Source organism: Microtus oregoni, unplaced genomic scaffold (genome assembly GCF_018167655.1).
Source record: "Microtus oregoni isolate MIOR12 unplaced genomic scaffold, Mior012 000005F_ref0000423, whole genome shotgun sequence".
In the NCBI taxonomy this organism is placed as follows: domain Eukaryota; kingdom Metazoa; phylum Chordata; class Mammalia; order Rodentia; family Cricetidae; genus Microtus; species Microtus oregoni.
The window spans coordinates 41687602-41830651 of NW_024543064.1; the positions used below are offsets into that span (position 1 = coordinate 41687602).

Genomic DNA, 143050 nt, shown 5'->3' on the forward strand with positions numbered 1-143050 from the left:
CCCTTCAGTCTGGCTAGGTCCTGGGACTTAGTCACACCTTCCCTGCATACTCTCCCTCTTCTATACCCCCACACTGTTTACTGCTTACACTGCTCTCTCAGCTTTTACAACAATCACTTAATAATTTAGAAACTTAGTGCACAGAGAGCTAAGAAACTCTATAGTAGATGCTATAGAGGCACAATGAATTATAAATTTAATGAAGCATTCTGAAGTCAAAATTTCTTCATTGCCGCCAACAGTGCTGATTCATGTAACCAGAATTTGCCAAAAATACTGAAGAAAATATGAATAAACATGGAAACAGAGTGATACAAATCTCTTTAATAGCAAACATATCAAAGATAACTTTGTGTTTCTATAAATATATCTTTAGAGTAGTTCAGAGAATTTTGTTGTAATTACTAAGAAATGTTTGAGACTGCTAGTCCCTCTGCAGAAATGCTATGAACAGATGCAAAATGGTCGAAGGCTGAAACAATAATGAATCTCAAGAAAGTGGCATAGCCATCTCGTGCCTGTAAGGGGGAAAAAAAATCAATATGGATGTTTCTAGCAATGCTAGCAATCTGTTAACAGGCAGCTGGCAGAAGAAAGGCTTTGATGAAGAGAGCTTTCTAACATGTAACAAAATGTAAGACAGCGTTCAAAGATAAGTCAGCTCCATCCAGCAATTGTCTGGGAGTGAGTCAGCATCGTATCTATCACTCCTGGTTTTATGATACACAGTGGGAGGACTGGACTATACATTACAAAAATGTACACTGCTGACCAATTGTTTACAAGTGTCTCTCTCTTTTTTTTTTGAAAAATGATTCTGGATTCTTTTTTTAAAAATATTTATTTATCTATTATGTATACAATATTCTGTCCATGTGTATGTCTGCAGGCCAGAAGAGGGCACCAGACCTCATTACAGATGGTTGTGAGCCACCATGTGGTTGCTGGGAATTGAACTCAGGACCTTTGGAAGAGCAGGCAGTGCTCTTAACCACTGAGCCATCTCTCCAGCCTCTACAAGTGTCTTTCTAAAGTACTGTTCATGCTAAGCGGTTTTTGCCGGTTAGCGATGACTTGGAATATACTATACTGAAGCATGACTACATTCTCACATTTATATAATTTCCCTGGAAACCAATTTGGATATATATATATCTTGTGACCAGCAATTTCATTCCATAAAATTTAATCCTAGAAAATTAAAAATAAAAAAGGTGAAGGTCATAATGTTCAGAGCATGTACTAATGTTCCCTAGGAATTACTTGTAATGACAGAGAAAAAATAAACTATCTTAAATATATGTAAATATGTAAATACTACCTTAAAAGCATAATTATAAAGCTTGGGATATAATCTTAAGTTTTAAAAGATGATATAAAGTTTTCTACACGTTTTTGCTGTACCATCTGGGGTCTATGGTCAGCAGCTAGAACACCGAATAGAGCTGATCTGCTGGCAATAATAAAGTGCCCACTCCACCTCACCACTTTCCAAACGTTCCATAACCCTCCCCAGTGAGTCCTCAACAAATACAAAAGAATGCAGAGGCTTCCTAACCTGAGCCATAAAATTCAGCAAAATTAATCTTTTTTTTTTTTTTTTTTTTTTTTTTGAAGTGGGGAATCCCACTGTCCTCTCCAGATACTGGATGAACTTAGGTGGGAGAAAAGTGAACTGTGGGATTCAAACACTGCCATGGAGTTTCTGTGTGTGCATGTATGTCAGTGAGCCACAAAGATCCCTCTGTCCCTGTCTCACCAGCACTGGGTTTACATGTGGGTGCCACCTTATTCCACATCTCTGTGGGTGCTGGAGAGCAAGCTCAAGTCTTAACACTTGTATTGCAAGAGGACTGAGCTCTCCCTACCCTCTGAGGAGTCTTTGAAATGCTGATTTCACAGCTGCTCTGGGCAGGATGAAAAGCTACAATCCTGCAGGTAGATGTTCTGGAAGAAAGCAGCTGAACACCAGCACTGGCACCTAAACACACTTGGAGTGGTTTACTAGTTCCTGTGTGTTTAAAACTAGGGCATGACAAACTAGCAGAGACAAAAGACTCCTGACGTCAGTGGGCATTCATTCCACTTGACAGGAGAGTCCAACGGAATGCTGTCGGAAAACATTGGTTCATTTCCACTTCAGCTGTCTCTGGCTTATTTGCTGCTGATCCTATGCTCCAGTTCCCTTATCTAAACCTCTCTTGTCCTTTCATGCGTAACTAACACCCAACTTTGACATCTCAACATGTTTAGTATCCTATTCTAAATGGCCCCCAGAACCATATGAAAGAAAGTAAAGAAATACTTTAAAAATAAATTACTGAGCAAAATAAAACAAATAAATGAATTCAATTCTGTTTTATCCATACAGACACTTTCTCCAAGATTGGTTTTTAAAAAGAGCCTAATTAATAATACATTTAGCTAATAATATTATTGAGAATAATCTCTAATGGTTAAGAAGGCAAAAGGCTGCTAATACCATGAGGATATTCATCATGAATAATTCATACTAGGAAAGTTTAAAATCTAAATTGGGCTCACTAAAGATAATCTTATCTCTAAAAAGTATGTACACTTACCATAATTTCTTCGTTTTGAAGCTGCCCCTCCGTGTGTACCAAATCTAAAACACAAATTTAATAAAAATAGATTAAGGTTCAAAGATATGAGGATAGCTATGGAAATTTGTGAGCAGCAAAATTATTTGGCAAACTATAAGTTAAAGTCAGATTGAAAGAAATTATCATTACTTAGGGGTTGATTTGATATAGACATTTGACTTTAAAACAACTAATGAGCTATAAAATACTCTAGTCAGTATAAACAAAAGACAATTCAAATGTAAATATAAAGAAAGAAATTGATAAAATGTAGAGGTTCTCCCCCTGCTTTTATTGATCAAGCTCCTAACAGTAATTTCAGACTTTTATGGAAGAAACCATCTTTCCCACAGGAAAACTTCACTGTGAGGCAGAATGGCTGTAACATGATCTCTCCTGGCACTTAAGTTTAATAATATACAACTGGAATAATTTACTTAGCCATGAGTTAATTATTTTGAGTATTCAGAAGTGTGAACTATTTAATTAATATAATAATACCTTTTGACATTAATGTGTTCCAAATAATGTACAGAATTTCAAAAGCTACCCAGGACCAAAGGGGAAGACTTTGGGAAGTAAGATCCCAGAGACCTTTTCTCTCCATCCTAATGCTTTTCTTAGACAATGAAAAACTATTATCCCTTGTCTTCCTCTGTGCCTTCTCCTCTAGTTATGCTGCCAATCAGTAAATGTTTTCCACTTTCTAGCTTGGTATCGGGTACATACCTGGAATCCCAGCACTCAGGAGCCTTAGGCAGAAGGATTGATAATAGTAAGTTCTAAACCAGCCTAGGCTACATACAGAATAAAAACATGTATAAAAAGCGGGGTGGGAGGTGGCGGGGAGGGGGGGGATGAAGGTGGGGGCTGAAGAGATGGCTCAGTGGTTAAGAGCACTAAATATTCCTCTACAGGACTGGGGTTCAGACCCCAGAACCCACATAGCAGTTCACAACTGTCTATTAACTGCAGTCTCAGAGGCTCTGACGCCTACCTTCTAGCCTCTGTGGGTACCAGATGTGGATGTGGTGCATAGATATCCAAGCAGACAAAATATCCATACACATTAAATAAATAATTCTTTTTTAAAAAATTTAGGTTGTTTTTTTCTGGAATTTTATGTTTATACTCTTTTTCCTATTTATCTGTAAGTTGAGTTTATATTGTAGTAAGGATAAATCTAGGTTTCTTTAACCAATACCCATGCCCTGGTCTAACTACATGAATAGCAAGCAGACTGCTAAAGTAAGAAACCAGTTATGAACTAGGCTCATTCATACTTTCCACATCACCCACTACTCTCAAACTCTAGGCCTTCCTGGAGATCCATATAATAAATTAGCTTACTTCTTGATATTTTCCTCAGAAGGAACTATGTTACAACCTAATCTGCTGTGTTCTAGTAGTTATTGCTGTCCCTCTGGCAATAACATCTATTGATCTACATTTGCCTGGTTTACTAGGTTTATGTTTTCTTTTCTCGCTATAGTTTTATATGTTTTTATTCTACTGTTTTCACGATATTTTCTAAGAGAAGGAGATAAACACATGAAGTTATTCTGTATGTTTGTGCTTAAATGGATAGCAATTTAGTTGGTTATGTTTATCGAAAAGAATTTTTTTTTTTAAATTGGGACTCAATATGTCATGCTGGGTAGCCTAGAAAGATCTATGTAGATAAAGCTGGCCTCAAACTCAGAGATCTCCCTGCCTCTGCTTTCTGAATCTTGGGACTGAGGACATGTGCCACCATGCCCGGCTTAGCTGATAATTAAACAGTACCATTAATCAGGAAAAAAAGGTACAAAACCAACATATGTTTGTCATACATAAGCCATTAGCTCACAAAAGTCTTAAATGTGTCATCTCTGTATCTCTATTTTTTTTTTTAAGTTTTTAGTTTTTCAAGACAGGGGTTCTCTTTGTAGCTCTGGCTATCCTGGAGCTCGCTTTGTAGACCAGGCTGGCCTTGAACTCACAGAGAGCCTCCTGAGTGCTGGGATTAAAGGTGTGCACCACCACTGCCCAGTTTCATCCCTATTTTTGAAAATGTTAATTGTTATATAAACAGCACATGAAGAAGACTACAAAATATGTGGTTTTTTTGCTTTATCTGTGTTAAAGAATCATTAAATCACATTTATTTACCAAAATGCAGTTGAACTGATAGCATAGAGTCAGAGGCCAGGCATCTACTCACTCATACTCAGAACAGTACTGGCAACATACACACCTTTTTCAACCCACAGCTCAAAATCGAATGGCTCTTTAGATGTGGTCTTTTCAATCCTCAAGGTTCGCACTGGCATTATAAACAGAATAGAGATGTTAATTAGCTATTTAATTCTATTTTTTTTTGTCTCCATTCTTCTTTTCCCTGCTGCTTGACTGCCATAAATTGATGGGTATTAATTACACAAAGTGCTAGGACCAGGAATAACATATTCTGGATGCTATGACTGTTTTTCCTTAAGTCCCTATGGCAAAATATAACACTGTATAATGATGGCAATCTTGCCAGTGTTTATCACTACAGAGCACAAATCTAATAGAGCTTTTCTGAATCTGGCTATGATACTTCTGGTAGCCATGGTCATAAGCCTTTATGGAGAACAGGCTTTGAGTCAGGCATGTTTGTTCATTCTCTCTTGGCTGAAGTCTTTATGAGAAAGGTATTACTAACCACCTTCCTGATGAGGACACAGGCTTACAGTGCCAGGCAAGGTGTCCAATGGACTAAAGCTAGCAAATGCAGACAAGAGTCCACACATGAGGCCTGCCTGGCTGTAGAGTCTCCACATTCATATCAGAAGCATACCAAGCACCAATTAACTTCCTTCTGCACAGGCTTTCCTCCATTGTCCCCACATGACCCCCAGAACCATCCTTCCCCTTCTCTGTCCTATTCTGGAGGGGCTGACTTCTATAGATTATATCTCCTGGACTAACTTACCAACTAGCTTCTCTGTGGAGTTGGCTAGAGGCATGCACCAAAAGATTGGAGGGCAGAATATTTTATCTACACTCTGTCCTGATTCACGTCATGTCTTTGATAGTGGTCCCGTCCCTTCAAGACTAAAACAGCTCCTCCTAGCCAGACCCACTGCTAGTACAATCCCCAAATCTCCCTGGGCTTTAGTAACACTTTCCTTTCCTTGTCCCAGGACAGCAGTGGCTCCTGCTGTAGCTAGTTTCTGAGGGCCATTATCCCTTATTCATTCCTGCAGCCCAGGCCAGGATTTCATAAGTAGATCTATTAATAAAGTCTCTTCATTGGAAACATCTGGGATCTATTCTGTTTCCTGCCATGATTTTGTCTGATACACTGTATTACAGATAGGACTTGATGTTCCAAGGGGAGATTCTACTCTTACTCCTCAGAAAATATCATCAGCAATAGACGAATCAAAACTATCCAATGGGTATAATTGGGGTTATCAGATTTACAGAAAGAATCTGAGAACTACAGGCTAAATGAACCTAGGATGAAGATGTTATAGAACCTAGTATCTTGGCAAGCCAACTTCTAGCATTCCTAACAGAATCTTCTGCCAAAGACTTTCACGTAGTAAACTGCATGGCGATTATGATGTGCTTCGGAAGGGTCTCAAATGAACAGGGTAAGAGTGGCTAATTGTGCTGAAGGTAGCAAACCCACCCATACTTCCCACCTCCCGTTTCAGCAATGAAACTCGGTCCCATGCTGTAAAGAAAGACTAGTCTTTTGCCAAAAGTTGACATCTGTCCTCTGCCTATAGAAAAATTAAAAGAATAATAAAAAATTAAGTGTGATTTGCTTACCTAAGTAACTTTGGATCACGAGTTTTTCAATCTTTACGTGTTTGTGAAAACAAATAATGAACTCCTGGGGAAACATACCCGTGGTGGTCCAAAAGGTTTCTGGATTCCTAATGGTAATTTTAAAGGAATAAAAGGAATAAACAGATATAAAAATGTAATCATAATGTTCTAATGAATAAATATTAAAAAGTTACTGTCTTATTTTAGAATCCTTTTCTAACTTAGTTCTGCCTATAATCTCCCCAACTTTAGTACTTTAATTGACAGATATTCTCTTCTTATGCTGAAACTGAACTGATGTCACTCTCATCTAAAAGGCTCCAGCGTTTCCCTACTGACTATAAAGCCAGCCTCTTCAGTTCCATCGTTAAAGTATATTGCCTCCCATCATTATGCCACCCCATCACTGCTGCCACAGCCAGCTGCTTACCACTCTCCAACACATCATGCAGACACATGCTTCTATACCGAACCTAATGAGTTCTCTTGACCCCAAAGTCCTTCTTCCTCTTGCAAAAGTTTATGGTCCCTTCTCCAACGCCAGCTGATGAGAATCATGTCCTCTGTGCTTTTCACTTGTCTCACAGCATCTGTTCCCACCCTAGACACGTATCTCTTGTGCTTTTATGACTCCTGTGGACCTAGGCACTTGCCTTTCGGTATTTTTAACAGGCTCTTATTTTTTAAAGATTTACTTATTTATTAAGTATACAGTGTTATGTCGGCATGTATGCCTGCCCACCAAAAGAGGGCACCAGATCTCATTACAGATGGTTGTGAGCCACCACGTGGTTGCTGGGAATTGAACTCAGGACCTCTAGAAGAACAACCAGTGCTCTTAACCTCTAAGGCATCTCTCCAGACCCAACCTTTCTTTATTTTTATGTTCTTAATAACTACTACAGTAGGGGACCCATAGTATATTAACTATGTTTGCTGGGAAAAAAAAACATGAAGTTCAATTCAGGTCTCATATACACACACTTTTTATATATATATATATATATATATATATATATATATATATATGTTAAAGACATTTGTATAGTCAATATGATATGTGAAATAGTCTATTGCAGGTGTTGGTGTAGAATGTCTGTCTTTGTGTTGCTTTCATTGGTTAATAAAAAAAAACTGCCTTGGGCCCTTCATAGGGCAGAATTTAGGTAGTTGAGAAAAATTAAACGGAATGCTGGGAGGAAGAAGGCAGAGTCGGAGAGACACCATGAAGCTGTCAGAGTCAGACATGCTGAATTTTACCTGGTAAGCCACTGCCATGTGGCAATAAACAGATTAATGGAAATGGGTTAAATTAAGATGTAAGAATTAGCTAATAAGAAACTAGAACTAATGGGCCAAGCAGTGATTTAATTAATACAGTTTCTGTGTGGTTATTTTGGGGCTAAGCTAGCCAGGCGGCCAGGAAGAACAAGTGGGCCCTACTCCTACAAGGTATGACATTGGCTAAAGGAATAATCATTTCTATTTTAACAATTTAAGCCTTTTCTTTCTTTTTTTGGGAGTAAAAGTTAAATACAATAAAATTTAAGTGTAATGAGTTTTGATAAATGTATATTCTCATGTAACTAATTCACTAAGGTAACCAATACCCCCTGTGAGGATAGAGAACATTCCCATGACTTCAGAAATTCCTTCTTTCTTCCAGACAATTTCTACACTCCCTTAGTCAACAACTGCTTTGATTTCTATCATAGATCACGCAATGGTTTACGCAATGAACATTACTTTACTCATTCCTTTGCAGTTTCTTTTTCAGTGCTGGGGCGTGAACCGGAGACCTTGCATGTGCTAGGCAAGGGCTGTACTGCTGAGCTATATCCTTAGCTTGTTCTGTCCCTGCCTCCCCCCAACTCCCCAGCCCAAGATGGAGTTGCTCTGTGTAGCCCTAGCTGCCTTGGAACTCGCTCTGTAGACCAGGCTGGCCTTGAACTCACAGGTATCTGTCCGCCTCTGCTCCTGAGTGCTGGGATAAAGGTGTGCGCCACCACTGCCAGGCGTCTGTACAGTTTTTTTGAAGCAAAGCTTCCCTAGGTTGCTCAGGATGGCCTGAAACTTGCTACACATCTGAGGATGACCTTGAACTGTTCATCCTCCGGCTTCACGTCTCTCCACTTCCCAAGTGCTGGGCTTATGCGTGTGCACCACCACACTTAGTTTTATACCATTCGGGAACTAAACCCATGCTTCATGCATGCAGGCAAGCACTCTACCAACTAAGCCACATCTCCAACTGCTAAGTGAAATTCACAAATCGTTACTTCCAATTAATATACAGCAATACAATTTTTTTTTTTGGTTTTTCGAGACAGGGTTTCTCTGTGGTTTTGGAGCCTGTCCTGGAACTCGCTCTTGTAGACCAGGCTGGTCTCGAACTCACAGAGATCCTCCTGCCTCTGCCTCCCGAGTGCTGGGATTAAAGGCGTGCGCCACCACCGCCCGGCTTCAGCAATACAATTTATTTTAATAACCCCTTGATTTTTTTGCACCAAGTTTACTTACTAGTTCTACTAATCTCTCCCCCTCCCTTTTATCTTTCGAGTCAGGAGGTTGAGACAGGGTTTAACTATGAAGCCCAGCTTGGTCTTATCTTCCTATCCCAGCTTCTCAAGTGCTTGGATGTAGGCTTTTGCCATCATGGCAGTTTTTTGTTTTGTTTTGTTTTGTAAATTTTATGAAGACAGCCACATAATGTGAGAACAGACAACTTTGCTGTGTTTCTCATCTCTCTCCCTTTTATGTCTGTTCCCATCTTACTGTACTCACTAAGATCTCCAGAAGACAGAACCAGCAAGAACTTTTTTCAATCTTAGGGGGAAAGTATTTTCAGCTTTACCACTGAGCTAAAAAAGGTCTTATATATCTTTATTAGACTGAGAGATCCTCTTCTCTTAGGGTTGAGAGCAGATACCAAGATGAACAATGGAGTTTGTCAAATGCTTTCTTAATATAAGATTTTTTTTCTTTCTTTTTTAAAAATTCTATATACAGTGCTCTGTCTGCATATATGCCTGCAGGCCAGAAAAGGCACCAGATCTTACTACAGATGGTTGTGAGTCACCATGTGGTTGTTGGGAATTGAAATCAGGACCTTTGGAAGAACAGGTAGTGTTCTTAACCACAGAGCTGTCTCTCCAACCCCAGCTCTTTTAAATCTTGAGGCAGGGATCATACATATAGCCCAGGCTACCCCCAAACTCATTATGCAACCAAGATGAGCCTTGAACTTCTGATCTTGCCTTTACCTCCCCAATGCTGGGGTTATAGACATGTGCTCGTTCTACTAATATGTTCTAAATTTCACCTTGTATTCATGTGATATTATGAATGGATCAGTCTTGTTTTCTCAGGGTAAACTATACTTTTTGAATTCAGTTTTTTGGGTTTTCATCATTTTTTGTTTGTTTGTTTTTGTTTGGTTGAGACAGGGTCTTACTACAAAGATCAGGCTGGCCTCAGCCTGGAACTCATGATGATCCTGCCTCAGCCTCTCCAGTGTGGGGATTACAAGAATGTGCTACTATGTCCAATTCAATTTAAAATATTTTATTAAAAATTTTCAATTTATTTTCAGAAAGAACAATGGTCTTCAATATTCTTTCTTGCGATGCTCTTCCTGGTTTTAATAACAGAAAAAATGCTAGCATAATACTTGATGGAAAATCTCCCCTTCCCATGTGTTGAGGGTTGATTTCAGGCAGCCTAAAACATGGTAGGCTATCACTGAGCTATTCTCCAGCTTTATTATTATAAGGGTTTGTAAAACATTGGTATTTCTTATTTGAGTGTTTGATAGTTTCTGTAATGGGTAGGAGTTTGTTCTAGTTTTCTACTTCACCTTGTATTATTTAATTTTTAAGTTTTATTTTATTGTATGGGTGTTTTCCTGTCTGTATATCTGTGTACCATGTATCGTGTGAGGTCAGAAGAGGACACTGGGTTGCCTGGAATGGAGTTACAAACTCCTGTGAGTTGTCACATGGGTGCTGGCAACTGAACCAGGATCCTCTGCAAGAACAACCAGTGCTCTTAACTGCTGAGCCATCTCTCCAGCCCAACCCCGTGTCATTTTTACAGTTTAATTTATTAGCTTGATTTTGTTATTTATAATGTAATGGCTATTTTTTTCAGGCTTTGTATGAATATGGTTTCTTTCTTTTTAGTACCGAACATTTATGCTTTCTATATTTGTTTGCTTGTTGAAACAGTCTCTTTATGTAGCTTTGCTGGCCCTAAATTTAGGAGTCTCCTGCCTCACCTCCTGAGCACTAGAATTACAGATTAGAGCTGGAGATCATGCTCACGGGCTTCACGCATGAGCAGGTAAGCAATCTACTAACTGAGAGACATCCACAGCCATGTTATATTTACTTCCATTTTCTTTGGGTCTAATTTGTTTCTTTTTCTAGATTCCCAAGTTGAAATTTTATATTGGTTTTATTTTTTTCACTTTTTCAGACAGGGCCTCCCTGTGTAGCCCGGAAGTCTTCTGGGTACTAAGACTGCAGGGGTGAGCTAGCACTCCCAGCTGAGAGCATTCTCTTCATGACTTCAGTCTTCTGAGATCCACAAGACTTATTTTTAGTACACTAAAGGGAAATTCAATGTGCGCTTGTTTCATATCCCAGCGATGACAGTATTTCAAGTCAATTAATCAAGGTAACTGAGAGCATTGTTGAGATCATCTGAATCTTTATTGACTCATGTTGTTCTAGCTTTATTGAGAGACAAATGTTAAACTATCCAACTGCAGAGTTCATTCATCTTCCATACATATATTAGACACATGTAGAATTGTAACTTCCTAAGTAATTGATCCTCTTACAGTATAAAATACCCCTTTATTCCTAGAAATCTTGTCTTGTTTTCTACTTTATTATGAATGTAGCTAATCCTTTTTCAAATATATAGTTTGCAGGGAAGATAATTTTTTTATTTACTCACTTTCAACCTATTCACATGTTAAATTTTTGATTATAGTTTCGTGTGTGTGTGTGTGTGTGTGTGTGTATGTACACACACACACTTTCTGAAGCCAGTTTTCCTTCACCGTCTGGGTCTCAAGGACTGAACTCAAGTTACTATGCCTGGTGGCAAATGCCTTTATCTGATGAGCCATCTCACTGATCTCTATGCAGGGGTTTCTGTTTTAAAGAATGTTAGCATTTAATTAATCTCCTTATGTGGCTTCAAGCCATCAGGACACAGAAACTCCCAAAACCCTTAATCTCCTCAGCTCTTCTTCTCAAGCATTTGGCTTTCATGATGACAGGTTGCTAAGGGAACGTTATCTTCCACAAAACAATGTGGTATCAGGATCATACTACATCAGTGATTGGGGTAGCTCTGGTCTTGTTTTTGGCAGCAGACTGCTCACTGATCAATATCCACAGTTTATCCAGGTTGACAGAGCAGAAGCTCTGGTCCTTTTTTTTTTGGTTTTTCGAGACAGGGTTTCTCTGTAGCTTTGGAGCCTGTCCTGGAACTAGCTCTTGTAGACCAGGTTGGCCTCGAACTCACAGAGATGCACCTGCCTCTGCCTCCCAAGTGCTGGGATCAAAGGCGTGTACCACCGCTCGGCTTAGAATGTTTTTTTAATCACTAAGTGATTATCTAGCTCTCAAAAATACTCAGAAAAATATAGTTATCCAAATATTTTTTTATTTCTAGTACATTTCATATAGTTTTTTTTTTCTGGTATTATACCTCTTCAAAATTCCTTTAATACTTTCTGTCACGCAGGTTTACCTGTAACGAATAAATTATCTTTGGAAGTATGTTTAGCAAGAGAAAGAATTCTGGGTTGACAGCTTTTTATGTCTGTTTCCATCTCTTTTTCAGCATCTGTCAGACCCTACACTGCTGATGCGCTCTTTCTGGTAAACAAGCTTGTCATCAGGCTTGAGCAGCAAGTGTCTTTACCTACAGAGTCCTCTCACTACTCCTAAGCTGTGCACCAAGTGTCTTTACCTACAGAGTCCTCTCACTACCCCTAAGCTGTGCAGCAAGTGTCTTTACATACAGAGTCCTCTCACTACCCCTAAGCTGTGCAGCAAGTGTCTTTACATACAGAGTCCTCTCACTAGCCCTAAGCTGGTGTTTTTATGTAAAATTAGAAAAGCAGAAATAGTGTCCATCTACTTTAAAATGCATAAATACTATGTCCTCTATCGACATAATTGAATATTGTTTGACAGTAAAAGTTAAATAGTAGTGTGTATTACCAGATAGAGGAACCTTAAAATCATGTAAGTGAGAGAAGCGGCCCAACAGTCCCTATGCTAAACAAAGTGCTAATATAAGAGTACTGGCTGTTCCTGCAAAGGACCTGAATTTGATTTCCAGTACTTACATGGTCGCTCACAACTATCTGTAACTCTAGTGCTAGGGGATCTGACACGCTCTTCTGGCTTCTGTGGGCACCAGGTACACAGAGTGTACAGGCAAAACACCCATACCCATAAATTAAAAAAACAAACAAGTCACAAAACCCAAAACAAATCAACAACAGATCTCATGTGAGACAGGCATAGTGATGCACATGTGTAACTCTTAGCATCTGGAAAGCTAAAGCAGGAAGATTGCTATGGGTTTGAGGCCAGCCTGGAATACACAATAAATTGTTTCAGCTAGGAACATCCTACTTAAAAAAAAAAAAAAAACTCCAACCACAATATGTATGAATCCATTAATATGATTCAACTATAATATTCAACTGTACTATGCAAAAAGGACCATCTCTTTCTCAGCGTGTGGGGGTGGATGGATATATATTGGGAACTGAACACAGATTACATGTGTCCAGTGATCTACCATTATAGTCCTAGCTTTTCTTTTTAATTTGAGACAGTATCTTGCTAAATTGCCCACGCTGGCCTCCAACTTCATTGAAGCACCCCTGTCTCAGTCCTCCAAAGGCTGAGACATCTTACATCCAGCTTTGTTGTTTTTCTGTGAAGTTTCTTTTCTCCTTTTTTCACTAATATATTAAGAAAAGAGGGCAAAGGCAGGATCAAGAAGAAATAAGCACATTCGTTTTAACCCTTCTTTCTAGTCAAGTGTAATCCCAGGATTGGGGGAGTAGAAGCAGAAAGATCAGGAACTCAGGGTTATCTTTAGCTACACAGTGCGTTCTAATGCCAGTCTAATTACAAGAGACTCTATCTCAAAAAAAAAAAAAACCAACAACAACAACAAAAAAAAACAGGACATACAAACAAACAATAACAAAAAACAGTACAGCTAGCTTTTAAGGAAAGTTAAAGTATTCACCCGGGGCATAAGATAATCCTCACTGAGCCGGGTGGTGGTGGTGCGCGCCTTTAATCCCAGCACTTGGGAGGCAGAGACAGGCGGATCTCTGTGAGTTCGAGACCAGCCTGGTCTACAAGAGCTAGTTCCAGGACAGGCTCTAAAACCACAGAGAAACCCTGTCTCGAAAAACCAAATAAATAAATAGATAAATAAATAAATAAAAATTAAAGATAATCCTCACTGTAGGGATACATTTACAGCATCACTTTCTCCAAGTAACTGTAGTTATTTCCATTTAGATAAAACAATCTGAGCAGAAAATCATTTTTAGTATCTACTACATAAAGCATGTTTGTGCTTTCTAGAACTACATAAGATTAAAAATCTCTGGGGCTGGGGAAATGGCTGATTCCTTAGAGAACTAGGTTCAATTCCTGGCACTCGCACAGCAGCTCATGACTGCCCTATAACTCAAATTTCAGGGGAACTGATGCCCTCTTCTAGCCTCCATGGCACTAGACATGCACATGATACACATGCATACATGCAGGCAAACATACACATATTTTTTAAAGACTTTAAAGGACGGGGGAATAAATGGCTGATAAACTGATCTTGTCTTAGAAAAATTATCTATCTCTAATTAGGTGAGGGGTGTTTCTGGAAAGAGCTCTATTCATACACTGTAAAGATTTGTCACTCATATTGGTTTAATAAAACACTGACTGGCCAGTAGCCAGGCAGGAAGTATAGGTGGGACGACCAGACTAAGAGAATTTTGGGAAGAAAGAGGAAAGGCAGAGAGACAGAGTCACCAGCCAGATGTACAGAAAGCAAGATGAGAATGTCTCACGGACAAAAGGTATCAAGCCACGTTGCTAAACATAGACAAAATTTATGGGTTAATTTAAGTTGTAAGAGCTAGTTAATAATAAATCTGAGCTAATAGGCCGAACAGTTTATAATTAATATAAAGCCTCTGTGTGTTTCTTTGGAACTGAACAGCTGCAGGACCAGGCAGGACAGAAACTTCCATGTATACCTCTATTCTGAATGAACAACTTAAGACAAATTTCTGCAGTTCTGTGTATACATGTACACTAATTTTTCTATACCACATCAGATTCATCCAAATCACTATTATTTGGCTTTCACAGGAAATAAAAAACAAAGGAAAACTATGAGAAAAAGGCAAAGGCAGACATTAAGTTTTTGATTCAAGCTTTAGGTTTGAGTTATCATATAGAACCTTTAGTTGGGAGTTAGAAGACAAGTGTGTTAGTTGATTCTGTCATTCGTTTATCTGTCTGTGTGTGTGTGTTGTGTGTTTTACCAAACTGTTTTACCTTTGGTAATCCTTTTGCTTATCTTTAAAATGAGGATGAAAATACTTCTTTTAAAAAAAAAGGTTTATTTACTTTATGTGTATATGTGTGTGACAGGAGGTTGTGATCCATCTGCCCTGTACGCTAAGAACAAAACTCTAGTCCTCTTCAAGAGCAGCAAGCACTCTTAACCTCTGAGACATTTCTTCAGCTCTTTTTTTAAGACAGGGTCTCACTATATGGTCCAGGCTAGCCTTGAATTCCAGACAGTTCTCCAGCCTCAGTCTCCCAGTATTATAAGATTATAGGTATACAATGCCCAGTTGAAAATGGTTTTTATAAGTTTAGCACTTCTCAAATTGTAAAACCCTATACAAATTTGCAGTCACATATGTGTATGTGTGTACACATTTATATATGTGAGTAGACAGAAGTTTGTGTCCCACCTGGTTCTGTAGTAATTCAGTCCCAAAGAAACACACAGAGGCTTATATTAATTATAAACTGTTTGTTCTATTGGCTCAGGCTTATTAGTAACTAGCTCTTACAACTTAAATTAACCCATAATTCTTATCTATGTTTAGCCACGTGGCTTGGTACCATACTCAGTGAGGCATTAATAGTATAGGAGGTTCTTCTGTTTATGTGTTGCTTTCATTGGTTAATGAATAAAGAAACTGCTTTGTACCTGATAGGGCAGAACTTAGGTAGGTGGAGAAGACAGAAGTAAATGCTGGGAAGAAGGGCAGAGTGAGAGATATCATGTATCTTCTGCCTGAGACAGACACTGGTTAGAATCTTGTGGGTAAGCCACAGATTAATAGAAATGGGTTAAATTAAGATGTAAGAATTAACCAATGGGAAACTAGAGCTAATGGGCCAAGCAGTGTTTTAATTAATACAGTTTCTGAGTGGTTATTTCAGGTGTAAGCTAGCTGTGTGGCCAGGACAAACAAGGGCCCCTCTCCTTGTAACAATTGGCACCCAATCCTTGTAACACATTCTCATCTTGTGTCCTTTGTGTCTGGCTGGTGACTGACTCTTCTGCTTTCCTCTGGTTGCTGCCTATACTTCCTGCCTGGCTACTGGCCAATCCGTGTTTTATTAAACCAATATGAGTGACAATTCTTTTTTTTTTTTTTTTTTTTTTTTTGGTTTTTCGAAACAGGGTTTCTCTGTAGCTTTGGTGCCCGTCCCGGAACTAGCACTTGTAGACCAGGCTGGCCTCGAACTCCCAGAGATCCGCCTGCCTCTGCCTCCCGAGTGCTGGGATTAAAGGCATGCGCCACCACTGCCCGGCTGAGTGACAATTCTTTACAATGTACAAAAGCATTATCCCACAGCATATGTGTGCATGTATATAAACTACATTCTCAAGCTTTCTAACATTAGTCAACCTTAACAAATATTTGTTGTTCTAAATCAACAAACTAGTCAACATGCAATTCAAGACTCAGTAGCATCAAAGATAAGCTGAATACAGGTTAATTTCCAAGAATTCACTGCTGAGAGAGGACACTAACATTACAGATAAACAATCACCAAAAAAAAATCAAATCACATAATTCCATAATAGGGACTTAAACCAAATGCTACTGGAGCCTAGCAAAGACATGAAGTAACCTCACCTGAGGGAAAAGGTGCTAGAAAGGAGCAGCAACTGACCTTGGAGAAAGATCTTGTCTTGTCCAAGCACAATATATTATGGAGACTTATAAAAGTTCCATCTTACAACTGGATCTGCTTCAATAATTAAAACCAGTGTTTAATGTGTATACCTGTCTTACTATAAGTCTAAAATAAAAATAATCTAAAAGATCCTTTCAGCTCTAAAATAATATAATTTCACCAGTCAAATTGTGGTTAAGTATACACACTGAGAGGATTTAGGAGAGTAATAAGCCAGAACTATTTAAAAGAGATGTTCTCAGACTAGTGAGATGGCTCAACAATTAAGAGTACTGGCTATTATCCCAGAAGACCCAGCAGTACCCACAAAGTAGCTCACAGTGATCTGTGAGTCTAGTCAAGGGGATCTGACATGCTCTTCTGGCCTCTCCGGGCACATTGCACACATCCAATCCACAGACATACGTGCAGGCAAAGCACCCACATATAAAGTAAAATTTTAAAATAAGTAAATAAAAGGGGTGTGTTTTCTATTAGTCATTTTTTCTTGGTGTTAAAGTTATGAGGATACCACTTATCTCTGCCAGAATAAGCTTCAGTCCTAGCCAAAAGGAATCTGGAATGAAGCACACAATGCAGGATGCTTCAGAATACTTGTATACACTGTAAAGATGTGTCTCTGCCTAAGGCGGCTTCTGATTGGTTTAATAAAGAGCTAAACAGTCAATAGTTAGGCAGGAGAGAATAGGTGAGACTTCTGAGCACACAGAGAGAAACTGGAAGGAAAAACCAAGGCAGAGGCTTGCAGATTCACCAGAGAGACACAGAGAGGAAACAGGAGAATGCAGAAAGGTATGCACATGGCAGAAAGTAGATTAATATAAACATTAATTTAAGTTTTAAGAGCTAGTTGGGGAAAAGCCTAAGCTAAGGCCAGGCTTTCATAATTAATATTAAGTCTCTAAGTTGTTATTTGTGGCTGGAGGGCCAAGAAAGTCTGACTACAGCAGGAAAGGCAAGAAGTGAGGCATTTAGCTCAGCAAAGATGCTGTTTAGACTAGTAAGCAAACAGACTGTATATAGGGAGTAACAATGTTTATATAGTTCTATTTCCAAGTAAATTTGGAATTAAACCAAAGCCAGATATTAAAATTTATTCTTCCATAGAATGAAGTTGCTGTCTTGGTAAACCACTCTTAATATTTATTTATGGACTAAGAAATAGCTCAGTAGTTAAGAGCACTGACTGCTCTTGCTGAGGATCTGGGTTTAGTTGCTGGCACCAACATAGCAGCTCACACTAACTTACATCTGTAACTCCAGTTCCGGGGATCCGACACCCTCTTCTGTCACTAAGCATTGCACACACGTTGTACATAGGCATACATATAAGCAAAACATCAGTATGCCTCAAATAAAAATGAATAAAATTTAAAGCACACATACACACCTATTTGCAAACTACGAATGTAGAACAACTCTAATCCTGGACTTTGGGGTTAAGACAGGAGGATTTTGAGTTTGGGACAAATCTAGGTTATACAGTAAGACCCTGTCTTAGAAAACCCAAAGCACAAATAAATAGAAAAAAAGCTGAGGGAAGAGCATGATGGTAGAATACTTGTCTACTCTGGGATGTTGGTAGAGTACTTGTCTACTCTGGGAGGGATGGTAGAGTACCTGTCTACTCTGGGAGGGATGATGGTAGAGTACCTGTCTACTCTGGGAGGGATGATGGTAGAGTACCTGTCTACTCTGGGAGGGATGGTAGAGTACCTGTCTACTTTGGGAGGGATGATGGTAGAGTACCTGTCTACTCTGGGAGGGATGATGGTAGAGTACCTGTCTACTCTAGGAGGGATGATGGTAGAGTACCTGTCTACTCTGGGAGGGATGGTAGAGTACCTGTCTACTCTGGGAGGGATGGTGGTAGAGTACCTGTCTACTCTGGGAGGGATGGTAGAGTACCTGTCTACTCTGGGAGGGATGATGGTAGAATACCTGTCTACTCTGAGAGGGATGGTAGAGTACCTGTCTACTCTGGGAGGGATGATGGTAGAGTACCTGTCTACTCTGGGAGGGATGATGGTAGAGTACCTGTCTACTCTGGGAGGGGTGGTAGAGTACCTGTCTATTCTAGGAGGGGTGGTAGAGTACCTGTCTACTCTGGGAGGGATGGTGGTAGAGTACCTGTCTACTCTGGGAGGGGTGGTAGAGTACCTGTCTACTCTGGGAGGGATGGTAGAGTACTTGTCTACTCTGGGAGGGCCTGGGTCTAATTTCCAGAATTGAAAGAGAAAAAACTGAAAAATTAATTGAACCTGTCTGCCCAAAGAGGTCAGTCTAAGAATTATTGAGGTTAAAAACCTTAAATACTCACCATTGAATTAGTTCAAAGAATGACTCCACAGACACTATGAAGTCATCTAGCTCACTAAATGATTATTAAACTTCTTAACAGTGCCAGTTGTTATAAAATAGGCCCAGTACTCGAGGGGCTCCCTGATCTAACCACAGCCTGGAAGCAGGACAGAAGGAAGAGCCCCTCTTACCCATCAATGATATTCTCAGGTGGGTGCTTCTCATCACTTGAGGTAGCCAGAATCACTTCAGTCCCTTCAGTGCTCGAACAGAGATCAACCTTCCTCATCTCAAAGTGTTTAACCTGAAAATTTGATAAAAATACAGTAATAAAAAAGCAAACTCTTGACTCTCAACACAAGAGAAAGCAAGGCTGTAGCCTGGCACACAGTTTAACAACCAAGCTATTGGAAATGTGGGAGGAACTGCACGTGTTTGCGCTGCAAACTCTTGCCTTCTCCCGGGATGACCTATAGAACATGATCCCCACTTTTATACTCCACAAAATGTCTTTGACTGCTTTTAACTGACATCATTATTCTGCTTCTAAAATTAAAACCCTCAGTTATTATATAGAGATAGTTAACAACCTATGGTGACATAAATAATGGGTGATTTTTTTACTGTAGTTATCTAGCTGTATTTATGAAATTTTAAAATTTAGAGGATAAATACAGGTATTTTGTGAGTATTTGTACCCTTACCAATCCAAGTATCAAACAATATTTACTTTGGGGTTTTTGTTTTTGAAACTGGGTCACTCTGTAGTCCAGGCTGGCCTAGAACTTACAGTAATCTTCCCGCCTCAGCCTCCCAAGTGCTAGGATTATAGATGTGCTTCACCATGATTGGTTTATGGCTTGGGTTTTGTTTTTGATACAAGAGTTGCCTACCCAACTGTAACATGCACAAAAAAGGGACCGAATCATAAGGATATATTCAACAAAGCTTTGCAAAGCAAACACATCAGGGTAAGGAAGTATTAGAGCTTGTGAGAAGTCTTCCTCACCCCTTCCTGATTCTACCTCTCCCTCCTCCCTACAAAGAATAATGGTGCTGTTTCTAACACGGTGAATTAATTCTGTTTAAATTTCATGTAAGTGGAATCTTAGTCCAGGCTTGTCGGTGCCTGGCTTCTTTCCCTCGTTATGTTTATGAAGTTTATCAATGTCACATGTGGCACTGTTGAGTACAGTTAGGTACAGCTGCAGCACAGCCCCGGTGCAGGTCACCTGAGATGAAATCAAAGAAACAAGCCCTTGTGAAGTTTCACCGGAAACTGGTACTAGCTGAAAAGCAAAGGAAGGTTTCTTTGGTTTGGGGTACAGGAGAGACAAACCCAATGAAGGAGAAGTTACACTTACTACTTAGTTATTTGAAACCAGAAGTAAACTGAACATTTAAAATTGCCACGTGGTCTAACCCAGCAGAATTTATTTGTCTCTTCCCCAGCTCCCAAAGGAAAAGTGTGAAAGATGTCAACTCTCCCAGGGGAGACTACCTATTTACTCCACCTTCTGCTGAGATACTGCATCAAGTAAGATTAGAAGCAGCTCAATAGATGAATGTAGCACAAAATTCTAATTGTCCTTAATAATAAAAACTCAGAGTCAGATACAAGAGGGTGAAAGTTAAGGGCTCAGAGAAGCAAAGCAGCCAGCCACTAGAAAGTTCTTACTTCTACCAATGCTCAGAATAAAAGGGCGAGATCCCGTCTCCATGAATCTTCAGACTGAATGCTATCTCTATGAAACCTCAGACTGCATCTTTGAGCTCCCGTCTCCTTCCGCCTTATATTCCTTTCTCCACCCAGCCATATCACTCCTGTCTCCACCTCCCTAGTGCTAGGATTAAAGGCACAGTGATCCAAAGTTCTGGAATCACCTTTGTGTGAGCTCTGTTTCTCTTTGAGACTGGATCAATCTAGTGTAGCCTAGGGTGACCTTGAAACTCAGAGACCAGTCTACCTCTGCCTCCTGAGTGCTAGGATTAAAGGTGTGTGCCACCACTGCCTGGCCTCTATGGCTAACTAGTGGTTTAGCTCTGCACTCTGATGATCTTCAGGCCAGCTTTACTTGTTAGATTACAAACAAAATATCATTACAATGACTCAAGTGCTGGAGTTACCCATGTGCTGATTTATATTAGAATATACAAAAATAACTATATATAAATCTGTTAATTTAGAAAAAACACGGACAAAATGGATGAACAGAAAGTGAGTTTTGTTTTTTGTTTTTGTTTTTTTTTTGTTTTTGTTTTTCGAGACAGGGTTTCTCTGTGGTTTTGGAGCCTGTCCTGGCACTAGCTCTTGTAGACCAGGCTGGTCTCGAACTCACAGAGATCCGCCTGCCTCTGCCTCCCGAGTGCTGGGATTAAAGGCGTGCGCCACCACCGCCCGGCCAGAAAGTGAGTTTTACAAGACAAATGAAAACTCAAAAGAAACAACACAGAAATTCAGGAATTGAAAAATACAGTTATCTAAAGCTTTAAAAAAATTTTAAAAAATGCTAGCTAGGCTTAACATCAGATAGAATTTAGCATTAAGCAAAGATCAGTGAGACTGGCAAATGGCTCAGTCAGTAAAGGCGCTTCCAGCCACACTGATGTAGCTTTAATCCCAGAACACACAGTGGAAGGAGGAATCAGCTCTGCAAGTTGTCCTGACTTCCACGTGTGAATCATGGCATACACACGCACACCAATACACAATAAATAAATAGAAAAAAATAAAGATCAGTGAACATAAATATGGCTGAAGGTGCAATGTAATGGCAAAGTACTTGCCTAACAAAAAAGAGAGATACTTAGCAGTTAAAGCACTTGGTGCTTTTCCAGAGGATCCAAGTTTAGTTTCCAGCACCCACATGGCTTAGAGCTATCTCTACCTCCATCTCAGGGGATCTGACACTCTTTTCTGGTCTCCACAAGCACTCACACACATACGGCATACACACAGAAACACAGACATAAATAAAAATAAATCTTTAAAAAAACACACAAGTGAAGGGAGCTGGAGAGATGGATCAGTGGTTACCAGCACTTGTTGCTCTTGTAAAGGATTCAGGTTCAGTTCCCAGCCTAACTACCATTTGAACTTGGGTTCCAAACGGTCTGATGCCTTCTTCTGGCCTCTGAGGGCACTAAATGTATGTGGTGTACAGACATATATGCAAGCAAAACACCCATTCGCATAAAATAAAAATAAAATAACTTAAAAAAAACAAGTGAACAGAGCATCAGAATTATAAAATAAAATCAAACTAGTCTGAAATATGCACAATTGGAATTGGTATCTTAGAAGAATAAAGAATAATATAAGAAAAAATTATGAAGAAAATATGGCTAAAATTTTCATCAAATCTAAAATATAAACTCACAACTCTGAAATTCTGAACTTTAAGTTGAACAAACACATAGAAGATTCTACTTAGTCACATTAGTCAATAGCTGAAAAAACAAAAACAGTCAGAGCAAAAACCACAACACCACACCTCAGGAAACACCGACACCTCCAGAGGTGGGCTCTACAAATGGAGGCATTGTTAGACCAATCAAGACCAAACGGTAAATGGTTCTAGGCTATCTACATCTGTGAAAAAGAATAAAACACATGAGAGATGATAAATACACTGTTAACAGAATAGTTTAAAAACTTCTCAAAATGACTACTGACCTGGGCTGCAAGTGTGACTTAGTAATAGAGTACCTGCCTTATATACAAAAGGCCCGGGCCGATATCCCAGCATCAAAACAAGAACAATAGAAAAAACCCAAGTCTACTGAATGACCTAAAGGTAATAGCAACTGAAAGTAGGGATGATGCAGAAGCAGCTAATACAAGCCTGGTGGTGGCATACGCATATAATTCAAATACTCAGGAGGTGGAGGTAGGAAGGTCAGAAGCTCAAGTTTATCCTCAAGCTGAACACCAAGCTGGGCTATACAAGACATTTCCCAAAAATAAAAAAATAAAACAAAGCAAGAAGAAGGTAACGAAATTGTACTTACAGATCATGTTAGTAAATTTCTTAACACTGAACATGAGTAATACAATATTAATTCAAAATAGACTAGGGGGCTAAGGATGCAGCTCAGTGGTGGAGTACTGGCCTCACATGCACAAAGTCTTGGGTTAGATCTCAGCACTGAAAAACCAGAGACAGACAGACACACTAGGATGTTAAGGATGCATGTCATAATCCTAGGATTGTATAGTAATTAATAATGATAAAACCAACAAATAAATAAAGAAGGCTTCTCTGGTTTAGATGCTGGAAGTTTGGTCTCTAGTCTCTACTATAAATATATTGTATGGCGGTGGGACCTTTAAGAGATGAAATCTACTGGGAGGTGAACAGGTCACAATAGGTCTCCTGGAGGGATTATTAATGCTAGCCTCAGAGAGTAGGTTGGGTTTTATAGAAGTGGATTTATTTCTGTGAACAGGCCTGATCCCTCCCTGCTCTCCTCTTCCTCCTCACCTCTTGCCATGTGATCTCTCTCCCCCACCCTGCATGCTATGAGGTCATCACCCAAGCCAAACAGATGTTAGCAAGTTCTCTGCCCTCCAGAATGATGTGTTAAATAAACTTATTTTCTTTACAAATTACCCAGCTTCAAGTAATTTATTATAGAAATACAAAACAGGCTAAAAAAAAAAAGCCAACAGAGAAGATAAAAATAAAAATGCAATACCAGAAAAATACTTGACTATACTGAAAGAGGGCCAGAACACAGAGTTAAACAAAACACATTATTTCCCCACTTACCATTAGTATATTAAACATTAGATTAGGCTGAATTTAAAAATCAATCAAATAATACTTTCAAAAGACATCTCTAATTTAATAAAGGCACAGACTGAAAGCAAATGATAGAATATGGTATGCTTTGTTTTTATTCTTTCTTTCTTCTTAGACAGAGTCTTTTTAAGCAGTCTGAGCTGGCTTTAAACTTGCTATGTAGTACACACTGACCTTGCATGTTTGATCTTCTTGATTTATATGACAGGTATGCATTTTAATATTTAGCAAGGTTAAGTCTATTTAATATTTAAAATTTGTTTGGTACTATACTTTGAACCTTAATAGAAACAATTCCATTAAATGTATAGATTAAATTGGAGAGAATTAGCATGGTTCTATGAATATGTGTCACGGAGCTAGGATATATATGCATTTACTTAGGACTTTTTAAGTCATTAAAAAATTACAGTTTTATTAACATCTCTCTACCTCATCTTAGATTTTTTTAACTGTTGGTCACTATAGTTTCTACTGCTACTGTAAATGGGATCTTTATAAAAACAACACTAGACAGGTGGTGGTATCGCACGCCTTTAATCCCAGCACTTGGGAGACAGAGGCAGGTGGATCTCTGTGAATTTGAGGTCAGCCTGGTCTATAGAGAGAGTTTCAGGACAGCCAGGACTATTACACAGAGAAACTCTGTCTCATAAATACTCAAAATTTCTTATTCTTAGCCAAACAATGGGTATTTACCACATTTTAGCACTAAATGCCACATTCACTGATGTTTTATTAGATTGTTGTAAGAATTTTTTACTAGTTTGTTAAGCTTTTCTTTTAAATATGAATAAGCATTGCACTCTGTCAAATACATATTATTAAAATGGTGTTTTAAAAATGGTTTTTTTAAAAACCTATTTATGCATTTTTTTAGGTATGTACTCTGTTTGCATGTATGCCTGCATGTCAAAAGAGAACATCAGATCCCATTACAGATAGTTGTGAGCCACAATGGGGTTGCTGGGAACTGAACTGAACTCAGGACTTCTGGAAGAACAGCCAGACCTCCGTATGGCTTTTCTTTTCTTTATCTCTTTTATTTAGTGGGGGATGTTTCAAGACAGGGTTTCTCTGTATATCTCTGGTTGTCCTGGAACTCACTCTGTAGACCAGGCTGGCCTCGAACTCACAGAGATCCGCTTGACTCTGCCTCCCAAGTGCTGGGATTAAAGGCGTGCGGTACCACCGCCTGGCCCATATGGCTTTTCTTAAGGGATTAATGTGATAAATTAAGTAAAATGTTTCTAATGCTAAGTATTCTCAGGTCCCGTTCCCTGACCCAAAGTCTACACGTCCAAATTTATGTTTATCCAAAGATTTGCTACTTTCATATTTTAAACTTTTTTCCATTTAATCAGTTTTATAGCCCTAGAATTAAGGTGATATTTCGAAGGAAATAAGGAGCTGAAAGGTCTTTCTCTAGCTATTGGAACAATTTTATACAAAGTAGGGATTATTAGAGGATGGAGAAGCAGTTTAGTGGGAAAATACTTGCCTAACATATTGTCTAGGTTTGGTAACACACATACATACACACACACAAACAGGGGAGGGCAGTATTTGATCCATACCTGGGTAAGTGTTTGTAGAGCCTGTTTTTGTTGTTGCCATTTGTTTGATAGAGACAAGTTCTCACTATGCTTGCAATGCTGGCATCAAATCTGTGATTCTCTGGCTGCAGCCTGCCTGCTGCTAGAATCACAGGTGTGTGCCTGTGTGACATCCAGAGCAGCTCTAGAGCAGTCTTTGCACTATTATCACAGGTGTGTGCCTGTGTGACATCCAGAGTAGCTCTAGAGCAGTCTTTCCACTATTATCACAGGTGTGTGCCTGTGTGACATCCAGAGCAGATCTAGAGCAGTCTTTGCACTATTATCACAGGTGTGTGCCTGTGTGACATCCAGAGCAGCTCTAGAGCAGTCTTTGCACTATTATCACAGGTGTGTGCCTGTGTGACATCCAGAGTAGCTCTAGAGCAGTCTTTCCACTATTATCACAGGTGTGTGCCTGTGTGACATCCAGAGCAGATCTAGAGCAGTCTTTGCACTATTATCATAGGTGTGTGCCTGTGTGACATCCAAAGCAGATCTAGAGCAGTCTTTGCACTATTATCACAGGTGTGTGCCTGTGTGACATCCAGAGCAGCTCTAGAGCAGTCTTTTCACTATTATCACAGGTGTGTGCCTGTGTAACATCCAGAGCAGATCTAGAGCAGTCTTTGCACTATTATCACAGGTGTGTGCCTGTGTGACATCCAGAGCAGCTCTAGAGCAGTCTTTGCACTATTATCACAGGTGTGTGCCTGTGTGACATCCAGAGCAGATCTAGAGCAGTCTTTCCACTATTATCACAGGTGTGTGCCTGTGTGACATCCAGAGCAGATCTAGAGCAGTCTTTCCACTCTTTCAAACTTTGATAGTTCAGCAACTTTTTATTACTTCAAATTTGATAGTTCTACTCAGGATTTTTACAACTTCTTGAATTAATTTTTATATTTTAAATATGTTTAAATAATTTTATTTATTATTAATGAGTGTGCATACATGACGTTTATGTGGGTGTGAGCTCTATGGTGCCTGTGAAAGTCAGGACAACTTTAAGACATTCTCTCCTTCTACCTTTATGTGAGTTGTGGGGTATTGAATGCAGATGGCCCAGGCTTATGTACCAAGCACTTTCCCAGCTGAGCCATCTTGTAGGCGTTATATTAATTACTGATAACTTTTAATTCATTTATTTTCAGTTTTTAGATTAGTATAAAGTTCACTTTCTATTATAGCTTATAAACCAGTATTAATAGTGCTGACAGCCGTGGTTAAACTGTGAAAGTCATGTTCTAACACTTCTGTGTGCATTTTTCTTGACCAAACTTACCATGACCTTCAAACTATTGATACCAGAGAACTAGTACTGGATTAATATTGCTAATCCTTACTATAAAGAGGAGAGAAATGGAGAATTCCTACATATATGTTGATGGACCTAGATATAAATTACAAACAAAATTCTTAATTTATTAAGAACTGAAAGTGTAGACACAAGTAAAATTGCAGGCAATAATAACAATAACCAGCAAGTTACACCAAAGTAGTTTTCTTTTATTTCTTAGAGTTCCTATCAATTAGGAACATGTTTGTTCTGAAAATTTTTAGATACTTTCAAGATACACTTTGGACCAGGAAAATATGGGCTGAATGACAGTACTTTCAACAATTATTTACAACTCTTTGAATAGCTATACTCGGAGAATAATTATTAGTAAAACAAAATAAACTTGTGGAAGATTTATATTATTATCCTATTTCACACTTCCTAAATTTAAAATTTATCTTTTACAGTGCTAGGAATTGAACCCAGCTACAGAGGAAGATCCTAAGGCCCCCCACCATGGGATTAAGTAAAGATATTTTAGATAACATCTTTGTTAATTAAGGATATAAAAAGCATGTTTATCAACCCTGCAAACAGCCCAAAGCTGAGATGTCACCTTATATGCTGAATGACAGAACTGACACTCAGAAGGAGACGGGGGAAGGACAGAGGTGTAGTTCAGTTGTACAGCAGGTGCTCGGCATGTTCATGACCCTGGGTTCCATGAGGAGGGGAGAACGATCCAGAAAAAGTTTCATTGGCACAAGGTCACGCTCATCCATTTACACGTCTGTGGCTGCTTTTGTATGGCGGAAATGAGTAGCTGTCAGACTATAAAGCCTAAAATATTGTTTGACCCTTTGGACCCTTGATCTAGCTGTATTAAAATTTAACTGGTTTGGTCCACAGCAAAATCAACACAAGACAACACTGTTCCAAAGGTAAAATTTTAAAATGCTATTTTAGATTATACTAAAAGTTAGGCTGGGGGTGTAGCTCAATGGGAAAGTGCCTGCCTGGCAAGCATGAGACCCCAAGTTTGATTTTCAGTGCCCCAACAAAACAAAACACAATTAAGAAGTTAAAGAGGCACTATATTCCATCAAATTCTTTGACCACCAACAAGCAAGGGGCCCACGTGTACTAAGTATCAAGGCACTATACCAGCAAAGATTAATACAATCTGTAACCGACATTTGGTTCTTGTCAAACTGATAATAGACACACAAACAGTAGCTGGGTGCTACCAGTGTGATTCACATCTAGACTACTGTGTCCAGTTCTAGCTAGAGCCTTTTAAGGGCATTATGAAATTCTATACTGTTTGGGGAAGAGAAAATGTTCAGAGCATGTCCCCCCACAAAAACAAATAAATGTAATAAAAAGGTAAAGGAACGAACGTCTTAAAAAGTTACAGTGCCCCGGGTAGGCATCTACCAAAGATGCACGTCCTCTGCCAGAGATGACACAATTGTGATGTGCTTTCTAATCCTACTTTTGCTAGATGAATTGACACGAATGTCTCAAAACAGGTAAATGCAGTATGTATATTTCACTTGGATAAAAACGGGTAAGGGAGAATCAGCACATTTAAGAAAGGGATGATGTCACCTATACTGGGAAGATGAAGGCTGGAGGATTGGAAGTGAGTATAAGGCGGTCCTGGGTTATAAGAGAGCTGTTCTCAAATAAATAAATAAGAGTTAACATTTGGGGAAGTGTTCTCACATTGATGTATATAGTAGATGAATGGGATACAGTGTGTACTCTTCAAGTGTTTTCTTGTCTTACCTCATTCTTAAATGATCTAAGACGTCGATGGAAAGAGCAAACAAGTGCTCTATCACATAATGTATTCCGTACCTCCTAAAACAATCAGTATCTGTTCTGTTAGACGAGAAAGAAAGGGGTAGAGATTGGGTTTCCACTAAGCTTTTGTTGCAATTAATGAGAAAGAGGTACACCAACCCTAAGTTAGCCCATAAAGCCAATTAGTAGACATGTTTCCATAGCTTCAAGATGCAGACATGTTTGAGGACATGCTTGATCTAAGGAAGCATGAATTCTCTTAGGGAACTCTCTATTTGTATAGGGTAGGCGCTAGGGTATCGTCTTTCTGTATTCTACAATCAGGGACGCCGGGTGTCTTATCCTTCACCAGGGCCATCTGTTTACTTCTCTTGTAAACAGCGTGACCATTTCTGGTACTTCTTTCAGAAAACCTCTGGGCCAAGCCCTGAGTTGATCTTGTTGGCCAGCGCCCTTAGCTCTGGTGCTCTTAAATTGGCACACCCCACATCCTTTCCTATACCATCCACTGGTAACTCTTGTGTAAATTTTAAAAACGGACATCCTCTGTCCCCCAGGGTGGCGGCCCAGACACAGTCCTCTCACCTCCTCCGCAAGCCCCAATCCCAAAGGATTTTAAATAGCCTAAATGCACCCATATAGTCTTTAAATATAATTTGTAACAGTTTGAGTTTGGACGATGCTGATGATGTCTTAAATTTAGGTATATTAACTGTGATTTGTGACTTTTCCTCCTTTTGAGGGGTCAAAGTATCATTTCAGGTCACTAAAAGGTTCTTGGGGAGGGGCCTAGGTCTCCAGGACAGAAAGGGGCCAGGCCCTCTCCTAGCAACGTCGCCGCCCTTCCCGCGGTCGCCTGCCGCGCATCCCCTCACAACCCCTCCATTCCCGTCTGCATCCCTCCGCCCGCGCCCGCCACGCCACCAGACTCCCACCTCTGCCGCGCCCGCCCAACGCGCAGCGCAGACCCGCACGCCTGGGCCTCGGGTAGCTCCGCGAAGGGACCGTCGGCTCGCGATGCCCGCCCGCCGCACAGCGCCCGGCTCCACCCCGCCCCCGCCTCGGCGGAGTTCCCAGGCGCGCGCCCGGCGCAGCCCCGCCCTGCCCCGCCCTGCCCCGCCCCCTCCCGGCACTGGACCCGCCCAGATGCGCCACCTCGCCGGCGCGCCTTTCCTCGGGACAACCCTTACCCGGCTCCGCGACGCCTCGGGGCCCCGCAGAAGTCTCAGGGGACACGCCCCCGCGCGGGCACGCACGCGCGCCGTCCAGCCCCGCCCCTTCCACCCTTTCCTCGCTACTACCCAGCTCGCTCGAAGCCTCTGTCCCACCCCACTCCCGGCCCCGCCCCGCCCCGCCCACCTCCAAGCTAGGCCACGCCCCTCATGCCGGCGCCGCGCACGCGCGCCTACCCAGCCGAGGCCTCCCCCGCCCCGCTGGTCCCGCGGTCCCGCGGCGCCAGGTCGCCCCCAGCCCCTCCCTCTTGCCACCCTCTGTGTGTGTCCCACCCTCACGGGCTTTGTGGCCTAGGTGCCGAGCCGCCTGCTTCACGGTCAGCCGGGCTGTGGAGGAAGGAGCCGCCTGTGAGGTGCTGCCGCTCGCTGCCCCGGGCAGGGGCACAGGTAGGTGGCGGCCGCGGGCCGGGCCGCTCGCCGAGCCTCGGGCAGGGCATGGGGACGGGGGCGGGCAGAGTGTGAGGGGCTGGGGGAGGGGAAGGCCCTAGGGACGAGGTGGAGCTCTCCGAGGGAGAGGTGGGAGGATGGAGATGTAGGGGTGTCTGAGGTGGGCTTGAGGGTGGGGTCAGCGGTGTGTGGGGTTAGTCTGAGGGTGTGTGGGAGAATTGAGGTCCTGGGCGGGAGACGGAACGGATTCAGCTTGGGTGGACTTGGGGAGAGGCTTGGGTGGGAGTGCTGGGGAAGGGGCAGAAGAAAAGGGGTTGAGGCGTGCACGGAGGGAAGGAGCTAGGATTGGTATAGGGGGAGGGGTGGGGCTTGGGGGCAGGGAAGAAACAAGTTGAGGCTGTGGGATGGTGAAGTTGGGGATGGTGAGGCGTGAAGAAAGGGGGTTGTGAAGGTTGAGGACGCAAACCCGGGAAAGAGATGGAGAGACTAGGGTGCTGGAGGAACCCCGATGGCGAGAGAGAGGAGGATGGGGGCTGGAAAAGGGCGCGGGGAGGCAGATGGGGGTGGGGATTGAGTCTGGAGGTCCGGGGCCGAATTTTGAGGGAGTCTGAGGTGTGAGAGGAAGAAGAGTCGAAGAGCTGGGAGTGGTGAATGGGTAAGGTTAGAATTAGGAGCGTGGTTTTTTGGGGTTTTTTTTTGTATGAAAAGCAATGGAGTGGGTCAAACTATCAGGATGTGGGAGAGATTAGCTTGCTCTTGGATAGAGAGGGGCCTAGATGTGCCTGAGTGTCTGCAGCTTGCGGGGAACACAGGTAGGGAAGTGCAAGTTACAGGAAAAAAAAGAAGTAGTGGCAAACTGAATAATGGCGGTGACACAGAACAATGAAGGTGAATGGTTAGTTGGTTAGAGATAGTTTAGAACTACTTGCTGTTCGGATTTCAAAAGTCACTGCGTTTTCAGATAAACCAAAGGTGTCTGCAGTCTTGCGATGAAGGTCATGGGTTGACAGATATTTTCCTGGTGTGTGGATATGGCGGATTTCTGCCAGGGCAGAGAGGAGGAGGAACGCCTCATCCTTAAGACAGCCCTGGTTCTGTTTCCACCCACTCTCATACTCCTCAGATGACCACTGTTTTGTTTTTTAATCTATTCCCTGCTCTCTTAACCCCAGCTTGAGCCAGTGTGTGAGGACCAAAGTGAGGCTGATTTTTGAGTCTTTTAAAGACATTTTTAGGGCTGGGTGTTGTATTTTTATTCTTGAGGTACAGCATCCAGCAAGTGGAAAGATCTTGTGCTTTGGAGTTATGCAGCCCTGTGATTGAATCCAGGCTGTGTCACTCAGCACTTGTGAGCCTTAAGTAACTTATGCCATTTCTCTGAACCTCTTCATCCATTAAGAGGCAATATTGACCTCATAGAATCCGTGACTGCATGACATCATTTTATGCTGTTCCCAGCAGTGCTTGCCAGCTGGTAGGTACGTAGTAAATGGTAGCTTTCAATCACGTCTGGTATCATTAACATCTGTCATTTCTTTGGCCTATTTATTATTCTTAAAGAGATTGTTAATTGATCTACTGAGGTTGGGTGGGTGTTCATTTTGATTTTGTTGGGTTTTTTTCCCTTCAGATCAACTATAGGCTCAGCTCACAGTTTAAGCACTGTTATCCCGTTGCCTTGTTTCCTCTTTTCCCCCAGTTCACCTGACTGGGATAATTGTTATGCTTTTTTCCTTGGAAACTGGCTTCAGGGCTTAAAAACTATCATGTTTAGTTATCAATTATTTTAGCTTGTCTCTTATTTAAAGAAGTTGTAGAGAATTGAACTTTTGTTTGTTTGCTTGGGTTTTTTGCTTTTCCAGGCAGGATTTCTCTGTTGTAGTGTTGGAGCCTGTCCTGGAAGTCACTCTATAGGCCAGGCTGGCTTTGAACTCACAGACATTCTCCTGCCTTTGCCTCCCAAGTCCTGGGATTAAAGGCGTGCGCTGCCACCACCACCCAGTGAGAACTGAAGTTTTAACGTACTAAGGTTACGTTTCATTTATTTGAAGAAATGATATGCTCTGTGCTCCCTTTATCTTCACGTATGGTGATGCACTACTGAACCAGACTGTTAGCTAGGTCACAACCCTGCTTCTCTGTGGTGGCCAGAAGACCCACCACACTGCCTATCACTCTGTTAATTTGACATATAGCTATAAGAGAGCTACACTGAACATTGTTATTCTATTATCTGAATTTTCCAGTCTGGATGAGCACCCCCTCCCCCAAGCAAGAAAAGGCTCTGTCTCTTAAGAGGTCAGTTTGTAATAGGCCGCCATGAACAATACCCAGTATAGAAGCTCTACCCTTTATGGTTCTTAAAGTTGAAAGTTCAGGCATTCGTTTAATCCTTAGATCATTTTATAGTACCTTACAAACTTCAGGAAGTGCCCTATTGGGAGAATACAGGATGTTAAAAAAAAGTTACCATGATTCCCTAAACTAAGGGTAGTTCTTCAAGTAGTATAATTGAAGAAAGTAAAGCCTTGGATTACTGCCTGGACAAATGGTGTAGATTTACTCTTAAGGAAATACTGAAAATTTTTTGTCATTTAAACGGAGAGTACTGTTTGATGACTAAAGATATGATGTAGTCATATAACTGCCCCCTTTTTTGAAAATGATCCTTGGAAGGTAAAGGTGTCAGGATTTGGGGTAGAGTGAGGGAATAGCGTCCACACTCTGGTTCCAACCTACTTGTGCCCTCTGCTGGATAGAATCAGACTTCTAATTTTCATGAATCCTTGCCATGCATTCATTCCATTTTACTCCAAAGTTTGTGGAAAGTTATTGTTAGAGATGAGGATTAAGAGCAGTTCATGTATGTAGAACCTGGGTTTTTGTCTTTTTCTTCCCTCTTTCTGCTTGTCAGAATTCTGGTGTGTTGGTCCACTAAGGTACATTATCTTCCATAGGATTTGCCTTTCTGCTGTTACAGTTAAATCATTAGGCTAAGCATGGTAGCTTATGCCTGTAATCCCAGCCCTTGCCTTTCTGCTGTTACAGTTAAATCATTAGGCTAAGCATGGTAGCTTATGCCTGTAATCCCAGCCCTTGGAAAGCTGTGGTAGAAGGATCGCTGTGAGTTTGAAGCCAGCGTGGACTATATAGTAAGCTTCAGGCCACTCTAAAATGGTGGTGATGATAAAACATTTTCTTTCCTTCATTCACTCATTTGTTTATTTTCTTGTCTATGTATCAAATAATTTCTTTTGGGGGCCATACCGAGTATCTACTTTCTGATACTTAGAGTTGCCTCTGAAGATCTACTCTTAAAGATCAAAGGATGTTTTCTTTTCCTCCTGGGTAGGATTATGGTCTGTGAAGTCAAAGGAACCAAATACTTGCCCCTGCTGAAAGAAGCACTTAAAAGAAATGGGAGGGGGCATCTCTTCAGCAGCAGACTCTGAATGCTGGCAAGAGAAGAGTATGGAGTGTTAGAGCTGGCACTATCACAAGGCTTTTTTTTCTTTTTTAAACTGGTTTTTACTTTAGTTGTTTTGTTTTTCTCCCTTGGTAGTACCAGTAGCAATATAGCCCCATCATCTGCTCCGTTTCTACCACCTGCAGAAGAGCTGACAAGTGGGGGGAGGAGCTTGCAGCTGTTGCCTGGAAGAGGGCTGGCTCCTAGCAACAATATCAGAGCACTAAATCTGCCCCTTTGAGGTCTCATTCAGTTCAGCACATATCTGTTGAGTGCTTACTCAGCACCATGTTAGGCCTGAGTAAGAGATATCAAGTGCCTTTCCTTCAAAGAACTCTGTTTGGGTACAGTAACAAGTGAACATAGTACACAGTGCTAAGTGTTGTGTAAAAGGAAACACTGGGAGCTCTGGGAAAACAAGACAGGCATGGACTGGTATATTGCTTGGAGAAGTTTCCCAGGAGAATGGTGAGTGATGGTTGAGCTGAATGTTAATGATGAGCAGGAAATAGCTAGGTCAGGCAGAACAACCAAAAGCAGTAAACTAAGCCAATTCCAGTGGGTCGAGTGAGTGGCCAGTTTACCCGTGCAGTGTTGGCAGGGCCACAGAATAGGTCTTAGTGGATGAGCTGGAAAGGATGAGGCTCCAGGGCTAGGCTGGGCCCTCTTTCCTGCTGTACTTTATACACATAATTATTCTCAGGAGAAAAATGGATAGTACTGATTCCCACAAACCGGATCACTGTTTGATCTCCAGAGACTCAGCATTTTTGTCATTCACTTAATTGTTTGCTGACACTTGTAAGTGGCTTCAGGGCTACGTTGTAGGCATTGTTACAGAAGCTGAGTTCACTCCAAAAGTCAGCCAGTCTTTGAGGGATAATTTCAAATCTTTTAAAAATGCTGACAGGCCTACATTGCATTAAAATTCACATTTTTTCCCCTTCTTTCTTGTTGTTGAAATAATAATCTGGTCTCTTCACTTTATTTAACATAGCCATTTCTCATGTAATTTGAAATCTCATTTATCCAAGAAAACAAGTATTTATTACGGTTAATTCTTGATTGCATAATGTCACCAGCGTGACTGAAGAAACACCCAACTGCTTTTTTTTTTTCTTACCTTAGAGTGCTCTAACAGAACCTGAACAGATCTGACACTCTTGAGGACTATAATAACTTTATTTATTCTTTTTTTTTTTTGGAGGGGGGGTGTCTTTACTTTAAATTCACATTCAACATCTTGTTGCTTGTGATTTACTTAAGGCTTATGGAACTAAACTAGTTCCATAGCATTCCCCACAGGGACTGTAATGTGCCAGAGTCCTGTTATGGAGTCTGGACGAATTAAATGTGGTCTTTCTCTCTGTGTACAAAGCAGCAAAGACAGGCCCAGAAGCAAATCAATAGGACAGCGAGCCAAGTACAACAGAGAAATGTGTGGAAGGTGCCAAAGCAGTCCGGGGTTACTTACTTCTGTCTTTCTTTCTGTGTGTAAACATTTTTAATTCCAAGATTTCGATGTGTTCATAATATCTGATGAAATGGAGTATATACTTTATTTACTAACACTCCAGTGTTGGACATTTAGGGTGTTTCTATTGCTCTGTTAACATAAACTGTACTGCTGTGAATTTACTTGTAAAAGAATTGTTGCTGGCATTTTTGGTAACTTCGGAGTGAATTTTAGAAATGAAATTTGAGCTTAAAATTGTGAAGGATGAGTAGATTACTAAGTCGGTGAGAAAAGTGAAAAGAGGCACGTCAGGTAGAAACAGGTGCCTCATAGTGACAGAGTTCTCAGCAACTGGTCGGTTTTGCTTTCCTTGGTGGTAGGATCATAAAGCTGGGGGCATAGTAAGGTGAAATTCATGTTACAGATAACATTTTAATTGGATTTGCTTTCGTGTGCCTTGCTTTTACAGCTGAAATCAAGGCAATGGCTTACTACCTCAACTCAGAAACCCATGTAGATCGGGGGCCCATCTACGTTCGAGAAAATGGGCAGCTCCACATGGTCAATCTGGCTCTGGATGGTGTGAAGAGCAGCCTGCCGAAGCCACGGCCGTTCAGACTCTTTCCCAAAGGCTTTTCTGTGGAGCTGTGCATGAACAGGGAAGACACTGCACAGAAAGAGAAGACTGATCACTTCATCTTCACATACACCCGCGAGGGAAATCTGCGATACTCTGCCAAATCCCTCTTCAGCCTGGTGTTGGGCTTCATCTCCGACAATGTTGATCACATTGATTCCCTTATTGGCTTTCCGGAGCAGATTGCTGAAAAGCTCTTTTCTGCTGCTGAAGCCAGACAGAAATTCACAGAGCCAGGTGCAGGGCTCAGGGCTCTGCAGAAGTTCACTGAGGCCTATGGGAGTCTGGTGCTTTGCTCGCTGTGCTTAAGGAACAGGTGGGTATTCTCATTAGGATGTTTGAGTACTTCAGTGGATGTGTTTATCCTGCCAGCCCCCGGGGTTTAGTGGGCTTATGAACTCTGCCATCAGACAGTACTTTCAATTTCAAACTTAAACATTCAAAGTTCAGGCCATTTTAAGGGAGGGGGGGCAATCACTGTCTTCCCTCATCTCCTACAACATTTAGCCCTACTTTTAAGAAAATAAGGATTAGGTTGCTGCCACAATTCTTTCAATAGATAAAAATATTTTGCAACCAACTTTTCTCTCTTTTCCTTTTTTTAAAATTTTTCCATTTGAGGTACAGTTTTGCTATATTGACCAGGCTGGTCTAGAACAGTTGGGCTTGCCTGGTAGTGGTGGTGCATACCTTTACTCCCAACTCTGAGGAGGCTGAAGCAGAAGCAGATAGATTTGAGGGCAGCCAGGTCTACAGAGAGAGTTCTAGAACAGCCAGGCCCACACAGAGAAACCCTGTCTGACAAAACAAACACAGCTGGACTCTAACTGTTCTCCTCCTCAGCTTCTTGAATACAAGTGTGTACCATCATGCTCCCTTGGAGTCAACTTTTGTCATAAGAGAATACAGGAAAGACAAAATATGACCTGCCAAATATCTCTTGGTATACCCTTGGGAATGTGAAGATTAGTACTCATAATTCTTGGTCCTGTTTCAGTTTAAGAACACTAAATATTGAATGTTAGATTAAGAAGTAACATTAAAAAAATGTGTGATTAAAATTTCAAACATTCCGGGGCTGGAGAGTTGGCTCAGTGGTTAAGAGCACTGGTTATTCTTCCAGAAGACCCAGGTTCAATTCCTAACATCCATATGGCAGCTCACAACTGTCTGTAATTCCTGTTTCAGGGGATCAAACACCCATGGCAAAACACCAATGTATATAAAATAAAAATAAATAAATTTTTAATATGTCTGTATATTTAAAAAAAATCAAACATCCAAAAGTTTGGAAATGCTCAGAAAAGTTCCCAGCATCTAAACCTGTCTTCCTTTTTTTAAAAAATATTTTATTTATTTATTATGTATACAATATTCTGTCTGTGTGTCTGCCTGCAGGCCAGAAGAGGGCATCAGATCACATTTCAGATTGTTGTGAGCCACCATGTGATTGCTGGGAATTGAACTCAGGACCTTTGGAAGAGCAGGCAATGCTCTTAACCACTGAGCCATCTCTCCAGCCCCCCAAACCTGTCTTCTTACAAAGCAGATTTTTTTTTTTACTAATCTGCTGCTCATGTACCTTTCTGTATTTATTTGAAATACAATATTTATTTCACTATCATTTAAGAGAACTTTAAGAACACCTACTACTTTTAAAAGAGTAAAAACTAGCAGACAGTTCAATGAGCACATCTCTCTCATCTTATGTTTCCTCTCCCAGAGACCAACTACTGTTTTTTTATTTATTTATTTTTGATTACTACAGAGATATTCTGAACATTTACATCTTTTTGTGGCTTTCTAGTTTGTCAAACTGGAAATGTAGATTGCTACATGCTTCATATACCTATGTACCTTTCTTTACAATTTTAAACTCATTTATAATCAGTATTAGGGTTTTTTGTTTGTTTGTTTGTTTGTTTGTTTTTCCAGGCAGAGTTTCTCGTGTAACAGTCCTAGCTGTCCTGGAAGTCACTCTGTAGTCCAAGCTGGCCTCAAACTCACCTACCTCTGCCTCCTGAGGGCTGGGATTAAAGGCATGAGCCACCACTGCCCAGCCCTTCTGAACTTTTTTATGATTAAAGGGCAGTTTGCTATTAGTTCATTTGTGTGTGTGTATGTGGTTCTGAAGATCCAACCTGGACCGTATGTGTGCTAGTTAAGTATTTTATCTGAGACACATTTCTCCAACCTGCCAGTTTACCATTAAGATGAATTTAATAAATATGACCTATAAAATGAGGCCAGACAAAAAGTATACAATAAAAGAGAGAAAGCAATACCAGAAAAATACAAGATAAAACTCATAAAACATGCAGAAAAGCGCAACTAGCCTTTATTTAATTGGCTCAAGAGTTAATGATTTCACCCCAGGTCAGGTCACATATATTACTTTAAAAAGGCAAAGCCTAAAGAACATGCAGAGCGGAGTCTTGCATTTGCATGAAGCAGGCATTTCCTGAAAGCTCTGTCTGTGCTGTGGCCTCAGTTGTGGCAGGACATGGGATTGCTGCCAGTGAAAGGAAAACACTTATCTTGATAAATGACAAAGCCAATTTATTCCACATTTTATCCCCCATCCCATTCTTTCCTTCCTTGGTAGGATCTTGTACTAGCTCGGGTTGACCTTATACAGCCAATCTCCTGCCTCAGCCTCCTAGGTGCTATAGGCATGTGCCACCTTGCCCTACCTCACTTTTATTCCAAATTATTTATGTTTATTGTAAAAAATTAGAAGGATAAAAAATAAAATTATGTATAAAAACTTCATATTTTGGAAATATAAGAAATTTTACAATCCCACCATAAGAATAATGTTCAGATACATAGTTTTATTCACTTGAGAGTGTATGCTGTACAACTGGTATTCTACTTCACTACTTTCCCCAGGTTTTTTTTTACAGCCTAAATATTTCTAATGGTTTTGAAAATGCTATTTGTCCCTATTATTTTGTAATCTAATTGGTTAGATTGTGAAAATAATCACTTTAATTCACATTTGGTGAGCATATTAATAATGTAACAGCTCCAGTACCAAAATAATGCATAAGTGTAACATTTCTGGAAAGTAGTTTGGCAGTATGTATTGAGAGCCCTAAAAACAGTCACATGATTTGTTCAACCCATGGCTCACTTTACTTACTTGTTTGTTTCGGTTTTTTGAGACAAGGTTGCACTGTGAAAGTTTGCTTGTACCTCAGTGTAAATCCAGTTGCCCTCAAACTCGTGGCTAATCTTTCTCCCTCTTCCCTGACTGAGAGTACAGGCATACACCACCATGCTTGACCTATAACTCTATTCATTACCTATTTCAACAGGTATTATGATCCCCTATAAAGTAGCATCCACCTTACAGAGGAAATTTGGGCTTCAAGAAGGTGGCTATTACAAATGTTACAGTGAGAGGAGTCAACCTTCTTGTTTCTGTTCTTCTGGCTTCAAGCATAGACAGGAACTGAAACTTGACTGAAAAAAGAGCCTCTCTTGTGAGCCCAGTCATGATGGCACACAACTGCAATCCTAGCACTCACAAGGCTGAAGTAGAAGGCCCAGGAGTTCATGGCCAGCGTGGGCTACACATTGAGGTCTTGTTTTAAAAATAACTTAATCTGGACATGGTGGCCCACACCTTTAATCCCAACACTCAGGAGGTAGAGGCTCTCTGAGTTCCAGGTCATCCTGAGCTACATAGAGAATTCCAGGACAGCCCAGGCTGCATTGTAGGATTCTTTCTCAAAAAAGGAAATAATAATAATTTTTTAAAAATCTATTCAATCTAATATAACAGTATTCTTTGTAGCACTATTTGTAGCAGTGAGAAGCTGAAAGCTAGAGAATTTGTTAAGCACATTATGGTACAGTCAGATAATGAAGTTAAGATAATATTTTAAGATAATTTAAATGATGTGGTAAAATGTTCAAAATGTGATAGATGAAAAAGTGAACCTAGGCGTAAATAACACCTATAATTCTAGCACTCAGGGGGCTGAGACAGGAAGATTGCAGTGAGTTTAAGGCAAGTTAGGGAGCCAGAGAGTTAGAGAGCTATGAAGCAAAACCCCATTTCTACGATTTAAAAAAATATTTTTTTAGGCAGATGGTTTTTTAAATTGTTTTGTTTTCCGAAACAGGGTTTCTCTGTATAGCCCTGGCTGTCTTGGAACTCACTCTGTAGACCAGACTGGTCCTGAACTCAGAGATCCGCCCGCCTCTGCCTTCCAAGTGCTGGGATTAAATATGTGTATCACCATGCCCAGCTGCAGATGGGCTTTTTAAGAAACTTCATTGTATGTGTGAGTAGGTATATGCATACCATGGCCTGTACGGTGTGCTATGACACACAGAGATTAGAGAACAACTTGTTGAGTTAGCTATTTCTTGGACCTTAGGGATTTTACTTCAGTCCTGAGACATGAATGGCAAATGCTTTGCTGGATATGGTTTTGTTTTTTTTTTTTTTTTTTTTGAAACAAGGTTTCTCTGCAACCTACCTGGCTGTCCTGAAACTCACTTTTTAGACCAGGCTGGCTTCGAACTGATAAGTGCTGAGATTATAGGTGTGATCTACCACACCTGACCAGATTCCTTTTTTTAAAAAACAAGGATTTTTCTTTTCTTTTTTTTTTTTTTTTTTTTTTGGTTTTTTGAGATAGGGTTTCTCTGTAGCTTTGGAGCCTGTCCTAGAACTAGCTCTTGTAGACCAGGCTGGCCTCGAACTCACAAAGATCCGCCTGCGTCTGCCTCCCGAGTGCTAGGATTAAAGGCATGTGCCACCACCGTCCGGCAACAATAATTTTGTAGTACTAATGATTGAATTCAAGGTAATTTGGGGTGACTTAATTTTTTTTTCCCATTTTAATCCAAAATTTTGTTTTAAAAATATTTTTGTATGTTGTTGAAAAAAAAAGAACCTCTAATGTCTATGTGGGAATATTGCAATCGGTTTTATTTTTCTTTGTACTTTCTGTAGTTTCTTAGTCTCTCCCCCATTTACTTTATGATCATGTATTATGTTTATAATAAAATATAGGGAACATTTTCAACATAATCTTTTGATTATGTTTTGTTAAAGCAATTCCAAACTTGGCATTTTTATTCAGGTACAAGTGAGTTTTCAGTTGTGACCTAAACCCTCTCTTTTGACTACCCAGAAGAACATTTAGAGACCAGGGCTGTAGGGATGTGTTTGCAACCCAGGGCTGCTGTGGCAGAGGATGTACCAACACCAAAGGGGCCAGGCCAGGAGGAAGGACTCTGAGAAAATAATTGAAAATAAGAGAATCAGGAAGATGAGACATTTGTTTGTGGTCTTATGTCAGGCCCAGAAGCTGTGTGCCAACAGGAGAAGCCAGTGTCTTCACAGCTGTGCTCCAGCTAGACAAGACTCCTCCCTCATGCTTTAGTCCAATGGTGGTCACAGAGAGCAAGTGTGTCTTCCTAAAAATATCTTCCTATGTTAATCAAGTAGTTATAACCACCACTATTTAAAGATAATTCTGGAAAAAGAAAGAATGGGAAGATGCAGTCTTATAGCTGGAAAAATTGAAGCTCAGAAGGGTTAAATGATGGAGCAAGTAATTGAAGCTGTTAGAATAGACACTGGGGCTGGCAGGAAGGCACATTGTGTAAAGAAAGGCACTTACTCCCAATGATACAAGCCTGACGGCTAACCAACTCCTCATTCTCCCACCACCCCCATATCTCTGTGTATGTGCCTCTCTCTGCGTCTCCCCCCACAAAACAGTAAAAAGAATTTAAACTCAGGTCTGTGTGACACTAAAATGTGTGTGTGTGTGTTGTATTGTTTTTCTAATGTTTGGGCCTGAAGGTCATTTGGAATACTAGCTGCAAACGAGAATCTGGAGCCTTTGTATCCTAGATTAACATTTAGTACTGCCTGTGCCTAGAATGCCTGAGCCTTGAGTTCCATAATGTTTCTTAATCAATTACACAGTGCTACGTCCTTCACCCTTATTTCAGAATTACTGAAAATGTTTTGGTAATTGATCAAACGATGTGTGTTTTCTTTTCTCTAATTACCAGTAATCCCCTAAATCCCCCTTAACACACTTCAGTACTGTAATTGGAAGGTAGAAAACAGCTTTCTTTACAGTGCAGCCACAGTAGTCTGAGTAAGTAATGCTTGCTTGTGTCCCCAGCTGGGCTGTCGCTGGCAGCTTAAACTTTTCAATTTAAAGAGGGTCTCAGTACCTCAAACTGTCTACCTAGTAGGTCCATTTGAATACCAATAATTTCAGTTGGCTATAGGAAGGAAAGAGTTTGCCCTTCAGAGTATCCATCCTGTTTTTGGCAGTTAAGATCCTGCTGAGTAAGAGAGCTTTACTCTCACTAACCCTAGCATACTCTTCTGCTGTAGAAACTTCCAGGCCTCCAAAAGGAAAGTATATGAGAAATAGATGCTCTTGGCACTGTCAAGCTACCCTAGTATCTTAGAAACCTCTTCTCTGTTTCTGTCACACCTAATCCCTTTTTTTTTCCCCACTGACCTCATTAGAAATAAATGGACAACTAGAAGGCAGGGCAGAGCCCAGCCAGGCTGTGAAATGCCATCTTGATCTCCTTTCCTCTCCAGAGGCCTCCCTGATGCTTCCTGATAACCACTTGGCAAGGTGCTCCACTGTCATTAAATCACTCATGCTCATAGTTTGTCTTAGCATCCAAATGAGAGTCATGCTGCCACATACTTTGGGGCTAGTTAGGGTAACAGAGCTCCAGTGGTGTGGACAGGCGCTCAGACTTAAGTGTTGGTAGGAAGATAAAATGTGATCTGCTAGATAACTTTTGAAATATTTTAGAGTATATGTAGATCAAAGCTTGGGCTCATGCCTGTAATTGAGGCAGGAGATTTATGCATTCAAGGCGAGCCTAGATTACAGAGTGAGACCCTTCCTCAAAAAAAAAAATGAGTAATTGAAATTTTGAGTGTACTAAAGAGTTTGGAAATTTCCAGGGGAAATCCCAGCACTACCACTAAGGTCTGACTAATTACAAACTGGATGTTTTTTCTTGTGGCTTGCCTTTGTCATGCACTTCTCTTTATTTAGAATGTTTGTCCCACCATCGTGCACCAAGCTTTTTGAGGTATGTATTAATTAGTCCTGCTCATGTGATACAGTGTCAGGGATGTGAGCTAATTTCGTGGTACTCTGGGATTGTGGCACGGTCTTTGTGCCACAAGGCCACAAATCAGAAGTTCTAAAAGATAAGATAAGCTCTTGATTGCTCTCCACACCGCACAGGTATTTGGTGATTGCAGAAAAACTTGAAGAAATCAAGTCTTTCCGGGAGCTGACTCGCCTGGATCTTTCCTGTTGCAAGCTTGGAGATGAACATGAACTTCTAGAACATCTCACCAATGAGGCCCTGTCTAGGTACCAGCCCGCTGTCGCTTTAAATAATTGTTTTATTTTTAAAAGGATGAGCCAGTGGGATCATCTTAAGGAATGCAACTTAGTTTCCTGTGTTTATTTAATAATTGTTTTTCTAAAATCTTTTGAACCTTTGTTTACTTGATATAGCAATATAGATTGGATAACTCTTAGAATTGATTTGTTCTTTTTTTTCTGATTAACCTTTACTTCACCTGTAGTAATTGAAACCATCAGGACTAAAAAATGTTGTTCCATATTTGTCCGTTCCTAGTTTATTATAGCAAGAGATAAAAAATTGGGACTGGAAACCTCACTCATTGGGTAAAGTCACTTGTCACCAAGCCTGATGAGTTGAGCTCAATTCCCAGAACCCTTATGGTTGAGAGAACCAATTCCCACAGCTGTCCTCTGACCCCCACACTTTCACCATGGTATATCTATCCCTCCCACTGTCCACACACAAAACTAAATACATATAACAAAAATTTGGGACTGGAAAGACGGCTCAGTGGTTAAGAGCACTTGCTGCCCTTGGAGAGGACCTAGGTTCAGTTCCCAGCACCCTCATGGTGGTTCACAGTTGTCTATAATTCCAGTTCCAAAGGATTTTATGCCCTCTTCTAGCTTCCTCAGGTACCAGGTACACACATGGTGCACAGACATGCATGCAAGCAAAATATGGTACATAAAAAATTTATTTTAAGGGGGCTGGAGAGATGGCTCAGAGGTAAGAGCACTAGCGGTTCTTCCAGAGGTCCTGAGTTCAATTCTCAGCAACCATAATGAGACCTGGTGCCCTTTACTGGCCTGCAGGTATACTTGCAGACAGGATGCTGCATACATAATAAATAAATAAATCTTAAAAAAAATTATTTTAAGAAATTTAAAGTTCAAGAACAGCAGCAGCAGGAAAGGATAGTTAAAACAGAACAATAGCTTAGTAGGATTTGGGTAGACTTTTATAATATTTAGAGGCGGTAATACTTTGTTTTTAAGTGAAATATCTAAAAACAGTATTTAAGTAATACTTTTTGTGGACTTTGTTTCTCTAGTGTAACTCAGCTCCACTTGAAGGATAATTGCTTATCTGATGCTGGCATTCGGAAAATGACAGCGCCAGTAAGAGTGATGAAAAGAGGCCTTGAGAACCTAACGCTGTTAGATTTATCATGTAAGTTATGGGGTAGTAATGTCTGGAGAATGGCTTTAGGGTCATCATCCCTCTCATTTGAGAGAATAAAAGGCAGCTGACTTTCTAGGAGCCACAGTAGCCTAGTGACAGGACTGAAACCAGAGGCTCTTGACTCCTGACCCAGTGCCTTGAGCGTCTTATCACCACTTTCTACAGGGAGTAAAAGGCTTCCATTCAGTGTATCGCCAATTTAAGAGCATATATAAGGATATTTGCTGTACTTTGAGTCACTGGTCCATGGCACTTGTCATTTAGGTTCTTTTCATCCGTATTTAACAAGAAGCTGAATAAATCCACTCTTGTGGTAATTTTTTTTTTTTTTTTTTGGTTTTTTGAGACAAGGTTTCTCTGTAGCTTTGGTGGCTGTCCTGGAACTAGCTCTTGTAGACCAGGCTGGCCTCGAACTCACAGAGATCCGCCTGCCTCTGCCTCCCGAGTGCTGGGATTAAAGGCATGCGCCACTGCCGCCCGGCTTGTGGTAATTTTGGATTACCCAGATTCTCTGGGCAGTGGTGGCACGTGCCTTTAATTCCACCACAGGTGGATCTCTGTGATTTCAAGGCCAACCTGGTCTACAGAGTGAGTTCAGGACTGCCAGGGTGGTTACACAAGAAACCCTATATCAAAAAAAGGAAAAAAAAATAGCCAGATCCATTGACTCCGGTGGTAAAGTCAGCAGTTTGAGAGTCCAGCAACACCATCTGTGGCAAGGTGGGTTGGTTCCCAGTGAGTAGAAACTGCGAGGCAAGAGAAGGTGACGGCTTTGTACCCTTGGGCAAGTTACTTCTCTGCGCCTTGGATTTGGCCTCTGCACAGTAACGTTATTGAATCCCCTGGCGTACTTCCCAGGGAAGTTACCTATTTGGTAAATACTTTTTGAGCATCTGCTGTATAGCTGGCACTGTGTGTAGCATTCCTAGAGGAAATGGCTAAAGCAGCATTCTCTGATGTGAGAAAGTAATATGTAAGAAAAGCTTCTGGAAAAACACAAGGTAGTACGCGAAATGATAGTCCCTTTGTAAGTCCCTTGGAAGTCTTTTCAAACTAAACACATGCCTTTGCTTCAGAGGTGAATGGTGATGCACAGAGGTACGAATCATTTCATTTGTTTCACGCAGCCCCACTGGAGTTGTTTGGGATTACTGCTTGACCATACATCTTTCTGCCCATCCAAGGCCTAGGCAGTTGGAGCCATGAAGGGTCTAGTGTGGCTTCTTTATGTTGTAAAAATTTGCTCTGCAGAGTTCACCCACTGTACTTTATAGCTTATTATTGTCTGGATATTTTTTTTTTCTGAGTTTACTGTGGGGGTTTTACCAACAGTTATGACAGAATGCTGCCTTATTTTTGACATCTAGGTAACCCTGAGATCACAGATGCTGGAATTGGATACCTATTTTCTTTTAGAAAACTAAACTGCTTAGATATATCTGGTACAGGACTAAAGGTAAGGCTTTTGGTTTCTTTCATTTTTACAGAATTTATGATTTGGTACTTTGCTTTTGTTAATTGGTGTTTAGAAAGAGGTATTATTTATGATGGCCTTCTTTTGTTTTTGTTTTGCTTTTTTGAGATACAGTATTACTATATAGCCTTTCCTGGACTTGAATTTCCCATGTAGCCCAGGCTGGCCTCAAATTTACAGCAATCCTTAGCTTATTAGAATACTGGAATCACAGGCCCAGGTCACCATGCCCAGCTGTTTTGGTGTTTTGGTTTCATTGGATAGCCCGGGCTGGTTTGGAATTCATGATCCATTGCCTCAGTCTCCCTGGTGTTGGAATTACAGGTGTGTACCACACACTTAATTTATGGTGGGCTTTACTACTAACAGCAAGTAAGAATTGGAGAATGTATTCACGTCTTTGGTGTTTCTCCCTCCCTAGGATATCAAAGCTGTCAAGGACAAGCTCCAGACACATATAGGCCTTGTTCACTCCAAAGTGCCTTTGAAGGAATTTGATCATAGTAACTGCAAAACAGAGGGATGGGCTGACCAGGTACTCCAGACTTTTCACTACAGTGTTCATTTTTATTCTAAAAATTGAATAAACATTAATCCTTTTGATACTCTTTTGGCTTAGTTGTAGTCTTCACCTCAGTCAGCATTGGTGACAGACTGTTACAGACCCATCTACTTATGTAGTACTGGATTTTAATGAGTTATATGTTTTTCTCTGCTCCCGCCTCTCCCCTTCAACTCTCTCCCATGGTCCCCCTGCTCCAAATTTACTCAGGAGATCTTATCTTTTTCTACTTCCCATGTAGATTAGATCCGTGTCTCTCTTAGGGTCCTCATTGTTTTCTAGGTTTTCTGAGATTGTGAATTGTAGGCTGGTTTTCTTTCTTTATGTTTAAAAGCCACTATGAGTGAGTTCTTATGATATTTGTCTTTCTGAGTCTGAGTTACCTCACTTAATATGTGTAGGGATAGCCCAACCCCCTTAGGGGGCGTGTTCGCCTCGGGCTAATGTTTACATATAAATCTGGCGAGCATGAGCCCACTGCTGCTTCTGCTTTCCTGTTCATCACAAATATGATGTTTTCTAGCTCCATCCATTTGCCTGCAAATATCAAAATGTCATTATTTTTTCTGCTGTGTAAATGTACCACATTTTCCTTATTCATGGATGTCAGATCTTAATATTCCCTGCTCTGGTTGATAGACTGGGTGCCATGCCTAGAATGCTGTCTTATTCTACAAATGATTCAGGAAATAAGTAAATTATGGCTTGCTATGCAAAAAATAAAATAAGATCTGATCTAATTGTTTTTTTAACAGTGTACTACACTCCACAGAGAATTAGCTGGTGTCACACACTGTAAAGGTTCAAATCTGACTCTTCCCTTTCTTTTGGACTTACTTCTTTTTCCATAGCCTTAGAGAGGAGTCTCTTGGTCTTTCTCTCTCTTGACGTTTGCCAGTGAAAGACCTGGACTTTGACTCTCTTGATTTCATAATGCCCTTGTCCAGATTGGTAAAGTACAGCCTTGAATAGAAAGTCAGAAAGTACCAGGTAGATGGCAGTTCACCTGTGTGGGCACCTTTCCCCTTCAGACACTTAACAGTTGTTTCCTGGTGGAAACGTGGAAGACTTTGTCCTGACTCTCTCCCTGGCTTTAAACCAAAAGGCATGATGGTGAACCTGTCCAGCTGCCTGAATATATCATCATCTCCTGAAGATAAGAAGATAGACCTATGTCAAGTGTTTCAGAAGCACTTGAAGCTAGCTCCAGACTGGGCACGATGCAGTAATTACTAGAGTGGAACCCAGGTTGCATCCCAGGTGCATCTAGAAGACTTGGACACATGTGGGATGCTCTTGCCAGGACCTCCTATAAGTTGGTAGCAAGTGTCATGGTGGAAAGAACATAGGTTGTGGAGTCAGAGACTGAGATTTGAGAGTTCTGCCTCATAAACCCAATAGCAAAAACAGGATTTCTCTTTGGGTTTAGTACAGATCAAATAAAACACCTAACACTGTGACCTCAAAGTAATTGACTGGGCCAGCATAGCTTCCTGCCGTCACCCGGGACCTCCAGGGCTTCAGAGAGTACTTTCCATCCTCCTGTTAATCTTCTATGGGAACTCCAGCCTGACCCATCCCTGAAGAGGGAAGCTGTCTAACAGGAGCCCACTTCCTTTTCTCTCTCCAAATTTCCTCTACTTTTCCAACCATACTCTACTTCCCTCCTTTCTAAAGGAAATAACTATGCCAGTTTATTCCAGTGGTCAGCCCTTGTTTATTTTTTTCTTTCAGTCCTATTCCTGAAGGCCTTCAGCTTCCTGTGTCGCATGTATTATATTCCCTTGCTTCCTCACCACCATATCCCCAGTGTTACTTTCTGATGGTGATGGCGTTCTGTATGGAAATGTCAGTTATCCTTATTCTAGTGAGTCCCTCCACCCCAGTGTTCTTAGCTCTTGTCCCTCTTTGCTGCCTTCCTTGCGATCTGGTTTTAGCCTCCACTTCTGTACTTAAGTGTCTCTGGAAGCTGCCAGATAGCCTTTATGTGACTTAATATAAACTCGCAGACCTCAGGGTTTTTCTCTCTTAGCTGATTCCTCCTTTCTTTTCTCATTTACACCTCTACTTCCCTGGTGATCTTAGGTTTCTCAGTGTCCTGAAAGAATGTCTCACATCTATCAGAAACCATATATATTCCCAAATATTATCTACAAGTTTCTTCCTGGCACCTCAAAGTCGGTTTGTCCAAACTTGCTTTCTTTTTCTGTATTCACAGTTAGCCCTTCTGTTTCTGTTAGTGGAAGGATTGTGTCTTTATTTCCTATTAAATCACAAAATTGATTTAGTCCATCTTGGCTTTCCCTTGGACTAGTACCCATTTTCTATAACCAGGAAATATTGAAGGGTCCATAACCAATATATTCCAAGTACTTTCTGCATGATAGACAGTGATAGACCCTTCATGCAATTCTTTAACATCCCTGTGACTTATTCCATTACTAAGCTCTATGTAACATGTCAAGATTCAGAAATTAAATCCAGAGGTAAGGGCCCTCTGCCTAGTAAATGTGCTATTATAATTTGTGGTTTTATTTATATCGTGAGTCTCACTGTGTATCCTAAGATGAGCTCAAATTCACAGTTCTGGAACTACAGTTGTACTCCACCATGCTAGGTCTGTATTCTTAATGCTTGGACTGCTCTTTATCTGCAAGTGTTTTTCCTCGTTTGTGGTCATCATTGTTGCATTGCATTACTAAGAAATATTAGATGCAAAGTCCTTGTTACTCAAGATATGCTGAAATGATCATTTAGTTTTCATTTTGTCGTGTATGTTTTATAGTCAGTCAAATTTCTAAAGAATTAGCAATAGCTAATAAGTAAAATTACATTTGTAACAGTTAAAAATAGTAATTGAGGGGCTGGAAAGATGATTCAGAGGTTAAGAGCACTGACTGCTTTTCCAGATATCCTGAGTTCAATTCCCAGCAACCACATGGTGACTCACAACCATCTGTAATGAGATCTGGTGCCCTCTTTTGGCCTGCAGCATATATGCAGACAAAACGCATATAGATAATTGATAAATAAATCTTTAAAAAATAGAAATTGACGTGTATGAGAATACAGAAATGTGGGCATTCTGCACACATAGACGAGATGAGCTATTACAGATTCATTTCAAGGCATAAGAAGGGTCTGAGGGTATGTGAAAAGTAATATAACCAAGATTTTAGACTTTAGTGTTCAGTTTAAAGATGGGCAATTCGTGCAGTTGATTCCTAGTTTAGAACAAGAGTGGAACTGGGCAGGAGTGGGCTCAGCAGTCTGACCTGCATCACACAGATACATAGATCGTCATATTTGCGTGTCCAGACTGACCTGCATCACACAGATACATAGATCGTCATACTTGCGTGTCCAGTCTGACTTGATTCTTAGAAACAAAATTTATCAATGGGTTTGTGTTTCAAGAAAGGGAGTAAAGACTAGCTCAAAAGTATAGAGCTTTCCTCCCTGGTTTAAAAAAAGAGAAAAAAAGGGAAGAGACCAAGGGGAACGGAGAAAGTTTGAGATTAAAACTGCAAATTTTTGTTTGGGTTCAAATCTTCCAAATTCCTTTTAGATCGTTCTGCAGTGGGAGCGAGTGAGCGTGGAAGCTGTGCGGCAGCGGAAAGATGCGGACCCTCGGAAGTCAGCCCAGTGCTTCTGTGAGGAATTCTTTGTTTTGGAGTTTTTGCTCTTGGGTTTTATACTCTTAAAACACTCAGCCTAGCCAGGCGGTGGTGGCGCACGCCTTTAATCCCAGCACTTGGGAGGCAGAGGCAGGAGAATCTCTGAGTTTAAGGCCAGCCTGGTCTACAGAGCTAGTTCCAGGACAGGCTCCAAAGCTACACAGAAAAACACTGTCTCAAAAAAACAAAACAAAACAAACAAACAGAAAACAACAGAAAGAAAACAGCCTGTCTTCTCTCTGTGGGAAAATTAATTGTAATAGTTTTGTCTTATTTATGACCATTAAGACAAATCATTCCCTCAACGTCGCCTACAGTGTAAACACCACCATCAGAAAAGTTGCTTTTTATTAGCTTTGTCTGTCTCATCCCAAAGAAGACTTGTAGTGGTACAAAAGAAACAGAGCACAGATTGTCACCAACAGGTAGAAGCAGGACTAGGGTTGTAGTTCAGTGGACAAGGGTCACCTAGCGTGGGCAAGGCCCTGGATTCAATCTCACCTAGAGAAAAAAGTGAAACCCAAGTGCCCTTCAACAGACAGATGTATGAACTGAATGCAGTATTTATGTACAAGGGATTGTGATTCAATCTTAAAAAGTAAGGACGTTTTGGGCTAGAGAAATGTCCCCGTGGTTAAGAGTGCGCACTGCTCTCACAGAGCACCTGAATTCAGTTCTCAGCAGCCACACCAGGTGGCTCATGACTGCCTGAAACTCCTCCACCTCTGAGGGACCCAACATACATGGTCTCCCAGGTGCCTACATTCATGTGTACATACTTATATACATACATACAGTTAAAAATGATACAAGTTTTTTATTTTTTCAAGGTAAGGACATTTTGACAAATGAGCCTTGAAGACGTGTTACATGAGATAAGGCAGTCATGATAGGACAAATACTGTGTTATGATTGTTCCTTTGTGAGCTTCCCAGAGCATCGGGGTCATTGAAAAATAGTGGTTGGATGGAGGAAGTAGGGGATTACTGTTTAATTGCTACAGACTTTTAGTCTACAAGATAAAGAGTTCTGTGGACTGCTAAGAAGGCTCATTGGGTAAATGTGCTTGCCATGCAAACCTAGCTGCCTGAGGGTGCTCCCAGATGTCATGGTGGAAGGGAGCACTAACTCTGAAAGTTGTCCTCTCACCTCTGTACATGCTCTGTGGCACATGTGTGCACACACACCCACAAACACAGAGTAACGGAGGGAATAAAGTGTCTGGAGGGCAGGGGCTGCAGCTGGTGGGAGAATGCTTGCCTGGCATGCTTAAGGCCCTGGTCCATCCAGCTCTGAAAAAAGAAAAGTTCTGAAGATAGGCTAAAACGGTGAATTCTGTTGTGTTTATTTTGTCATTTTAAACAAGAATTATTTGATAAACTGAAGGAAACAATAGAGATGACAAAATAAGATCCTAGGACAGCCAGGCATTGTGACACACACCTTCAATCCCAGCACTCAGGAGGCAGAGGCAGGTGGGTCTCTCTGAGTTTGAAGCCAGTCTGGTCTACAGAGTGAGTTCCGGGACAGCCAGGACTACATTAAGAAACTGTCTTGGGATGGGGGTGGGGTGACTCCTAGGACATAACAGACACTCCAGAGGCAGATCATGTGCGTCGGAGGGCACAGCCAGGTCCAGGTTTTGAAAGAAAAAAAGAAGCCAACAGTTTGTGAGGTTTGAGGATGTTCCTGACCCTGACACTTTATATACATTCTGTGTCATTCTGTGTAGGAAGCTGAGAAGATTTTGATTCTTGGGGTATTAGTTAGACTCACTTAAACCCAGTAAGAACCTACTAAGTATCTCTGCCTTGGTAGGGTTTCCACCACCCATGCTGCCCAGCACTCAGCCCAGACCACCCCAGGGCCTCATCTTAGTCCTAGGCAGTCTCTCAGACTTTGGCAGACCCTGACCCACCAGTACAGAAAACTCCTCACTAGCCCCTTAATACTCTTACAGATCAGAAACGAGCTCTCACGGAAGCCTCAAGGAAATGTCCCCTGGCAGACACCCACATGAACTCTTCTGGAAAACTCCAGTTCTATAGGGAGAAGGCTCCGGACTGCCATGGGCCACTGTTGAGCCAAGAATCAAAGAAGAGCAAGAAGAGAGCTTTCGAGGAGTCAGAGGAGGAGCAGAGCACAGCACAGCCGGCCAAGCAGAAGTGTATGTGTCTGACGGTGGAAGACTGGGACTTGCTGAATTCCTACTGACAACACATGCCGTCAACCTTTCCCTTCATCTCAGCACATGAGGGGGAGAGACTGCTGGTCATTTTCCTTTGGTTTGGATTTACTTATGGTATTAGCATAGCAAACAGATATTTCTACTTTTGTGGTGGGGGAGGGGGATGATATGGACGTATGTAATAATTTCTAATGTATATTTTCAATACATAGTAATTTTTTCAATAAACTCTTTTGCTCTCGTTGAGTTCTGCTTGTGGATTGCAGATTGAAACCATAGGAAGCAGCACCATGAGAACTAACACGTTTGGCTTCGTTTGCTCCTGCTATGGTTTGGCACAGCTGCCAGAACAGAGATGAGAATGAAGCTGCCACTGATGGGATGCTGCCCTGGGCATGCGCTAGCCTCATAGCAAGCAGAAATGAAACTAGCTGAAATGTAGAGCCAAGAACATTCAACCTCTAGTTAAGTGTCATGTTTAATGTCACAGAGCTTACAAGTGGAAGTTAGGGTTTACACTCCTGTCTAGTTGGCTGCAAAGTCCATTTTGTTACATTTACTCTCAACAGTAGTTAACATTTATAGAAGTCCTAGCCATTGAGGGTATTCATCAAGATCCCAGTGACTTATAGCAGCCTTGGAAGTAACAAGACAGAAGCTTTTCCATCTTAAGACCTACTGGAAAAGACCCAGTGATAAATATTGTAGGTTTTTCAGGCCACAGGAATTTTGTTACAAATATCAGCTATACATAGTAAATAAATACGACTGCCTGCCAATACATTTTTGTTTACAAAGACAGGTGACTGGCAGATTAGCCAGAGTGTGGGTGTGTGCCACCACACCTGACACCTGGGGGCACTTGTTAAGAAGCAGGCACCCTTGTAAGGACTGTGCAGTTGAGGCAGCTTAACAAGCAACAGTTTGCTGGGGGTAGTGACACACTGCTTTAATCCCAGCATGCGGGAAGCCAAGGCAGGTCAGCCTGGTCTACATAGCGAGTTCTAGTACCACCAAAGCTACACAGAAAATCCCTGTCTCGGGAGAAAAAAAAAAAGGGTCAGCTTGAGCAGGTCTGAAGGAGGCTGTTTTTTTGTCTTGCTGTTTGGAGACACTATGTCTCACTATGTAGTTCAGCTTGGGATTATTGGTGGGCACCACCACACTAAGCTTAGGATCTTTTTAAAAAAATTTTATGGTTTATTTAACTTTATTTTATGTTCATGGGTGTGAAGGTGTCAGATCCCCTGCAACTGGATCTTCAGACAGTTGTGAGCTGCCATGTGGGTGCTGGGAATTGAACCCAGGTCCTCTGGAAGAGCAGTCAGTACTCTTAACCATTGAGCCATCTCTCCAGCCCCTAAGCTTAGGATCTGAAATGTACCCAAAAGTTCAGGTGTTGAAGGCTTATTTCCCAAAGCCATGGTGCTCACAAGTGGGCTTTGGGAGGTGACTGGATCATGAGAGTATTCATCTTGTCAATGGATTATCCAACCCATTTGTGGGTTTTTGTCTAATAGGTCGGGGTTGGAATGCTTTCTTTGTAACAGTTGAGCCAAGCAGTTTTCATCTCAAGTGTTGTGGGGAAGCCACCAGAGAAAACTGCTCGGACATGGATCCAAGCCAATAGAAAGTCTTCCTTAGCTGGCTGGGAACTACAGTAGGTGTTCAGGATCCCAGTGTAGCACGGAGCCTTTCTCAGGGTGAGCTTTTCTTTCCTTTGGTTTTTGGTTTTTTGAGACAGGGTTTCTCTGTGTAACAGTCCTGGCTATCCTAAATCTCACTCTGTAGACCAGGCTGGCCTCGAACACACTGAGATCTGCCTGCCTCTGCCTCCCAAGTGCTGGGATTAAAAGTGTGTACTACCTCTACCCGGCTTCAGGGTGAGCTTTTAAGCTCAAAACCCATGTTCTAGATTAACACACTTCAGTTAACAAGAAAAGTTAGCCAGAAGTGGAACTACAGAAGGCACAAAGAAAATGTAGTACATTTATAGACTTTCCCAGAACTGTGGGTGATGTGGGAGTGATTTTTTATTAATAAAGAAACTGCCTAGACCCATTTGATAGGCCAACCCTTAGGTAGGCGGAGTAAACAGAACGGAATGCTGGGAGAAAGAAGCTGAGTCAGGGAGTCGCCATGATTCTCCCACTCCAGACAGACGCAGGTTAAGATCATTCCTGGTAAGCCAGCTCTTGGGCACACAGCGGGCGCAGTTAGTGCAGCGAATTGGCTGCACATGGCCGCGGCCCTTTTTGGCACGACCGTTGTTTCTCCTTTTTTTGGTCATCTTGCAGCCAAGTCCCAAAAAGGGGAGATGTAGGGATGGGTCCCGCCCCTTGGGGGGCGTGTTCGCCTCGGGCTGGTGTCTGCCTATGAATTTGGCGAGCGTGCTCCGAGCTGTCTCTTCTGCTTTCCTGGTCTCCGCAGGAACGGTGGTTCTGTAAGTCTATTTCTACATTAAAACTATATATATTTTTACAATCTGTCTGCATTCGTTTACGCCGCTACATGTGGGTTTTGATGGATTAGGTCTTTGTTTTAGTTTTGGAAGGTGGTGCTCTCTATGTGCTGAGTTTTATAGCCTGAATGGCCCTTTCATCATGGAGTCAGTTCTGCTAAGGTCCAGGGGCCTATTTGGGTCTGGACTCTGCTCTTGTATGTGGAATATCTGGCCTTGCCACAGGCCTAAAAGCTCTGTTAAGCAATTAATAAATCCTCCCTTGGGGAAAAAATTGTGTGTGTGTGTGTGTGTGTGTGTGTGTGTGTGTGTGTATGCACATGGAGAAGAGAGGACAACTTGGGTCATCAGGCCTACACCAAAAGTATTTTGCCCAATGAGCCATTTAGCTAACCCTTTTCTGTTTTGTCTTTAAGACAGTCTTACTGTGTAATCCATACTTGCCTAGAACTTGATATGCGCGTAGTTAGGACTGACCCCAAACAGCCCTCTTGTTCCAGCCTCCCAAATGCAGGCATCACAAGCCTGTGGCACCATGCCCACTCTCAGCCTTTCTTCTTTGAGTTTGTTTACCACAGGTATTTTGGGTGTTGGGAGCTAACGCAGAAAACTGGTACTGAGATGTGGCTCAGTTGGTAGAAGGCTTGACTAGCATAAGTGGAAGCCTGGGTTCAAGCCCCAGCACCACATAACAGGGACTGAATGTGGAAATGCCTGTGATTCATGTACTCAGGGGTTAGACGCAGGAAGATCAGAAGCTTGAGGTCATCCTCAACTGTGTAGTGAGTTCAACTTCAAGGCCAGCTTGGGCTCCAGGAGCTTTACTGACAGAGAGGGGGTATTTATTACAAAGGTGAGGTCTCCTCCCTGGCTCCCCTTTGCTCCACCACACACCACCACAGAGCATTTGAGCCAAGTGCATCCTCCTTACTTACGTTGTTTATCCCTTATGCTGTGACCAGCACAGTGCACTTTGGGGTTTTTTTTAAAGACTTATTATTATGTATACAGTATTCGCCGTATTCTGTCTGCATGTATGCTTGCAGGCCAGAAGAGGGCGCCAGATCTCAAATCAAATGGTTGTGAGCCACCATGTGGTTCCTGGGAACTGAACTCAGGACCTTTGGAAGAACAGGCAGTGCTCTTAACCAGTGAGCCATCTCTCCAGCCCTGCACTTTGGGTTTTGGGCACATAAAATTGAGTTTTGAAATGTCATTGGTGGGGCTGGGGAGATTTCCCGGTGGCTAAAACTGTACTGCTCTCACAGAGGATTGGAGTTTGGTTCCTAGCACCATACTGGGCAACTCATTCCTGTCTGGAACTTGAGTTCCAAAGGAATCTGATGCCTGTGGCCTCAGCGCCTACACTCACAGAACAGACAGACCGACACAGAAACGTGTGCATGTGTATGCGTATACACACACACACACACACACTTGCCTATTTTAAAATAAATATTTAAAAGTTTTTTTGTTTTTTTGTTTTTTGTTTTTTTTTTTGGTTTTTCGAGACAGGGTTTCTCTGTGGTTTTGGAGCCTGTCCTGGAACTAGCTCTGTAGACCAGGCTGGTCTCGAACTCACAGAGATCCGCCTGCCTCTGCCTCCCGAGTGCTGGGATTAAAGGTGTGCGCCACCATCGCCCAGCTTTAAAAGTTGTTTTTAAGATGCCGTTTAGACAAACAGTAGCATGCCTCACCAAATTCTTAGTACCAATAAATCATTCTGCAAACAGCATAACTGAGCCTAGTTTAATGACCCCACCCAAAATACACAGCGGCACCGCCACATTATTGCCTGTGGTCAGCGCTGATCACAGTGACAGCTGGAACATCACAAATATCTCACCTGTGTGCTTGCTTTGGAAGGCAGAGCTTCCTTCCATATTTACCCTCAGAATGACCCCTGAGAACTACTCCAAAGCATAGTGTACTTTTTTAAAAGATTTATTAATTATGTATACAGTGTTCTGTCTGCATGCATGGTGCAGGCCAGAAGAGGGCACCAGATCTCATTACAGATGGTTGTGAGCCACCATGTGGTTGCTGTGAATTGAACTCAGGACCTCCGGAAGAGCAGCCAGTGCTCTTAACCTCTGAGCCATTTCTCCAGCCTGCATAGTGTACTTTTTTCTTTCGAGACAGGGTTTCTCTGTAGCTTTGGAGCCTGTCCTGAAACTAGCTCTAGTAGACCAGGCTAGCCTCAAACTCACAAAGATCCACCTGCCTCTGCCTCCCTAGTGCTGGGATTAAAGGCATGCGCCAGCACTGCCCGGCCTTCTTAGTGTACTTTTAAAGTTCCTTTTTGTTGTTGTGTTTTGTTTTTTGAGACAGGGTTTCTCTGTGTAGCCCTGACTATCCTGGAACTCACTTTATGTACCAGGCTGGCCTCAAACTCAGAGATCTGCCTGCCTCTGCCTCCTAAATGCTGGGATTAAAGGTGTGATCACAACACCTGGTTTAAGAGTTGCTTTTTTTTTTTAAGCCCTGTGATGGTGATTCACACCTTAATTCCCAGCACTCGGGAGGCAGAGGCTAGTAGATCTCTGAGTTCAAGGCTAGCCTGATCTACAGAGTCAGTTCCAGGACAGTCAGGTCTATACAGAGAAACCCTGTCTCAAAAAAAAAAAAAAAACAAAAACAAAAACAAAAAAAACCTTCCTTTTTAAAAATCCTTTCTTCCATTTTTTTCTTTGCCGATAAATTCTTTAAACAGCTATTTCTTGTGACCTGAACAATTCATTTTGTCTTTCAAGTGAGAGCCTAGGCTTTAATTTATGGAGATGAGGAAAAGGGCAAGAATTTATGGCCAGCTTGCAGGTAGTGTTCTCATCACTGCCTGCTCAGTGTCCCCTTAGTTCATGCAATCAACATCCTACTCTGGTATAAAAGCATTATGAGCAGTATAATATGGCTAGGGTCATTCATTTGTGTTTGTCCAATGTGGGAGGTTCAGTCTTTTTTTTTTTTTTTTAAACTTCCTAGTGCAAAGGATCACTGGGGCCTTGTGTGTGCCAGGCAAATTTTTTTTTTTTCTTTTTCGAGACAGGGTTTCTCTGTGGCTTTGGAGCCTGTCCTGGAACTAGCTCTGTAGACCAGGCTGGTCAGGCAAATGTTTTTATCATTGAACTATATATCCCTGGCTCTTAGGATAAGCATTTTGTTTTGCTTTTTAAAACAGGGTTTCTTATGTTGCACTGACTGCCCTGGAAGTTGCTCTGTAGACCAGGCTGGCCTCTAACTCAGAAATCTACCTACTTCTGCCTCTTGAGTGCTGGAAGGCATGTGGCTCCACAGCCTAGTCAATTTTTTTTTAAAGATTTATTTATTTATTTATTAAGCATACAATGTACTACTGGCAAGGAAGGCACCAGGTCTCATTACAGATGATTGTGAGCCACCATGTGGTTGCTGGGAATTGAACTCTGGACCTCTGGAGGAGCAGCCAGTGCTCTTACCCTCTGAGCCATCTCTCCAGCCCTAGTCAATTCTTTTTTATCTTAAATTTTCTTTCTGGTTATTTCCTATTTGTTTTTATTTTTAATTTGATTTTTGTATTATTGTATCTTGTGTATGTGTTTGCATATGTGTTGTGTGAGTGCATGTTATGGAGGGAAGGGAAACCCATTTGGAATTTGTCTTTTGAGATTCCAGTCTCCTAAAGAAAGATTGATTTCTTTAGGTGTATGATTATTTGCCTGCATGTATGAATGTGTACTGCACACACTCCTGGTGCCTTGTAGAGGCCAGGGAAGGGTGATGGAGTTAGAGGTGTTTGTGAACCACCTGATGTGGGTGTTGCCAACTGAACTCAGGTTCTCTAGAAGAACAGAAGAACACATACTCTTAACTACTCTGCCACCTCCAACCCCTGCTTTCCATAATTTGTGTTAAAGCATATTCAAGAGCAGAGCAGCATAAACTGACATGTATTTTTTTTTCTTGTTGTTTGGTTTTTTTCGAGACAGGGTTTCTCTGTAGCTTTGGAGCCTGTCCTGGAACTAGCTCTTATAAACCAGGCTGGCCTTGAACTCACAGAGATCTGCCTGCCTCTGCCTCCCAAGTGCTGGGATTAAAGGCGTGTACTACCACTGCAGGCTTCAAGTTAGTAATTCTTAATCCACCAGGTGTTAAGGCCTGGCTATGCTTGCACTCTGTCTCCTGGGAAAGAGAAATTACATCCAGCAGTTCCTAGGATGGGCTGGCACGATGGCTCACTGGGCGGGGGTGCTTGTGTGCCGAACTGGGACCCGAGTTTGAACCCTGGATCCCACAAGGTGACAGGATAGAACTGATTCCTCTGAGCCGTTCTTTGGCCTCCACAGGGACACCACGTCATACACATGCCTGCACTCGCACACTTAGACACAATAACAGACAAACACTAACTAGTGAGGTCAGCTCCTGCTTCTGTCGGTTTCCTCTCTCCCAGGTGTCAAAGATGATCCTTCAGAGTCCAGGCGGATTAGCACTAGGCTGGGAATCAGAGAATCCAGTCTCGTCCATTCTCCTGCTACTCAGTAAATCTCGGTCTCCTTATCTGTAGAAAGTAGTTAACCGTGAGCCAGGCGGTGGTGGCGCACGCCTTTAATCCCAGCACTCTGGAGGCAGAGACAGGCAGATCTCTGTGGGCTCGAGGCCAGCCTGGTCTACAAAGGGAGTTCCAGGACAGGCTCCAAAGCTACAGAGAAACCCTGTCTCGAAAAACAAAAAAAAAAAAAGTAGTTAACCGTGAACTTCCTTGGCGGAATTGCAGACACCAAATGATGGATTTGAGTGGACGAGCAAGCCAAACCCAGATAATTGCCGATCCTGAGTTCCTGAGTTCTTTGTAGGGTCCTAGGACGCGATATTTATTTTATGGACAGGGAAGCTAAGGTTCGTCATGGTTGCCAATCTCATGTCAAGATGACTCAGGTATGGTGCCCGGATGTGGTCACACACCAGCCTGCATGCCACTGTGACAATATGTTGTTACTAAGGGTGACATTTAGGGCTTCACACAGTAAGCAAGCACTTACACTGAGCTACATCTCCAGCCCTGGTTTTTTGTTTTTTTGAGATTAGAATTCCGTCATTTTCCTTTTCTCTTTCCTACCTCCAATCTCTCCCATGTACGTCTCTTTATTCCCTTTCAAATTTATGGCCTCTTTTTCAAATTGTTGTTATATATTTTAAAAACATTTTATATGTATTTATGTATATATTATACATATATTTCCTAAATATCAGCCCTTTTTAAAAATAGGAGCTTAATGTTGAAATTAGTAAATTTGAGTAAAACAGATTACCCTTCAAAATATGTATGCCATGCTAACCATCTTTGAAAGATAAGACTGAGGCCCCTTAAAGAAGGGAGGCTTGGGCTGGAAAGATGGCTCAGTGGTTAAGAGCATTGCCTGCTCTTCCAAAGGTCCTGAGTTCAATTCCTAGCAACCACATGGTGGCTCACAACCATCTGTAATGAGGTCTGGTGCCCTCTTCTGGCCTGCAGGCATACACACAGACAGAATATTATATACATAATAAATAAATACGTATTTTTTTTTTAAAAAAAGAAGGGAGACTTGCAGCCTGATGGCCTGCCCTAAAGACTTCAGACTGGCTAGCCCCCCTGTCTGCACAGTCCAGTTTGTTAAAGGAAGTATCTCAGATATGTATGTAGAGGTAGAAAATGTAGGTAGACAGACAGACAGAGAACTACCACAGAGATACTCCCCTCCCCCCGTCTGCTTCTCTGGAGAAACCTGACTAGTATGGTCACCCCCTTTACAATTATTGGGCACCTAGAGTGGCCGAGTAGGCAGAGCCTACAATTCCTGCCCTCAAGTGAGAAACAGAAGTGACTTTCCACATTCAGCTGAATGCAGCCAGTGCTGTGATTTCTGCATGCTTTGGGAACTGTTAGTCCACGGCAAGATGTTAGAACGGGTCATCAAGACCTGGGAGGCGAGAATGTTTCCCAAATGAAAACGATGCCCAAGTGGGTTTGAGGGATGAATATGAGCTAGCAAATCACGAAGGAGGGGAGCCAGGCCTTCAGGGCTATATAGAGTGTGGAAACTAGTGATAGCAGTCCCACAAGGAAAGCCCAAGGGAGCTACGGGTGGGCTGAGCTGAGGGGAGCGGAGAAGAGTAGCCCTGATTAAGGCAGGGCGGTCAGCAAGGACCGCTTTCAGGAAAGGGCTTGGAGATCCCCGAACACTGACGCTTTTAGCCTATGAACAGGGATCTGTGTTTCAGAAGGGCACCTCTGAAGCTGAAGTGAGCTGAGGCAGGGGGATGCACGAGAGGACGTGTTCATTCACTCCATGTGTATTGGTGAAGCACCTGCTGCCAGGATGGCTCTCTACTCGCTGGTGAGGAGCCAGAATAGACAGACACCACAGCTGCGGAGTGCCGCGCGGGAGCTGGGAGGATGCAGCACCAGACATAGATCCCTTAATTAAGAGCAACGAGCCTGGAAGAGAGATTGAGCAGAAGCCAGACGTGAGAATAAAATCAGGCAGAAAAAGCCTGGAGTTGTTCGTCGGCCATTGTTAGTTTGGAGGTGAGTTTTTCTCCACAGTCCGGGCAGAAGACCGGCAGTCATCATATTCCAAAGGAAGGAAAGGAAGCCCTCAAATAGACGGTGACACGCAGATGGCTAAGGACGGGGCCCTAGGGGAGGCAGTACTTACAGGGAAGCAGAGGATGGAGAAGGGAGAAGAAATGCTCAAACAGGGAAACAGCACAGTGCACCGTCATAGAGACAGAAGGAACGAATCATCGCGATGGCGGGAGTGCTCAGCTCTGGCTTCTGCGCAGAAAGGGCAAGGGAGGCGGAAACAGACAATTGGACTGGAAGTCGAAAAGGTGATCAGAAGAGAACCTGGGAGAACCTAGGGGCTGTTTTAACGTCAGAAAGACTGAGCATACCCATGTGGGTATGCTATAGGGAACGAGCCCTAGAAGAAAGCAGTCTCTACCCTTCAGAGAGCGCCAGTAGCGTTTGTCCTTACCTTTCAGGATAGCAGTGGCCGTGCCAGCTTGACAAGAGCTCATCAGGAACGAGAGGAAGCCAAGATGAAAGAAGGGCACCGTGTCCAGCTCTGCTCCCAGGCTTGTTTAACGCTTTGGGACCATGCAGCTTGAAATGTCTCTGGAGAGACGGTCGCCAGTTTGCAGAGGAATGCTCTCCAGGAACAGAGGGAGCAGATGCGTTTTCTGGATCTGGACCTAATCACTGAAAACTGAGTAGAATCAGTGTCCCAGAGTTACAGCTGTCAGAGGAAGCCAGCTCCTCATGTTTAGAAGTGCCGAAGGCAGGGAGGCTCTTTGGCAGGGCTGGTAGGCAGGCAATTCAATCCTCAGCTAGGGGTGGGATCTTCAGGCTCCCTCCAAGCTTGGCAGCCTCACACCAGGTTTCTCTGGTCATCTTGAAGGGATACAGAACACATATTCTCAGCAGTCTTGTGACCAGCTCTACAGTAGACCACCTCCCAAGCCAACTACCCTTTACTAGTGGAAAGAATGGAGATGATCTCTTGCATAGTATAAAAATCACAGTGTGGTAAAATTAGGAATTGATTGAGAAATGGACACAAGCTTTTTCTTTTGTGTCACCAGCTAGCTCCCAAATCATGACAGGGAGACTTACCGTTAGTTTTGAATGCTTGACATCATTTAGGCTCATTTCTGGCTAGCTCTTTTTTTTTTTTTCCTTTGGTTTTTCGAGACAGGGTTTCTCTGTGGTTTTGGAGCCTGTCCTGGAACTAGCTCTTGTAGACCAGGCTGGTCTCAAACTCACAGAGATCCGCCTGCCTCTGCCTCCTGAGTGCTGGGATTAAAGGCGTGCGCCGCCGCCACCACCACCACCACCGGGCTTCTGGCTAACTCTTTTAACTTAACCTGTTTCTCTTTATCTACCTTTTGCCTTGGGGCTTATTACCTTTCTTAATTCTGTATGTCTTACTTTCACTGCTTCTCTATGTCTGTCTGTCTGGTGGCTGCTTGGCTTCTGCCCCCAGGAGTCTCTCTCTTTCTCTCTTGAGCCCAGTGTTCTCCTCCTAATTATTCTCTCTGCCTGGCAGCCCCACCTATCCAGCTCCTGCCTAGCTATTGGCTATTCAGTTTTATTAGACCAATCAGATGCCTTAGGCAGGCAAGGTGAAACAGATGCAACACCTCTTTACATAATTAAACACACATCCTTACATCATTAAACAAATACAGCATAAACAAATGTAACACATCTTTATATAGTTAAAGTAATATTACACAACAGAGAAGAGCTAGAGAAATTACACAGATACATGGAAACTGGACGAAAATACTCTTGAATAACAAGAGTCAATGAAGAAATCAGGGAAACATTTAAAAGCTCTTAGAATCCAGTGAAAACAAAAGTACAAAACCTTTGGGATATAGCCAAGACAGTTCTCACAGGAAAGCTTCTAGCTAGAGAATCAGAAAAATCTTATAAAAACCAGAACCATCTCAAGTTAATTTCAGTGCAACTCAAGGTCCTACAAAAACAAGAAGAAGCTCAACTCAAAAACAGTGCATAGCAAGAAATAATAAAGGCCAGAGGCAAGAAAGGAAATGGGAGGGCCACAGAGATGGCTCAAGGGGCAGAGGCACTTGTCACCAAGCCTGACATCCTGAGTTCAGTCCCCAGGACCCTTGTAATAGAAGGAAAGAACACACACATGCACCACACTAAATAAATGTAATAAAAGTTAAATAGGAAAATAAATCAGATGAACAAACCCAAACAAATCAAAGACAGAGCAGATCTAAACTAATAAAAACAGAGGTAAAAAGGAAAGATTACTACAGATTCAGTGAGACAGAGATATGATTAGAGAATGTTTATATAACTTTGTTTTTAAAAACCTGGGAAATCTCGTAGAAATGAATAAATTCCTAGACACAGAGTCACCCCTAAAGCTTCATAAGTAAGAACAGGTATGTAAACGAACATGCGGCACTCAGTGAGACTGAGATAGTAGTAAATCTTCTAACAGAGGCTGGAGACGGCTCAGCAGAGGACCTGGCTTCAGCTCCGGCACCTACATGGCAGCTCACAACCATCTGGAACCCTAGTTCTGCAAAGCCAGTAATGCCCTGGCACCAAAGCCAGATATGGATATAACAACAACAAACTATAGACTAATGTCCCTGAGGAACATCGACAATGAATTCTCAAAGAAATCTTTGTAAACCAAATTCAAGGCCACAGTAAGATTATACACCATGACCAAATTGGCTTCATTACAAGGATGTAAGTTTGATTCAACACACACAAATCAGTATAAGTGCAATTCAGCACATAAATAGATGTAAGGACAGAAACCACATCACCAGGGCCAGCAAGATGGCTAAGCGGATAAAGGCACCTGCTGCTAAGCCTTGATGACCTGAGTTAGATTCCTTGAAGCCTTTTGACCTCCACACACACATACAAAATAAAGAAATGTAAAGAAAAGTCACACGATTGCCTCAATTGATGCAGAAAAGTTCTTCAGCAAAGTTTCTCCATCCCTTCAGGATAAAGGAAAAGGAGGACTATGTCTCAGTCTGAGGAAAACTGTGTATTGTTCTCAATGGTGAAAAAGTTGAGAAGTTTGTTCTCCCCAGATCTGGAGCCAAACTAGAGTGTTCATTCTCTTCACTCCTATCTAATACAGAGTTCAAAGTCTTTAGCTAGATGGGTAAGACAAGAGAAAGGAACAAAAGGTTCCCACCAGGGGAGGAAAAAGTAAAAGTGGCCCAGGTGACATGGTTCTATATGTTAAAGACTACCACCAGTCCTAAAACTCCCATATCCAATAAACACTCTCAGCAAAGAAACAAAGCCAGTAGCTTTTCTGTATGCTAATATCAAACTTGCCAAGAAAAAAAAATTGGGGAAAAAACCCCACCTCATTTACAATAGCTTCAGAAAGATACCTAGGAATCTACCAAATCAGGGAGGTGAACGACTTCTACAGGAACAACTATACATACATTAACATTTTTAAAAGTTTAAACTTTTCTTATAAAGCTTTTTTCACACATACCCGAACACTATTCTTATAGTACTTCATAAAATGTTTTCTGTTTGAACTGTTACAAATACTTTTTTTTTTTTTGTTTTCGAGACCAGGCTGGCCTCGAGTTCACAGAGATCAGAGATCTGCCTGCCTCTGCCTCCTGAGTGTTGAAATTAAAGATATGTGCCACCACTGCCCGGCTACAAATACATTTTTATTATAAACTGACAATTCTTTAGTGTCTTACTTACTTATTTGTGTGCACGTGTGTGCACACGCACAGGCTACTGCATGCACGCGTACAGGCTCATGCTCTCAAACTCTGAGAGCAGGGGACGTTTAGTTTGAATCAGTTCTCACCTTCTACCACATGAGATCTAGGGATCGAACTAAGATCTTCAGACTTGGCAACAAGCACGTTTATCTCCCTGAGCCACCTGACCAACCTCAGGTTCATCATTGAGGGGCTGAGTCAGGAAGACTGTGAGCTTAAGGCCAGACAAAGCAACATGGCAAGATTGTGTTTCGGAAGGGAGGGAGAGAGGAAAAGAGGGAGAGGAGGGAAAGAGGGAAAGAAGGGAAGAGAGAGAGAGAGAGTTCCCAAATGCAAAAGTTTTGAAGTTATAACTTATCATTAATCATTAGCTATTTTTACTATGTGTGTTCAAGTTTTTGAGACAGGATCTCCTGTCCTGCCCCCGTGTGTGTGTGTGTGTGTGTGTGTGTGTGTGTGTGTGTGTGTGTGAGTTTCTGGAATTAGTGTGGCGTCAGAACCCCATGTCAGTCACCGGGCCATGCGGCCAATCCCTGTCCTCTCTGGGAGGCAGTGTCCTCTTTTGTCGGAAGCCTGCCTGAGCCTCTTGCTGGCTCTAGCCAGTGTAGTTCTGTGAGCTTAAGGATGAAAGCAGAGCCCCAGCAAACAGAGATGGCGGCCGGCTAACCCAGAGGCGATTTCAACCCAAACCCTGGGGCCCAGCTGGAGCCACTTTCAGTTCCATTCATCTAGCCCTTCGTGTTTGCACAGCAAAGAACCTGTTGTCTTTAGAGCCTTGATCTTGGGGCTGGGGCCAGGGGAGGCGGGGCCAGGGCAAATATTGGCACTGGCTGCTGAGTTGTCTCTTCTGGCTGTTTTGCGGCCTGGCGCCAGGGGCGGGTCAGCTTGGCCCAGGCCCCAGGCCTGTATCTTCCTGGAATATCTTACAGAGAATTGTTTGGGTGGTGGCTATGGCACCCTTCTCCTTTATGAAGGGAAGGACCAATAAACAAGAAAGGAAGCAGCCACCTCCGGCACATGTTCTGTGGCCCCTGCCAGGTTCCACTTTCCCTCCTGGCTGAGAGAGCGAGGTTTCAGGAGGGTTACAGCAGCCTCCGGAATAGGGCCTGAGAAACTGGAACTCCTCGCTGTGTGATTTTAGGCAAGCAACTCCATCTCTCTGTGCCTCTGGGCAGTGTGAGCAGCTATACCAGGCACAGGAGTCGCGGTCGGTCGGGTGGAGACAGAGTGAGAAGGTTGAGATAGGCTGACAGGGGCTTCCAGGGACTACAGTGACAGGGTGAGATGCTCACAGACCCCCACCACTGATGCTCATGAGAGCCACAGGTCCATCAGGGCATCCCAGTCTTCCACATAAACCTTTACAAATGTAGCTCCTCTCAGTGAGCCTGCGCAGTAGCCTGGGCTGGATCCTTATTCCCCAGCCTTCTTTAAAGTCCTCTTCACATGAAGAAATCCAATGTATTCTTCCTCTGAAAACAAATTGCGGCCTTGAAGCCATGACCCCTCTCCAAAGCCAGCCCCAAGGCTGCTCTGCACACTCCAGGCACTAAGCCTACCAAGCTCCTCCAGCAGCCAGGTACAGCCCTGCCCATGCCCTGTTCCACCTTTCCCTGCCTCCTACTGGGCTGCGTCCTCTCCAAGGCCCTGCTTGGGCCTCTATTTGGATCGGTCATCCTTCATAGATCTCCTGAGGTGGCACAACAGTGACGGGGTCCACAAATGTCACGCTATCCCATCTGCCCTGTCCTCCATGCCACAGTCTTCAGCAAGCTGCATTGCTTTTTTCTGACAGGTTTTAATTATTGTGTGTGGTGCGTGTGTATATATTTGTGTGTGTGTCCATCCGTGCATGCACATATGAAGGCCAGAAGTTGACATGGGGTGTCTTTGTTAATCATTATTTATAATTCCGTTTATTTTATTTTGTGTGAGCTGTGTGGAGGCACACGTCAGCAGAGGACAGGCCCCTGTTTGTCTCTCTTTGTTTGTTCTCTCCTTGTGGGGCCTCGGAATCAAACCCAGGTTATCAGGCTTGGCAGCGGGAGCCTTTTCCTGCTGAGCCATCTCACTGTAACTCCACCTTCTTCCTTGAGAAAGGGTCTCCCACTGAACCAGAGTTCATCAGGTCGACTGATGGCCAGTCAGTCCCCAGGGCTTGCCTGTCTCTGCACACATCTGTCACCCCACACCTGCCTTGCATGTGACTGCCGAAAACCAACCCCAGGACATCGCGCTTACACAGGAAGCCCTTAGCTCACTACCTCCTAAGACACCAAGAGACAGCTTTTATTTTTATTTTATTTGGGTTTTCGAGACTGTGTAGCCATGGCTATCCTCGACCAGACTGGCTCTGAACTCAGAGATTCTGCCTCCTGAGTGTTGGGATCAGAGGCATGTGCCACCACTGTCTGGCAAGAGACAGGTTTTTTTAATACTCTTAAAGCAGCCCACATTCCTGACTTAATCTCCCCTGTGTTACCCCCACCACCTATGGGATGAACTGAGATACTGTGTATTGATCCAACACTCTGACCACTACTATGTCTGCCCCCACCCCATGGAAAATCTGATGATTCATTTCGAAGATGCCTTGAGCCAACTGAGGTCCAGCACAAACTGAACAGAAGATGCTGGCCCTCTGCTAATGCCTGCTAGTCTTCATACCCCTACCCAAACTCTGCTAAGTTACCCTACATCCATACTAGAAGTTTAGGATAAAAAATTACTCATAGCCAAGCTTGCCTGCACACATCAGATAAGTCTTAAAATAGACAGGATGTAAAACAGATGAACATGTGCAAGGTTTTTGTTGAGAAAAAGACAAATGCAGAGGAGAGAGGGACAGGTGGGAAGAAGGACAGGTGGGACCACGATGGCCCAAGAGACGGTGCCCTCGCGATTAGTCACGAAAGGGAGGGAGGGTCATGCATTAGGGTTTATAGACGCTCTCTGTACTCACGGGGCAAACCTGACATTCTGGGCTGATGCCTTACAAGATTATAAACTAAATTGATTTTCTCTGGCTCTTCTGAGTCTCCGGAACTCTTATTATGAAGTGACAATCTTTTCTTTCCACATATGCCTGTGCTTTGGCCACCCCAGCACAGAATGGATGGTAAATGTGTGTACTTCGTTTTCTATCCATGGGGGCTAAACGCCTCTGCTTGACATTTAAGTCACACTTTTGTCTGTCTCTCCAAACGGTGATAAGACTGGGACCTTCCGGCCTGCCCTGGAGCCAAGGAGCATATTCCCTCTGAGTGGTCCCATCGACGGGCTTAAAATGATGGTGAGTACCTCATTGTTAGAAGCTTTCTAACATGGTAGTGAGCTCCTTGTTAGTGGAGGTGCTCAAGTAGAGGCTGAGACACTAGAACCGAAAAGGCTAATTCCTGTTTAGAGACAATGGGGAGATGTCGCTGGATGACGTCAAAGGCTCCTTCCCTCCCTTGTAGCCTAGGGTTTGACGCTCTGGTGTAAGGTTCCTGGTGCCAGCCTCCACGCTGCAGAGGGGCGCTCTCTCAGGGTCCAGAACAGGCATACTCGTCTGACCAATCAGAGCAGTGCTGCACACGGTCCCGGCACAGAACCCTGGGGATACAGCTGCAGTACTTGAAGACGGTAGGAGTGCAGCGCCACCAGCCGGGGCCACAAGGTGGACACGTGGTTACTGGGGAGACAAGAGCCAGAGGAAGAAGCAGCTGTTGGTCCTGGGCTCAGCTTACACTAGGTCTCAACCCGCAACATGCCATAGCTCCTGCAGCCGTAGGCCATCTAGTGCGGGGCGACTGTGTGCCCGGTCTCCCTGTGGCAGAGATTTGAAGGGTACCACGCCTAGGCTGTGAGACCTGCTTGCCCTGTCTAAGCCTCTGTTTTCATCTGCTCAGTTGTTGAGTAAAAGAAACAAGGCTGAGCTCAGACATTAATGAACACTTAGATCCCGCTTCCCCAGCTCAGCTTCCAGTTTCACCCTGACTCCTGCCTTAGCGACCCCTTGGATGCCCTGGGGGTCCCTCACTCTTCTGTCTTTTGCCCTGTGCCTGTGGCTCAAGCATTCCTCTGCACACACCATCCCTGACTGTTGGCCCTGTTCTCAACAGCTCCACTTGGGAAGCCTTTTCTGAGAAGTCCGTGGATTCCTCCAGGGCTCTGGCACTTCCTTTTGGCCCCAACATGATGTGTCCAGAGATATGTCTGGCTCCTGAGTATCCCCTCCCGGAACCTGGCACAGGCCTCCCTCAACAGTGATCAGAACATGTTTGTTGATTTAACACTGGGGATAGGATGTGTGCTCATGTGTGTACACACAGACACATACAAACATGGATGGATGCATGTACCTTTATGTGATCATATACGGTCTACAATGTCTTCCTCGATTGCTCTTCACCTTTTGTCTTTTGAGACAGGGTCTCAAGCTGGCCTTCAACTCCTCAACTCTATAGCCAAAGATGACCTTGCAGTTCTGATCCTCCTGCCTCTGCTCTTAGAGTATTGGCATTATAGAAATGGACTACCGTGTCTCACTTATGTGGTGCTGGGCATCAACCCCGGGCTTCATGCACACTGGCCAGGCAGTCTACCAACTGAGCTGCGTCTTCAGCGCCTACCTTAAGACTTCCTACTTCCATGTATTTGTTGTGTGCACACGTGTACCTGACTGGAGCACCTCCCTGTCCTGGGGGAAGGCTCTAGGGAGGGCTAGGGCACCCCCCTTGTCCTGGCTCTGGACTCGACTCCACATTCCCTTCCTATGGGGGCTGCTCCCTTCTTGAGGCTTGGGATCGCCCAACTATGAATTGGGGCCATGAGTCCTGCCCTGCCCTTCTCACAGGGTTGCTGGGAGGGACCCAGGACAGAAGGCTCGGATCCGAAAAGGTAGGGCAGTGTCTGCTCAGTCCCCCTCTGTGCTCTAGTGTCCTGCCAGTGTCCTGGAGGCAAGCCCCTCCACAGGAGGGTCTCTCATACCCAGCTTCTTTATCCAGAGGAGTCCAAGCGGGAGTGGGAAGCCTCTTTCCAGGAGGCAGGAAGAGCATACAGGGGACCCGGAGTGCCCCCCCCCCGTCCCGCCCTCTGCCCCGCCCACCCGTGCCCAGACCCCCACCTGGGCTCAGTTCGTCTGAGCAGTCCCCACAGTTGTTAATACCATCACATCTCTGGTCCGAGTAGATCCAGGAGGCTGAGTCTCCACAGTGGGCCAGGAGAAAGCTGGGGAGGCTCCGGGGCACATCTCCTAGAGAGGGGCGAGAGGGGCAAAACACAGTTCACCTCTGACCACAGTACCTCAGCCATGTGCCATCTGCAGCAGGATCCCTCTATCCAACCAGGCAGGCAGTGCAGCCAGGGTCTCCCCATCCATTCTGGAAAGGGCGCAGGAGGCCTTCCAGGAAGAAGGTCGGGTCCAAGGAGTAGAATGTTCTTGCTCTGTGTACCTTCTGCCAGGTGGCCAGAGGCCTGGGGAGCATCTTCATTCCCTGCCTAGCCCTGGTATGTCCCCACCCTCGGTCTTGTGTATGCCCCCACCCTCAGCACCGCATGTGCCACCACTGCAGAAGTCCTCCTAGCCACCCCTGCTTGACCCCTTCAACTCGGGGTCAAGTTCCTTCCCGCCAGGAAGCCTTGTCTCATCAGGATGTAGCAGGCAGAACCCAGATTCCTTACACTGGGCCCCAGAGTTCCAAAGTGGCTTCTACGTCAGGTGATAGTGCACAGAGAGACAGAAATTCTCACAGACCCGGGACAGCCTCATGTAGCGAATGCCCCCGGCATAGAAGCATTTAAGCGGGGGCTGGGGAGTCCCTGTTGGGCTTACTGGAGCTGCACTTCTGTTATTATTGAGAAAGGCGTCACCGTAGCCCAGGTTGGCCTGAAACTTGTGGTGTAACCAAGGAGGCCCTGAACTCCTGATCCTCCTGCATCCACTTCCTAAGTGGTGAGATTACAGTGTATACCAGCACTCTTGGATTTGAGCTAAACGATTCTTTAGAGTCCCAACCGCTGCCTCCAGCTCACAGCTTTCTCCCTGCTGCGCGTCTCCTCGCTCATTCACGCTTCATGTTTATTCCACACAGCCAGGCTCCTCGCTCCTAAAAGCAAGTGTTTTAAGGCATGGGGCCTTCCGGTTCATTCATTCACTTGCTCAGTCATCCGGCAAGCTGTTCTGAATACCCTCGTCCCATGAACTGGAACAGATTGCCAGAGGCAGTCACAGCCTGACGGAAGTGGCCGGTGTGATGCCAATGTGACTAGGGTCAAGGCAGGGAGGCAGGGTCTGTAGGAGCCTAAAGAAGAACTGTTGAGGGGCTGGAGAGATCTCTCAGAGGTTAAGAACACTGTCTGCTCTTCCAGAGGTCCTGAGTTCAATTCTCAGCAACCACATGGTGGCTCACAACTAGCTGTAATGAGGTCTGTTGTCCTCTTCTGGCATGCAAGCATACATGGAAGGAATGTTGTATACACAATATATAAATAAATATTAAAAAAAAAAGAATTGTTGACTCCCAGCAGGACTCAGGGAAGGCTTCCAGGAAGAGGCAGCTCGTGAACTCTGCCTTGAAGGATGGCCACAGAGGCTGAGGAGTGAGAGGATGGTGAATGATCCCTCAGTGTACAGCAGAAGGCCTTGACTAGGCATGGGGACACAGAGGTGGTGCCTGAGAAAGCTCCACAGGGCTGTAAACAGAGTTAAAGCAGCTGTAGGGGAGATGAACAGGGACACGGAACTGAGGGGGTACTCACGGCACAAGCTTTCATCCTCATCCTCACCGTGGGGACAGGTGCGAACGCCATCACACACCCCGTGGGCTGGGATGCAATGCCTTCGGTCATGGCATAAGAAGCCCGTCCTGTTGGTCAACGTCACACAGGACTGGGTCTCTGTAGGGGCAAGAGAGGCCCTGGAGCGAAGGGGATGCTCACAAAGGCAGCCTTGAGAGGGGCAAGGTGGACCCTGCACAAGGTCCCCTAGTGAGCACTTTTGATCACCGGAAGGCCTGGGCGGGGAGCGGGGAGGCAGACCCTCAACTCCATGGCATCTCTGGGGTTGAAGCTGCTACTCTGCCACTGCCACATCATGGCAGGAACAGGTGACTTGGCTCCCTAGGTCCTTTGTCTACAAAATCAAGGTCAGAGCCTAGCCCCAGGTGTATATGGAATGTCGGGGACAACATACTGTGGATTGCACAGTGTGCAGAGCAGTTCACTCACTGGTTTGGTCACGCAGGAAGCATTGAGGGCAGTGTGCCATCATTCACGTGGCCATTAATGGTGGATCTCCTGGAACCAGTTTAGCTTGTTGCAAATTGTATGTCTGTGGTGACTGGGGACAAAAATGTCACAATCCCTTGCATCTGGGTATACCTTAAAAAGTCTGCAAACTTCCGTATTCTTACTGTTCCTCCAAGTACTCCTGAGAAGAGGTATGCCTAAACCCTACCAGAAGAGAGACACTCACCCCTAGAGGCAGCCCCAAGATTTAAAGGAGAAACTAGGGAGATGGAAGCCATAACCTGTGCCTCTGGGCACATGTGTAAGAATGGGTTCACTCACTGAAACAGGTACCTGAGTTAATAGGAGCTCACCAACTCCAGCCAGACTGGGAAGGAACAAGCATAGGACCAAACTAGTCTCTCTGAATGTGGTTGACAGTTGCATGGCTGGGGCAGACTGAAGGGCCACTGGAATTGGCACCAGGATTCATCCCTACTGCTTGTACTGGCTTTTCGGGAACCTATTCTCTTTGGATGGTTCAGCCTAGATATAGTAGGGAGGGCCTTGAACCTTCCCCAAAACAATGTGCCTTACGCTCTCTGAGGACTGGGTGGGGGTGGGGTGGGAGGGTAAGTGGAGGGAATGGGAGTGGTAACTTGGATTGGGTATGTATAATGAAAAAGAGTTTGTTCTCTTCTTTAAAACAAACAGATAAATAAAAAGAAAAATATCACCTAAAAAAGAAAAAGAAAAAAGGAATAAGTCTCCATGTATTTGGGAGCTGGATGGTGGGCCCCCAAAGAGTAAAGAGTCAAAAAAAAAAAAAACCCACTCAACAACATATGGGCATTTACACACACACACACACATGTAAACACAAGCAGACAGACATCTGCGTGCACACGGACACTCACACACACATGCATACAAGCAGGCAGGAACCTGCACACACATCTGCCTGCCCTTGGGCAATCGCACACACACACACAGTCAGGCATCTGCATGCACACAGGCACTGATACACATAAATCGCACACATGCACACACGCTTGCATACCCAGGCCCACGGCTGCAGCTCCCCCTTCTGCACTGTCATGTGGAATGCTGGGATTTTACTTTTCCTCGTCATCCCTTGCAGTGGCCCTGCCTGGCTATGGAGCCATATCTCAGAAAGCAAGGAAGAAGGGTGGGACAGTCCCTTCCCTCGGCTCCTGGAACGTGGCCACCCTCCCAAGTGAAGTTTTTAAGGTCCTGGGTACCTGACCCCACCCACTCACATCCACTGTCCTCTTGTCTTTCCTTCTCCTTAGCTTCCCACCCCAGGACCTCCACACATGCTGTTCCCTAGGCCTGGGATGCTGTTCCTGACACCCTCTTCTAAACAAGCTCCATTTCCCTCCCCATCTCAGGTCTCTTTCACTCCCCACGGTGCTTCCCACCCTAAGTCTCACGCTGACTGGATGAGAGCCTTGGTTCCAGACTCCTGATCCCCCAGGAGGCCTGCCTTTGAGTGTTTATTGGACCAAGCCCATGTGGTTCTCTAAACTGCTCCCTGAGGGTGGGGGTTGCATTGGGTGGTTCACTCTGCAGCCAGACTGCAGGAAAGTTCTGGACACAACCTGGTCTGTGGCTGAGGGCACCACCCAGGGCGGTCAGACGAGGGAAATAGGAAATGCACCAGCTGTGGGAGCTGACGAAGCCTCCGGCCCAGCTCAGGGGTCAGAGAGAGTCAGGATCTCTCAGTAGTGCATGTGGGGTCTGGAGAGATGGCTTGGTGCTTAAAAGCACTTGTTAAAGCTCTTCCAGAGGACCTAGGTTCAATTCCCAGCACCCACCTAGAGGTTCACAATCATCTGTTAACTACAGTTCCAGGAGGCCTGACAATCATCTTCTGTCCTTCCTGGGCACCAGGCACACATGTGGTGTACAGACAGATATGCAGGCAGAACACCCATATACATAAAAATAAATTTTAGCCGGGCGGTGGTGGCGCATGCCTTTAATCCCAGCACTTGGAAGGCAGAGGCAGGTGGATCTCTGGGAGTTCCAGGACAGGCACCAAAAACTACAGAAAAATCCTGTCTTGAAAATCAAAAAAAAAAAAAAATTTAGAAATTATAAGTAAAAGTCAGCAGTGGTAGCGTACACCTTTAATCCCAGAATTTGGGAGGTAGAGGCAGACAGAGCTCTGTGAGTTAGAGGCCTGTTAAGTTTGAGGCCAGCCTGGTCTACAGAGTGAGTTCCAGGACAGCCAGGGCCGTTAGACCTTGTCTTGAAAAACAATAAATAAATAAATAAACAAACAAACAAATGGGAAATCTTGAAATGATGCAGGTCAAGGATGTACGAAAGGCCTCTCAGCCTCGTGTCCACACATGCACAGGTATCTATCTCTCTTTGCACCTGAAGGGGTCACTGGAGCCACTTCAGGGAGAAGCCTGGCTGGACTAGGGCTTCCAGCTCCCTGAGCCTCCATGCCTCCCTCTTGCCACCCTGACCTGGTCCGTGGGGTGGACGTCCAAGGATGGTGGCCACGATGAGCAAGGCAGCAAGCATGGCCGTCAGTAGCAGCAGTAAGGCCGAGAGGCAGGCCCCACGGCGTGAGCAGCAGAAGGGGCCACAGCCTGTGGAGGGTAAGACAGTGAAGAGGCACAGGGGTCCCCTCAGGACCGGCCCCCCAGGACCACACCCAGCCCTTCAGGAAGCCCTCCCTCATCAAGGAGCATTAGGGCTAGAGAAAGCATTCCTAAGCCCTCCATGACACTCTGGCCCTGCCGGCCCTCCACCATCATTAAGTGCCATCAGTGGCTAGCCTCTGTTCCACGGAGGCTGTCTCCTCTTCCCATCCTTCCTTGTCTATCCTCATGACCAGGGAGATAGGACAGTAGACATCAATGCGCCCAGTCTGTCCCATGAGAGAAATGACCACAGCTTTATCACAGCCGTCATTTCTATTTACATGGAAGTCCTTTATTTCTGTGGATGACAAATCGGGGCTCAAAGAAGCAAAGGCCCCAGCCATCCTGTGCTGGACTAAGGCATGATACCCATCTGATGCTCAAACCTAGACCTTCTCCACAATTCCAACCTAAAATCTGTCCTAGTGCTGTCCAGAATGCTACCTGGAGTCCAGTTCGAGCTCCTTCAGGTCCTAGCTGGGCCACACAAGTGAGATGCCTCACTTCCCTGTGCCTCAGTGGTACCATGATGGTTTCTGTAGTTTGCTGGTTTGTTGAATGCTTACCCTAAAACAACAGATGCCATTGTGTACCTGCCATGTGCCAAGTTCTTGTCAAGGCACTGTAGAAACAGCAGAAATGGAAGTAGCTGACAGATGTCCCCACACTCTAGAACTGTGCTTGGTCCCCCTAATTCCTTTTTGTTTTGTTTTGTAAGACAAAGTCTCACTATATAGCTCTGGCTGTCCTGGAACTCACTATGTAAACCAGGCTGGCCTCAAACTCAGAGAGATCTGCCTGCCTTCACCTCCCAAGTGTTGGAATTAATGGCATCAAACACTATGACTGGCTTAACTCCCCTAATTCTTGCTTGTTTACGAAAACGAAGCAAAGCAGCATTATCAGGGACCTCCTGGATGCCTTGCTCTGTAGAAGGCATGAGAGTAGCTTCCCTTGCCTTCACGGCTACACTTGGAGAGTCAGACATCACAGGAAGGAGGGTGGAGCCGGTCCATAGCTCTTCCTGATCCCGTGTGTGTGTGTGCAAACCAGAGATACAGAAGACAAGGGCAGGATTCTGATTTGGGTCATTTAATTCACGCCACTCGTGTTTCCAGTCACCTGACTACAGTGTCATATGCCAGGCTGGCTGGGGAAGTGTGGACCAGGTTCTGAGGAGCTTCGGGTGATACAGGGGCCTAGGGAGAACCAGCTGACTTATAAGGTGGGGCAGGGCAGAGGCCTCCCAGAGAGAGCAGGTTTTCCAGGCAGAGGGGGTGGGAGGAGAGGCTGGTGGGTGGCTAGTGAAGATGGAGGCAGGAGGGTGTGGGCTGGTAGAGGAGAGAGCAGCAGGCTGACAGGAAGCACACCGGACATCAGAACCTATAATCCTACAGCCCTAGCTGGTTGCTTCTTTGTGGCCAACAAGCACAGGGTAAACTTGGGTTACCAGGGAGATTGTGTTTAAACTGGGCAGGAGAGGCTTCTGTCCAGCCAAGTGGCTGCTCCTCAAATATTTGTGCAGTATACACTGTGTGCAAGGTGGGGTTGCAGGCAGGACTGGAACGGCAAGCAGAGCTCTTGCCTGGGCGGAGATGCCCACTTTAGAGCCAGAAATTCCTTAGCTGCTGCCCACCCGAGCAAAGGAAGAAAAGTCACAACTACTGCCAGCTGCACCGAATGACAACGTGGAAACAGCCACCAGCACGGAGCACGGAAGGTCCTGAGGCTTAGCCGCCTCCTTTTCAATGCTGTATTAGCTTGGCCTGATTACCTAACCTCTCTTAGCTTCAGCTATCTCTAGTACTTGACTTACCCGGGGCTGTCCTGAAACCAAGGTCTGCGATTCCAGGCAACCAAGGCAGCCCCTTCAGAACCATTCTTGGCATCTACCCTTTTCCTCCTTGCTCAACGGAGGGCCAAGATGGGGCCCAGAGAGACACTCTGTATGTTTGTACTCCTTCCTTATCTCATGAAGGTCCTGGCCACACAGGAATAGGGGAACCATAATAGGTACAACTGCGTGGTGCTCACCTACTCTATCCTAAGATCAACAGAGGCACCCAGATCAAGCATGGGGTCCAGAAGTGGATTTGGAGGTCTTTGGTGTTACAGACTCAGTGTGGTGGCCTAGGAGGTAAAAGGCACATGGTACCCACTCAGAAAATGCTGGTAGCTGGAGAGAATGAACAGCTCTGGCCAGCAAGTGGCTGTCGGTATGGCTGGGCAGACAACATCACCATCTACACTGGGACAGGGTGCTGTAGTAGTAGCAGCTTTGGACTCCTTCTGTACCAGCTTCAGGGGAGGGAGTTCCTGGGGCAGACTGCAGCACTCAGCCTGACTTCCACCTCTGTTCTTACCTTCCCCTCCAGGGCGGCCTTTCCCTCCAGCAGCAGAGTTGATCTCAGCATCTCCCTGCCCAAGAGATCAGAAGCAGACTGGGCAAACCGCGGGTCCCCACAGCCCAGACTCATCCTGCCTCTTCATGTTTCCACACTTTTCACCTGAGCAGTGGGCGACTTCTACCCAGTTCCTGCTCCTCCTTTGTTCTATTGACTCCGGCAGGTCCTGCGGATAATGCCCGAAACCCCTGGGCTTTGCCTGCCTATTAGCACTCTTGACTCTCACTGGGAGTGAATCCCCAGGGCAGGTGAATGTGGCCATAGGTCCTAGGGCACCCTCTTCCCAGAGCCCTTTCCACCCCAAGGCTAGTCCCTAGGTCAGGAACCACTTTAGGCTCCGGTAGCTTTTACCTGGGGGAAGATCTTGTTCGAGGCTCCAACACTCATGTCCAGGAACCGGGGTAAAGAAAGCTCAGTGTAGGTCCTTGGGCTGGTCACCAAGGGCAGCTGGGGGTAGGGAGGGACAGCAAAAGGCTTTGCCAAAGCTGTTCCCTCCTCTGTGACACTCCCCTCCCAGGCTGTCTCCCCAGTGGTGAAGGAAAGGGCAGGGGTGCCCTCTCCTACCAAGCCTTTCCCGGGGTTGTGGTTGGACAGTGATACCCTGGGGTTGGAATCCTCACCCCATCCCACAGATGACAAACTGGTGTTTCCGAAAGGGAGAAAGGGCTTGGTGCCTCATTCACACTGTGAGTGGAGGAAATGAGCCGGGCCTTAACACACTATTCACGTCGGCATCAACAGACTGCAGGATTGTAAGCTGTAGGAAGCCATGGGCAGAAGTGCCAGGAGTCTTGGCCAAGTTCCTTTTCTCACTGATGGGCTGTTCGATAAGCAGGTGACCTAGATCAGAAGGATACACACTTCTGAGGGCCAGCAACATGGCGGAGCTGGTACAGGTGCTTGCCATGCAAGCCTGACAACATTAGTTAGAGTCCCAGAATGAACGTGAGGGTGCAAGGAGAGAACTGACCCCACAGTTGTCCCGACCTCTACACATGCGCTAAGCACACCCACCCACCCACCCACCTCACACACGCACACATTCATAAACATAAGAGTATTCATTTCCCACTAGAACTAACATGTAAATAGAGTCTTGCTAAAAGTATGGAGAGCCGGGCGGTGGTGGCGCACGCCTTTAATCCCAGCACTCGGGAGGCAGAGGCAGGCGGATCTCTGTGAGTTCGAGACCAGCCTGGTCTACAGAGCTAGTTCCAGGACAGGCTCCAAAGCCACAGAGAAACCCTGTCTCGAAAAACCAAAAAAAAAAAAAAAAAAGTATGGAGATATGCATTTTTAACTTTTTGGATGCTCACGTCCGGGTGAGAGTCAGCTGCTTTCCAGACTGTCTTCCATCCCAGCAGGGAGCGGATTCCTTAGCTATGTAGTCCACAGAGGAGACTGAGGCCCTGGAAGCAGAAGGGACTGCTGAGGCCCAGGAGTTCCCATCAGGGATTCCCCGCTGAGCCATTCTCTCACAGTGGGAAATAAATGCTAAAGCAAAGGGAGATCACAGGGAGCCGGGGGGGGGGGGGCCTGGGAAACTAAGCCTGGGTTCTCCCATGGGCCTTGCCAATGGCTGGGAAAAGTCCCTTCCCTTCACACCCACGAAGATGCAGGGGTGCTCGAGTGTAGGGTCCTCAGAGTTGGCCTTCTGACAAAACAGAGGGCCATGTGTTTCAGCGGGAAGGACCCATGCTGGCGCAGGGTGGGGGAAGATGAAAGGGAGGCTCCATTCACTGTTGTGGGGCCAGCACCTGGATTCCGTGAGGTTCAGGGACACTGGTGAACTGGGACACTTGGCCCATCCTGCCAGCCATTGACTGAGCTGCTGGCAACTGTCGATCCCTAGCTCCACTGGCCTGTGGTAGGCAAAGGGAGGCCAATGGCAGTTGTAAGGCAGGCTGCTAAGCTATGAGAGGGAAGGGTTTTCTGAGCACTTCACCACCCGCTGTGCGGCATGCTTTCTGTAAGTTAACCCAGCTCGTCTTCTCCATCATGAGACAGGCTATCCATCTCCATTTTCCAGATGAGGAAACTGAGGTCTAGCAGCATTATGTGCAAGGCGCTGATCTGAAAGGGCAGAGCCAGGATTGTAAGCCACAGGCCCGCGTCACTTCAGCCCACAGCTGGGATCCTGGTAGCCATACCCACTGCTGGTCCTGTTATACATGTCATGAGGATTTTCTTCTCTGGTGGGTAGCTTGTTCATGCAGGTTGCTCACTTTTTAATAAGTGCTTTTTTTCCCCCCTTATTGATTTATATAGGTTTTTCTGTTTTGTGGGAACATATTAGGGCTCCACCGCACATGATCACAGCATCACTTGACAACGGCACAATTACTCAGGATAAGAAGGCAGGTTCTGCCACAGCTGGGGCTCAGAGGCAGTGGAGTGCACCCTTACCCCAGGTGGGCCCCTTCTTCCCATAGTTGAGGTGCGGGCTGTTGGGATGGGCGGGTAGCCAGCCTGGAATGTGACTCAAGCATGTTAAGTCCAAGATGGCCAGTAGGATAGGAAGCCCTGCCTTACCCCAGGGCAAGCAGCTTATCTCAGTTACCTGGTCCCATGGAGGCTGGACCCTAGGGTCAGATCACAGACATCGGTAGAAATGCTTGCTGAAGACCTCCACACTGTTGCTATTGGACTCTGGGAGGTCAGGAGGTGGACATGGATGTCCATGGTGCTGCAGAGGTAGGGTAGAGGCCAGCGTAGAGCTAGCAGACAGATGATTTTGAAGCTCTGTAAAGTGATATTCTCAGAACCTCTGTGAATCTGCTAGGCCTATGGCAACCGGACAGCTCCTGCTCTGGCTGTGGATTTCGCCACCACTCCCCTCCCTTTTTACGTGTGTGTGTGTGTGTGTGTGTGTGTGTGTGTGTGTGTGTATGCCACACTTGTGCAGAGTCCAGAAAAGAGCTGCGATCCCCTGGAGTTATAGGTTGCCATGAGATGCCTAGCGTGGGTAGTGGGAACTGAACACCCTCTGCAAGAGCAGCAAGTACTCTTAACCAGTGACCATCATCTCCAGCTCCTTGTTTCTTTCTTTAAAAAAAGTTATTGGTGTATATGAGTGTTCTGTCTGCATGTATGTTTGCCTGTGTACCATGGTGTGCCTAGTACCTGCAAAGGCAAGAAGAGGGTTTCCTTTTTTAAGAGGTGGGGGGGACTCACCTTGAACTTATAGTAATCCACCTGCCTCAGCTCCCTTATGGTAAAGTAACAGACATGAGCCACCAACCCTGATCTGAGCAGCCTGTCATATGGGCTGTAAACCCTGCTGCTAGCCTATGTCTGGTCACTTGTTTGAGGGATTCTGCAGGTTCCCCCTACCTTTTTAAATCTGTCTCCTTTCCTGAAGCCTTTGTTGGCACTCTTCCTTCTGGTCTTACTTTTCCTGGCATTCCTTAGCTTCTGTCCACAGCTTGCTGAAGGCAGGAGAGACTCACTGGACATGGGATACCCGGCTTGCATCAGACAGACCTGGTTTTCCTTCTGACTAACAAGGTACTAAGGAGACAAGCGGTAATCTCCCCAAGCCTCAGTTGTTGCATCGGGAGAATGGGGTAAGAACAAGAGTTGTGGGGGGATGAGTAAGTCCACCCTCTGTGTTCTGAGTGTCTCCATCTGCTTCCAGTCACAGAGACATTCTTGAGAGCTGGGGCGTAGCAATGGAAGCATCTAAACTAAATGGGCAGCCCAACTACAGAGGCCAGGAGCCAGGGAGAGCGGTATCTAGCTGTCTAGCTCAGCACTGATCACTTCCCAGGATCCTGCCTTCCACACCTTGGGACGGCAGCAGTTTATCTCCCCCGAGACTGCACCAAGATGGAGAGGGTCGTCCATCTGCTTTCCTTACAGGGATGTCAGGATTCCTCAGCCAAAGAGCTCAGCTGGGAGAGCGTTATGGTTCTGTAGGTACATAGAAGACTGATATGAGGGTGTCAACAAACAAACCCCCCAGTGAATCACCTAATTAGAGACTTGATTAATTCAGGTGTTAAAGTCCACCCGCCTGAGCATTATGAACTCAAGCGACACGGCGATCCAGGTGGAGTGACACGGTGCACCTACAGGGAGTGTGATGCGGTGCACCTATGGTGACGCGGTGCACCTACAGGGACCTTTCCAGTCAGGTGCTGACTCCTTTCTACTCAAGTCCTCATTTACTGCTAACCCTGCAAACAGTTCAGGTCCAGAAAGCACACACAGAAGCAAGAAGTTGATTTAACAACCTGAAGTGAACAAGCAAACAGAAAGAACTTATCTTAACATGTCAAAGAAAACTTAGACAACCAGAGGTTAGGTGAATGTGGCTAGGGTAAAAAGTTAACTCAATGGTCACTGGATTTTTTTTTTTTTTTGTTTTTTTCGAGTCAGGGTTTCTCTGTGGCTTTGGAGCCTGTCCTGGAGTGCTCTGTAGACTAGGCTGGTCTTGAACTCACAGAGATCCGCCTGCCTCTGCCTCCCGAGTGCTGGGATTAAAGGCGTGCGCCACCGTCGCCCGGCTGGTCACTGGATTTTAACTGAAGACCAGCAGGCCTGTGACATCATCACCAGCAGAGCCCACACTGCTGTAGATGTTTTAAACATGACTTAAAAAAATACTTTGGATGTTGTTTTGTGTGAACAAAAGCATATACATTACTACTACATCTAAGTCTTGAAAATAATTTGATAAGCATTAAATTTTAAGTTTCCTTGCAATCCTTCATATTTAGCTTTACGCCTTTGAAAACATAATCCTGAGAAGGGTTTCCATAGTCTTCCTAAGATCTCCAAAAATGTCTGTGGCACAGAGAAAGGTTAAGAATTCCTGATCTAGAGGATTGAGCAGAAAGGACCTGAGTTTGGATCTCCAGCACCTACATAAAAAGTAGGGCGTGGTGCCTACCATAGGTCTGCAGTTCCAGTGGGGGGGAGGCAGCAAAGAAGCGGGAGGATTTCGGGGGCTCGGCCAGCCAGTTTAGACACATTGCTGTGCTCCAGCTCCAGTGAGACCCTGTGTAAAAACTAAGATGGACCGCAATAGAGGACACTGATGTTGACCTCCGCCTCCCACGCATGGATTACACCAAGAAGTTCACATATGCATGCATTTGCAAAAAAATAAAAATAAAATCCCTGTTCTAAACGAGTCAGTCACTAAGAGCACAGGCAGGGCACTTAGCAGAGAAACACATGAAAATAGCTTTGATAACTAGGAATTTCAAGTAAGGTAGGAACCGTGCCCCAGAAGTCACTATTATACAATGTCAAAAGCCATACTAACTATATAAGTCAGGTTTCCACAGAAGACAACACAGTTCCCAGTGTCTCAGCCTTTATTGCAGGCCACACCTCAGCTCCAGGCTAATGTAGAACAAATAGTCAAGGAAAGATTAAAAAGGTAATTGGAGCTGATGGTACTCAAATAAGACAACAGGACACTTAGCAACAGGAAGCCTGGCCGAGGGGCTCAGCAGCTGAGGGCAACCTGCCCTGTGGCTGTGGAACCGGAGACAGTGGAAAAACAGACTGGAAATGTGGCTTGAAGACTCAGCTCTAAGGCTGGGGTCTGTGCTTCAGTCTTTCATTTGGCACCACTAGAGCAGTGGTTCTCACTCTTCCTGATACTGCGACCCTCCCCAACCATAACATTATTTCATTGCTACTTCGTAAATGTAATTTTGCTACTATTAAGAATTGTAATGTAAAAATCTGATATGCAGAATATCTGATATTTGACTCCCAAGGGGGTCTTGACCCATAGGTTAAGAATCACTGACTTAGATTGTGACCATGGTGTAGGGTCCTAGACTTCGAATACCACTCAGGGGAAGAATGGCTAAGTAAAGAGAACTGGGTTGTAGGCCACTTGATAATAAGTATAGAATAAGGTGTACACCCAGAGGCCAGGCAGGAAGATCTGGTTCAAAACTAGACTGAGCTACACAGTGAGACCTCTTCAGAAGACCAAGGGCTAGCTTGGAGCTCTGTGCTAGAACTGATACCTGATATGAGAAAGGCCTTGGGTTTGGTCTACAGCACAAACCAACAATGGGGCTAAGATATGGCTGCCTCTGCATTTGCTCCCATTCCCCAGGCTACTCCACACAGCTGTCTACGAGTCATTCTGTGAACCATTCGACACTGAGACCCTGGTTTAGCTCCTTTGCAATGACTCTCCACCATGCTCGGGATGAAGGCTTAAGGATTTTTTTTTTTTTATTACTCATAGCTATGCCACGCATGAACAACCTGCAGTCCCTGACTGTTTTTGTTAATTTTTATTTTATTTTATTTTTTTTATTTATTTATTATGTATACAATATTCTGTCTGTGTGTATGCCTGAAGGCCAGAAGAGGGCACCAGACCCCATTACAGATGGTTGTGAGCCACCATATGGTTGCTGGGAATTGAACTCAGGACCTTTGGAAGAGCAGGCAATGCTCTTAACCTCTGAGCCATCTCTCCAGTCCTAGTCCCTGACTTCTTGTCTCCCAGCTGAAGCATATCGTACCCACTGCTAGGAACACTGCTCTCTGTATCTTTCCTTGCTTTCCCACTTCCCTCCAGGTTGAAGCTGGGCCACCACTTCCTCCCAGAATCACCGATTCTTCCACGTGCTCTCATAGCTCTCCATGCTTACCCAGGTTCAGATATGAAATGTTCCCACAAAAGGCTCATGTATTAGGACCTGGCCCATAGCCTTCTGTCTTCCAAATCTAGATAGACTATCTTAAAAGTACAAAGTCTTACCTGCTTAGCTGTCAACTGCATTTTCTTTTGACTTAGAGAAACCTGATAGACAGTTCAGCAGCCACAGAGTGAGTGTGAGCACTCTAGTGAAAGGCAGCATTACTGCAGCCTCCACCCCAGCTCTGAGATCAAGAACAGTGGTCATACACTAAGATTTTGTGTATGGGGCTGGAGAGATGGCTCAGAGGTTAAGAGCAGTGCCTGCTCTTCCAAAGGTCCTGAGTTCAATTCCCAGCAACCACATGGTGGCTCACAACCATCTGTAATGGGGTCTGGTGCCCTCTTCTGACCTGCAGACATACACACAGACCTAATATTGTATACATAATAAATAAATATTTAAAAAATAAAAAAAAATTAAAAAAAAAGATTTTGTGTATGACAGTATCTAATATTGTCCTTGTTTTAAATCTCTATTACCAGGGGCTGGAGAGCTGGCTCAGCAGTTAGGAGCATTGGCTGTTCTTCAAGAGGACCAGAGTTTGAGTACTAGCACCCACATGACAGCTCACAACTCTCTGTAAATCCAGTCCTGAGGGATCTGATATTCTCTTCTCACTTCTGTGGGCAGCAGGCACACAAGTGTGTTCATATATACAGGCAAAATACCTATAGACATAAAATAAATATCTAAAAAAACCAGTAAATATCACTGTTGGGAAAGGAAGAGTAATAAAACTAGATTATACCAAGTCAAATCTATACTTAACTTATATCACAAGAGAATAATTTATACTGTTAAAATGTCATTTTCTCTAAAAATATCTTTCTTATTTTTTTAATATTTATTTATTTATTATGTATACAATATTCTGTCTCCGTATATGCTTGCATGCCAGTAGAGGGCACCAAACCTCATTAAAGATGGTTGTGAGCCACCATGTGGTTGCTGGGTATTGAACTCAGGACCCTTGGAAGAGCAGGCAATGCTCTTAACCTCTGAGCCATCTCTCCAGCCCCTCTAAAAATATCTTGATGCTACTTTAAAGAAGACAAAAACCTCCTTTGGAAAAATTCTTTCAACATGTGCAAAAGCCACATCAAATGGGATCTCAGGAGAGATTATTGAGGGGACCAAAGCACTAGTTCGTAGGCCCTACAACTTGAGTTTGTCACTTGAGTTCCTAGAGCTCACATGAAAAAGCTGAATAAGCTGGAAGCTCTCAAGCCAGCCCGCCTGGGGTACACAGTACAACGGGAAACATATGAGGAGAGGACCCGCTTCAACCCAACCAGGGAAGGAACTGATTCCTGGACACATGCTGTGGCATGCAAATGCCCCTCCCACCCCCCCACTTTAAAAACCACATCAGAACTGGGTGGTGGTGGCACACGCCTTTAATCCCAGCACTCGGGAGGCAGAGGCAGGCGGATCTCTGTGAGTTCGAGGCCAGGCTGGTCTACAAGAGCTAGTTCCAAGACAGGCTCCAAAGCCACAGAGAAACCCTGTCTCGAAAAACAAAAAAACAAAACAAAACAAACAAAAAAAAAAACCACATCAGATGCCAGCCATCAACTGCCACAGAGCAGCAGATACACAGAACTCTCTGGGCTGGGAAAGGGTGAGAGGGAAGAACAAGAAAGTCAATGCAATACTCATGTTTCAATACATAATTATTCAAATAAATTTTAATGATTTCAATTCAATACAACTGAAAATGTAGTGTCATTAAATAACATTTTCTGCTAATTTCAGAGTACAGGTCTGGAGGCCATTTCCAGGCAGACGCATCGCATCCTAAGCATTCAGCTTGTAAGTAAGATGACTGCAGTGTCATAGCGGGAGGTGGGGAGGACAATCATCAGTTCATAGAATTTGGCTAAGACAGGAGAAAGCCAAAAACCAACGCAACTAACAAAATAGCTACAGATATTAGTAAAATAAAAATACAACCCAATGTCCATGTCTTAAATGACTAGAAAAATACAGGTAAAGTTACAGCAAATAAAGTCTTCACAGAGTTGGGTAACTTTATTTGCATTTCATAGTGATTTCTTAAGGCCTATATCCAATGAAACCATTTTAAAAAGCTCTATGAGGAATGGAAGTTGATGTGTCGATGACACTTTCTTTAAAAAAGCTTAGATTTCTGAATGAGCAAGATTCACCTTGGTGGGCAGAGGCCCTGCTTCCTCGTGATCTTCAGTTTGAGACCTAACAATCACAAGAGAAGAAGCTGGGTATCTGCTTAGCTTTTGTTCATTCATAAATTCCAAGTCACCATAGATACTCAGTTTCTGCAAAAGAAAAATCAACACACATCATTAATTTGATGCTCTGGAATCTTTCCAACTGAGTTTTCCAAATAACAACCCCACCCCTAGCACTCATGGTGGTGCACACTCCAGGGCTTTGGGAGGCAGAGGAAGGAGGCTCCTTACAAGTTTCAGGACAGTCAGGCCACACAGGAAGATACAGTCTTAAAACACAGAAAACAAAACAAACAAAAGCAACATGAACAATTCATCTATGGATATTTGGTTTGAAAAATTCTTCTGTATCTTCTAGAATCGAGCACGTGTTTCGGCTGGGTCTATTTATTTATTTATTTATTTATTTGAGACAGGATTTCTCTGTGTAGCCCTAGCTATCCCAGCTCTGTAGAGCAGGCTAGATATGAGCTCAGAGATCCACCTGCCTCTTGAGTGCTGGGATTAAGGGTGTGTGCCACTACCACCTGGCAAGAAGGGAGCATGTTTTATGCATGAGACTAGGACCCCTGTAGACAACCCAAGGAAGTTTTCCCACACATCCTAACTTAAATCCTTAGAGGTTTAATGATTAAGTACCAAGCAAACGCGCTTTGGTTTAAATGAAGTTAACATGGTTACATCAAGAGCTTTCATTCTGGAGTTTTGACGGATGTCTCAAGTGACCAAGTCCTCTATGTCCTAAAGTCTCCTGCTCAGTAGGGAAATGATTCGCTGCAGCTGTCTAACTTGTCAAGCAAAAATATGACATGTTCTGCTTTAAATGTCTTTAAGAGCACAGACTATAAATGGTACATTCTAACACTAGTAAAACGATCTTCATAAATATATACAACCCCTTATAGTGTTACTTTTAATGAAATACAATAAAGCAGGGTCTGGAGAGATGGTTCAGTGGTTAAGAGCCATTGCAGCTCTCACAGAAGACTTGGGTTCGATCTCAGCCCCCAGACTAGGCAGCTCATAACTCCACCAGGAGATACGATACTGTCTTCTGGTCGCTCTGTACACATGGTGCACACACAGACAAGTGTAGGGGAAGCCCAGACAATCACCTTGCTTGAAGGGTGGGATCCCCTTGGGCTAATATTATAAATCTTGCGGGTGTGCTCCCCGTTCGTTGGAACCTTGGTTTTGTAAGTTATCCCTTTCTTCCTCTTAATAAAGCTGATATTAAAGCTAGCCTGATTAATCCTATTTGCCGGTCGTTTACACCCCAACAGACAAGCAGGCACACACATACATGTAAGTAAAATTTTTAAAAATTAAGCTACTAAAACAAAAAAATGAAAGTAGAAAAGTGGGGTGTTCCCCCAAAGAACTAAGAAAAAAATGGAGAATTTGTCTCACAGAACTATACAATCCAAAAAAGCCATCAGAGCACTGACATCCTGTCATGAGAAAGGATCGAGTCATCTGAGAGGCTGGAGAGATGACTCAGCAGTTCAGAGTTGCTACCCCATAGGACCTGGGTTCGGTTCCCAGGAGCCACACACCCACTCACAACCACCAGTACTCCAATTATAGGGGATCCAATGGCCTCTTCTGGACTTCATGGACTCTTTATACATGGTGCAAATAAAATCACACAGGTGTGCATGCATGCACGTACACACACAGGCTTACACATACACAAAATACATCTTTAAAAGAGTTATCTGAAAGGGAGGAATTGTGTGAGACCAAAAAGTACTTTCCAATCAGTTGAGGGGATGGGAGGGCAAAACATGAAGCGCTGGTCCAAGAGATGTCTGCTTTCCCAGTGTCAAAGAGGGCACTGAGGACAGCAGCTCCTGATGCCTGACTTATGACCCCAGGTCAGACAAAAGATCAATGGCTTTGGAGTTAGGCAGAGTGCCAATTGTGGTTCTACCATTTACTGGTAAATGAAACAGTTTCAAAAATTTGTTGCACATTTCCTATGGGGAAAGTAGGGATGACAACAGCCTCTGCCTCATAAGGTTGCAGTGAGGGTTTAAGGAGCAAACACATGGAAAACACTTAGAACAATACCCAGAAGAAAAGGCTCAAGAATTGCAATTAAGTTTGGTGAGCAGAGAGTAAATGCTGTGTTGTATTTATCAAGGCAAATTCCACTCAAAGACTGCAATTTAGTCTCGGGAATAGGCAGACCAAAGTTCATGTGTATCTTCATTTTACAGGGTAAGAAGAACAAATACAAAAGGTGGAATGTTCCTTTACACTTGTGAATATGTCACTGCATTGGTTTAATAAAGAAGCTGACTGGCCTGTAGTTAGGTAGGATATGGTTAGGCAGGAGAACCAGACTAAGAACACTGGGAAGAAGGGGCAGAGTCTTGGGAGTCAGGAGGAGACACCATGAGATGCAGAGTGAGCAAAATGGAGAGTTTGTAGAGGAGGTGAATGAGCCTTGGGGCAGCACACAGATAATAGAAATAGGCTAATCTAAGTTGTAAGAGCTGGCTGGAGACAAGCCTAAGCAATTGGCTGAGCATTTATAATTAATATTAAGTCTCTGGTTATTTGGGAGCCAGGACACAGAAACTGCCTACAATGAATTAAGACAGAAGGGACTAGGACGTCACAGGAGAGAGGTCAATAACGATTTTTACTATAGGTTATTAATTTCTTGCCATGAGTATTTTGAGTATATGAAGAGGCTCAAAGGGAGTAGTGGGCAAAGGTAACCCTATGCAAAATACTGAATTCCAACTTTACCAGGAAATATAAGATAGCTAAAACCTGAGTGTCTAGGGATATAATTCAGCGATAGAGCATTTGACTAGAATATGCAAAGCCCTGAAATTGATTCCTAAACTGCCAAATACAAATATTAAATAAGTATTTAAACATACACATCTGGGAACCAAGTAAGAAATCAGTATACTCGGGGCTGGAGAGAAGGCTCAGAGGTTAAGAGCACTGACTGCTCTTTCGGAGGTCCTGAGTTCAATTCCCAGCAACCACATGGTGGCTCATAACCATATGTAATGAGATCTGGTGTCCTCTTCTGGCCTGCAGGCATGGAGGCTGAACACTGTGTACATAATAAATAAATAAATCTTTAAAAAAAAAAGAAATCAGTATACTCATAAATAGACGGGTGGTTCAGGCTGTCTGCTAAGCTTAACTACCTTTGCGTGAATCCCAGGGCCTACCTGATAGAAGGAGAAAAATGATTCCCACAAGTTGTCTTCTGACCTCTACACACTTTAGCGTGCACACATACACACATACAAAAATACATACATACATACATAAATGGAGCAAAAAATTTTTAAAAATAAGTAGATTCTACTGAGATTTATCAACTCATGAGTAATCTTCCAATAGTGAATTTATTTTTTATACATGGGTAAAACTGTCTACCTTTCATTCTGCTAATCTACATCTGACCACCTATTCTTCAAAGTTCAGGTCAAGATACCTTGCCCTGCCCCTCTTATTTAAAAGTAGTATTTGACAATCCCAGCACACAGTGTCTGCTTTCCATTACATTTTGTGCAATTACTATTTGCTCTTCTTATTCACTTTACCAAACCAGGTGTGATTCCAGCACTCAGAGACTTGCTATGAGAGCAAGGCAGCCTGGACTACAAAGTAAATCCTAACCAAGGAAAGACTACCAAGTAAGATCTTACCTCAAACACCGAGAGGACAGAGGAGAACAAAAGCTAATGATAGACATATGTAGGTGTCATGATGAAACCTTCTGTTGTGTGCTGACTTAGTAAAAGCAAGTGCCAGGGGCTGTGGCCACACCTTTAACCCCAGCATTCGAAAGGCAGAGGCAGGTGGATCTCTGTGAGCTCCAGGCCCACGTGGTCTGTGTGGTGAGTTTCAAGACAGCCCTGTCTCAAAAAGCTGAAGGCAAAACCAAAAAGTTCATTGATCATGAACTTCACTCCAGTCTCAATACCTTCATAACTAAACAATCACAGAAACATTACCTAGACTTTCTAAGGTTACTTGCTCACACATAAAATGGAATAAGACACACTGTGTGAGCCAGGCACGGGGCTGGAGAGATGGTGCAGTGGTTACAAGCACTGGCTGCTTTTCCAGAGGACATGGGTTGGATTCCCAGCATCCACATGGTGGCTCACAACTGCCTATTCCAATTCTGGGAGATCCAAACTCTCTGGCCTCTGTGTACACTGCACACACAAGGTATACATATACACATACAGACAAAACATCCACATACCTAAAATTAAAAATAAAAGCTAAAAACAAAAGCTAGGGATAGTAGTGCTGGCTCGTAATTCCAGTCTTGGATCTTGACTCGAAAAGCAAACAAGGGGGAAAATCATGTAATAGATATTGCTGGACATTGGGTTGACACACAAAAAAATATTCTACAAATCTTAAAAGAACGAAGTTGATGCTAGTTAGCACCCTGTCCTAGGTTCCGGGAACCTTGACTTGCTATGTCATGCCAATGACTTACTATGGAGTCTATTTTCATTTCCCTCAGTGCTTTTCCCTGTGGCATTTAGACACAGATCTTGTACTTGCTTCAGCTGGATTTGCTGTCAATAGACATTATCCCACATTTAATTACATAAATAGCTTGCTATTCTTGGAAACTAAATTGAATCAGCAAACTACAGCTTTTTCTCCAAACAAACATCCTTTACCTTAACAATTGTGTCTTCGGCCAGTTAAATTTTAATTACCAAAGGAAGCAAGTCATAATCTCTTTGAGGGTAGGTACCAGAACACAGGAATTCGGAATCAAACAAACACTGGTTTCGTAGCTTCTAAAACAACATCATGGCAATCGATTCCTAATTTTAAGTGGCTCCACAAGTCTTCTCTTACATCCCAGCTTAGCGAGTGCTGCCAGTGTTCTTTTCAGTTTCAGAGAAGCAGAGGGGCACTATGCTCAAGCCAGTCAACAGAAATGTCAATGCAGAGTGGGGACACTATGCCTGGGGTACAAACTTTTGGTTTTCAGGTGTGCGAACCTCACCTGGGTAAAGTCATAGAACCTCTCATTCTATTAGCAGGGTCTTGTTTTTCTAGCTAAACAAGGCATTTAAAATGGTTATTCATGTGGCTCTGTCTTCAAGTACCCAAGGGTTAAAATTAGACTTACCTCAGGGGGAACATACTGCTCCACAGCTGTAGCAACAGCTGCACAACAGATCCAGAGCAACACCATCACCGAGAGGACCAGAGTCGTGGTTAAAATCCACCCAGAGTTACTGCGAAAACAACAGCAACAGCTAGTCACATGCTTCGCACACTCGGAACACAAAACCCTGTGCAATAGCTCTGTAATTATTAACAAAACGTATTAGCGCAAGGAAATATTACAGCTAGTTAGGATGATTTGATGTTCTTTTCTCTATTTCTAAAATTTCTGTAGCCTCGCTATATAAATCTTACAATAATTAATAATGATGAAATTAGATAGATTTCAATCAGACTTCCTACTATATATAAAAATTATCTCAAATTGCTGGGCGTGGCAGCACACACCTTTGATCCCAGCACTCCAGAGGCAGAAGAAGACAGATCTCTGAGTTCCAGGTCAGCCAGGGATACATAGTTAGATCTAGTACAATCAAACTAGAGTATAATTTATATCCTATAGTATAGTAAGACCCTATTTAAAAACATAAAATCAAAAGTAACCCCCTCAAATTACTATAAAGACCATTTTTATTTACTTTGGGGGGGTGAGACAAGATTTCTCTGTGTAACAGCTCTGGCTTCCTGGAAACTTGTTCTGTAGACCCAAGTGGCCTCAAACTCACAGAGATCCACCTGCCTCTGCTTCCTGAGTGCTGGGATTAAAGGCATGTCCCACCAATGCCTGTACATTTTTATTTTTTTTTGAGATGGGTTTCATGTAGCCCAGGCCTCAAGCTTGGTGTGTGACAAGGCTGACCTGGGACTCCCACCTTCCTACACCGCTAGAATTACAAGTTTGGGCCACAACCTGAAGAAAACATTCTAGTTACTAAATTAGACAAAGCAAGCACATGTCCTAAAAATTGAACATAATGGTTCTCTTTTTTTTTTTTTTTTTGATTTTCGAGACAGGGTTTCTCCGTAGCTTTTTGGTTCCTGTCCTGGAACTAGCTCTTGTAGACCAGGCTGGCCTTGAACTCACAGAGATCCACCTGCCTCTGCCTCCCGAGTGCTGGGATTAAAGGTGTGCGCCACCACCGCCTGGCTCATAATGGTTCTTAATTTGCAGGTTATTGCAATGATATTCATTTAAGAAAATACGCCTAAAAAGTTAAGGAAAATTATGAAATGATCATTTGTTTTATGAAAGAATTTACAACAAACTTCCAGAAATCAGTTTTCCTATAACATTTCAAACATGTAGAGTAAATGGATTATAAAGCATTTAGTGACCATTATATTTTCCTTATGATTAAAAAAATCTTAAGGTAGGAGGGCATTTAGGAGTCTCAAGATCTGCGACAGTCCCTAATTCTCACTTGTTCATTCACAGCCAAAGGCCCCATATTATGGATCACCACTGATCCATTCACTTTTCACAACACCTTAAGGAGTGGCATGCTAGTCATTGTCTCTCAACAAAAGAAGAACGTAAGCTGTAGGAGACGGAGCTGAGCTTGATCCCAGGAATCTACCTGGTGGAAAGAGAACTGTCTTCTGATCTCCACACATGTGCTGTGCCATACACACTCATACCCAAATAAATAAAGCAGTTTTAGGTTTACTTTAAAAGAAGCAGATTTTCTGAAAGCACGTAATTCCCCTTTGACGCTGTTTTAAATAATTCACTTTAATGAAAAAGCATTCACTCTCCTTTGCAGGGTCCAGTCCTGTCCTGGGACTAGAACTCATTGCTCTGGGTGAGGAGACATTGGATATCTGGACTGCAGCAACTAGCAGAGACAGAAAGCTGGGGCTCATCTCTAAGTGCATCTTTTTTCTCAGCCTCCACAGCAAAGCAGAGCAGATCCTGTAGACGCTTAGCCATCTCCATTACTTCCTGATCTCCCTGCCCACTGCCAACATCCAGCCTCATAATTTGCTGCTCAAGCTCTCCAGCCTAGTCCCTATCTATCAGGATTCAAGAGTCTTCCTGATACTCTTTTATTCAAATGTAGGACATATAATAATTCGTGTTTATACATAGAGACTTGTAGAGAATAAACTTCTAGTTAAAAGTTTGCTTTTTTTCTAAATAAGACATTCAAAAGATTATTTTTAAATTGTTAGGTTAGGGCCAGTGATGGCTCAGTTGATAAGGATAACTGCTGCCAAGCTCTGATGAGTTGATTTTGATCCCTGGAACCCACACAGTGGAAAGAAGGAACCAATTACCACATGCTATAAATACCCCCTTGCCTTCTGACACACAATATGTGTGTACGTGTGTATATATATATATATAATTTTAAAATTTCACTATAGTGTCATACTCAACCAAAATGATCCCCTAGAACAATGCACTGTGAAACAGAATGGGCTTGCAACTTAATTAAAATGTTTGGTACACAATATAGTAGAAAATAAAATTGTGGGGTAAGGAGAGAAGGAGGGCTCAGTCAGCACTCCTACGAGCAGAAGCAGGCACACTTTGATAAAATCCTCTCTACTACTCAGAGTGCCTGACAGTCCTTCCTTGGAGGGAGGGCATAACGTAGCCATCACTCCCACCTCCCTGTTTTCTTCCTGTTCTCCCTAGGAGTTCCTGGCACAGAGTTGACATGCCCTAGCTCTTCTTAGTCTATAGTCCTTACCAATCTCTTCTAGCTGCTTATCTGTCCATGTGGAGTGGATATAAATCCAATTCTTAATCACTCAGACATACTTTAAAAGTTGAACTTTATTTATTTTTAACATAGTGTGTGGGGGTGAGAGGACACCTTGTGGGTGCTGATTCTCTCGTTCCATCATGTGGGTCCCAGGACTGAAATTAGGTTGTCACGCTTGGGGTTACCACGAAGTCATCTCCAGGCCCCAGAGCAGCTTAATTTAATTCTCTAGAAAAGACGTTTCTTAACACAAATCAAGAAAGCCTTCATATGGTGAAAAACTATCTGTTCTGTTTGGGTTTTACTAAGTAGCAAGAAGAGGAGGTTAAGAGAAGAGGCTGGCCTACAGATAAAGCTACAGTGAGGACAGTGACTTCTGTCCTACTGAACAACAGCGCAACTGCAGGTAAGAGTAACGTACGGTTTCAAAATGACTGCGAGAGGATTTCCAATGTCTAAGGTGATACACATGCTAATTATCCTGTCTGATCATTACATGATGTATACATGTATCAAAATAGCACTTCATACTTCATATATTTGTATGTGTCAATTTTAAAAATTTTTATCATATTTTAAATTGTGGAGAGCAAACATGCGCTTAATGTTTATGCATGCAAATTTTATCATATTTTAAATATTAAAAATTTTTACCTTATTTTAAATTTATTATATTTTAAATTGTGGGGAACAAACATGCATGTGATGGTATAAGCGTGGAAGTCTGAAGACAACTTTTGGAGTTGGTTCTCTCCTTCCACCATATAGGTCCCAGGAATCAAACTTAGGTTTTTGGCTTGACACCACGTACCTTTCACCGGCCCACTTTTTGTTGTTGTTGTTGCTATTGTTTTTTGAGACAGGGTTTCTCTGTGAAACAGTCCTGGCTGTCTTGGAACTCACTTTGTAGACCAAGCTGGCCTTGAACTCACAGAGATCCATCTGCCTCTGCCTTCCAAGTGCTGGGATTAAAGGCGTGCGCCACCACTGACCAGCAATATGTATTAATTTTAAAAATACTACACACAATACCTTCTAATCAGACTCATCATTCAAAAATACAAGTTTGGAAGGGAGTTGAAAAAAAAGTCTATTTAACTACGATACTTCTAATTTAAAAATTAGAATTAATTTCTATATACATATATAATTTGTATTTGTTTTTAAATCTAATTAAATTTTTTAAAAAACAGAAACAGGATGACTGACATAAACCAGGCTTTATCTTTTGTATATATTAAGAAACACATACAGAGATAGGCATCTTAAAAAGCCATCACTTTCTTCATCTTCAAGGTAGTTTCTGTGTGCTTGCGAATTTCTCATCTGCAGATCTGAAATAATAAGTAAAGGTATATGAAATGTATATCCTAAATGTTAGCTTCACTGACTTCTACTAGTTATGTACAACCTATAGGTAATTTTTGTGAGTATAATTTGACACATCTACACATTAAAATTCCTTTGGCACCCCAAAAACCAAATGGGTATTCTATCACATCATGAATTCCCTGCCTCACTTTCCCCACAATGGCCTCAGACTCACAGCCATCCGCCTGCCTCTGCCTTCTGAACGCTGGAATTAAAGGTGTGGACTTGAGTAACAGAATTCTGTTTTATTCTAATTATAACAGTCTATGTTAGCATTATCTACTCATTCCCACTCAATAAAAAAATCAGTAAGTTAATTACATCAATATGTAAAATAAGGTAGTACATTTTCAAAGATAAATTCTGTTTTAATCTGATGCTTGATATTCCTATGATTTAAAAGTCACATCTAGCATAGAAATAAAAAGAAAATAGGGAACTCATACTTTAAAGTTAGTGTCACTATTCAGTATTTTTTAAAAATATTTATTTATTTACTATGTATACAATATTCTGTCTGAAGGCCTGAAGAGGGCATCAGACTTTATTACAGATGGTTGTGAGCCACCATGTGGTTGCTGGGAATTAAACTCAGGACCTTTGGAAGAGCAGGCAATGCTCTTAACCACTGAGCTATCTCTCCAGCTCTTCAGTTATTTTTTAGGGAAAAAAACCCCACTGTTTGGCTAGTTCATATTCAAGGCATGCTTTGAAACAGTGTTTAGAACACTTCTCCAGGTGGTCCCCAGGCGAGCAGCATCACCGGGACATGGAAATTGTTAGAACTGCAAACCCCAGATGGATTCCCAGATTCAGTGCATTAGAAAAGTCAGAGGGGGAAATTACAACAGATCTGACAGCTGAGGTTTATCCATCTATTTAGATTAAAACTTACAGGACATTTTGCTTAAAGATGATTCTCTCAAGTTTGTAGGTTCCTGCTCCAACTGAGGTGCATACTGAATTTCTGGTTTAGACTAAAATGATAATGAAAGCAATTAAGTCATCTGTACCTCAGAAGCTGTTTTCAGTAACAAGTTCTAGAACACATCATCTATAGTATCAACATTTAAATAGAAAAGAAGTAACAGAAGTATAGCACAAAAAAATAAATAAAATGCATTAAACACAATATGGGTCTAGAAGCTAAAGTGCCCCAAGTTTGAGCTGAATACTATTTATATTAGTAACTGACAGTATGACTTTAAGGAAGCTGGATGCTCAGCTTCCTCATCAATAAGCAGGGATAATGTAACTTCGTGAAACTACTTAAAGATTTCAGATAACACAGTCAGTTCTCTATATCACTTCATTTCACATCTATGATTAAACCAATCATGGGGGAAAATATGTACTGAATATGCATGGATGTATCCCTGTTATTAAACAAGGCAATATAACAATTATTTGTGTAGATTTCACACTGTGTTAGGTATCATAAGCAACTCGGATGAATTAACATGCAGTCATATGGTACATCACTTTTCAGTTAACTGACTGGATATTCAACAGTAACACTAATAATATTATCATCTAGCAATATTGTAGCCATTTCAGTTCAAGAAAACTTATTGTTAAATAACCCATAACTACACAGGGAGGGAGTTTGTGGGTTATATGCAAATGCAATATAACTTTAAATTAGGGAATTAAGCATTCCCAAATATTGGCATTCTTAGAATCCTGGAACAATAAGTAAGTACTCTAAGACAACTGAACATAACTTTCTAGGTCAGCACCTATTAACATCTCATCACACAGGAAATTATTAGACAAAGAAAAATTACCTCTCTAGAAATGTTATCTTGTCATAATGCCTTTTTTAGTGTCTTTTTTTATATGCCACTACTTATGTTCAAAGTACATGATTATCTTCCTATCTAGATTTTTCATTTAATAAATTTAGTCACTATAAAACCAAAAAGACCAAATAAGAACCACTGAGCTTGAGGTCAGGCTTTCAAGAGACAGAAGGAAAGGTAATTACATTGTGTCCCGCTGCTCAATGTTTCCATGAAGGCCAATTAAGCAGCACTATTTGACAAAAATATTTAAGTGACCAATTACACAGTTCTTGCTGACATACTCATGTAAGACATGTTCCTTGACTATTGCTGTATTTAGGTCAATTTGTGAGGCACAGTTGTCACCTGGAATATAACGATTTTTCCATCATCAGCTTGGAGATAAAAAGTCCATGAAGAGGTGATGAAGCTCTGTGCAGAGTCCATCACGTCACTCCAGAATGACCTCACCAGAGTTAGAGGGAAAAGGAGATGCATTCTTGGCATCAGCGACATGAGCTAAACAAATAGACAAAAACATTTAAGTAATAAGAAATAAATAATTTATAATATGTTTATGAAAAAAAGCAACATACTGGATATGATTCAAATTTTACTGGGAAAGGTTACAGATGATTACATGAACAGTTACAATCATCTGCACTGGACTAAACGCTGTTGCTGAAGCAAGTTAACTATAGTAAAGCTTAACATTCCGGGCTACTTAAATTCACCAAATACCTTTTTTTTTTTTTTTTTTGGTTTTTTGAGACAGGGTTTCTCTGTGGCTTTGGAGCCTGTCCTGGAACTAGCTCTGTAGACCAGGCTGGTCTCGAACTCACAGAGATCCGCCTGCCTCTGCCTCCCGAGTGCTGGGATTAAAGGCGTGCACCACCACCGCCCGGCCCAAATACCTTTATACACAACCCTTGACCTCCATCTATCAGGATAACAGGCATTGAGCCAAGCTCCCAAACATGGAGACTCTAAAGATCTCATTAAATAAGGATCACCAAATGACAGACTTGAATGGAAAGGGCAAATCACCTCATTCTTATCCTTAATATTCCCACAGAAGGAGAAATCATGTCTTAAACATCAAAGGAAAAAATATATGCAGAAAATATGGGACTTGCTTACAGTGAATGCTGAGCGGGTATTTCATGGTATTAATACATGTAACAGGTGCGATTGACAAGATTTTAACACCAACTGGTATCTCAATCTACCTCCAATTGTGACTACTTAACTTATTAAGCAATACTGACCCCAGAGCACAAGCTCAGGATATGGACTGCTGTGCTCTAGGGATAACTTTGGTTCATCTTACATCAGGAGAGATGTCATCAAGAGCTACTGCAATGCAAAAAACAGCTTTTAGAATGAGATCTGTATCCAGGATCCAGTTTTCCATGTAATAGCTAAGAAGCCTATCACAAATTCACTTAACAAGTATTTATTGAGGCTACAAATTTAAAGAAATCAGAGAACCAGCTGTTTTTGTTTTTATTTCGAGATCGGATATTGCTATGTAGCCTAGGCTAACTTGCAATCCTCCAGGAATAGCATCCTGAAAACTGAGGTTACAAGCATGTCATGTCTACATATATCTTTTGTAATCATCATTGTACCCCTATGTTTAATCAGAACAATTTATATAGGAAAATGATTACCATAGGGCAGCGCGTGTATGTAAGGAGGGAGACTACTGTAAACAGGAGTGAAGATAGTTAGGATTTTACAAAGAAAATAACACTTCCCCAGAGTCAGAGATTCACTAGGCACATAGGAACAGGAGCAGAAACACAAAGTATCACGCCAGATTTAAAAAAAAATGTACAAATTCCATGGAGGGCAATTTTGCTCTATTTCTCAAAATTAAAACCTCACAAACTTCAGCAATTCTAGTTTTATGTTCTTATTTATAGATATACTCACAAATATATAAAATATGTAATACTTATAAAAGAAAAATATTAGAAAGAACCTTTATGTTCACAAACAAGGGGCTGCTTTGGTTGGATGTGATAGCTCAAGCTGTAATCCTAAAATTGAGGGGGATCAGGAGTTCAAGGTCAACCTGGGCTACATGAGAACTTGCCTACCAAAGTCAACCCCAAAACAATGGACTATTGATAACATGATACATCCATTTGGAATGTCATATGGTGAAAGAAGTGAAGCTCTTTACTTGCTTATATTAACAAAAATTCATTGACATATCCTTGTTTATGTATAAAATTCTTCAGCATGAGTAACCCTGGCTACACAGTCAACAGTCACAGAGGCGCATTCTCGCAGATGGTGAGTACAGAAACAGAGGCACACTCTCAGGTATGTACAGACTATCTCTGAGCCTCTTACCCAACAGGCTATATTCCTTACGCACAACACTGAAAAATTACTGTCCAAAAATTAATTAGTTAAAAACATTTTTATAAAAATTGAAACTTTTTTCCTTGTATATAGTTCATGAGGAGTAAGGAACTTTCAGAGATGACATTATAGAGATTTTTGGGAGCTAAACTATGATAGGCCATTTGTACTTAACCCTATATGTAATTTGGCACTACTAAATTACATGATAGAAGGATGACAAGATTTCTGCTTAGAAAGAAAGATATCTAGGCCCAGGATAAAGGAAGAACTAATGATGTGGGATTCCCCTCTGTATGCTGGGAATATGTTTTATTACCATTGGTTAATAAAAAAGCTGCTTTGGGCCTATAGCAGGGCACAATATAGCCAGGTGGGAAATCTGATATATATAGAGAGAGTAGGCAGAGTCAGGGAGATACCATGTAGCTACAGAAGGAGACAGATATCCAGAAACCTTACCAATAAACCACGAGCCTTGTGGTAAAATATAAAATAATGGAAATGGGTTAATTTAAGATATAAGAGCTAACTAGCAATAAGTCTAAGTGATTGGCCAAGCAGTGTTTATTTTAATTAATACAGTTTCTGTGTGATTATTTTGGGTCTGAGCGTTTGGGGATGAATGAGCACACTCTGCCTACAAACTAGAAAGGGTTAAAATGGAAAAAAACAGTCTGGAAGTTAGCTAAGCAATACAGTTGATAAATGATGCTGGTCTGACTCAAGACAGCAGCAAAGGAGATGGAAAAAGGAGCTTAAATAGCAATTTCTCTTTGCCAAGGACTGTGAGAAAAAAATGAGATTATGGGTGCAAACATAATTTTTAGCAGGAAAGCATTTTAAGATAGTATTCCAGGGGGTTGAAGATATAGCTCAGTGGTTAAGGGGATGTACTGCTCTTCCAGAGGACCTGAGTTAGATTCCTAGTACCCATGTCAGATGGCTCAAATCACCTGTAACTCCAACTTCAGGGAATCTGTTGCCTCTGGCCTCTTTAAACACTACAGCCATGTACATATATCCTCTGACACACATATACACATAATTTAAAAGTAAATAAGTATTTTTTAAAAGGAGGTATTTCCATTAACTTTTCCATCTGCAAACATAATTTTGATGGACAAAAATTAAGTATAAAATCTAACAATAATTTAATCCCAGCACTTGGGAGGCAGAGGCAGGCGGATCTCTGTGAGTTCGAGACCAGCCTGGTCTACAGAGCTAATTCCAGGACAGGCTCCAAAGCCACAGAGAAACCCTGTCTCGAAAAAAAAAAACCAAACAAAAAACAAAAAAAATCTAACAATAAAATAAGACCACTCTGGCAACAATCATGTCACGTAACACAACTCAAACACACAAGAAGGCAGTTTGGAAAGGCAGTATTGTCTCTTACTTGTTCTTGTCTCAATTCAGCAAATGGCAACTGATCCTGGCAGCCAAGATGGCAAGCATATTGCTCATCGGGTTGGGAATATGCTTCTGTGCATGCTGAAAGAGAAAAAGGCAAATTCTTAGAAAGAGGAGAAGGGTGGAAAAGACAAAGGCTGCAAAAGGGATCTGGCATATTATAAGGGTATAAAGATATAAAGACATACTTAAATATTTCATCTTTGAGCTGCCAAACTTGGCAATAACAGGAAATATTTTAATAAATTTCTTTATCTCTCTCCTACAAGTCCAATATCTCATGTACAAGTCTATTAACGCCATCCCTGGGCTCTGGCTATACAATACATTCACATAAGGGATTCTCAGAGCTGAAGCTTGTGGAGTGGGAAGTACTGGTCTGGTGTCCTGAAGTTGCTACTCAAAGTTTAAAATCATCATTGTTGGCTGCAGCCCTCAACCCGGGCTGAGGGCCTAACCCCGACTACTGGTTTTTCTAGGCCTTGTATGGGCGAGGTAAGTATTCAACTACTAAGCTATATATCTCTAGTTCTTTTATATTTCTCAGTGAGACAAGGTCTTCCCAAGTTGCCCAGATTGGCTCTGAACTCACTCTATAGTTCAGACAAGTCTTGACCCTTCTTGCCTCAGCCTCCCCAAATAACTGGGATTACAAACCTGTGCCACTAGGCCAGCTGGATTTCTCTAAGACTGAAATGGAAAAAAACACTACCTAATATAAGAGAGGAACATAAGGTATGTTAGTTATTTGTATAAATATTTGGGAGCACTCAGTTGAGAAACAAAGATATCAACATGACAAGGGGTGGGGGAACAAAGCAGTTAGCCTATTACTCTAAATTCTAAGAAAATGGAACTAGAAAATGTTCTACAATAGAGAATTGTAAAGGTTAAAATAGAGTTGGGCTATAGCTTAGTGGCACAACAGTGGCCTGGCATATCCTAGGTCCTGGGTTCTATCCTCAATGCTTAAAAGGCAAGAAAAAGTTGAAATGGGCTCTACCAGATACACTTACTTCCTTTACCCCATTGGTCCTTTCTTTCTTGTAGTATTTCACTATTGTAGCAATTTTATTTTTCTTCTCAACTCTCATATGTACCTGTAAAACACTTCTCAGGGGTTCTAGATAAAATGAACATGCTGTGGGATATTTGTTCACTGTGTGAAAGTGTATTGCTATGATTGCTATAATAAAAAGCTGAACAGCTACTAGCTAGGCAGAAGAGATACATGGAAATTCTGGGAAGAGAAAGGAAAAGGCGGAATCTAGGTACGTGGGAGACGCCAGGAGACATGGAGAGGAAACAGGAGGTGCAAGACGGAAAAGAGGTAATACCACGTGATAGCACATAGATTAATATAAATGGGCTAATTTAAGTTATAAGATCTAGTTAGGAACAAGTCTAAGCTATAGACTGAGTTTTCAAAATTAATAAGAAGTCTCCGTCTCATTACTTGGGAGTTGGCTGGCAGAACAGAAAAGGACTCATTACATGACCGTGGCACTACGAATATAAAAAGATGGCCAGTGAGGAGAATGGGCCACAACAATCAGGTCACAGTATGGCAGAATACAGTGTGAGAGTCATGTCAGGGGAGAGCTGTGTCCCGCTACACTGACCACACAAATAAATGGACAAGATTCTATTACAGTTCTTTACAAAGTTAAACGTTCACTGTATCCTGACTGTAGGTTTCTTTTATCAAACACATCTCTTTCACCAAAAGGTAAGAATAGTGGTTAACTGGTGACAGAGTCTCTGATTATTTTTACTGGCATGACTGATAAAGAATACTCTGTTAAACACTTCAGAGTCAAAGGCCTGATTCAGTAAGAACCCTGGAGTTGTGTCAACTGACTGACAGGTTTAGGTAAATGATACCAGCATGAAAAGGTAGTAGTGAATTCTGAGTTGGATAATTACCTCTGCATTTGTCTAAACAGAATGCTTGGCTAAACAAAGGAGTCCTATCCATAGCACAAAATAAACACTGTCTCAACACAGATGGATTAAAGCCCATGACATTTTTAGCAGCATCTATTAAAACTTTAATTTTATAATTACAATATGGTAGGTGACTAGTTTAAACAGGATGTCTGTCATTTTCTAGGAAAAATACATAAAAGGCGTAACTCAAAGAGAGCCCCAGTATTATGCACAGATGATGTCATTAGCATAGCATCTTACCAGATTCACATTCCAATTTGGTCCGATTTAAATCAATTCCATCATCCACAAACTGGCAAATTGAAAACAGCCTGCAACCTCTCTGACATGCATATAGCTCTTCTTCCTGGGAATTTCAAAAACAAAGACGATTACCAAAAAATAAATTTTTTCTTTCTGCTGGGAAAAAAAAGATCAAGAAGAAAGCAAAGCTAGTGCTTGTTTTAAACTATACATTAAGTTTTGTACTGAAGGGGATGAGGGAAAGATGGTTTTAGTTCCTAATTTCAATTATTTGGTTATAAACAGGATCTCTCATACACACTAGACTAGTTTCCAACTCCCTACACAATAAATGATGACCTTGTACTTTTGGTTTTAAAATATTTTATTGCATGGATGTGAGTGTAGGTACCACCTACATGTGGTATCCAGGGAGGTCACAAGAGGGCATTAGATTCCCCTGGAACCAGAGTTACACACAGTTGTGAACTGTCAGGTGGATGCTGGGAATTGAACCCAGGAGGTCTGGAAAGGCAGCTAGTGTTCTGAATTGCTGAGCCATCTCTCCAGATCCTGCTCTTGTATTTTTAATACTCCTGTCTCTACCTTTCTGATGCTGTGATTTCATGTACCATCATACCTGGTGTGTATGATGCTAGAGATGGAGAACACAGACTCTGTGCACGCTAGGCAAGCACTCTAACAACTCGGTCCCTATCTCCTTATTTTTCAAATGATACTATGAGAAAAGTCAAACAGCTGAAAATACCCCCCTTTTTGCATGTTCTGTGGCTACAACTTAGAAAATTATTTCTATTAGAACTAGAAATAGCAATGATAAACAATCAGAACTCTGAACAAGGTAGAAAAGAGTTAGCAATTACCCAACGGTCACTCTTGGCATGGTCAGCTACATCCAAATGTATAATCAGTTTATTAGCAAAAGTATCAGGACCAGCTTTGTACAGCAAATGCCAAAACAAAGGCAGGATGGCAAAACGATGGCAGAACAAAGATGAGGTGAAGTATCTGTTTATACAAATATTCATATGCAAGGATTTCTATATGTCTAAAAAAGATTTTTTTAAAAAAATTGTGTTTATGTGTGTGTGTGTGCATGCACACAAGCATGCCCATGTCGGTATATGTGTACCATGTGTGTGCAGGGCTAACAGGAGTTTGTGAGCTGCCACATGCTTACAGGGAACAGAAGGTGGATTGTCGCAAGAGCAGAAAGTGCTCTTAACAGCTGAGCCATCCTACAGTCCCAAAGATTTTTATCTTATTTTTTAATTGGCTGCCTTTAACTGAGAATCCAAACAAGAACAAGAGGGTGACATACAGGAACAGTTACTGCAATCAGCTAGACCAGAATCAAGTTTTTTTTTCTGGTTAAAAAACAAACAAACAAACAACAACAACAAAACCAATGCAAGTTACTTTACCTGTTGAAACCTCAAGTTTTCTCAACAAGAACTAAGACAACACTATTATCTCCAAATACAATTCTTGGAGACTGCTAATCTTACCGAAGAGTGTGAGACACGAGGTTCTTAATAAATATTAGTAACATTAACATAATGTTTTCTATTTTTATAATGTTTTAAAAGTAGAAAATAACAATTACAAGCATTGAAATGTGTGAAAAAAAATCAAAATAGGATGGTCCCCCCAGGATGGTTCTTTATGCTTAGAAAATAGTAATTGCATAATGAGACTATAAGCAATGAGACCAACAAGCTTTTCTTTCCTTTGATGAATACAGTATTTTAAACAAACTATGTATATGAGGGAGCCCTTGCAACTTTCTGTGTGAACCACTGTGTACCAACTGGCCAGCACCTAACGAGGATACATGCACATCTCAGTTAGCAACCATGAACTACAGCAGTGAGCATTTCTTTCCGGCAGAAGACTTAGTAAGCTCATGTAGCAGCAATAACCCACATAAAGAGATGGCTGCAAGCCCAACACGAAGTCAGTTTTATTACACAGCATTGGAGGTGGCACGTTTTGTGACCTTGGTTCTAGCTGCATTTATAGCTAAATTAAAAACTACATCTCAGATATGATCAGAATTTACAGTTTACAGGCTTTGTAAACAGCAAAAGAATTCTGTTTCTGGAGCACCGCATATTTCCTTATACTGCACACAGGAAGCAGGAAGAAAAAAGAGCTCTTACCATGAACTATACCAGATGACATTTTATAAACTGGTCTGGAACTCTTAATCCCCTGTCTCACTCAGCTCTTGTGTATTGAGATTGCTCACATGTGACTAAATGCCCAGCTCAGACAGTCTTTCTTTTGTTAAACCAGCTCCAAAAGTCACCGGGAACCAACATCAGAAAACCATATGGCATGCTGAAGTCTAGTGGGGAATCAACCCTGAAAGCTTAGCCGTACCTCTTACCATGTACAACCTTTGGGAAGTTACTAACCTCTGTGACTTCTCAGTGTCCTCTTGGTTGTGAATGAGGATACTCTCACATTAATCTTGCACACTAGGAGGGCTTATACATTCATATTACCTTGCACTGATAAATATAACATTAATAATAGTCAATAAACACCCACAATGTGCCAAGAGCTGTGTTAACACAATGTATTAACACCAATAATGAGTAGGCTAGGGAGATGGCTCAGTGGTGAGGAGCATTGGGTGCTCTTCAAGAGAATCTAGGCTCACCCACATGGCAGCTCACAATTGCCTGTAACTTTAACTCCAGGGGATCCATACAGTCTTCTGATTTACCAGCCCTGTGTTCACATGGTATATAGACAGACATGCAGGCTAAACACCTGAACATATAAAATAAAAATAATCTTTTCTTAAAAAGAAAAGAGTCAGCTGGGCGGTGGTGGTGCATGCCTTTAATCCCAGCACTCAGGAAGCAGAGGCAGGCGGATCTCTGTGAGTTCAAGGCCAGCCTGATCTACAAGAGCTAGTTCCAGGACAGGCTCCAAAGCTACACAGAGAAACCCTGTGTCGAAAAACAAAAACAAAAAAAAAAGCAAAGAGTCATATTTTTATTTCAAGTATTTTGTATTCTACAGAATATAAATCCAAATATGGTAAATATTTCATGCTCTATGTATCCCAAGTGGCTAGCAAGCTTATAGAAAATGTAATCTAATATAAAGCATAAGGAAAGCGTGCTTCCCATCATAATGACTATAACTCAGTGATTTTAGGCCATTATCAACAGTGCTACCTGAATAGCTTTCATGTACATTTTCTTACCCTTAGTTAACTTAGCTAAGTCAAGCTACCTATCTCCCTTGATTTTGGCTTACTCTCTTTGTGATTGGTAGCGCCCTGGAAGCCAGGCTGGCCTAAAAGTCACAGCAATCCTCCTACCTCAGCCTCCCAAGTGCTTGCTGGCTTAGGGGCATGAGCTACACACCTGGTTTGAAGTATTCTCCTACTCAGTGTGACAAGCGCAAATGTGTGCAAACCTGGCTGCACAGCAGGGAAGAAATAGCTACCACTGGTTGTGCTAGGTAGGCCTTGTTCTAAATGCATCAGATTACCTTCAGTCTTCACACTGGCTCTGCACACATGTGGTTTCCTACAGTTCTAAGAAATCAAATGATCAGTGGAAACACAGTCAACAGGGAACCAGGAAAGGACTACAGTCTTGCATAGTCCTGAAGCCCATACCCTGTAAAGAACTGACCACACTGACTCAATTAGTTCTGTTATCAGCATGTCTTATGTTCCTTACATTTGAGCTCAGACATCATACAACTGAATCTTTGAGAACAAAGGGCAAAACGTATTAATTTAAAATATAGACTTACAAACTCTATATTCTTACAATAAATAATTATAAAGTCATTAAAATGATATTTCTGTCAGTTAAGGTATCAGATCAAGAGAGGCAATAGAGATTTTGAATTCATTTCCTTTTTATAACACACCCTGCTTTCCCCCTGTACTGCAATGCACAATAACTCAGAAGTATTTGTAATTCAGCTTCATTATGAACTGGCAGCAGCAGACAGCTTGAAGACTCAATTTCTACTCCACTACTTCTTAGTTATAGGACCCTGGTAAGAAGCTTAACTTTTTATTTCCCTTTTTGTTTGTTTTGTCTTGGTTTTTTCAAGACAGGGTTTCTGGATAGCCTTGACTATCCTGGAACTCACTCTATAGACCAGGCGAGCCTTGAACTAAGAGATTTACTTGTCTCCACCTCCCAAGTGCTGGGATTAAAGGTGTGTGCCTCCTTGCTCAGCGAGAGAACCAGTTTTGAGGTGGGTGCAGTGGATAAGCCTATGATCTCAGTTTTGGCATTTAGGAGATGGAGGCAAGAGAACAAGGAGTTAGTTGGAGGCCATCCTGGATTATGTCAAAACACTGTCTCAAACAAACACTCCAAAATATGTGTATAATCCAAGAACTCAGAGGGTAAGGCAGGAGGACTGTTATGAGTTGCAGGAGATCCTGTCTCAAAAACAAAGTAAATTTAAGTCCAGGACAGACAGGAGGCCAATGATTTGGAATTCTGGTCAAGATCAGCATTAATAGCCTGCCTTTAATCCCAGTGCTCAGGAGGGAAAGGCAGGGGGACCTGAGTTCAAGGCAAGCCTGGTCTACAGAGCTACAGAGTTCCAAGACTGCCAGGGTTGTTACATAGAGAACCCCTGTCTCAAAACAAAAACAAAAATCCCAGCATTAACAAGTGAACATGACTTATTGATATCACATCAACTATTAGAAAGTAGTGAATGCTATAACAACACTTAAGGCATCTGACGTGGTGAGGCACGTCTGTAATCCCAGCAGCACTGGGGAGCCTGAGTCAGGAAGATTGAGACTAAACAACCAACCAGGACCACACAGGGAAATCCTGTCTCAAAACAAACAAACAAACAACAACAAACACATCCAAGAAAGATTCAGAGGTTCCTGGTATACACGTCTTTCAAATACATATTTATGCTCCCAGCATCCTGACATACACTACAATTTTGCTAGGAAAACATCTTAAAAGAGGGAACCAAACACTAACACAGTATAGAATAAATCTCAGCCTAATTCTAGCCCGACCAGCACTGATGAACTTTCTTGTAGAAGCCTTTTAACGATGTGAGGTTAACTGACTGAAGTCTGAAAGTCAAAATCCTTCTCCAGCCCCAAGGCTGGCCCATGGCAGGCCTTGAACTCATGACCCTCTTACCTCAGTCCCCTGTAGTCTGCGATTACAGGTGTTCTTTACCATGCTCAGCTCTTCGGTTCTCTCAAGTATTTATTAATTTCTGACAGCAAATTTAAGGCTAATCCTATCTCCTACAATTTTGTGGATTTTTTTATGTTTTGATTTTAACAGATGATCCTTAGATATGAAAGGTAAACAAAATGCTGGAAGGTATAGAATTTACAATTTTCCATATCAAATACCTGAAAGCACTGGTCAGTATGGAACATTAAGTCACTGGATCTGTCATCCTGGCCACTTTGTAGCCAAAGGAAGCGAAGAGGGATAGCCACAATGGTTAAGCAAAAAGCACATAGAAGACGAGGAAAACGAGGATTAAAAAAAAAAACAAACCAGCATCAGCGAAAGCGTTTACAAAGCAAGGTGGGGAGGGGTATATGCCCTAATTATATATGGGAAAGGGGTGGTGAGAGTCACCACGCAATTTAGAATGTTGAGTAAACAGAATTCAGAAGGAGCTGAAAAACACGGAGGCAGAATTAAAGGCTAGGCAGCGGCTGCGGGGAGGGGCCAGGGGTAGGAATCGGCCCCTCCTCTAGCTGCACAGCGTAGGTCTTCTCCAGGACGGTCGCATTTCTCGATCCATTCCACGCATTCCTTATTGCCTGCACCGAGTGACGAGGTTGATTTTACTTTATATTTCTTTTGAAGGCAGAAATATAACTAACTGCTGCCGCACGAAGACATCCAGTCCCCTGCGGCAGCGTCTCACACACAGTCACTCAACACAGACAGGAAGGAAATCCTCCCTTCCAGTGCGGCTCACAACTCCCGAGGCTGACTTCACACTTCAGACCGCAGACGACTGTCAGCCTGGAAGACTCCCGAACACAAAGCGCTTCCGACCCAGAAAGGCGCGCGATCAAGACGAGAAGTCAACATCTTGTGCACGCGTGCCCTCGCGCCTTCCTCCCCACCCCCGCGCTGCTAGTAGGTCAGGATCTCGCCTTCATCCCCATTCTACCCCGGCCAGCGATGCACTCCCCGGTGGCCCCGCGGGCTCCCAAGGGCTCGCCCTTTTCTCACCTTTGGGCCCCCACCCCCAGCCTATCGCCGAGTCCTGCAGCACAAACTTCCGGCAATTACAGCAGGAGCTGGATGCAGGCAGGATCCGGGAGGAAAACTGCAGCTACACCGAGGGCTGGGGGACACGCTGAAGCGCGGGTTCCTCACCAGGGTCCCCGGGCTGCCACTGCTGTGGGAAGCCGAGAGCTGGGCAGCGAGGGTCGAGGGAAGCCCGGTATCGATGGGCCCTACCTACCTTAGGGTAGGTGTGCAAGGGGTAGGTCAGCTGACAGGCCCGGTGACAGGACGCCGTGTCCCCCAGGACCGAGTCAAACGCCTCGGCCGCTGCAGTCCCCGAGCCTCCGGCCAGCGCCATGGTCAGCAGCAGCAGCGGCGGCAGCCCCAGCTGGGCCTGGACCCAAAGCTTCCCCTTCGGCGCCGCCATCTTGTCCGCCTCTGTCACAGCCGCTCGGCTTGTTGCTGTTTTCTTTTCAGGGTTTCTCCTTCTTCCGGGCCAGCCCCTTTCCCCGCCCCTCCGGCCAGCGCTTCCGACTCGGCCAGTTCCTCGGCTCCTCCCAGGCCCGCCCAGGCTGCTGCCTCCTGGCCCGCCTGTGGGACTGGGCGGGCACGAGGACCCGGCCAACCCTCTCGGTTGTGGGCACGGAGAGGCGCCCGCCTCCTTCTCCGCGAGGCCGACTGAGGCGTGTAATTCGCCTCCTGCAGCCTCTGCCGCCGCGCGCCTCGCAGTGCGTTCTGGGAAGTGTAGTTCTCGGGAGTCACACAACCGAGGAACTGGGCCCGACAAGAAGTGTACCAATTAATTCCCAAGCTGGACTGGGAGGGTCTCAGAGGTCAAGAGACTAAAATGTAGGCAGGCTGAGATTTCCGGTGGGTCTCACGTCGAGCTGTGATTCGACAACCCCTTTCCAAGCTTCCGAGTGCTGGGGGCAAGGGAAGGATGGGGTTCTTGCTCATGGGTCTGGTTGGGGTCCTCTGACCACCGAGCAGTGGTTTCTGGAGCTGCTGCTGAATTATGCCGAGGTCTGGAGATGGTTGTTGATCTTAAAGTAACTCTTGGGATTGGGCTACCGTCGAGCGGTTGTATCCTCTTCCCTTCATTAGCGTGCCCTTCTGGAAGCAAGGAACCTAACCCAGGAAGTAAACTTATTGTATGGTTTCAGTTTTTGAAAAGCGAGTTCCTCTCTGGGGAGGAAATCTTACTTCCTGTAAATACCACCCAAGAGCCCCCATAATCCAGAAGTGTTTTTAGAAAATCCATTCGTGTCCCTTCTGGGAATACACATCTCAGTCTTAATGAAGTTTTGCCCCGTTTCTTGATCAGAGTACACCTCCATCACCTGAAGGTAGTTGGAGCCCCCCAACAATGGATAAATTTGTCATCCGAACGCCCAGGATCCAGAATAGCCCACAGAAGAAACAGCTCGGAGGAAAGGTTTACAAGCAAGCCACGATCGAATCTTTGAAGGTGAGAAGGGACTTGGGAGCACAACGTGCAAAGGACTGTGATAATGAGGCAGTGCCAAAGGGTTCTACTGTGGGGACCATGAGGGACATTTCAGGGACCATTTTTTCCTCCTTCTCGCGTACCCTGTACAAACCTTTATCAATTCCTGTACCTCTGCTACCCTGTAATTCAATTACTCTTGCATTGGGGTAAGGTTGCTAGCCCATAGGATCACCACCCCCCTTGATTAAAAGGTTGTTTGTTTTCTTTGTGTAGCCCTGGCTGTCCTTGAACTAGCTGTGTAGACCAGGCTAGCTGCAAACTCAAAGATCTGCCTGCCTCTGCCTCCCCTACACTGCACCATCTCACCTGGGTAAGATGTATTCTTACGATGTGTACCAGTGTCTGTGTGTGGGTATGTTCACTAGAGGCTTTGGAGCTCTTTGGAGCTAGAGTAACAGTTATTGTGAGCTACCCGAGGTGGTTGCTGGAAACTGAGCTAGGGTCCTCTGCAAGAGCAGTATATGTATATATAGGGTCCTCTGCAAGAGCAGTATATGCTCTCAACCACCCCTGAGCCATCATCTCTCCAGCCCCAAAGTTTTTAAGAAGGATTAAAGTTTCAGGTTGGATTCCATCTGCTCTAGAGACGAACCTAATAAGGAGTAAGTGAGGACGCTTTATTGTGCTTTGGCATCTTGTTGGCCAGAATTGTAATATAGGGCTCCACAGCTCCACCTAGGACCACAGGGACTTCAATGTGTTATTTGCTCCCTGGAACTAAGTTTGCTTCCGACTAGTTAGGAAGAGGTGAGGAGCATTCACAAACAGGCAGTGAAGCTAAGTGTGCTAGTGCACATTTGTAGACCGCACACTTAGAAATCTAATGCAGGAAAATGGAGAGTTTAAGAACAAAAGGCATTACGTGGCAAGGCTCTCAAGAAAAGAAATATATTAGGGGTGTGGCTTAGTGGTAGAGTGCTTGCTTGTCATATGTGAAGCCCTCCAGTCAGTCTCCATCACCACACCAAAAAAAATTTAAAAAGCTATAATCGCATAAATGCTAAATTAATTATGATTGTGCTAAAGACACCTTGCAGTGAATCTCTGGTCACCTTGCGCCTCTTCTGCATTTTGATTTGTTTTTAGCTTTCCTGGTTGGTTTCTCTATACCTGAGATTCCTAATGTTTGTGCAGCCTAGAGCTCGTCCTTGGTTTGAATTGTTTATCCAGGGTGACCATACCCATCCCAAGGTGCTCTGGCTGTCCCTGACACACTTGCACCTCCAGTCTCGATTTCTGAAGTGAGAGGGGATCTGGGACTAGAAACAGAGGTGGTGTGGTAGCATTCTGAGTACTTGGTTTAGATCCTAGTTGTATTCTTTCCCTAGGTGCCCCCATATGTAAGGAGTCTTTTTGGGGGCCACTAGCTCACACACACACACACATACAAAAAAAACCCCACAAAAACATGAAGAGTTATATTAATTATGAAAGCTTGGCCTTAGTTTAGGCTTGTTTCTACTAGCTCTTTAACTTTAATTAACCCATTTTTATTCATTTACTTTCTGTCTTGTGACTTTATTATCTCCTGTTCATATTGCCCATTCTGCTTGCTTTGCATCTCCTAGCGTCTCCTCTGACTTCTCCCTTCTTCCTCCTAGCATTTATGCTCCCAAAATCCTAGCTATCAGCCAATCAGCTTTTTATTAAACCATTTTGAGCGACAACTCTTTACAGTGTACAAAAGGATTATTCCACAGCACCCATAGTCTAACCAGATCTGTATTAGAAGGCAGTGAAGAGGGGCTGCCCAAATGATTTGGGGTGGGGACAGTGCTGGGATCAAATTCCAGGAGTTTTGATTGCTGAGTGAGGGCTCTACCAGAAAGCTGTTTCTAGATCACCAGCCTCCATTCCTCTCTGTTCTTTTGTATCTACAATCCCTTTGCCAGGAATGCTCTTACTGTGTTGTCTTGGAAGCAGTATAGGGTAGTGATTAAGAATATGTTGGAGCCAGGCGGTGGTGGTGCACACCTTTAATTCCAGCACTTGGGAGGCAGAAGCAGGTGGATCTCTGTGAGTTCGAGGCCAGTCTGATCAACAGAGTGAGTTCCAGTACAAGCTCTGAAGCTCCAGAAACCCTGACTCAAAAAAACAAAATAAAAGCGGGGGGGGGGGGGGGAGAAAAATATGCTAAAACCAGGTAGATGAAATTGCTCAGCAGGTCAAAGCCACTTGCTGCCAAGCCTGAAGATTTTAGTTCAGCCTGAGGAACCCCGTGGTAGCAGGAGAGAACTGACTCTCATAAGTGGTCTTGCTATGTCTCCCAGGTACATTGGAGGTGGATTGTTATGTGATGTTTTACTCTTTTGGCTTTTTGAGGGTCCCACCTCCCAGGTCCCAAATAAATCACACACAGAGACTTGCTCTTAGTCATGAATGCCCAGCCTTAGCTAGGCTCGTTTCTTGCCAGCTTTTCTTAAATTATCCCAACTATCTTTTGCCTCTGGGCTTTTCCTTTTCTTACCTCTCCGTATCTTTATTGTCACTCTCACTCGGTGACTAACTGGGTGGCTGGTCCCTAGCATCCTCCTCTCCTTGTTCTCTTGCTGCTCCTCTTCCTCCTCGTTTCTCCTATCTAGTCTTTCTGCCTGCCAGCCCCTCCTATCCTTGCCCCTGCCTTGCTATTGGCCATTCAGCTCTTTATTAGACCATCAGGTGTTTTAGGCAGAGAATCACAGCTTCACAGAGTTAAAAAAAAAGCAGCACACCTCCGAATAATTTGATCCAACAGATGGTCTTTGTGTCATTCTTAAGCAAGTTCCTCTTACCGCACTTGCTTATGCTTTATCAGACTGGCTTCTTGGCGTATCTGCATCCTGCTACACTTCAGGTTTCTTGAACCTGTGTCCTAATGGCTTTGTGTCTCTACTGCCTGGCACAGGATTGACATAAACTATATGAAAATAAACTATATTTTCCTAAACAACCAAGTCATGTAGAACTCTAAAAGTTTTGGGGTGGCATGCTGTTGGGCCCCAGCATGACTCATGTGTGACTCTCCATTTGTGTGAAGACATTCCAGCCACCCGTCCTTTACTGCTTTTTTCTTTCTGTTATGTTTGTCTCCTTTAAGCTGTTAGGGCTTTCTTTGGACTTGATACTGGTTCCTTTTCCTGTAAAATATTTCCCTTTGTTTTTATAGAGTTAATTTCTACTTGTTTATTTACTCAATCAAGAACTACTTTCCTTGTGAAACTTAGCTTATAAGTTACATGGATATAGGGACTCTGGAATATTACACCTCTGTACCCTTGGAATATATTAGTGTCTGGTATATATTAAGGAGTCATTAAAAATTTGTTGAAATTGAATGTTGAAGTATTTTCTGCCTCCTTTAAGGGAGTTAATCCTTCCATCTTCAATTCGCTCTCTTTTTCTCTCTCTTTAAAATTTTATCAATTTTTTAAAATGTGCATGGGTGTTTTGCCTGCATGTATCTGTGTACACCATGTGTATCCAGCGCCTAAGGAAGCAGGAGAGGGCCTGAGATCATCTTGGATGTGAAGTTATGGGTCATTGTCAGCTGCCCTGTGGGTTCTGGAACTAAACACGGGTCCTCCAGAAGAACAGACAGTGCTCTGAACTGCTGAGCTGCCTCTCCAGCCCCACTTAGAAGGATTTGATAGGAAAAAGAAACTTTATGCCCAGAACTCTGCTGGGTACGGCAGGGAGCATAAGAAAAGCCTGAGATCAAAATGTAAGCCCTCATGAGACTCCCCGTAAGGATGTGAGCGCATAATAACTATGAAATCATGCTGCGATAAACTGTGTATGATTTATAGAATTTCTCTGCCAAGTCACTTATTCCCACACACCACCATCATGGTTTAGCTTTAGTTTTTACTTCTCTTGAAACAGCATCACAGTGTAGCCCAAGCTGGCTTGTGATCTTCCTGCCTGGCCACCTTGTGTTGGGATTAGAGGCATGTTGTAGCTAGTCTTTGTCTGTTCTGCCAGCCAGCTCTCAAATCAAAGCATGGAGATTTATTATTAATTATAAAAGCTCAGCCAATAGCTTAGGCTTGTTTCTAACTAGCTCTTTTGTTTTGTTTTTTGTTTTTGTTTTTTCAAGACAGTGTTTCTCTGTAGCTTTGGGACCTGTTCTGGAACTAGCTCTTGTAGACTAGACTGGCCTTGAACTCATAGAGATCCACCAGCCTCTGCCTCCCAAGTGCTTGAATTAAAGGCTTATGCTACCACTGCCTGGTTCTTACTAGTTCTAATTTAATAAATTAACCCAAATTTTCATTAATCTATATCTATCATGTGACTTTTACCTCTATCCCACTTTGTGTGTCCAACTCATTCCATGTCTGGCTAGCTTCTCCCCTTCTTCCCAGCATTCTGTCTGCCCCCCAAATCCTACCTAACTATTGGCTGTTTAGCTTTTTATTAAACCAATCAGAGTGATACTTCTGATTATTCCACAAAATATCCTCCTTTTGTCTAAATAAAGAGGAAAGATTGTAACTCTAACAAAGTAAAACTATATATAATAAGAACAATTATGAAGTAAGTATTACATTTACCGTGTCCAGTCCATTTGTATTTGGCATATTTGGGGAGAATACTCCATTTTTTAGTCTTTTTATTTTCTATCATAACTAAGGAAAATGTAACTAACTATCTAGTCCTGGAAAGACCCTGGAAAGATGTACTATTACCCGAGTAAACAGGAAGTGCAGTGCAAGCCATTCCCAAAATTCTAGAAATGATAGAGACATCTGGCTGCCTGGGCATTTACCCAAGGTTCTTCTGCAAAGTTGGGGTGTCCATCTTCAGCCTACAGGCTGAGAATATCTGGCAGACATCTATAAAGCAGAAATTTTGAAGAACTGTCCTGCCTTGTTTTCTCAAAGTTCAGCAGTATTTTTCCATTGTGTCCTGTTTGTCCAGTTTATACAGCATACTCTCAACAATCAAGGCAAGGCCAGTTTCTTGCCCAAATGGCCAGCCTTGCCACATTGAAAGCAAACTCCATGTGGAGGTTCTTCAGTGCCCAGCATCCTTTTATGAAGTAGATTGGTACTGCCAGGAACAGATATATTTTGCTGTCATGAAAAGCCCTATGTTAACAAAACATTTTTCATGCCATATTCAGTAAGTCTTTGAAGTGTTTGAAGACCATCTATCTATCTAAAATACATGTTTAACCTTGAAAACATGCCTAATATGTTTTCAACTAGAGGTTGTTCAAAAGTAGACCTAACAATTCATACTTTTATCTCATCATTTCTATATTATGTCCTGCTTTTTCTCTTCAGAAAAAGATTCCTGTTCAGTTTTTTTATTTTTTTTATTTTCGAGACAGGGTTTCTCCGTAGCTTTTGGTTCCTGTCCTGGAACTAGCTCTTGTAGACCAGGCTGGCCTCGATCAGTTTTTTTTTTTTTTCTGACCATGACCAATAACAGTTTGTAACCCACCCCCCAAACAATGACAGACATTCATAATCCTCCAAATGATCAAAAACCACCCATCCCATCTCTTGGGAATGTGGGTGTTATATTCTCTAGACTTCTTTCTGTTGTCTGGGGGCTTTGGCATCTTTAAGGGACCCTGAAAAAATTAAGATAATGGTCAAGTCCTGGGAGAGCTAGCTGTTGTTCAGTCTCGGTATGATGGGAGGATGTAAGGGTTATCTAAAGTCCTGGCTGGAGTGGTCTGTGAGGCTGGACCGTCTCAGCCAGCAGCCTTGAGGCTGTTCTGAATGCACAACTCAGAGGAAACTACAACAGAGGCTCTTGGGGAGGCTGAATCACCTGGCCACCCATTTTCATTGGTGCCTGCTCCCCTTCTTCTGAAAACACACAAACTTTCAAAGGTAACTTGCATTATCTGCATTAACACAAGTATGGAATGTGCAGTGTACACAAGTCACTTAAAGATGATTTTTTTGTTTTATGTTTGAGCAGGTAAAATATACGTCACCTGTCATATAGGGGTTTTTTTTTTTTTAGGTTTATTTCTTTATGTCTGTAGCTAGTATTTTCAGGGGGTCTCCCTGATCAAACCTGATCTCTATCAACCTTGAAAGAACCCACAGCCTTTCGTTTTCTTTGGAAACAAAAGCATAATCTCTTCCTCAATGAACATATTTTTGGCTTCAAAGTTAAGACATTTTAAAAATATATAGTTTGGTTTAATTTAGTAGTTTTTATAATTCAGTGTCTCTTAGCATCTATTATTTAATCATCAGCAATCAAAATATTTAAAGTCAATATAACACCATACAGGATCCAGACTCCCTGTGTATTTCCCATCTCCATGTGGCTTTTTTTTTAGGTACTTTACTTCTCTCTTTAGAAATTTTATTTTGTTTTTAAACTATTGTTTTTTTATGCTGCCTGTATCCTTTTTTTTTTTTAAGCCAACACACATTGTTAAACACACTGTAACCTGTTTAGAGGTTTATTCTGTCTGAACCTGCTTTACTGTGCATCTGTAATCTTTTCTGTCTGCATGAGCAGAACCTTAAACCGCTGTGCAGCTTAACTCATGGCACACTGCCCCAAGGAGATGCTTGTCTCTGTACCATGGCCCCAGTGACAGACTGTGGAACTAGGACGCTCCGTTTGGCTCCATTGTTGTGTTTGGGACCTTTATTTTATTTTATTTTTAAGCTTTCTCAGGTCTTATGTGGAAATATGTGCCCCCAGGTTGGATCCTATTTGTAGATGGATTTTTCTGTCCCGCCAATCAGCTCCTAAGTCATGACATGGAGACTTATTATTAATTATAAAAAGTCAGCCAATAACTTAGATTTGTTTCTAACTAGCTCTTTTTTTTTTTTTCGAGACAGGGTTTCTCTGTGATTTTGGAGCCTGTCCTGGAACTAGCTCTTGTAGACCAGGCTGGTCTCGAACTCACAGAGATCCGCCTGCCTCTGCCTCCCGAGGGCTGGGATTAAAGGCGTGCACCACCACCGCCTGGCCAACTAGCTCTTATAACTTAAATTAACCCTTTTTTTGTTTTTTTTTTTTTTCCGAGACAGGGTTTCTCTGTAGCTTTGGAGTCTGTGCTGGAACTAGCTCTTGTAGCCCAGGCTGGCCTCGAACTCACAGAGATCCACCTGCCTCTGCCTCCCGAGAGCTGGGATTAAAGGCAAGCGCCACTACCGCCCAGCCTCCATATTTGTACTAATTTATGTTTCGTGTGTCCTACTCTTTCCATATCTGGTTGCCTTCTCCCTTTCTTCTTCCCAGCATTCTCTCTGCGAATCCTGTCTAACTATTGGTTGTTCAGCTTTTTACTAAAGCAATCTAAGTGACACTTCTTCGGAGTGTACAAAAGGGTCATTCCACAACAGCATGTGCCACTGTGGCTGATGGGCATTCTGGTTTAGTGCAAGAATGTGCTGAAGGCTGAAGCCTTGTTTTCCTCACCAGTATCAGGGTAGCTCAACCTGCAGAGTTGTCATAGAACTTACGAGTAAATGCTTGGTGAGAGGGCCGACTGAGCTTTATGCCTGACATGTAGTAAAGATCCATAGTTTTTTTTCTCCTGTGCAAGTCAGTGGGTAAAGGCACTTGCTGCCAAGCCTAACTAAGGGCCTGGGTTTGGTGACCCAGGACCTAAATAGTGGAAGGAGAGAACCAACTTACATGCTATCTTCTGACCAACACATATGCCCTATGACCTATGCATGCACAAATGAATAAAAATGTCAAAATAAAAATGTAAAGGCTTGTATAGTAAGACTAAAGCTTCAGAGAAGGTAATTGTGGTGATAATAATGATGGCATTTGTTGAGCCTGGTTTTTTGTTTGTTTGTTTGTTTGTTAGTCTGTTTTGTTTTATTTTGTTCTGTTTGATTTTTCGAGACAGGGTTTCTCTGTAGCTTTGGAGCCTGTCCTGGAACTAGCTCTTGTAGACCAGGCTGGCCTTAAAGTCACAGAGATCTGTCTGCCTCTGCCTGGAATTAAGGACTCGTACCACTACCATCCAGTGAGCCTGTTTTTATAGGTCAGACATTAAACTTTACAGATATTGATTCTTAAGTCTTAGTAACAGCTATGAAAGGTTTTATCATTCACAGATGACATGGCTTACTGGTTAAGAGCACTTCCAGAGCCAGGTGGTGGTGGCACATGCCTTTAATCCTAGCACTCAGGAGGCAGAGGCAGGCGGATCTCTGTGAGTTCAAGGCCAGCCTGGTCTACAAGAGCTAGTTCCAGGACAGTCTCCAAAGTTACAGAGAAACTCTGTCTCGAAAAACAAAAACAAAAAACAAACAAACAAACAAACAAAAAGAGCACTTCCAGAGGACCTGAATTCTATTCCCAACACTCATGACAGCTCACAACTCTCTATAACTCCAGTTCCAAGATATTTGATGCCCTCTTCTGGCCTGTGAAAGTGTCAGGCATATAATTGGTGAACAGACATGCATGTAGGCAAAAACCCATTAAAACCCATTACATAAAAAAAGAAAGGACTCAATGAATAGAGAGGTGAGGTGGTTTGCCTAAGGCCAGTGCAGCACGGAGTAGCAGAGCAGGGGTTTGAACCAGGCAATCTGAGTCTATATAGTCTGCCCACTAGAACTAAAAAGAAGTAGGAGTTTCTAAATGCCAAGCTGGGAGGTATAACAATCTTAAGACCGTTTTACTTCTGTTATCAGCATATTACAAGTAATTTCACCATGGTCTTATCTCATGTAATAAAAGGGATACTCGGTGGAACTCTTGTAGTGCACATTTAAGTGGTAAAGGTTAATTTGGCTAATCTCATCTTACTCCTTTACGAAGTGATTAGTTCTAAGAACATATTTTTAAAACTATTATTATTATTAAAAGATATAGACTATGCCAGTTCTTTCAGGTTTAGCGCTTTGGAATGCTTTATGAACTTTTCCTTTGCAGGACTCACCAACCAGTGTATTGCTGCCTGCCCCAGCCGGTGGAACGGTGCACATATCACTGCGTATGAGTGACCGCCTTCTGTGGCCACTCTTGTCAACCTGCAAGGCAGCTGTCCCAGCTGTAAGACGAGACAAAAGGACCATATATTCCCAGTGATAACCGTCCAGTATTCAGATTAGCTTTCCCTGCTGTACTCCACAGCCGTTCCGTTCTCTTGTGTCTGTGTTCTGAGTATGCCCGTAAGGGATGGCGGTGCATGCTTGCAGTTCTATAGTTCGAGCTCTCAGACGGTGGAAGTTGAAGTTGAAGGTCATCCTCAGCTACCTAGCAAGTTCAAGGCTAGGAGCCTGGGCTGCCTGCGACTGTACTCTGCCCTTCAAAAAAGTAAAAATAAACTGGGCAGTGGTGGCACACACCTTTAATACAAGCACGTCGGAGGCAGAGGCAGGTGAATCTCTGTGAGTTCAAGACCAATCTGGTCTACGAAGCAAATTCTAGTACAACCAGAGCTGTTACACAGAGAAACCCTGTCTTGAAAAAACAAAACAAAAAGTGAAAATAGTTATAATCAAATATTTCTTTGATATCTGTAAGAATTCCCTGTCTGTTTTCTGCTCTTATTCTTCAGACCTGAAACTATTGTATATAGATTTGTTTCATTCCACCTCCTGTACATTGAGGATGGGGAGATAAATTAAGATTGTTTTCACCCTCCAGCTATAGTCTGGTGGGAAAGATAGTCTTGTTAACAAGTGCATGCAGAAGCGTGGATACAGGAAGTGGTATGCAAACAGGAATGTGGTCAAAGGCAGTAGAAGGGAGGATTCATGGAAGAGTTGATACTCAAGACTGTTTAAAAGACAAATGATTTTCAGGCAAAGGAAGTGGGTGTGAACCCTGTTTTGGCAGCTGCTGATAGTATCTAGAGCATATATTGACACTAAAGGATCTCGGGTCATGGAAGAGCTTTTATATCAAGCTTAAGAGTTTGGACTTAAGCCAGGCAGTATTGACACACATCTTTGGTCCCAGCTCTCAAGGAGGCAGAGGCAGTCGGATCTCTGAGTTCAAGGCCAGCCTGGTCTACAGAGCAAGTTCCAGCACAGCCAGGACTACACAGAGAAACACTGTCTCCAAAGAGCAGCAATAAAATAGTTTGGATTTATTTGTTCCATAAGTCAAAATGATCTGATTTGGGATTTCTAATCTGTTTCCGAACATGTCTAGATGGCTAGATTAAACATCTTTAATAGGCCAGGCATGGTGGCTCACACCTTTAATCCCAGCACTAAGAAGTCAGAGGTGGGCAGATCTCTGTGAGTTCAAGGTCAGCCTGATCTATAAAGTGGGTTCTTGGCCAGCCTGGTCTACAAGAAAGAAAATCCTAAGGTACCGAGAAGAGACAGGAAATGGAATCCTGGAGCTTAAGTAGAAGATGAAGTTGGATTGTTTGGATGTATGGAAAGCAGCTGTAATGCTTACAGGCTAGAACTTAAGGTCAGCATGGGACAGGCCTCCGAGCCTCATCTGTTGGGAGCTGGAGCTGGTACCCATGCCCCCAGTGGAATTCAAAACTAGAATAGGTCTACCATGTTTGTGGAAAGTGAGCTAGAAAAATTCTGCCTACCAGTTGAAGAACACAGTATGAAGATTGCCATCTTGTTGGGGTCTTAGATAAAAAAGGATTGACATTAATACATTAGAACCACATGCCTGTTAACTGTGCATACAAACTGTAAAGTTAGCATGAAGTCTAGGGTAAAACCAGGAAACTCCAAAACCTTGAAGAAGCACATGTGAGTTTCTTATTCAGCCCTCCACATCCTAGAACACACAGACTCCCAAGGAAAGCAATCCTCTAGAGAACTCGTAGTCCAGACAAACCCCATGAGAAAGTAAACTATGAGGTGGGTAAGTGAGCAGGTAGATATGATAAATTCTCTACCCCAAGAAATGGGGATAAGAGAACTATCTGAAATCTTAGATATGTTTTGAATTTTCACAAAGATTTTAAAAAGGAAAGGAGTAGAAATAGGAATGAAAAAAGAATCAGCTCGTCCAATGAAAACGACATGTTTGTTGAAGTAGAAACATATTGAACAGGTTAAAGTAGACATGATGTAGCCTAAGAGAAAAATCATGAATAGGAAGCTTGATAATAAGGAAATAATTTAGAATATATCACTTAGAAATAAAAGAATTAAAAAAAACATAATAGGAGTTTTTGAAAGAGACTTGTAAGAAGATTGGGGCAAATATTTCTTTGAACATGGGTCCTAAAATGGCAGCATTTAAATGAAAGAAACACAATTATTCTTAAACTATGAGAAAAAAAAACAAGGTTAAAACTTAGAGCCAAGGGTGATGACTCTTAAATATAGGAGGATGGGGAACTTGAGGCCAGCCTAGGGTATGCAGAACCTGTCTCAAAACAAAACAAAAAAATCAGTCTGCTTAGACAAGAAAGGAGCCAAGGACTGGAGAGATGGCTCAGAGGTCGAGAGCATTTTCTGCTCTTCCAGAGGTCTTTTTTTTTTTTTGGTTTTTCGAGACAGGGTTTCTCTGTGGCTTTGGAGCCTGTCCTGGAATTAGCTCTGTAGACCAGGCTGGCCTCGAACTCACAGAGATCCTCTTCCAGAGGTCTTGAGTTCAGTTTCCGGCAACCACATGGTGGCTCACAACCATCCTTAATGAGGTCTGGTGCCCTCTTCTGGCCTGCAGGCACACGCAGGCAGAACACTGTGTACATACATAATAAATAAATCTTTAAAAAAATAAAAAAGAGAGACAAAAAGTAAAGAAAAAAATATGTCTAGTGAGTAACCAATACAGATGGACAAAGAGGGTATTGGAAAGGTAGATCCTTACATTACACCAGGCAGGCAGAAGGGTGGGAGAGAGAACCAGCAGTACCCACTACTCAGAGCATGAAGCTACAGAGAAAGTGAACAGGTGAGAGATAGTACACAAAAAGTCAGAGTTCATGGAAGCAGTATGTGTAACAGTGAAGACGTGGGAAGGAAACCCCTCTAAGATGTGTATAGCATAATAGGGTTACTGTTCTCTACTGCTAGCGTGGCTCAGCTCTAACTATGTGTGTTAACATGAACACCTCAAGATAATGCACTGGATAGAAAAACTTGACATATACCTTTCAATAGGAAATATCTCCTGTGTGGCTTAGGTTCTGTTGACCACTAATACTAGTGCACACTGCACAGCACATAGAAAAGCCTTTCCCTCTCAGGTTTGATTGAATTTCCTGGGGGCTGAGAACAGGGAGTAGATATAAAAATGTATCTCTCTGGAACTTATGCAGGCAGTGTGTGAATCCCGACCCTGCATCTACCATAGGCCATAGAGAAGGTCCGGGTCAGAGGGGGAGAGCAGAATGTGATCATCTGTAGAAAGTGAGGACACCTTTGTGGCAGTTTCTGTTGGAGAATCAACTCTGTTCCTGGAGTTGGTCAATGCCCAGACCGGACCTGTGCTTGGGAAAGCCCAAAGACAGTTAGTTGCTGGCTGATGGCAGAGGGAGAAGCGGATCCCTTGCCAGCCTGTTACCTTTGGGAGTTTTTTAGGGCAAAGATGTTGGTCATAGGAGAGAATGCTGGATAGCCTGGGTTTAAATAGAGTGGCTGGGTTTGCAGACGCCTTAGAAGGATTCTGGGGTGCCTACAGAGAAAGCGTACAAAATAATGGGTTTCATTATAACTTCTTTTTCTTTTTACATTTGTTTATTGTGGCAGTCAGAGGACAACTTGCTGTTCTGCCATGTAGGTTCTGGGGACTGAACTCGGGACTTCAGGTTTGGCAGTGCCTCCTGAGCCATCTTACCAGCTCTTGTTATGGCATTTTCATACATGTTTCATTATATGTCCTTACTCTCTTCCCACTGCCTTCCCCCACATGTTTTCATGTTACATATATCCCAGCATTCTCTCTGGTTCCCCTTCCTTTAGAGCTCCTCCTCTCAGTCCCCCCCCCCCCCCCCCGCGCGTGCGCGCGCGCGCGCGCGCGCGCTCTCTCTCTCTGTATGTGTGTGTCTGTGTGTGAGAGAGAAAGAGAGAGAGGGAGAGAGAGAGCTGTAAGAATCATTACCAATATAGTAAGTGCTTCAGGTAGGGAATCTGGGAATCTCTAAAGAGCTGCAGAAGTCATCCTGTCAGGGAAGTCATCTTTAAATGCCTGCCGGTTCAGATGACACCAAAACCTGATCAGTGTCAAATCTTTTCCTTGCTCTCCTAACTTTGAACTTAGAAGGCAAAACCAAAAATCAAAGAGGAAGCTGGGAAATAGGGAGATGGATGTACCTTCCTTTCACCCTTGGCTTCTAGGCTGGAAACAGACTCCATGTTCTCCCTCCAAGAGAAGGAGGATAGATAGATAGATAGATAGATAGATAGATAGATAGATAGATAGATAAAAACTATTTTGAAATTTCATGTAGAAAAGTGCATACATGCTAAGTATTATGAGGAACTTCCATGATGTGAATATGTTTATCTTGAACATTACCAGAACCCTGAAACTTCCTAAGGCCATTCTTGACCCCCTAACTGCCCACCTACCCAGGGTAATAGTGATCCAAGATAAGATATTTAATTTTCAATTTTTTTGGTTTGTTTTTCGAGACAGGTTTTTCTTTGTAGCTTTGGAGCCTTTCCTGGAACTAGCTCTTGTAGACCAGGTTGGCCTCGAACTCACAGAGATCCACCTGCCTCTGCCTCCCGAGTGCTGGTATTAAAGGTGTGCGTCACCACTGCCCGGCATAATTTTCAGTTATAAAAGCTACTTTTTGTCTGCCACTTTTGCTTACTAAAAAGCTCTTAGTTTAAATGATTCCAAAACTACAGGAAAATCGCGTGACAGTACGAAAGCTTCCCCGTTTCCTTCCCCTTATTCCTAATCTCTAGTGTTTTGTGCTTAATGGAAGCCTGAGACTCAGCCGTAAGGTGCTAGCTTCTTCTCAAAGGAAGACCGGAAATGAGTTTGGTGAAGGGTGTAAACGGACTTAAATTTTATAATGCTCTACTTTCTGGGGAATGACAAAATGACAACCTTTTAAAAAGTAGTGGGTCTCTCCCTGTACCTTCCTGTGTGTTTGATTTTTTTTTTTGTTTTTTTTTTTTTAATTCTTCCAGAAAGAAAATTTGGGTTTCCCCCTGGGAAGTGGGGAACTGTTTGTGTGATTTTTATTGCTGAAGTAAACATGGTTTTATGACGTCTCTGCTCCATGCATACAAATTAAGACACTTAAGCGAGCTCTGAGGTTGATTCACCTTAGCATCGTCTTCCTTCCCCTTTCTTCCTTAGTACCTCTCTCTGCTAAGTGCCCAGTGGTGTCTGGCATGGTGAGATTAAAAGTTGCACTTTTCTTAATAGATGCAACTCTCCTCCTGGTCTGCAGTAAGCAGGACCTGCTTTTAAGCAATTACCCATCATTTGGGGCTATCAGACACACTGTGCTTTGGTTGGTTCAGGTCATAATCAATAATTCATATGTCAATAGGAGAGCCATTAGCTCAGGTGAAGGCAGATGCCTTTCTAATGAAAATGTTCCATTTTCCAAATGACTTTTCTTTTTCACAGAGAGTTGTGGTTGTAGAAGACATAAAAAGATGGAAAGCTACGTTGGAGCTTCCTGGTCAAACCAAGGAGAACCTAGTTGTAGCCTTACAAGAATTAAAGAAGAAAATCCCCTCCAGGGAGGTGTTGAAGTCGACGAGGATAGGTATGCTCTGAGCTCTGTGGGAAGTACTTCAGAGTGTCTCCCCCTTCTTCCCGTACACTATGCCTTGTCTGACCCACCCAGGTTTTGCACACTCACTGAAGGGGACTATTGTTTAGAGCATTTTACTAGCCTCAGGCTAATACTTTTGTAATATTTTGTAAAAATTCAAGAAAAAAAATGAAGTGAAAATACACAAAACATAGTCCTCAATCTTTGATTTTTTTTTCCAATTTACTGTATGTTGGGAGGGGGGTCGGGTGTGTGTTTGCCACAGTGCACATATGGAGGTCAGGGGACAGCTTAGTGGACATTGGCTCTCTCCCTCTAACGTGTGGCAAGTTGGGTGGCAAGCACCTTTACCCATTGAGCCGTCTTGCCGCACCTCCCCCACCTTTTGATCAGAGTGAGCAGAACTACTCTGTCCACTTATTAGACAAGGTCTGTACTTATCATATAAACTGGTAAGTGACAGTGACATATAGGTCACATTTTGAGTGTGCCCGATGCTGACTGCGCAAAATGTTTGAGACTTGGTTGTGACCTCGAGGAGCTCGAGGAGCTGGGTAGAGAGGCGATGGTGTAGACAAACAGGAGTGATGCCCTGCTGTGGTTATAAATACGCACAGGCGACCTGCCACTGTCCACTCCCCCGACCTGGAGAGACTGTGCGATCAGAGGTAAAGCAGTTGCTGTAATCTGGGGACTTTGGAGAGATTTCATAGAGGGGGCAGCATTTCAGTTAAATCTTGAAGGAAACTCGGCTTAATCTGTCCTCAGCGGCAACAATCACCGGCAAAGCCTGGTTTATAAAACAAAACGGTAGCGACATTTGCCGTTGTGCCGTTTATCACAGCTTTGGAGATGCTTCAGAGGTAAGTGAGGGACCACGCTGAGCTGCCGTTTTAGAGCAGCCCACAACTGTGGCTAATCTGCAAGGGAGGAACAACATGTGTTCCTCAAGCTGCTCTCGGTTCCCCCGAGAGTCCAGGATCGTCTTTCACAGCTGCTGCCTCTGCCCTCACTGGTGCAGCCATCGCCTCCTCTGCCTCCCCTTGACCTCCTCTTCCTGAGAAGCTGGAGAGAGCAGCGTCACACTGTCGCTAACAGCTGGGAAGAGCTGTGCAGAGTCCCCAGGGAGCCCCCAGGAATCTTAGAGTTGCACCCCTGTAATATAAACCAGCGTCTGAGGAAATTAGATGCTTAAAGAACATAAAACCCTATCATTATAGCCAAGGAGATGCTCCCATCTGCGGTAGGATTTGCTGTCTTTTTAGGTTGTGGTCACTAGAGGGCAATAAGACCATTCACATGAGCCTGTGAGGCCGTTCCACCAGTAGAGGGTACTAGTGTTTAATACTTTATGACCTGCTTGTTTATGTAGGTGCACGATCCTGTTTAGACACATATCACAGGTACTATATGTGATCAGATCTTAAATCTTAGCATAATAAGCTAGGATTGTCCTAATGGCAGGACAGGTGATCATTTTAAAACCCGTTTCTGTTTGACCTTTGAATATGACTGTGAGTGCTTTCCGGATGCTCAGAGGTTACAGCTCAAGGGCCATAATAGATCGACCATGAGGTCTGACTTAGCAGGAACTGGAATCCATCTAACTTTGGAACCCTGACCTTACTCCAGCCTTCCCTAAACTTGAAATTGCATGGAATGCAGGGGGTTCTGGGTTCCTTTACAGTTATATCAGGTGAAAATCTCACTTAGATCATTTCCTGAAAATGTTTACGCTTCAACTTTTAGCCTTCCTGCCTGGCTCTACCTTGTGGGGTGTAAGAAACAAAATCTACAGAGTATCTTCTGTGTGCTGGGAACTGTGGGGTATAAAGGAGAAAGGAGTTGCTCCTTCTTTTTGAGCTTTGAATCTGATGGAAAGACAGGCAGTTTGATAAGACCTTTCCTGTGGTGTAGTGCTGTGCTCTGTCACCGGGAGAAGTTAGCCAAGTGGATGGAAGTAGGAGAGAAGGTGTTGAAGAATGTGTCAGGCAGAGGGTGTGTCGTGGAAGTGGGAGAGAGAACGTGGTCGTGTTCCAAAAGCTCCAAGTTGTTAGGTGTATTTAAAATGGAACATGCCAGAGAGAGTATGGCAAGGAACGAGACTGAGAGACAGTCTGGACCAGATGGAGGAGGCTTTTTGTAAGCAATTCAGAACTGTTTGGTTTTGGCAATATATTAGTTATCTATTACTGTATGAAATTGCCCTAAAATTTAGTTGCTTAAGAAAGTATTCCTTCACATAGTTTCCTGAGGGTCAGCAAACCAGGAGCCAGTTTATCTGAATGGTTCTGGCTCAGGGTATGTTTATTTTGGTTTAGTTTGGTTTGGTTTGATAGGGACTCTTAAAACCAGGCTGGCCGTGTAGTTTGGAATGACCTTAAGCTCTGGATTCTCTTATCTTCCTTGCCTAAATACTGTGTGACGTGTTCCCCTCTCCTCCTGCTGGTCCCTGTCTTTACGAGCTTGGCGTTGGCTGTTGGTTAGAGGTGCAGTCTTCTGGTGGGCTTCTAAGATAGCACAGTTAGAGGATTGCTTCGAGAAGACCCTTAGTTCCTCATCACACAGCCTGTCCTCCTGGCTGTTCCTCATAGCAGCTGACTTCCCCAGAGCCCATGATCCCAAAAAGGTCAAGAACTGAAACAACAGTCAATACAGAAGCCACAATTTGCTGTTTGTCTCTTTGGTTGGTTTTTTTGAAACAGAGTTTTGTTGTGTAGCCCAGGTTGGCCTGAAACTCGCTGTGCACCCAAGCTAGCCTCTAATTTATAATTATCTTGCCTCGGGCTCTCAAGTGATGGGATTACAGGCAGGAGCCACTGTGCCTGGTTTCCATAGTTTCTTTTATAGCTTAATCTCACAAGTACCATTTTCATTGGATTCTGCCAGTGGCTGCATGTTTTGAATGGCAACTACCCAAGGTGTGGTTACCAGGATATGAGACTCCCTGAGGGTTGTCATGTGTGCTGGCTACGCACGCTCATGTTTATTTGTTGAAAATTGATAACCATTCGCTCTTCAAGTGTGCTTTTATTTTCTCTGTCCCCTCCTGAGATTCAGCGGTCTAGAGAATCTCTTCAGATATGTGCCTTCCAAACTCCTAATTCTCTCTTCTGCAGACTCTTACCTCATTCATGAGTTCTTCATTTCAAAACTGTTTTTATTTTTTTCGTGTTTCTTATTTTCTCTAGAATCATAGAGCATCTCAAAAGAAATGTCTAAAAAGATATTAGATACAGCCTTTAATTCCAGCATTCAGGAGACAGAGGCAGGCGGATCTGAATTTGAGGCCAACCTGGTCTACAGAGCGAGTTCCAGGACAGCTAGGAATACACAGAGAAACCCTGTCTTGAAAAACAAAGAACCAAATTTTTTAAAAAAAAAACACCAAGATATTGGGTATATAAAACTGAATCTAAAGAAAGATTGTAACCATTTTGATATAAATGACTCATCATCAACATAGAGCGAGGAATTGTGGCGACAGAAACAGATAAGCCATCGCACAAAGCCAAGCCCCAGTCCTGAAGCACATGGATATTTAAAGGGTTTTAGGACCATACCGAGAAAGCTGACCAGAGGGACAGAAGAAAATGCTGTCATTTAAATGAAAGAGTCAGGGTTTGGAGGGAGGCATGGTCAGCCTCCATGGTTATCACTGGACCAGATAAGCTTAGTTCAAAAATGGCACTGATTTATAAAATAGTCATTAATAATTTTAGGACAGTCTCAGAGGCAAGGTTGGAGACAGGAGCGAGAGGAGCAAAGTGGGGTGTGGAAATGACCCTGAAAAGAGAAAAGCTTTTGAGAAGTTTGGTAGTAGAGAGAGAGGTGACGGGATGGGGAAGGGGAAGGAGGTAGATTGAATACGTCAGGCTTTAAGAGAGAGAGTGGCAACGTGCTGAACGCTAATGAGAAGGACCTAGTAGAGGAGAGGAGTCAGCGTTGGAAAATACAGGACGAGGTCTCCGTGTTAAACTAATGAGCCACGTGAAGATCAGCAAGAGCCTTGCATCATTTGATCTGCATTTTATTTCCAATCTGGAATAATTCATTCGCTTGACACACATCAAGGACCTTGATATACCGTGGCTTACGTTGCGTGCCAGAGAGTGATGTCTAGTCTGTGTCTGTAAGATCCTCATAGTTCTTGCTTAGAGAGTAAGCATGTAAGTGTATAGTTGTGGTTGACTTTTGAAAATATGAGCGTCGGGGCACATACTAGTCCGTGAAGGTGCAGCAGCACTCTCTTCTCTGACTTGGGAAGGGTTGTCATAGAGATGCACCTTTGCTGGTTAGAATGAGCTCCTGTTTGTTGCAGGCAGAGACATGAGGAAGGAAAGGAAAGCCTAAAGGCCTGAAACGGCACATTACCATGTGGATGCACCGGGCGGTGATGCGCACCTTTAATCCCAGCACTCGGAGGCAGAGGCAGGCAGATCTGAGTTTGGAGGCCAGCTTGGTCCACAGAGCCTGTCTTCCAGGACAGGCTCCGAAGCTACAGAGCAACCTTGTCTCGTAAAACAAACAACAAACAGGATGTGAATGCACAGCAAGAGCGACAAGTGCGGGTCTGGTTCTGGCCTTGACTTCCTGGCAGTAGTGGGCTAACCTGGGACTGTCAGCCTTGTAGACCCTTCTTCCCTAAGTTACCTTTGCCACAGTATTTCATTACATCAACAAATGAAACTAGAGCACCTACCTTGTCCTGGTGCTCAGGAGACTAAGGCAGAAGGATTACCATGGGTGTGTTCCTGGTTACAGAGACCTTGTCTCAACGTAACAGTTAATAGCAAAAGGAAGCAGAGCACAGAGAAGAAACAGAAATATCTATGCAGTGGTAGATGATGATAGTTCATGGAAAAGTAGGGCAGAGGCAGAGGCCCTGGCAATGAATGTGTTGGTGCAGACAGGAGCGCATTGAGAGTGACATCTGAACAAACACGTAAAAGACGTGAGGGAGTGAGCCGTGGGAACAGAGTGCGGCCCTGGTCACTAGGGTGAGACATGATGAAAACATGAAGGACTGAGCGAATGGAGCAGAGAAACAGCTCCTCCGAGAGCCCGGAGCTGGACTCTACAAGGACCAGTTGTGGAAGTGGGGAGGTGTGATAGCCCATCGCCTCTCCTTTGTTGCCAGAGCTATCTCCTTACTGGCTCTCCTGCCTGCACACGGGCACAAATCTTCCGCTAGCTGTCTTTGCCGTCTTTCCCATACATGTTGTTTCTCTTTCTCCCTTTCTAGTTAGATTTCTTTCAAAGCGATCGCCACTCACAGTGCCCTTCTCTGGCCTTCTCGCTTTCCCAGCGGGCTTCTCCCACAGTCACTCTCCTCTCAGGACACAGTGGTTTTGTTCTGCTCGGATCCAACGGTCTTGTCTCAGTTCTCATCTTCCTAGGCTTGTGATTTGAAACCACTGATATTTTCCTTTCTCTTGGCATACGTGACACTGAACTGGCTGCTACTTGTGTATTTTTAAACGGTTTCCCTCCAGGCTCTTATCTCAGTTTGTAATTACTTATTTAATTATTTACCTCTTTATTTTCTATTTGCTAGGCAGTAACTCCCTGCCAGCAGGACCATGCTGTAGTCTGTACCAGTGCGTCTCGAGCCCTACTGCTCCAGAACAGCGGTGCATGAGTGGAAAAGGACAGGATAGGGCAGGGGCTCTCCGTGGCTCTGCTCGCCTTCCATCTCTTTCTTGTTCGGTCTGTCTTTCTCCACCAATCTAGGATGCTTCTTTAGAAAGGGCAGCTCAACCTCTAGATGCCATTCCAGCGTACTTAGCCAGTGCTCATGGCTCCAGTTTACCTATGGCCTTCATCTACACTGTCCTGTTCACCTCCTTTCTTGATCTGTTTGGGAATCTTAGATTCTAGGAAAGTTTTCCTCATTTGCTTACCTAGATTTTCCTTAAAATATCACTAATCCAGCAGGCCATATGTGTGTGTGTGTGTGTGTGTGTGTGTGTGTGTGTCAGAGAAATAGATTCTTATTTTCATTTACCAAGTAGAATAAGTGTAGTAGGTTTATCAGCCACTTGTCCTTATTCCTTTCTTTTTTGGGGGGGAGGGGAGCTGGAATTTGTGGTTTTTGTCCATTTACTGGTAAGAGTATCATTTTTCTTTTAAAGTGTGTATTTCTTTATTAATGATGTGTGTGTTTATCTGTGGGTGTACACACATTCCACAGCGTGTACTTTTGGAAGTCTGTTCTCTCTTTCCGTTGTAGGGATCCTAGGGAGCCAATGCAGGTCGGCTGGCTCAGTGACAAGCATCTCACTTTAACTACTAAGCTATCTTGCCAGCCTGGATTTTTCTTCCTAATTCTCATGAAATCCATGTAGGTGCTTCAGTTTATAAAGAAGGAAACCCACAGAGCTGAATGACTTATCCAAGGTCAGAGAATGAGTTAACCTTAGAAAGATAACGGAGAAGCCAACCTTCTTCCTGGTTAGCATGATGCACCGTGCCCTGGCCACTGGCCCCATGACCCTTCCCTGTGGGTGCTGCCATCTTTTCAAACTTAACCACTTTTAAAACAGAATGTAATGTTTTCTTTTGTGCCTCAAGTGGGAGCGTCCTGCTGGTATTTCTATTCAGTCAGTTCACTGGCGTTTTGATTTTGTTTATTTGGTTTTTGTTTGTTTGGTTTTCAAGACAAGATTTTTCTGTGTAACAACCGTGGCTATCCTGGAACCAGACTGGCCTCGAACTCACAGAGATCCACCTGCCTCTGCCTCCCAAGTGCTGGGATTAAAGCCATGCGCCACCACACCCTGTCTTGCCTGTTGAATTCTTACATAAGCTCTTTTTATGAAAATGGCCAGCTCAAGTGAGATTCTTAGACTAGAAATACATATTTGGAAGTAATTTTCTGGAAATGTCTGTTTAGAATCACAAAAGTGAATGAATTCTCTGAGTTAAAGGATTGAACCTGGAAGAAAATTCATGGAGAGGGAGTGGGAAGAAAGGGCATAGCAGCTATGGAGAGGCTAAGGGAAGGTAGGGAGCAGGGGAAAGGCAGGACAGTAGTGGCACTTGGGCCAGGGACAAGTGTCTTCAGAGGCATAAGATTCTCAAGTGCTCAGGGAAGCTGAGGACCAGCCATGCAAGGGAACCTTGTGGTTATTGGACCTCTGTGAGTGGATGCCTTTATCATAAACCAGTGGGCAAGGGACATCACGCAAACAGAAGATGAGGCGATGATGACGGTTGGCCAGCAGGCACAGCCCCCTGTAATTCTGCATCTGAGAGTCCGAGGGGAAGGGTCCTGTCAGTTATGTTGACCTGTTTCACAGATTCCTCGCTGCTTTAACTCATGGCTGGTAACTACAATAAATAACTACTCGTATTTATGAAGTGCTGTCACGTCCATGACCCATTTGACCCATGTCACAGTCCTGTGAAGTCATAATTGTTTTCTCAATTTTGAAAATGGGAAAATTGAAGCTTCGTGAGTTTAAAGTAACTTGCTCCAAGTCAGACAGCCAAGTGATGAGCCACAGTTCTAAGGTGTTCGTACACCACGTCCCGCCACTTCCTGACTCCTGTACTCCTGCAACGCTAAGGCGAAGATGTTGGCAGGGTCACATTCCTTCTGAAGGCTCAAAGAGACAGTTCAGTTCCCTTTTAAAAGCCACCAGAGGGTGGGGCAGTGGTCTTTAATCCAGCAGAGGCAGAGGCAGGGGAGTCCCTGTGAGTTTGAGGCCAGCCTGGTCTACAAGAGCTAGTTCCTGGACAGGCTCTAAAGCTATAGAGAAACCCTGTCTCCAAAAAAAAGAAAAAAAAATAAAACAACCATTCCTTAGCTTTTAGTTCCCTTTCTTTTTTTTCTTTTTTTTAAATATTTATTTATTCATTATGTATACAGCATTCTATCTGTGTGTGTGCCTGCAGGCCAGAAGAGGGCACCAGACCTCATTACAGATGGTTGTGAGCCACCATGTGGTTGCTGGGAATTGAACTCAGGACCTTTGGAAGAGCAGGCAATGCTCTTAACCACTGAGCCATCTCTCCAGCCCCTAGTTCCCTTTCTCCATCTTCAAAATTAGTGATCTGAAGTAGAGCTCGCCTCACAGCCCATCTCTCTGACCTGCCCTTCTGCCTTTCACATATCCCTCCTTGTCCCAGTTCAAGGGACTCACGTGATCACATTGAACCCACTCTGGAAAATCAAGGCTAATCTCATCTCAGGGTCCTTAACCTTAACCATAACTGTAAAGTCCCTTTTGCCGTGTGAAGTAATGGCACAGGATGAGGTGAGCATCTTTTGGGACATCATTTGTTTGCCATCGTCCTTACGTACACACCATACTGTTTCAGGCCTCTGTGTTCTTGCTCCTGTCTTATGCTATCTTGTCTCCTTACGTAGTCACAGAGACTCAGGGAAAACTTTCTGTTTCCTGTTCTCTGTTGAATTGACTCAGTTGTTCTTCAGGGCTCTTAGGACCCTTTGCAGCGATGTCCTAGGGCCTGTGATAGTTCACGCATCAGTGTGTTTGGTATGTTAGCCCTGCCTGGAGGTTCTTCGTGCACATGTGTGTCTTGTTCAGTGTTCTGGCCAGTGCCCAGCCTGGGCCTGGGATACACCTCATATTTGGTAATGTTTGCTAAATGACCAAATGGCTGCTTCCTGTGGGGAATTTGTTTTAACAATGTGTTAGGATGCAGAAACCCTTAACCTTAAACCAGGGGCCCTGACCTAGGTCATACGACCAGCAGTGACACTGCTTACTTTAAAACATAAACTCCGTGGAGCAAATAATGACTTTTTGCAGATCATTAACTTCCTTGATGTAGCTACTGACCAACTTGTAACCTTGGGGAAAGGTCATGGAACCTCTTTTTTCCGTTGAAATGAGAGAAGGTAGGACTGTTTGATCACCAGAGGTGACAGACTAGGGCAAAAGCCGGGCAGTTTAGGTATGGTCTTGACGACCAGCCCTGTTTTTCACCTTGCTTCCTACATTTAGCCCTCAGTACCTCAGGCTCTTCACCTGTAAGATAGGTTCCGGGGCTTGCAGGAGTTAAGTCAGATACTGTTGGGCAGCTCCCCGTTGCCATGGCAATGCCCAAGATTGTCAATTCAAAGGGGGAAAGACCAGTGCTGACCACGGTCAATCTCAGCCATGTTCCCTTGGCCCCGTTGTTTCCAAGCTGTGGTGCATCGTCGGACATAGTAGAGCATCATGGGGAAGCAAAGCTGCTCACCACCTGTGGTGGGAAAGCAGCGAGACAAGGAGGAGCGAATCTGCTTCTGAGGCTCGTCACCAGGGATCTTCTAATTAGCCCCACCTTCCAAAGTTTCCACCATTTCCAGAAGTGCCGCCACCTGGGCACCCGGCCTTCAATACTCGAACCTTCGGGAACATTTGGCTTCACCACAACATACTGCACAGTGCTAAGAAACTAGCTCAGAAGTGGTACCTGAAACTCCCTTTATGTTCTACACACCTTTGTGCTCTAACGTGTGGTTCTGCCTCCGTTTTTCTAGGAGTCACCCAAGCTCTCTCCTTCCTGTCCCTTCTCCATCTCACTCTTGGCATGAGGTTCTTGCCTCTTCCCAGCCGGGTTGTACCCTTCCCCCTAACCTCCCTCTTAGCCCTACACCCACCAGGTGTTCTCCTTGATGCCTGCAGATCCTCTCTGCCACTCGGAGCATGCCCACTGTGGGAACTCTGTAGGATAGACTGGCCCTGAAGGCTAAAGGCCGTGACTTCATTGCCCTGGCATGAGTACCAAGCCTCTGCCCTTCAGTTATTTCTCAGGGTCTGTCCTCTTCTGGTTGGAGAATACTAAGAAGGCGCATTGCATTATCTATATAGAACCTTGATGAACACTATGTCGGGCCCTAATGATGGAACGTCTAATAGGACTCTAACAGGATGTTAGAGGTTTGGTGAGTGGTCCCAGAGTAACGCAGTTCAAATCCTGGCCTCAGGACTTCCTAGCTGGGAGACCTTGACAAATTATTCTACTGAGCTTCAGCTTACTGTTTATAAAAGGATACAGCAGAGAGGTTTGATTTATTGTTAAGTAAATGGACTAATCCTCGTTAAGCCTGGGGTGATGGGCAGAAGAAATTCTGAGCAGGGGCAAGAGCTGAATCAAAAACTTCATCTTCCTAACACCTTTGAATTCACTTTCCTACAGCGAGCGTTTATCTGCAATTGTGCGCTCTTCTTCATCAATTGCATCTGTGTCTAAATATTGGCACAAAACTAATCTGGAAGCCAAATGTAACTGTTTGAGCCAAGCATGGTGGCACACACGGTTAATCCTAGCACTCAGAAAGCAGAGGCAGGCAGAATGTGAGTTTGAGGGCAGCCTAGTCTACATAGTAAGTTCCAGGACAGCCAGAACTACAGGGGGCAATAGAGGGAAGGAAGGAAGGAGTGAGAGACCTTGACTCAGACAGCAAACATATAACAAACAAAACTAGTTACAGTCTGATTAAGTTCAGTAAATAGTTGCTGTCTCATCTGTGATAACCCTGTGCTGAGGACTGGAATATTACTAGAGTAAGGTATAGGTTCTGCCCTTGAGATGTTTTACAATTTAGAGGAGAAAGTAGATGTTTTATTATTCTAGGCAGGACTGGGGATGTAGGTCTGGTAGAATGTCCAGCAAGTGTAAGGACCTGAATTTGATATCAACCACTACCAAATAATAATAATAATAACAACAACAACAAGAATAAATAAAAAGAATAAATATTCCAGGCAGGAGCCATGTGAGCTAAGACTCAGGCCAAAAAATGTGACCCCAAAGCAGACAGCAGTTTTAGTTTCTGTGGAAGAGCTGGGGAATGGAAGTAGAGGAGGGTGACAGAAGTAAGGCCAGCGTGGTTCCGGGATAACCAGAGCCTTAGTGCTATAGTTAGAAGCTAACTTGAGGGTATTTTGTGATTCATATTCTCCCTCACTTCTTTCTTCCCCTCGCCCTCCTTTTCTCTCGGTCTTTCTCTCCCCCTTACTAAGCAAGTGTCTGACCCATGAGCTCCACCCTATCCCCTTCAAATGACCTTGAGACAGTCTTCTGGCCTCAGGAGAGAAAATGAATTACAGAGGACCAGGTTTGAGACAACAGTTGCCCAGTTCTTAACGCCTTGTGAGCAAATGCTCTACCATTGAGTCGCATCCCCAGCCCTGCCTAGAATATTTAAATACCCACTTTCTCCTCTAAATTGCAAATATGTTAATTTAACTATTGCAGTAGACCCAGGGAGAGGCTATGAGAGTGTGAGTCAGGGCAATAGAAGTGGAGGGGGCAGAAGAAGAGGAAGGGGTGCAGGAAGTGTTAAAGCAGTGGACCTGTATCTTGGAGTGAGAGCACAGGGGAGCATGTGTTACTATTGTGTGAGCAGTAATGTTGAGTCTGGGGTACTTTAGAATGAGGTGTCTAGTAAGACCCTGAAGACACGGCCCCTTACCCAGGGGCCTTTGGCTAGAGACACACACTTGGGAGACATCTGCAGGTGGAGGTCAGACCACATGAGCAAATGAGATTACCTGGGCCGGGCAGGTAGAAAAAGAAGCCGTGGACAGTGCCCAGCTGGGGTCCTCAAGTTAGTAAGGGTTACTCAGCATCTGCGGTGAGCACGTTCCCTGTACAGGACAGATGGTGTCCAAAAAGGATTGGTAGAAGACAGTTCAGAAGGAAGGGGGTCCCCGTCTCAGGTGCCTCAGAGAGGCTGAGAAGGCCCCTGGATTTGACACCGGACTGGAGAGTGACACCTCTTCTAGGAGAGCAGAAAATGTGGTGAGGACCAGGTGGTGGGAAGGCCCTGTCCCCACACGCTGCTGCTGTTAGGGGCGTGATATGCCGCCTCTTGATGCCACTCAGAAGAACCTCTGTTAATAATTTTATGGTAAATTCTGTAAGACTTTTTTGTCTGCATATAAACAAATATGGTGTTTATATGTATCTACATATGTAGTTTTTAAAATAAATATTGGCTCACACCGAACATACTCTTCTACTGATTTTACATGACTGGCATCTTAATGGCTCTACATGTAGAACTTTCTACGTGTTTAATATTTTCTGTTTCTTTCTTTAGGGGTTTTGCAGTGTGGATTTTTTTCTTTCTTTCTTTCTTTCTTTTTTTTTTTTTTTTTTTTTTTTGAGACAGGGTCTTACTCTGTAGCCCAGGCCTGCCTCTACCTTCTGAGTGCTGGGCTGCAGGTGGTACCGGCGTGCACAGTTCACTTATTCCAGTTTGTAGCTATTGTACTCTTGTTACTGTGGGAACGTACTGTAATTTTTAGTGAGTGGACCCTTGATGATGAGCTCATAGGTTGTTCCTAGCTCTTCCCGACTTCAAACAGCGCCAAGGTGAATGTTTCTGTTCCTTTGACAGGGTGAGTATAGGCTGACCGTGAGGATTGTCACCTGCCCAGCTGTCCCCAGGGCTGGACATGAGGCAAAGGCGCTGTAGCTGTCACAGCGCCTGGGTCTGGCAATGTCTCCTTTCTCTTTGTATTTTTATGTATTTCTCATTTTGGTGCCGGAAATTGCAGCTACAGCCTGGAATATTCCAAACACATGCATCCCCAGTTAGTCAAACCCTTAGCCGCCATCTTTGTGTCTTTAGCATCCACAGCACCGATCCACAGGCAGCGTGAAGAGCTGTCTGCTGGGAGGCTGATCTCGAAGACACGAGAACCTTTCTTTAGAAGGAGAGTCCGGGAGTGAGCTCTGCCCGTAGTTATGTGGTTTCAAAAGCGCTTTCCTGAGCATTTGTTAACTGGGAAACACCTTCAGGCATGGCTAGTGAGAGCTGTTTCTTCTCCTGGTATGACGTGTCTGCTTTCCTCCCTGGTCAGCGGGAAGACAGCTGAGAAGGCCCCTTCATAACTGGTTAGAGCGGAAAGTTACAATCGCTGTTACGTCGCCATTATCTCTTCAGCCTCACTTGGTTTTCATCTCCAGAATTCTGCTCACAGAACTTTTTAGAAGTGAGGATAGTTTCTTTCGAGCCCAGCATGACTAGTGCCTGGCACAGAATCTTGTACACATGACCTTTGGCAGAGAATGGTGAATCAAGCAGTGTCGGGCTGGACATTTGGCATAATTGGGGAATTGATCTGACTGCTTCCCTAGTTTAAATATGTTTCCCATTGTTTGTGATAACCCTTTTATCACGTATTAAGTCCATCCTTCTCTCTCTCTCTCTCTCTCTCTCTCTCTCTCTCTCAGATAGGATCTGACTGTGTTACCTAAACTGACCTTAAACTCGGGGGCTTAAGTGGCCATCCTCCTGCCTCAGCCTCCTGGGTAGCCAGTACTACAGGCATGTGCCTCTGCACCCAACTTTAGATTCTTAAATATATGTTTCTGAGCCTCATTTTTATTTCATAAATTTATCCATTCGTTTTAGAGTTGATATGTGTAATGTTAAGTAATGTTGCTTTATAATGTGTTCTGATACCTCAGAAGGCTGTCTGTAGCAGGTTAGCCCCTCTGTTTCAAAATAGTGTTTTATACTCTTGTGCAGCATCGTTGCAAAATTAAATGTAGAAATCGTTGGTTGTGTTCTAATAAAAAATATCCACTGAGATTTTTTTAGTTGAGAGCCTGTTAAATCTATAGGCTCTTCTTTTGGGTTTTGGGGCTTGTGTTTATTTGTTGTTGTTGTTTTCAATAATGTCTCCCATAGCACAGGCTGGTCTCAAACCTGAGATGTAACCAAGGATACCTTAAACTTCAGTGTCCTGCCACCAATCCTGAGCGTTAATTTCACAAGCTTATGCTGCCATGCTCAGTTTGCAAGTCAGTTTCTCTGCTGGTGTTTCCATCGCCTCATGTAATACAGTCCCCTTCATTCGTGTGTTCTGTTCAGTGCTTAAGTCAAATACATATGGCCCTGCTGGTGGGTCTCAGCCAGCCTGTGCCTGCTGATGGAGACCCAAAGAAGAATGTACCCCTCAAGAAGCTCCCTTGTGAGCAAGAGGTGACTGACAGATAGGTGCAGTGTGCACTAGGGAGCCCTGTGGTGAGCACAGGTGCAGGGCAGGGTGTCAGCAAAGCTGCGGGAGCTCAGGAAGGCTTCCTGGGGGCTGAGCCAGCTGAAGGGCAAGGAGAGTATTTCAGGTGGACAGAATGCTTATAGGGATATATACGTAAAGAGACAAGAAAGAATATTCAAGCATTTTAGAAGCTACAAGCAGCTGGTGTCGGATGACCAGAAGCAGCTGGCAATGAAGCTAGGAAGTAGGGAAAGATGGCAGGTTGGGAAGGGACCCACGTGAAAGAGCTTGGCTGTAGGATTTAAGGGTTTAGATAGAAGAGTGAAATAATCAAATTTATGTTGGGGAGAAGTTATTTAAAAGGGAAAATACAGGGTAGAGCGATGACTCAGCAATTAAAGGTCCTTGTCACCAAGCCTGAGAGTCTGAGTTTGGTCTAGGGACCCACATGGTGGAGGAAGAGGACCAGCTCCCATAAATTGTCCTCTGACCTCCACATGTGCCCCATGGCACACGAATGCAAGACCCACACACACACACACACAAACACACTAAATAGATATACTAAACACAGCACAGTAAATAGATAAATGTCAAAAAATTTAAAAGACAAAATAAAGAGACTTGGCACAGTGGGTGGTGTGTTGGTCTCACAAAGGAAATACTAAGGGAGACAGAACCACTCCAGCTAGCTTTGTGTGTAATCAAAATGTGGTTTTCATGCTTAACCAAATTAATAATAACCTCCTAGTATAATTTAATATTTAGTGCTTATCCGTATTTCTTGTTTATTCCACAATATCCTTTCTGTTTCTGGCCAGGATTTAGATCACACATCCAGTTGATAATCAGGACTCAGAATCTGAAACCAATCTTTATAAACAGTGCTATGGGCTTGAAGAAACCCGTTTGTTGTCTTGAGGAACATCCCATGTTCTGAATGTGTTTGCTTCTTACTGTAACTTATTCCTTATGTCACAGGTGTCTAGAGACTAGGAGTTAGTCTTGAATGGCCAGTTGGATTGTGGTTCCTATTTTTCTTTGAGGGAAGCTTGTAGAAACAGTCATAGGCAGAGCTGTCAGTTACTTTGACCACTCCTAGGGGTCAGGATACAGACAATGTCAGTTCATCCCCCACCCTCACAAAGTCCCCGTTAGCTTGTCCCTGCAGAGCTCACTCACTGGTATTGTCTTTGTACCGCATTGCTCATCAGAGCCCACAAAATGTTTTCTGTCAATCTTTTCATATTAGTTAAATAAAAAGTGTTCTCTTAGGGCCAGGGGAGATGGCTCTGTGGGTCAAGGGTTTGTTTTGCAAGTCTGAAGACCTATGCTTGAGTCTCCAGAGCCCACAAAGCCAGGTGTGGCAGCTGGAGGGCAGAGACAGAAGGATCCGCAGGCCTCCTGGACAGTCTAGCGGAAGCAGTCAGCTTGAGGGTCAGTAACAGATCCTGTCTCAGAAAAGAAGATGGAGAGAGCCTAGAGAATTGACTCGGCGGCTAAGAGCACTTGTTGCTCTTGCAGGGAACTGCTAGCAGCCATCTGTAACTCCGGTTCCAAAGACTCTGACTCCTCCTGACCTTCACAGGCAGCAGATACACACATGATACACATATACACACACGTCCAGGCAAAGCACTCAGACGCACAATATAAATAAATCAATCATGAGAAGCAATTGAGTACGACACCCTGACATCAACCTGATGTTAGCTTCTAGCCTCCATGCATACCCATACAACTGAGCACCTACACACATATGCATGCAACACCCACACCCAATCAAGAATATTCTTTTAATAAATTCAACTAATTTTTTAATTAAAATATAGTAAGATTCCAAAAAAGATAAATGCTTAATTTATTCTCTTTTATTACAACTTTGGAACTGTCTCCTGTCGTTTGAGACAGGGTCTCACTAAGTAGCCTTGACTGGCCTGAAACTCACTGTGTTATATAGGCCATGCTGGCCTTGAACTTATCAAGGTCTGCTCCTGAGAGCTGGGATTAGAGGTGTGTTCTACTACACTTGGCGTTCTCGTTCTGACCTGCTACCTTGGCCAGTTCAGTTCAGCTCCCCCCAGAGATTGTCTCATTTCACCCGCATCTGTCTGTTTCATGCGGATGGACAGATGCTTGCACAGAAGTCGTCATTGTCCTTAAGTGGGTGCCCCTCAGTGCTTTCCAGAGGCAGAACTATACTTCCTTCTTGTTCTCTCTGTTCTAGGTCACATTGTGAACAAGATGTGCAAGCACTCAGACCCAGAGGTGGCGAGTCTCGCCAAAGAAGTTCACACTGAGTGGAAAACTTTCTTTGAAGAACGTGTGGATAGACCTTCTATTGAAGTCCGAAGTGATCCGAAAACTGAGTCATTTAGAAAAAATGCCCAGAAATTACTCTCAAACGCCTTGGAATTGGAGGTAAGGTTTGTTTTGTTTTTTTGGTTTTTTTTATTGTTGTTGTTGGCTTTGGTTTTTGGTTGTTTTTTATGTGAAATTTTAATAGACAAGTAGTAAAATATAAAAGTAAAGTTAGAGGGTTCATATTTCCAAATTTCAAATTTTCTTCTGCAATAGTCAAGCAGAATTGACATTAAGATAAACATAAGATAATGACATAGAATTTAGAGTCCAGAAAAAAAAGTCATGCATCTAGGATCAGTTGATATTCAACGCAGGTACCAAGCCCATTCCACAGGAAAAAGAACGGTGCCAGTACAACTGGATATACTCTTACAAAATGATGAAACTGAACCCTTACTCACAATGCATACAAACAGCAAATTGATATTGACCAAGCACTTGATTTTAAGAGTCAAACTATAGAATTCTTAGAATAAACAGAGAGATCTGAAGAGATGACTGAGCAGTTAAGAGCATCTGCTACTCCATCAGAGCACCGGAGTTCTGGTCCCAGCACCCATGCAAGGCAGCCCGCTATCACTGGTAAATGCAACTCTAGGGGATCTGAAATTGGGGGTGAGGTTTTAAGTGTGATTATGGGGTTTCCTAATTAAATGAGCCTGTGTTCCCACAATGAGCTCTCCCCATCTTTGTGCAGGCCTATTTTGAAAGTTATTCTTGGAGTTGGAAATGGTCAGCAATTAAGAGGACCATTGATGCTCTGGCAGAAGACTCAAGTTTGGTTCCTAGCATCCCATTGGGTGGCTCACAACCACCTGCACAATTATAGCTCCAGGGAATCTGACTCCCTCTTCTGGCCTTTTAGGTACTATAATGCAAGGCACATACATACTTGCAGATACATACACATACATAAAAGTGTTTAGATAATAAATAAATTAAATTAAACTGATAGCTTATCCTCCAAGGATTCTGGATTTGTGAGCATTTGGGAAAACAGTGTTGTGTTGACAGAGGTTTCTGTCCTGCCCAGTCCTGCAGTCATTCAGTCCCAAAGAAACACACAGAGGTCCACATTAATTATAAACTGGTTGGCCTATTAGCTCAGGCTTCTTGTTAACTCTTATATCTTAAATTAATCCATAATTCTTGTCCGTGTTAGTCATGTGGCATGGTACCTTTTATCAGTGAGGCATTAGCTTCTTGTTAACTCTTATATCTTAAATTAATCCATAATTCTTGTCTGTGTTAGCTATGTGGCATGGTACCTCTCACCAGTGAGGCATTCTCATGGCATCCTCTGTGTCTGAGTGACAACTGCAGACTGAGCCTTTCCTCTTCCCAGAATTCTCCTGTTCTGG

The 143050-nt window shown here is 43.3% G+C and overlaps 5 protein-coding genes across 9 annotated transcripts in view; 2 read left to right on the forward strand and 3 right to left on the reverse strand.

Moving 5' to 3' along the window:
* Window positions 1–309: 309 nt before the first annotated feature.
* On the reverse strand, window positions 310–29768 carry Hspb11 (heat shock protein family B (small) member 11). Of its 3 annotated transcripts, none has more exons than XM_041652612.1 (6): window positions 29676–29768; window positions 19186–19298; window positions 6408–6514; window positions 4840–4908; window positions 2583–2626; window positions 310–518 (listed from the first exon to the last, which is right to left on the reverse strand). In XM_041652612.1, the coding sequence occupies exons 2-6, from the start codon at window positions 19281–19283 to the stop codon at window positions 405–407; spliced, it is 432 nt and encodes a 143-aa protein (XP_041508546.1). In that variant the 5' UTR covers window positions 19284–19298; window positions 29676–29768; the 3' UTR covers window positions 310–404. The 3 variants fall into 3 exon arrangements, with proteins under 3 accessions (XP_041508546.1, XP_041508545.1, XP_041508547.1); XM_041652611.1 differs by lacking the exon at window positions 29676–29768 and adding an exon at window positions 29421–29533; XM_041652613.1 differs by lacking the exon at window positions 29676–29768 and adding an exon at window positions 28468–28559.
* A 109-nt stretch (window positions 29769–29877) lies between these two features.
* On the forward strand, window positions 29878–52381 carry Lrrc42 (leucine rich repeat containing 42). Its single transcript, XM_041652168.1, has 8 exons — window positions 29878–30104; window positions 35496–35979; window positions 42926–43057; window positions 44110–44228; window positions 45608–45696; window positions 46136–46249; window positions 49845–49929; window positions 51914–52381. Exons 2-8 carry the CDS (start codon window positions 35510–35512, stop codon window positions 52165–52167), a joined length of 1263 nt encoding a protein of 420 aa, XP_041508102.1. The 5' UTR covers window positions 29878–30104; window positions 35496–35509; the 3' UTR covers window positions 52168–52381.
* Window positions 52382–67200: 14819 nt separating this feature from the next.
* On the reverse strand, window positions 67201–77694 carry Ldlrad1 (low density lipoprotein receptor class A domain containing 1). The gene is made up of 6 exons (XM_041652674.1): window positions 77536–77694; window positions 77143–77197; window positions 74600–74725; window positions 71631–71768; window positions 69997–70125; window positions 67201–68562 (listed from the first exon to the last, which is right to left on the reverse strand). The coding sequence occupies exons 1-6, from the start codon at window positions 77569–77571 to the stop codon at window positions 68414–68416; spliced, it is 633 nt and encodes a 210-aa protein (XP_041508608.1). The 5' UTR covers window positions 77572–77694; the 3' UTR covers window positions 67201–68413.
* Window positions 77695–85540: 7846 nt separating this feature from the next.
* Window positions 85541–109739, reverse strand: Tmem59 (transmembrane protein 59). The gene is made up of 8 exons (XM_041651900.1): window positions 109473–109739; window positions 103005–103110; window positions 100801–100895; window positions 97392–97544; window positions 96137–96218; window positions 95123–95204; window positions 91221–91329; window positions 85541–86164 (listed from the first exon to the last, which is right to left on the reverse strand). The coding sequence occupies exons 1-8, from the start codon at window positions 109659–109661 to the stop codon at window positions 86009–86011; spliced, it is 972 nt and encodes a 323-aa protein (XP_041507834.1). The 5' UTR covers window positions 109662–109739; the 3' UTR covers window positions 85541–86008.
* Tceanc2 (transcription elongation factor A N-terminal and central domain containing 2) overlaps window positions 108676–143050 on the forward strand; it is a 44384-nt gene continuing 10009 nt past the window's right edge. The window contains exons 1-4 of one of the 3 annotated variants that reach the window (XM_041651903.1): window positions 108676–109145; window positions 110559–110702; window positions 125202–125343; window positions 141553–141746. In XM_041651903.1, the coding sequence (XP_041507837.1) occupies window positions 110601–110702; window positions 125202–125343; window positions 141553–141746 (438 nt within the window). In that variant the 5' untranslated portion in view covers window positions 108676–109145; window positions 110559–110600. Of the gene's footprint in view, window positions 109146–109884; window positions 110105–110558; window positions 110703–125201; window positions 125344–141552; window positions 141747–143050 lie in introns of those variants that run through there. The other 2 variants (XM_041651902.1, XM_041651901.1) reach the window with 2 other exon arrangements.

What these genes read in the sequence shown, in the direction of transcription:
- Lrrc42 (XM_041652168.1), top strand. Translation starts at nt 35,510, where the DNA reads ATGGCTTACTACCTCAACTCAGAAACCCATGTAGATCGGGGGCCCATC. An exon ending in ACCAATGAGGCCCTGTCTAG is followed by an intron (nt 43,058 to 44,109) that starts GTACCAGCCCGC and finishes TTGTTTCTCTAG; the next exon opens with TGTAACTCAGCTCCACTTGA. An exon ending in GAAGTCAGCCCAGTGCTTCT is followed by an intron (nt 49,930 to 51,913) that starts GTGAGGAATTCT and finishes ATACTCTTACAG; the next exon opens with ATCAGAAACGAGCTCTCACG.
- Hspb11 (XM_041652612.1), bottom strand. Translation starts at nt 19,283, where the DNA reads ATGAGGAAGGTTGATCTCTGTTCGAGCACTGAAGGGACTGAAGTGATT. An exon ending in CGTGATCCAAAGTTACTTAG is followed by an intron (nt 4,909 to 6,407) that starts GTAAGCAAATCA and finishes TTATAATGCCAG; the next exon opens with TGCGAACCTTGAGGATTGAA. An exon ending in TTCAAAACGAAGAAATTATG is followed by an intron (nt 519 to 2,582) that starts GTAAGTGTACAT and finishes TCCCCCTTACAG; the next exon opens with GCACGAGATGGCTATGCCAC.
- Ldlrad1 (XM_041652674.1), bottom strand. Translation starts at nt 77,571, where the DNA reads ATGAGTGTTGGAGCCTCGAACAAGATCTTCCCCCAG. An exon ending in AGGCCGCCCTGGAGGGGAAG is followed by an intron (nt 74,726 to 77,142) that starts GTAAGAACAGAG and finishes TACCCTCCACAG; the next exon opens with GCTGTGGCCCCTTCTGCTGC. An exon ending in TGAGGATGAAAGCTTGTGCC is followed by an intron (nt 70,126 to 71,630) that starts GTGAGTACCCCC and finishes GCCCCTCTCTAG; the next exon opens with GAGATGTGCCCCGGAGCCTC.
- Tmem59 (XM_041651900.1), bottom strand. Translation starts at nt 109,661, where the DNA reads ATGGCGGCGCCGAAGGGGAAGCTTTGGGTCCAGGCCCAGCTGGGGCTG. An exon ending in GAAAAATCGTTATATTCCAG is followed by an intron (nt 96,219 to 97,391) that starts GTGACAACTGTG and finishes TTATCATTTTAG; the next exon opens with TCTAAACCAGAAATTCAGTA. An exon ending in TTTTTAAGATGCCTATCTCT is followed by an intron (nt 91,330 to 95,122) that starts GTATGTGTTTCT and finishes TTGTTTTCGCAG; the next exon opens with TAACTCTGGGTGGATTTTAA.